At 37.2% G+C, this 144,179-nt stretch overlaps 4 protein-coding genes across 5 annotated transcripts; 1 reads left to right on the forward strand and 3 right to left on the reverse strand.

Moving 5' to 3' along the window:
• Positions 1-4,043: 4,043 nt before the first annotated feature.
• LOC145978617 (adhesion G protein-coupled receptor L2-like) lies at positions 4,044-49,333 on the forward strand. Its single transcript, XM_083111347.1, has 11 exons — positions 4,044-4,088; positions 19,036-19,104; positions 21,168-21,344; positions 24,697-24,720; positions 27,086-27,241; positions 29,155-29,283; positions 30,313-30,557; positions 35,256-35,482; positions 38,327-38,448; positions 44,278-44,477; positions 48,979-49,333. The coding sequence occupies exons 2-11, from the start codon at positions 19,041-19,043 to the stop codon at positions 49,036-49,038; spliced, it is 1,404 nt and encodes a 467-aa protein (XP_082967473.1). The 5' UTR covers positions 4,044-4,088; positions 19,036-19,040; the 3' UTR covers positions 49,039-49,333.
• LOC145978616 (putative ATP-dependent RNA helicase DHX35) lies at positions 49,092-89,518 on the reverse strand. Of its 2 annotated transcripts, none has more exons than XM_083111345.1 (13): positions 89,436-89,518; positions 85,319-85,366; positions 78,207-78,421; positions 75,212-75,394; positions 71,493-71,633; positions 70,807-70,972; positions 68,478-68,639; positions 66,693-66,839; positions 63,785-63,926; positions 62,419-62,705; positions 59,366-59,668; positions 57,538-57,691; positions 49,092-49,305 (listed from the first exon to the last, which is right to left on the reverse strand). In XM_083111345.1, exons 2-13 carry the CDS (start codon positions 85,347-85,349, stop codon positions 49,179-49,181), a joined length of 2,058 nt encoding a protein of 685 aa, XP_082967471.1. In that variant the 5' UTR covers positions 85,350-85,366; positions 89,436-89,518; the 3' UTR covers positions 49,092-49,178. The 2 variants fall into 2 exon arrangements, with proteins under 2 accessions (XP_082967471.1, XP_082967472.1); XM_083111346.1 differs by lacking the exon at positions 89,436-89,518 and adding an exon at positions 89,336-89,354.
• A 19,815-nt stretch (positions 89,519-109,333) lies between these two features.
• Positions 109,334-116,761, reverse strand: LOC145978676 (uncharacterized). Its single transcript, XM_083111451.1, has 2 exons — positions 116,661-116,761; positions 109,334-111,010 (listed from the first exon to the last, which is right to left on the reverse strand). The coding sequence occupies exons 1-2, from the start codon at positions 116,669-116,671 to the stop codon at positions 109,342-109,344; spliced, it is 1,680 nt and encodes a 559-aa protein (XP_082967577.1). The 5' UTR covers positions 116,672-116,761; the 3' UTR covers positions 109,334-109,341.
• Positions 116,762-125,786: 9,025 nt separating this feature from the next.
• LOC145978652 (uncharacterized) lies at positions 125,787-134,777 on the reverse strand. Its single transcript, XM_083111413.1, has 2 exons — positions 134,660-134,777; positions 125,787-127,487 (listed from the first exon to the last, which is right to left on the reverse strand). The coding sequence occupies exons 1-2, from the start codon at positions 134,680-134,682 to the stop codon at positions 125,822-125,824; spliced, it is 1,689 nt and encodes a 562-aa protein (XP_082967539.1). The 5' UTR covers positions 134,683-134,777; the 3' UTR covers positions 125,787-125,821.
• Between the last annotated feature and the right edge of the window lie 9,402 nt (positions 134,778-144,179).

Raw genomic sequence — 144,179 nt, forward strand, 5'->3', positions numbered from 1 at the left:
TTGTGTCCAATCTGCATATAATTTATTATTAGTTCATCGAGCTCTGCTATCACGAGACATGAAAACAAACCGTCGTATATACATTTTAAGACAGTATGTTTACTAAATGAATAAACTATTCTGCAAAGAACTATATTTTTATAGTAATATAAATACACCATTATTATAAATCCTGAGGCATTGCAAAAAGCATTAATTTATAGAAGGAGGCAATATTTAGTTCATTTTGATTTTTAAACATTTTTGAAACAAATTATAATTCTTGCAAGTAGTACTTTTTTCTGTACTTAAGTGGGCATTATTGTAATCAAAGGGCTCTGAGTTCGGTTACAAGTAAACTTTGTAAGGCATTTTATAACAAATTTTTGTATTGTATGTGAAATCGGGTTCATCAATTCTATTTATTGACAATTTTATCTTTGTGGTTTAAAAGAAAAATATTGTGAACGTTCATATATCTCGCGTGTTATATTTGAGCCTAATACATATGAATTTTTTGTGTGAAACACTAATGTTTTAATTTGGTTATACAATAAAATTGCAGATATTAAGGTGCTATGGTTAAGGGTATAATTTTAAAATGGTGATTAGATGAAAAGGATAAAGGGGCACTTGCAAACCTATGCCCACGCCAGGTACAAACCTAAAACCTTCGGTGACAAGATCAAGAGGCGGACATTCAATGCACTCGGCAACCGGGATGACATATATAATATATTTTAAACTCTTGGAGAAGTTGTCTTCTTTTTAATTTATTTTTTATTATTTTTTATTTTTTACAAATAACTATAGGCCTATCTCATTTATGTACATACCTTATTTCTGTAATTATCGTAATACACAATGATGCCAGTGGGTATGGTATTGGTGTGTCATTTCATATGTTCTAATATAATTTCATCACTTCATTATTGTTCCCCATCGTCACGATTAGCATAGAGCTGAAGAAATCCCCTCTCGTGCACATTTCTTCTAGTTTGATTACAAGCGAGGCCACTTGCGTATGTAAAGGGAGGAGGCTGATAGGGTTTCAGCCCCTCCAGAAATTTTGTGAAAATCAAAATTTCTAAATAAAACACTAAAGAACTAGAGAGAAACGAAGGTGATAACTGAAACCCCTTCTTAAAATGACCCCCGATTACATTTTTTCTCTTTGAACCTTTAAGGTTAAACATGGTAATTATGAAATATTTCAACGCATTTATATCCACCTTTTCAATTCCAGCCTCCTCCCCCCCAAAAAAAACCTGCTTGCGCCAGCAACGAGGCAGGTCCTAACGTCATATTGAAATAAGGTGTATGAATGTGAAACAGGTTCCCTTACAATAAAAAACGAGTTTCTGAAAATAAAATCGGATCTAAACGAGATGAAGCAACTGATGAATAGAGAAGGAGGTTAAATAATACTGATCCGTATAACCTATATTCATCTCCTTCTACAATTATTGGAATATTTAAATCAAGAAGACTTGAGAAGGAAGAGGATAGAAAAGTTTACAGGCTCCTTGTTGGGAAACCTGATGGTAAGGGACCTGTGGGAAGGTTAATATTAAGATGAACCTGAAGGAAATTGTCCCCAGGATTAGGTACAGATAGAAGAGTGATGTTCCAGTTTAGGAACGCCAAGGACAGACAGTTTGTTTGAAGCTTTACATGGTATACCGCACTGCGTTATATGAAGTATTTAAACTAGCTTACTCCAGAGGGAGGTGGGGGTTGCCAGGCCCACCAAGTCTTGTTTTTAGATTTTTAAACTATGAATGTTTGAAAATAAATTGTTCCCAATATTTCTGTATTATTTTTGTTCATAAAATCATCAAGGTAACGTGCATAGGTGGCAAAATTCACGTGGTGGGTCTATCAGTCCCACTCCTCCCCTTGGGATATATGTTCCATCAGGACACTTATGCCTGTAACAGTGTAGTTGATAATTATTGTAATTATTATAATTACTACATAACTGTACATATATAAACAAAAAAGCATTGATGCAACATTAGTATGATAATTAGTGAATGATGAAATATTGTGTGTAACACTCATGTAAAAATTGTTTTTATATTTTTTATTAATGATGGTAAAGGTAACAGTAGTATAAGCCGGAGACACATTAAACTCGTTTGTTTTAAAATAAAAATCATTGCTACTTACCTCATATGCATAGCGGAAGATTTTTGAAGCTGGCGATAACTTTTTTTCCATGAAAAAACACGTTACTTTTAACATTATAATCATTTATTGGTCGTTGCTAATTCGGCGGGCAAATCTTGACTCACGTTGTTTATCGTCAGCTGATATGCAGTATCGTCAGCTGATGTGCAGTGTTTCCAAACTTATGAACCGATAAATGCCGCACAAACTATTCACAAAAGGTTTTTAAGCGAAAATTGAGGCTAAACTGTACTTTACGTCCTTATCTGCATGGTGATTGCTTATTTGCGTTCGCGGTGCGCCGATAAATGCCGCACAAACTATTCACAAAAGGTTTTTAAGCTAAAATTGAGGCTAAACTCTACTTTACGTCCTTATCTACATGGTGATTGCTTCTTTGCGTTCGCGGTGCGCCGATAAATGCCGCACAAACTATTCACAAAAGGTTTTTAAGCGAAAATCGAGGCTAAACTCTACTTTACGTCCCTATCTGCATGGTGATTGCTTCTTTGCGCTCGCGGTGCGCGATGGTGGTGCGGCACCCGGCATCTCTTCGGGTAAGTACCTTTTTCTTTTTACACTTTCTTTTCACGATAACCCCACTATCCATTCACGGGGTCGAGGTATGCCTACGAGGTTAGGTTAGGCCTGTTAGGTTAGGTTCCATTAGCACTCATTTCACCCCTAAATATGTGCTTCATTATCTAAAAAATTCCTTAGTATGTTCAATTACGCATATCCGGACAACATCGGTTTTTCTCGATTTACTCTTTCAGGAAATGTTTCCTACCTTTGGGATTTACGTTGTTCAATTCCTTATAAAATAAGCTTTCCAACGATATATGACACGTATTCCTTAGGAAAAGGACGTAAACTAGAGTGTTACCTTAAATTGGAACAAAAAACCCGCTCGCACGTCATCTTGTACAACTACCGCATGGTTGCTACACTGTGAGGGGGTTACATAACCGAACGCACGGAACATTTGATTCACGTAGTTGACGGTAATGGCGGCACGAGCTATCGCACAACGGAGATGCATGATTGACGAAAAATACCTTATTTACAGACAAAATACGTAGCACGATTCTAAAAAACAATATCTCCGGCTTCAGAAAGTCCTCAACAACGCAATTCCGTAAGTACTTTCTCCTGTAAATTTTAAGAAATCCGTCTCCGGCTTATACTACTGTTACCGATGGTAAATTTTGGAATTATTATAATAATTATTATATGTCTGCATATATATATATATATATATATATATATATATATATATATATATATATATAACAAAGGAAGCAGTGATTCAATAACAAAATGGTTTCTTGAATTTTAGAAATAAAAAGAATGTGTAGACCTTTAAGCTTCCATAGATGGCGCAGTGGTAGCGTCCTCGCCTTGTAATTAAGGGGCCCCGGGTTCGATACCCGGTGGAGGTAAGTGGTTCGGATCCCACTTTAAACTATAGGTCCAGTCCCGATTAGTCTTAATGTGCATAAAGTGAACTTAAAACACCAAATCTTAAAACACCAAATCAATCCAATCCAATCTAAGCTTCCATCCCCACCCTCTCTCAGGTAAGTGTCTTGCACTGACACTGTGAACGGGAAAATGCATTATACTTAATTGTGCGTGCAAAGGCTAGTGGTCAAAGTGGCTTATTTTCGAACAAATATCAACACAAAATTTTATGTTCGACTTGCTGTGAGCATGAACGCTAATAACTCATGAATTAAGGAAAGAGTGGCAGGAAACACAGCAAAGAAACTTGTTGAATGAACATTTGGTTGGTTGTTGTCGGGACGACAAGGTAAACGGATCAATTTTACCAGCAGCAACCAGCCAATACAAAAGCGGGGCTAATTACATGTTGGTAGCTTACTAGCTGACAGAGGCAGACGCTTCTTCCTGTCACGAGAAAGCGTGCTAATCACGTAAGTAGAGCCGTAGAACTATCATTCTGAACATAATCGTCCTCAATATATTGCAATGTGTTTACTTGTGTATCATATACTAGGAATTTCGTAAAACGAAGGAGGAATCACCTCTTTTCTTACTTAACAGTCAGTCCCTATTTTTTGCTAGCTCTTCATGAAACAGATATTAATATATATCTTAGAGAACTATGTCAAAAAGAGAGCTAAAACCCTATCAGCACCTTCTTCTGGCTTACTGTCTCTTCTGGCTTACTGTCTCGTCATCCAAAGTTCGGGGTTCGATTCCTGGCCTGGGCATTTGTTTATGAGTGTATCTTCATCTAATCATTCATCTTCATCGTCACGTTTAGTAGGGCAGAAAAATGACGCGAAGTGAGAAAAATAAACAAAATACTCCTCCCATCTTGGCACTGGTACTTTCATTGTGCAGCAGCTTGCCTATGATTTTTTTTCTACTTTTTCACATAAACAATGCTTTTTGCTAGGGCTGAGCCGATACCGATACCGATGTATCGGTATCGGAAAGTATCGGTTGGAATTAATCTACCGATACCAGCCGATACTTTCCCTGCATTTTTGTATATCACGGGGGCAGCAAAAATGTCGCACGACACTTTCCCGGAGTCTAATCATACTGGAAATTATTAAAAATTTTAACTTTATTTTTATTTTGCTCCAATTTTGCACGAAAAACTATATTTTGTATTTACATAATATCTATTTTCATATTCTATTGTAATTCTTGAAGCAAATTTCTTGGTGATTTCATGCATATAATTGCAGAAGAATATTTGTACACACATATTGATTAATATTTTAAAAATAAATTTTAATTATTGCAATTTTCAAGTATCAGTATCGGTGGAAATCGGTAAGAGTATCGGTATCGGGTCAAAGTGGTATCGGCTCGGTCCTATTCTTTACTTTTTTTTGAATGTATGAGAGAATTGATAGAAATATATTTTCAAGCAACACCCGGCTCAGCGAGCACACAATTAGCATTGTGTCAATTTCATAATAAATCAACTGAACACAATAAAACACAGTTCCCACGAAATTGTCCCAATTTGTATTTAAATCAAAGATACAGGTTGTGGAGTTCCTGGCAGTGCATACGCTTCTTAAATATAAGGAATTCCTAAATACGAAATAGCTACGTAACAAGAAGAGTAGACAAATAGCGATGTGTCCATATATTAAAATGGCTTCTTTTTTTTACACCAACAACAAAGGTGTATAATACATATATTTGTGCACTAAACAGTGAAAATAACTTTAATAGATGCATGCACATATTCTACCACTGTTTCAATTAGCCTACATGTATGTTTTTCATTTTGAAATATCATGAAGAAATGCAGAAAATGTGCAGTATCCGAATATTAATGTTAGCCACTGTACGTACAGTCACCGGCAATAAAAATGGGGCATCTAGATCCTGAAATACTCGCTTCTCTGAAAGCCGTTATGTGTGTTGCCTAACTCTACGGCAATGTTAGAAGTTGCAATTGAAAATTTGCTATTAGAATCCACTTATCGACGTAGAGTTAGACAACACGCATATCGCCTTGCAGGGAAGCGAATATTTCAGGATCTAGATGTCCCATTTTTATTGCCGGTTACTGTACAAATTTCGATATAAACATATTCAAATTACATAGGTACCATGCATATATGCATGTGTAAACCAAACACATGAAAATGTTGCGTTTGCCTACCTGTATCTCTATTAAGTAAATGGAGCTCATTTGTTTCACTGACATCGTCAAATTCTTGTGCAATGGCAACAAGCACTTTCCTTTAGAACTTTCTTTTAGTAAATAAAACAACAACGCAACGGGTCAACTATTCATAAGGTTGGTTGATTTGATGGTTTAAGTTCACTTTATGCACAGTAAGGCTAATCGGGAATTGCCCTACAGTTTAAAATGGAATCCGAACAACTATATGCCTCGACCGGGTATCAAAACCCGAGACTGACTATTCGTAACGGTTATAAACATATGCAACATTTACTTCATCAGTATGTAATTGTGAATTATTGAGAACAGAGAAGACTGGGTAAATTCATACAGGCTATATCTAAAATTTACACAAAAGTGTCAATATGATTTGTAGCTACCTACCTTACGAGAGCTTCCTGAAAATCATATTTGAAGTTTCACCACCAAACTTTAGTCATTTCAGATTAATTTGTTGACATTCTGAATTGTGTTTAAATACACTGAACAGCACTAATTTGCAATCTTACAGGTTCACTTCCTAAAGGGAGGAAGAATATACATTTTTATACTTCCTCTCTTTCTGAAGTTGTTCTGATGGTCGTCATGGTAATATAATATTATTTTAACACAATCAAATTGTGACAACAATCCACTTCTACGAAAATTACAGTTTCAATTGTTATTTTTATTACAACCTCTTCGTTCGTACTGCCTAACGTTGGATAATCTTATTACAAGACACTTGTGCATGTACTCATGCAAAATAAGATTAATTTATAGCTTGAATATATGCAATCTTTACTTTTACACTTTTTTAATTATATCGTTCCAGCCATTTCTTTGCAGTTTGCACATTTAAAGATATTTTTCTTTATAATTTCGGTACGATATTGTAGGGACACCATGTAGAGCTTCTAATTTGAAGAAAAATGGCTTAATTAAAAAAAAGCGGGAAATGTGAATGTGAGAGTTACCGTATGGTCATAGTTGATCCGATTTGTGTCGAACTTTTACACTTCGGCTGTGCCGACGGATCGATGTTCTGGCGATGGGGTGGTTCAATTTCATCAGGAAAATCGCAGTGTGTCAGTGTACTTACTGACAGAAAAGGGAACGAGACATCTAAAGCTAACAATACATCGTTTATGAACATGAATTCAAGTAAATTGATAAAATATATATAATAAAACAGGCTAGAGCAAGTTAATACTTTGAATTCACATGAGCTATTTTTATCATGTGTCTAACTTGGAAAATAGTTCGTCATGGAATGATGAGGAAATAAAGAAATGGAACCATGGGATTCTGAGTTTATCCATAACTATAGTAGTTATGAGCTGACATGAATCATTAAATATCTTTACTGTTTGTTTTGTTTTGTTTTTCTATGTACCATAATTGGTGATCTACTACTACGCCCTCAAGATTTCCTGGATTGCTATCCAATTTGTTTTCTTGAGAAGTCTCATATTCCACCCCTCTCTCTTTGACGACTTAAATTAGGGATGTTATCGATACGAAATTTGCCAAAGTTCTCGGTCTCATCCAGAGTTCTAAACGCCTCTCTCGTCCTCGGTCAGGGGTGCCCACGGGGGATATTATGGCGCAGGTTGCGCCATCAAGATTTTTTGGGGGTGATTTTTTACCTTCAAATAATATAAAATTCAACATTTATTTATATTTGTAAAATGCAAAAATTGTACGCCTTAAATGCACCATAATTAATCCATTAGATGAAGAAAAGAAAGTGTTTAAGGGTATTATCGAAAGGGGGCTGGGAAAAATACCCAACTCTTACATATTAGGCCTTAATTGACACGTGGGTTTAGGGGGGATTCTGAATTAAACGTTGGGGGGGACAGTATTCAACTCTAGGTTTTTGATTATGGGGGGTATTTTGGTTAGAGGCGGATTGAGCATTAAATTGAGGGGGTATCTAATTCTTGTGTATTATTATTGTCTTAGACTGTTGCGGAAATTCTGGTGTGGACAATGAGAATTAATTTTTTGGAGGAGGCAATATCCACTCTTCAATATCAACAGTAAGTCTAAAATTGGCATGGAAATTTTGGTGGTAGGACTGAGTATTCAATTTAAGGTGTGAGATTTGAAGCTCTTGATAAAGTGTTAAATTTTAGATTGTCAAGGGATTTCTGTGGTGGAGAGAGAGTTCGAATATTAAATTTTGGAGATTGTATTTAGCAATGTGGTATCCACACGTTTTCAACCCCGAACGTGCCAAAAGAGAAGCCGGAAAAGACTAAATATTTCGGGACCATAAGAAAGTATTGACACCCCCATTAAATTAATATTCTTGAATGCCTGCAAAGAAATGGATGCAAAATTTTTTTGATCGCTTCGCTCGCAATTGTGTCTTCCGAGATTGCGTGTTTGGCGCCTTCCTGAGGTGAATGTGAAGTTTTATGCTATACCTGCAGTACAAGACATAAGCGATATTCTTGATATTCATCGCCGTATTATATTATCGCCCTGGGCTTAAGAATTTCTAGCTAGGGTTTTGTAATGTCTCGTGAAACAATATTTGAATCCGCCATGCGGTTGGAGCATGTTTTCTTGTTTGCCAAGATTGAATTTTCTATCTTCATCTTAAGTTGTAACAATTTGTTAAACACACTCACAAACACTATTTATATGGATATTTACCTAATTTATTTTACTACATTTAACCAATCAATGTGCTAGCTTTAAGTTTTTTCTAAAATCGAACAATTAAAAAATATGGACAGTTTAACATGCTATTTCATTCAAATAGACATAAATTATTACGTATTCATCCAAACTCTTTTGGGGGGATTATGATGAACGATTTTAGGGGCGGTGTGGCGGCGATTGGGTTCCAAAACCAGGGGGGCAAAGTGCAAAACTGGGGGGGGGGGGGCAAAGACAGTATATTTCCCTTTGTATACAAGGTTTAGCAAAAGTGGCGAAAATTTGGGAGGGCAACTGTCCCCCCCTCGCCCCCATAATCGCCGCCACTGGTCTTGAGTGATCGGCACCCCTGTGTAGGGAGGAGGGGCAGATCAAGTATAGCGTTCAGTTCAGTAAGGCTAAGAAAAAAGTTACTTTCGGTAGGCACGCTGTCGTAATTAAATACATAGTATGGATTACGATATGGTTTGAGGGCGCGAATGATATGATTTCGGGGGAGGTACACTCATGATATGATTTGGGGGGAACGCATGACACGGTTTTGGGGGGATGTGCCATTGGCCTTGGTATAGTTTATCCTTGTCAACCCACTTTTCGAAATATACAGTGTAAGCAATATACAGCGTCACGACCCAAACTTTCTCATCATATAGAGGCCATTAGAGAACACAATACCGATTTTCTATTTGATACCTCAATTGGACGCTACGTGTCCTCTAAAAACGGAATTTTATCATCAATATGGGGGTTATTCCTGAGTAAACAAAAAATAATCGACCAGACAATTCGATTATAGATGGCGGGGAAAGAACTTCCGGTTTGGGCAATTTTCCAATGTAAACAAGTGGAATACAAATCGTCACCGAGCTTATTTTCTTATAAGAGATCGGATACAAAATTGATCACTTGAAATTCTTTAGTGATATAGAAAAACAAAGGTACCTAGAAAAGATTGGCAATATCCCGGATCCTTTGAATGAAGATTTACGGAAAAATTTTCAAGACAATGTTGATCTTCTACCAACAGTTTCGTGTTAAGACTTGTGCAGGTTGAAATAAAGCTTGCATAAATTATAAACATTAAAATACTTCAATTTTACAACAGTAAAATGTATAATTTTCGACATTGTGTAGTCAAACACAGATCCTTTAATTTTATCATATCGCTTGTTAGAGAGAGCGTCGTCAGAATTTTTTTGTATGGGGTAAACGCCAGTAATAAAAGTAGAATAGTAGAAATAATAATAACAATTACAACTGTTATAAATGTTATACAATAAATAATTAGTAAACTAATGAAATAAACAAATTTTATTCGTAATTTCTTATTATTTATTTATTAATGTTATTCGAGTGCATATCCAGCACAACAGTTACAATACTTAAATGCACAGTTATTGTATTTTATTATAAACTTTTGCAAGTGTCGTTCAAGAAAAGACTTTAGAAGAAGGTAAAAAATACTAATAAAGTTTACAAATTACATTGATTACATTAAATTATAAAATTATAATTTTTGCAATTCTGGATGATTATAAACAGTTTTAATTTTTTATATATAGCCAACACATGTGCGACACGTAAAAACATTTTCGGGCCTCCCCCATGGCGCAGTGGTATCGTCGTCACCTTGTAATCAAATGTTCCCGGGTTCGATACCTGGTGCATGCACATAGTGGTTCGGATCCCACTTTAAACTGTAGGCCCAGTCCCAATTAGCCTTACTGTGCGTAAAGTGGACTTAAAACACCAATTCAATCAATCAAAGTAAAATATTTTCATTTGAATTACTCCGGTGATGTAGTGTCGACTATAGAGCCTATTCCCTCGTGTTTGTGTCCAGTCTTTTCGCTTTCTGCCTGAATTCACTGATTTTTCCGTATCGGATCTGTCTGAAAACTATGTATAGATACCCGAGAAAATAATATTTGTTCCCAACCTCGTGTTGTAACCAAATGACACACAATGATTGTCGCCTTTTCTTAAGAACTGCCCTTGCACCTTTGAACTCCATGTTATTCCATTCAAACCGGAAGTAAAGTTCCCGCCCGCGCCAAGGAAGCACAGAAATGTAAACATCCGGTGAATGTTGCAACCACAATATGCAACCACACTGCACAAATTGACAATTGCAGCTAATAGATTAACTTCGCAATATTGTGAGTTTGTGCGGTGACACCCAAGAACGTACTTAGGGGGGGGGGGTGCATGGGGCCGGACTCCCCCCCGAAAGACTTACCAAATACTAATATTAAATAATCAATATATATATTTTTAGCATTTGTTATATTATCGATAGTTATTCATTTCCGCTGAAAATGCAAGGAAATACAGCTTTGAAGGACAGTTCCAAAGAATTGTGCACACTATTGCTTGTGATAATAGGCATAAACTGTTAATCAGGAATTTACTTTTCGTCAACTGTTATCCCCGTACAATTAATTATTTTTGCCTATTACAATTGGATCTAACTCCTTTTTTGTTATTCAATAAATATTCAATTCTTTATCTATTTGAAATTAATTTCTTTGCCAGGGCAATTAATTGTATACAAATTTTGGCGAATGTAACTACACGTTAGCTAGATAATTAATACATGCTGTTATGTATCTATTCTTTTACAATATTTACCTATTCGTGTAATAATAGGGGCCTCCCCGATGGCGCAGTGATAGCATCGTCGCCTTGTAATCAAGGGGTCCGGGTTCGATACCTAGTGGAGGCTCATAGTGGTACGGATCCCACTTTAAGCTGTAGGTTCAGTCCCAATTAGCCTTACTGTGCATGAAGTAGACTTAGAACACCAAATCAATCAATCAATCGTGTAATAATAACAATACAACAGCAATCAATTTACATAATTAATTAATATTAATGTAATGTAATTATTCGAATATTATTATTATTATTATTATTATTATTATTATTGAGACACTTGGTCGGACCACCTCCAAATGTATTTCTAGATACGTGCCTGGTGACACCCTGTATATGGTGTTATATTATGTAATCGCCTTTCGAGACCGAGAGGAGAGGGATGTTTACAAATCGAAACGAGACTACTATCTCGTCTCGTATCGATACAACCCTTAGAACGGTTCCATAGTTGCTTAGTGTCCTCACTGCTCAAGTTTCTTTCTCCTCTTCAGGAGTTATAGGGTTAATGGGCGCAAATTGTAGTGTTCACTGAATCACTCTCCCGAAGACAGATATTAGGACGATAAAGAATCATGTCACCTTTTGTGGTTGTCAATGAGCATGCATCACCATTACTTTGGTGTAAGAAATATGTGATAGTAGAACAATCATGTTGTCAGGCTTTCTCAACTTGATGTAGTTGGCCTATTGCGTGAAGATTATTACACGATGAGACACCGTATCATCGTGCAATGAATCAATAAGTAATTTGTTGGAATTAGTTTCCATAGTAACAAATGACTTTGACCTCCATGTTTAACCCACGTCACGAAAAAGTACACTTTGTCAGGCCTACGTCCGGTTGCAGGTCGAAGCATAGACCGTTGCACAATACGGGAAAGGGGATGTCAATGAATGCATATTGACAGTGGCGGCGATTGAGTGTCAAAACTGGGGCGGGAGGGGGGCAAGGTATTTCGTTCCATTTTTTGTCCTTCAAATCAAAGATATAAATCTTACCAATGCCACGTATATTTTTGATTTTGAAAGAAGTTTCGTATCAATCCATAAGATTATATTTCATTTAAAGCCTCTCTGATGCTTCATGTTGACCAGGGCATTCACTTGTTTATCTCAGATCACGTAACGAACTGTGAAGTTCGTGGGATCTTACCAAGAATGTTAACCAATTAATCAATGGGTGATGTAACTTATTCATCGTTCATTCTCGATGATGAGAGAATTCGTCATTAACATGACGAGTTAACGCTTGTCAGTGCGAAAGGCACGACTAAAACTAAACCCCTAACTAGCAAAACTAACAACTAGAAAAGACAATGGTCACTCATTGGGTTTTATGAACCTTTGAACCTGAATCATGGCTGGGTTAGGATAATTACCTGTCTATCTGACGAATGAAGATAATTTCGAAGAATAAAAATAAACTAAGTCCTCTGTAGGCTTCGTTGCAGGTTGACCAGCGCGTCGCCTCACTTTTGCTCCAATACTTTTCTAAGCTCTTCTCTCTCCTCAACCCAAATTAAAAGTCAGTCCCTTCTCAGTCTGTCTCACCTCTATATTCCCCAGGCCATGGAGACCTTCCTCCATGCCGAATCGTGATTTTTACTGCCACTATGCAAACCGCTGACTCCATAGGCTGATGGAACTTCCTATATCCTGAATACCTCAGGAGGTTTGCATAGCACAACACTGTGCATTATTTACATACCTTAGAGGTTGAGATAACTGAGATAAACAAGTGAATGCTCTGGTCAACATGAAGCATCAGAGAGGCTTTAAATAAAATATAATCTTATGGATTGATACGGTTTCTTGATAAATCTGAAGCACAAAATCAAACAGGGTTGAATTTTTAAAAAGACAAAAAAATACTCTAGCTCTTTCCATCACACTAATTACACTTGAAATTAAATGTGAAAGATAACTTTTGAAAAATAATAATCATTAATAGAATATAAACACAAGTATAATATAAATTTACTAAATTATGAGTTTCAGCAAGGATCGTACAGCAAAGAATGAAATTGTGCCTGGATGTGTGCTAAGAAAAATAAAATTTTCAAGTTCCCCACAACAGTAAGAAAAAAAGGTCGAGACAAGGATTAAAAAGAAAGGACTGTCCTCTAATATCCGTATTGATGCAGCATGGTGTGCATTTCTATCTGTCCCATGGGCAGATTAAGATGGAGGCAGTGTTGCCTACCCTACAACACGTCAAAACCCTACTTGCTTGTCAAACGGACAGTATTTTTGTCTCTTGGACAGTAGACTTGCATTTCTTAAAACCATGTACACCCATGGACGATTTTTTTGTTTGTAACGATCCCCTTGAAAGTCCTGGAGATAGTTACAACCCAGTCAGAAGTGTCCGTGACTGAACGTGTGTGTAGAAAGTTGTATTCTACTCCGTTAAAGGCAGTCACGCACTGGGTGGCCAGGTCACAACGGCCAAAAAGTACAGCTACAAGTACGGCAATCAATATCCTTGTAATTATCAAAATATTTTGTAACGAACATTATCAGGCAGGATTTTTTTCGGAGGGGGTTGCAATTGTAAATGTGGGTGCATAGCTGCGTTTTAAAATATGTTCAAAAATATAAATGGTAGTCGGGATCATTTTAAAGTGAGTTAGAAATATCAATTTGTTTTCCCCCCGAGTTTTTTACTGCTTTAATTTGAATTTCTTTTTCTCTAAATTTCGAGAGGGGCTATAGCCACAACTGCCCCCCCTGCGAACGCCAGTGACTATCTTCCTGTGCTGGGTGAATTACTTCCAGTCCATTTGCCAGGTGGCTAAGTGCGCATTGATCCTAGAACATATTCATAATAAAAACAAAAGTGAAATAATTGTTGCCCTCAATGCAACGAATACAGTTGTATGTATTTCTCCTTACAAACTTTCCTACGTCTGGCTTTATGAGAGAGCATTGGCTAAGAGCAGACGTCATCTACAGTTTATTTTATGTCGGTTTCCTATGTCTTGGGTTTATTGCGACAATGGGAGTGAATGGTGAACTGTACGAAGGGACAAACGCCATGAATCATCCATGCCAGAGTTCGAACCTGGGACCTCCAGCTCCATAGCACCACTGATCAGGAGTTTAATCAGAATTTTCCATCTGGGGTAGGGGGTTTAAGTTCGTATTTAGGGAAGTGCAAACGTAAATTTAGAACCAAAATTATCCTAAATTGTAAAAAAAAAATAAGAGGTATTGAGGAATTTTTAGAGGGTATTTGTGGGTGTGTGAATAAATCACTGATGCTTACCGTTCCACTGCGGAGGCCAGAAAGTATTCTAACCGTTTTATGTGATAACTGTGGATCTGTTTCCTAACGCTGCATCAAAATTAACCAAATAACAGTTTATCACCTGGCATGGGGACCCTGACCTCTACCAGGCGCGTCCCTCGGGTGGCGGATGAGGGATCCCACCAGATATGGTGGGGTGGTCCGAATATAGAATAAGGACCCGTGGACCAACAGGGAGCCCAGTGCCTGGGGGCTTAATACTGGGCCACCCTCTCTCTAGGGGTTAAAATATAGAGAGCCGGCCCGGAGGGCGAAGACCAACGGTTCCAGAGGCGGAAGAGGATCATAGAGAAAATCCCAACGGCAATGGAAGCGGAAGAGTTACGACCTTAGTGGCCAATATGAGCCACTAAGAAGCGGATTGGATATCTCCGTCAAATATCCAAAACCAACTGCTGCCTTGCAGGGGTGTGGGAACACCAAAGGATATGGGAGAAAACCCTGAAAATAAAAATCAGCCTGGTCGTTGGGCTAATCCCCCACACCAGACTAAAACTAGCGGATTCAGAGAAATAAAGGTAGCCTCGGAAAGGATGGATTTAGTAGAAGACGACAAGCAAGGAAATGGAATATCCGAATTGGAACTTGGAATATTAAAACAATTAATGGAAAAGAAGTGGAGATTGTAGGAGAAATGGAAAAGTATAAACTAGCAGTACTAGGACTAAGTGAAGTAAGGAAGAAAGGCAGTGGTATAATGTGCCTTGAAAGAGGATATGTGCTGAGATATGTTGGAGTAGGTAGAGGAAGAAGAGCTAAGGAGGGAGTTGGAATAATAGTTAATGAGCAAATGGAAGAAAGGGTGGAATCATGGGAACCAGTGAATTCAAGGATAATAGTAGTTAGACTGGAAATGGAAGAAAGAATAACAATAATACAAGTTTATGCCCCGACAAATGATCAGGACATATTGGAGAAAGAAGTTTTCTATACTCAATTACAAAGAGTAGTGAATAAAGAGAATGAAGAGAATAGGAAGGTAATATTGATGGGAGATCTTAATGGTAGAACTGGAAACAATAGGATAAGGTCACATGGTTGTATGGGACCATATGGAGGGGAAAGTATGACAAATGAAAATGGACAAAGATTAATAGAATTCTGTGTAGAGAACCAATTGCTACAAGGAAACTCCTTTTTCCAGCATAAGAAAATTCATAAAATCACTTATGAAGCTGAGGGAAGGGAGGCAAAGAGTATAATAGACTACATAATTTACGCAAGAGCACTTCGATATGCCTTTATGGATGTAAAGGTAATTCGAGGTGCTGAATTGAGTACTGACCACAGACTGCTAATAGCTATAACAAGATTTAAGAGGAATAATAGAGAAAGAGATAGGAAGTTTGAAAAGATACAAGTAAAGCAGCTGGCTAAGGAAGAGAAGAGAAAACAGTATAAGGAATTAGTAGAAGAAAGGTTGAATGAATTGGAAATAAGAGAAATGGAAATTGACAGTATGTGGGAAAAATTTAAGGAAGTGATACTGTATGCAGCAATTGAAGTATGTGGCAAAGTTAGGGTGAATACAAAAAGGAAAAGAACTAATTGGTGGACGGATGAAGTAAAGAGGAAAGTGAAAGAGAAAAAGAAAGCATGGAAGAATTACCTAGAATTAAGATCAGAGGAACATAGGTTAATATATGTGCAAAAAAGAAATGAGAGTAAATTGGCTGTAGAGGAGGCAAAGCGAAAATCATGGGAGAAGTTTGGAAATGATATTGAAGAAAGTTTTGTAGAGCATAGAAAGCAGTTCTGGAATATGGTCAAAAGTCTGAAAGGAAAATGGGGAAAAGCAGCAAGAGCTATAAGAAATAAGGAAAATGTATTAGTTATAGGAAGGGAGAATGTGATGGAGGAATGGAGAAAATACTATGAAGAAAAGTTCAAGGATAGGACAAATGAGCAAGAACAAGATGAGGAGCAGGAACAGGAACAGGAGGAGGATGAGAGAATAAGAAACAGAGAAGAGGAGGAGCATGTAGAAGAAGATATGATGATAACAGAGAATGAAGTGAGAGAAGTAATTAAACGGATACGAATTGGGAAAGCAGCAGGATGGGATGGAATAGCACCAGAACTTATAAAATATGGAGGACCAAGAATGGCTGAAATACTACTGAATATATTAAGGGAAGTATGGAGAACTAAGACTATACCAGAAGAGTGGAAAAGGAACATAATTGTGCCAGTACACAAGAAAGGGAGTAATAAGGAATGTGATAATTATAGAGCAATATGTCTATCATCAGTGGTATATAAGATGTATACGAATATATTGGAAAGGAGGCTGAGAAAAATCATAGAGGGAAAACTTGAAGAGGAACAAGCTGGATTTAGACCTGGGAGACAGACTCAAGATCACATTTTTATATTAAGAACAATGATGGGGAAAATGCTGGACAAAAATAAAAGAATATACCTAGCATTTCTAGATTTGAAAGCGGCATTTGACTCTGTACCTAGAAAATATCTGTGGGAGGCATTAGAAAGTAAGGAAGTACCTAAGGAACTTATTAAAGCAATAAGAAGTGTATATAAGGATGTAAAAGGAATAGTAAGAATAGAAGGAAACGAGTCTAAGGAATTTCAAATAGGAAAAGGAATTAAACAGGGAGATAATCTCAGTCCTTTACTTTTCATTAATGTAATGGATGAAATAACTAAAATTTGCAAAAGAAGAACCCCAAGAGTACAAATAGGATATTGGAATATGAGAGTAGTACAACTGCAAGTACTGCTATATGCTGATGATATAGTCTTAATTGCTAGTAGTGAAGAGAATCTACAGAGGAGCGTAATAGAATGGGGAGAAGAACTTGCGAGAAAAGGGATGAAGATTAATATCAAGAAAAGTAAAGTTATGCAGGTGGCAAAAGGAGAAAAAGATCATGAAATAGCAATTAGATATGGAAACGAGAACTTGGAAGAAGTAGATGAATATGAATATTTAGGAACCATCATAACAAGTGATGGTAGGTGTGATGAAGAAATCCTAAATAGGAAAAGAAAAGCAAATACAGTATATTATCAGTTCAGTAAAACAATAATGGGAAAGAAAGAAGTGGCAGTAAAGACAAAAATGCAGCTATACAAATCAGTATTGGTCCCTACATTAACATATGGAATGGAAAGTTTACCACTTCAAGATAAACATCTGAGTAAAATTCAGGCTAGTGAAATGAAATACCTGAGAAGAGCTGTTAATAAGACTAGGAGAGATAAAGTGAGGAATGAAAGAATAAGAAGAGAGGTGGAACAGGAGTCGCTAGAGAAAACAATTGAAAAAAGACAGCTAAAGTGGTGGGGACATGTATTCAGAATGAATGAAGACAAAAAGGTAAAGCAAATTCTAGAAGTAAAGGTGCAAGGTAGGAGAGGTAAAGGAAGACCAAGGATAATGTTTGAAGACAGAATGGAAAAGATTGGAAGAGAAAGGAATAAGACAATAAGTATGATGAAGAGAATGATGGGAAACAGACAGGAATGGAGGAGATGGATCGAGGCAACCAACCCTACGCTATGATGGCAGAAAGGGATTAGAGGAAGTAAGTAAGTAACAGTTTATCAAATATACCTTTACCCTTTAGTACAAAGACCATGATTGAACCCTTGCACAGCTCTCGTACGCTCTGTGAAGTGTACTTTTGAGAACCTCTTGTCTACAAGTTGGTATGACTGACCAGTGCTTGATGTGAGGGGGATGTAGGAGATTGGTATCCCTCAGCTAGAAAACTTTATTCAAAGGATCCTCCAGATAGCTCAAACGTCAACCAAACCCACACTTCTGCCACCTAACAATTTCCAATTTGAGAGCTGGGTATGGCACTATGAAAGTGCAGACATGCTCTCTTGGAGTGTTTTAAGTAACTACTACATTGCGACTAGTATACTCTCCATGCAAGGGTGTCCACAGGATTGCTTCATGGGGAAGGGGCAAGCAATGCATTATCCCATAAATCAATGCTTCAGTTTGATATCGTGATCTACGGTCTGTACAAGACTTGTTTTTAATTATCAGTCCTTTATACAATTTGTCCAAATTACTGTGACTGAAAATGAATTTATAATTGTAAAATGTATAATTTTAGGTCGACGCTAATTTTCTATGGAGGGCAATGCTCATGCCTCTTCTTCATTACAATTTTGTTAGTTGTTCCTTCTGTAACTAGTTTGTACACAAGAAACACAGTGTAATTTTAAAACTGATTAGACAATCGAAGAATTGAATTGAGTTTTTGGTTTTAAATCCAATTTATGCACAGAAAGGCTAATCGGGACTGGACCTAGTTTCAAGTGGGATCCGAACCAATGTGCCTCCACCGGGTATCGAATCTTTGACCACTTAATTGCAAGGCGATTATGCTATCACTGCACCATCAGGGAAGCCACCGAAAAATGATGAATATTTTTTTATGTATCACTATTTTCATGGGCAGAAAATATTAGCAGGAGTCAAACTAACATAATTTTCTCTTGAAAGTCTTTAATGTTGCCTACATTCATCTAGATTTTTTTTTGTTATTTTCAATTAGTATTTAAATTATATATGTACATATTTTTAAAAAAAATACTTTTGCAGGCTCTATGATGCACATGTTACTACAACTGCAAATCATATTCACTTGCGGATGGTTAATTGCAGCACTAGGTAAGGGATAGACATTTTTTTATTTCTAGGGTGACTCCAGCTACTATGCATGCAGTTCATATCAAGTACGAAAGGATATAATTTGTAAATTTTATTGTATACATTTTTATTTTTTGTCTGTCACATTTTCTTCGATTTTCCTGAAATCCAAAAATAATTAAATTGATTTTATTTTGCTTTATTTTTCGCTAATTTGCAAAGATGGAGATGAGTGATATGATGAAATTGATGAATGGACACTCACAAATATCTACGCCAGGATTCAAACCCAGGACCTCTGGCATTGTAGCATGATGTGTTAACCACTCCAGCATGGGGGAAAATAATTAAATTTTTTGAACATTAGGTTAACATTATAACAGATTGCCAATAATCATCAGACACCCCTTGAACTGTAAGGAGGATTATCCATATGTTATCAATACACATCATGAGCCATTGACTCATGAATGACAGTGTAGAAGAGTATACTGCTGCCAGCAGTCAAAATGAGTTGACAATGTGAGCTGAGTGAGGCTGAAAGGGGTATGTTTATTGGCACCCACTGATTCGAACATTCCATCTGTGAGATTTCAGTCAGTTTCCAGATATCACGTGCAGCAGTCAGTGATGTAGTGGTGAAATCGAAACGTGAGATTGTGATAAAACCACAACTGCGACCCTCAAAGCCAAAAAAAATTGACCGATAAGAATTAGCAAGCTTCATTGGACACTGTGGCCATAGACTTTAAAATTGCATCAGGAAGTGATGCCAGCACTCGTACCATCCGGCAAGAGGTGGGTGGCACTGGGATTTCATGTGAGACCTGCAGCACATAAGCCAATGATTACTATCCAGAATGCAGCAGTCGATTACAGTGGTGCAAAGAACGTTGCAAGTGGTTTCTAGAACAATGGAAAAAACATCCTATGAATCACGCTATTGTGGCGATCTGATGGACGTGTCTGGACAAGGCGAATGCCCAGGGAGCAGTTCTTAACAGAGTGTATTGTCCCCACAGTGAAATTCAACATATGTATTGCTGAATCAGTAATCATGGTATTGGGTGTATGGTTTTGGTGCCTGGAACCCTGAATGCCAATGCCTATCATGTAATATTAGACAATATTAGACAACTCCACCTTGTGGCAACAGTTCGGAAGTAGCCTTTTTCATTTCCAGCATGACAACACAGCCTTCCATAAAGCAATTGCCGTAACTGAGTGGTTTGATGACATGGTAGTGAATGAACTCCACTCAGAACCCTGATCTCAACCCCACTGAACATCTGTGGGATGAGTTAGAGCACCAGTTGCGATCTAGGCCACACCACCCAAACACCAGAACAGCTCCAGTTAAATACATTCCCGTGGGTCGCCAGTCATTATTGGCTACATAGTGTATTTTGAACAAGTAAGTAACCGAGGAATGGAGCAAAAGTTTAGATTGGGGACTAACACAAAAACTAAACTTCATGGTACAAGTATTTGAGGGCCAAGACCTGCCAAATGGCTTTATTATTGGGTGATGCATAATCAGTTCATCAAATCCCATTGCCACTGTTTTCTGGCTTTCGAGTACAGAGCCTGCTACTTCTTTTCAAATAGCTCCTTAATTATCCTTACAGTGCTGAGTCAACACTGAAATTTTAGAAGCTCATACCTAGAATCGAATCCAGGACCATGCTACTATACTTTAGCATGTAGTAATCATATTGCATTTTTTATTGTGCAATTTTGAATTATTTGTTATTTTTCTATTATATTAAACTGCTGTATAAGGCAGGTATGCTGTTTTTCAGGAGTATAATTCAAATACATACATAAAAATTAATAGAGTGCTAATCACTTCACCATGTCGGAGTTCTTAAATTAACTAATATTAATATTGATGGTATCACCCACAGAAGTATTTGTAATATGATAAAGTTTGTTTTTTTGCTTCACATTATTGGGTTCAATCCAGTACTTGAAGTAGAAATTGTTAGGAGGGAAATGTTTGCTTAGCATTGGAGCTAGGTAAAAGGATTTCTTTTGTTTTAGGTGCTAGAAAATAGATCTTAAACTTTCAAAATGTGTTGCAGATATTGATGGTGAATGGTCTCCATGGAGTAATTTACCAACAAAATGTAGCAAGTCATGTGGAGGAGGAGAATCCAAGAGATTTAGGACCTGCTCCAATCCAACTCCTGAAGGAAATGGCAAGAAATGTGAGGGGAAATCGGAAGAAGTTGTGCCATGTAACACACATCCATGTGCAGGTAGCTAATTATATGCTGTTATTGTAAATACAATTAGATGCTCATTGAAAGAAATGTTCCGATGTTCATTAAAAGAATAAAAAAAATATTCACAAAACACATTTGTGATATAAAATTAAGGTTTAAAAAATCTTTCTTTAATTTAGAAACAGCAAAAACTTAATCAAGCCTTAGGCATTAATATTAAAACATTTGCTAATTTACCATTTTACAATTTATTAATTTACATTATACAAATTATCTTCATTCTCAAGTACTATAAAAATAAATTTAATGGGTAAAAGAAAATTAGGGAAAGAATCTGCACTAAATTGGAGAGAAGTTCTTTTTGGAGACAGCGGGGGTGGGGGTGGGGGGTGGGGGGGGGTTTAAGGAGGTGGAGATAAAATATTATCTTGTGGTATTGTGGACTGACTGGTGGCCGCGGTGGCTCAGTCGGTAACGCGTCTGACTACCATGCTCAAGGTCCCGGGTTCGATCCCCGGCCGGTTCAAATCCGGGAACTTTTCTAACGATGGAAGCGGCCCCGGCGCCCACCCAGCGTCGAATAACATGGGTACCTGGGGGAAACCCTGGGGGGTAAAGGCGGTCAGGGGCGTGATGCTGATCACATCACCCCCACTCACGACCGGATCAAGAAAGTGTGGGGCGTTACACCCACACCCCCTATACGCCTTCATGGTGTTGTGCTAAGCACAGGGGAGCACTTTACCTTTTTTTTTTTTATTGTGGACTGACTGCACAAGGGAATTTCACAGATCCAGTGCATGCTATCTGAATGACTCTGGAAGAACAATGTGACAAGGAAGTCTATTTCCAATTGAAAATACATTAATTTAAAAAGTTTCAACAAAGCTACTGCTAAAAAAGTCCAAATAACCGCATGTTGTCCCATCCCAAGCCTAAAGGAAAAGTGTGAAGTATGGTTAAGTATGTGCTCCATAGGCAACAACTTTAGGGGGGTAGGTACTTTCTGCCCCCCCCTCCCCAAATTCATGAGAAGGACAGATATTATATATATATTTACATATGGTTACATATACATAATATTGTTTCTGCCAACCTTGCCTCCCCAAATTTATTTTAAGTTGATGCCTTTGATGTACTCATTCCACAGTCACTTCAATGTCATCTACAAGGTCTGCCCATAAAAGAAAACCGAACTGTCAAAAAAAAAAAGAACCAAACCAAATAAAAAGGTACCATATTCTGGCAACACTGCAAAGAGCTATATCGAAACATCCCATCAGTGCAAGTTTCAACCTGTTACAGGCAGTCGGTATTAGGGTAAGCATGCGTCAGATGCAGGTCGTGTGCAAGCGGTATACAAAATACACGCACCAAGATGGAACAACGTTACAACAAAAGTTTTGTTACAAATTGGGTAAATTGTTTACCGAAACGTTACAGATGATACGGGCAGTGTATGGTGATACAGCATTATCAAGAACCCAGGTGTATGAGTGGTACAATCATTTCAAAGGTGGACGTGAAAGTGTCGAGGATGAACCAAGATCAGGACGCCCTTCAACGTCAAGGAATGACGACAATGTGGAGAAAGTTCGTGCACTGGTGAGAGGTGATAGACGTTTAACCATGCAGCAACTGTCAGACATGCTTCATATCAGCAAAGAAAGCTGTAGGTTAATTTTAACCGAGGACCTGCAAATGAGGAAAGTGTGTGCTCGCTTTGTGCCTCGCATTTTGACAGAACGAGGAAAAGACAAAAGGAAAAAGTGCTGTGAGGATTTGGTGGCAACTGCGGACCAGGATAACAACTTCCTAAAGTGCATCATGGCGGAAGATGAAACCTGGTGTTTACAATATGACCCCGAAACAAAAAGACAGAGTGCGCAGTGGAAAGGACTGTTCTCGTCTGTCAAGAAAAAAGCACGGACGTCAAAATCGAAGACAATGGTGATGCTGATCGCATTTTTTGATTCCCAAGGACTGATCTACCATGAATTTGTCCCTGAAAACCAGTCAATCAGTGGTATTACAAGGAACAAGGAAGTGCTAGGTCGACTCAGAAACAGGATGAAGCAGGTTAGGAAGGACCTCTGTGATTCCGGCCAATGGTTTCTGTGACACGATAATGCTCAGCCTCATACCGCATTGTCTGTACAACAATACCTTGCTAAGCATTCAGTGACAGTGATCAATCACCCTCCATATTCTCTGGACTTATCGCCTGCTGATTTTTCCTTTTTCCCATCTTAAGATGGCTATGAAATGGCAAAGATTTGACGACGTCACGGACATTAAATTAAATGTTACGCATATTTTGTGAACACTTACTGTCAATGACCATCAACATGTATCCAAGACCTGCACAAATGCTGGTCAAAGTGTATTGCCTCCTCTGATGATTATTTTGAAGGTGATAAAGTCATTTGAAGGTAATTCCTTGTTATATGAAAGAGTGTGTCCTCACTCACTCACTGATCAATGTCAGTGCACAACCCAAACCCATGGGCCTAGAAATATGAAAGTTTAGGGATGTTTCCCCTTATAATGTAAGCACCCACTAAGAACAGGGTTTTCAAAATTCAACCCCTAAGGTAGGATGTATACAGTCCAATCCCCTGAACCTAGAAACATGAAAAATATTGATATTATAAACAAAAATCCTGAACAGATGGTTCCGTGTGTATTATACATCTCTGAGAGCAGGTCGCTAGTCTATCATATAGCTGTTCATTAAGAAAAGAAAAATCAAGAAAACATTAAAGCAGGATAAACCTTTAACCTACTCCAAGTTAATATGCATCTCTAGCTCTGATTTCTCAATAGAACTTCTGCAATGAATCGTTCATAACATGCTATAAACTAATGAGATATGGTCCTAATAAACGGTTTAGTCATTTCAAATAAAATTCAACATTGGTTCGCTTCTTAATATCTATCTTCCAGTGACTTACATACATGTATTTGTCATGCTCTAGTACCTGACAATGATCCCATGTCCAATTGATGACCTTCGCTTCATCATTATAAATCCTCAATTACCAATTCATTTGTGGGAGCAGAGTATTCATTTGCAAATTTTATTCTTGTTATCAGCATTTGAAGATAATGTTCTGGAGGAAAGTTACATATTTTAATATTTTTCTTTATAGAATTTTGTAATATGATTACATTTGTAAAAAATACACATATACTCACTCATTCAATTTGTTTAACTTTTTGAGCTACATTGAAAAAATATATATAATTAATACTATGACATTAAAGAGAACTATGTAAAAGTAAAATATTCATGTATTGAAGATAATTCTTGAATTTCTCTTAAAAAGTTAATCATGCTCTTCCCTATTCAAAACAGTTAAATAATAAATATCTTCCATTCTAGACTCAAGCAAGGTTGTGGAATTCGGTAAGTTATACAGACTATTTATAGTTTCAGGCAGCCATTCTGTACACATAGTAGTTTTAAAGCTTTGCACTTTTGAAGAAATAAGGGATGGGACCGATTAATTTGTACTCTATCAGTATCAGCCGATTGGTGTATCGGTTTATCGGTAAAATTAACGATTATTTTACCAATCTGATATATCAATATATATATATATGATAATTTAGTGCAAAATCCTGCCATTTTGTTGTAATTTTTATGGATAATCTCCATTCCCTATTTTCTAAAAAAGTAAATGTCTAAATATGCTATTTCTTTTTCACTGCAGTCGCCTTGAAACACACATTTATTAAGGAGGTCAAAGAACCTTTCAGGGTGTTCAAGGACCATTTCTAAATTTATATCGGATCGGTAGAATATCGGTTATCGGTGTCGGTAAATTTTATATAGGTACTTTACCGGTATCGGCTAAATTTTCATATCGGCCCATCCCTAGAAGAAATCAATATGCATGCATGCATACAGATTCATAAATCATGAGGAGTAAGTTCAGATAAAAAAAATTGCCATTAGTTATTTTGTGATAAATTCATCTTGTTTCTTCCATGGTGACACTAGTGATGTGATGCTAACCATAAAATGTTTCACACTTTTATTTTATCTATTAAACCATATTGTAAACGAACAGTTATACAGAGGTTGTTCCGTCTACATTTGGCCAATTTTGACTTACCCCAAAATTTAGACGAATCCATGGCGCCAGGTACGTAAGTGCTCGATGTGTGTCCCTTGGTTCCTAACAATAGCCCGACAGCGTAATTTCCACTGTAATAGGCTTCTCTGAGAACTGGGAGGGGAATCTTGTCCCATTCACTTTGCACAGCTTTCCAAAGTCCTTCCACAGTTGTCACATGCCGTTTTCCCAAAGCCCGCTTCAGCAAGCCAAATCCACAATAGTCCATAGGACTTGCGTCTGGAGATTTAACAGGTACTTCATTGAAAGGTATCACCTGTATACCACTTGCCTCCTCCATCTCCCTGTAGAATGCGAGGGACGATCGTGAAGTATGTGATGAGGCCTTGTCCATGTGAATGCGCACCAGATTGGCATCATTTCCGTACATTGTTGGAATCTCATGCTCGTAGATCGGCCGCATGATCTGCTCCTGATAATACTGCGAGTTTATTTTGCAGTTCTTCGCCACCCTACGAATCTTCAGTTTACCTCGGTAACAGTAACCAGTAACGACCATGAACCCTTTTGGGAAGGATTCTTTACATACACGGACCCACCTTCTGAAGTTCTTTGCGCCTTTCTCTCGGTACATGATGGCTCTCGGTTTACCGCAGTCGGAAAGGTAGATCCATGCTTCATCGAGCGTTACGACGTGCTTCCACCTTTGTTTTGCCAGATGCCGTTCGTACAGCTTCCGGGCGTTACACTTTCGTTCCTTTTGGTGGGCATCCGTGAGAAGATGGCAGCGAGCTTTCATGACTTTTTCCAGCTTGAGTTGATGGTGTAAGGTCCGGCTCACAGTCCCCAAAGACACGTCAAGACGATTAGCCATACACCTTTGTGTTGGCGGATTTTCTTGCATTGCCATTTTGCGCAGTTTCCTCTGCATGGTAGTGGTGGCCTCGGTGCATTTCCGCTTCCTAGGCAACTTCGTTGGTGATCCAAATGGTGGAGGTTCGTTGCTCTTGTACTTTTTAATAACATTTTTTATTCCACTTAAACTGATGTTGCAACCATTCTTCTTGCACTGTTTTCTAATGACAGAAACACTAAACTGGGCATCATAAAGAGCCGCAACATAGCCTTCCCAAAACCGACTTAGTTTGGGCGGCATGTTGGTCACAGAGCGGAAACCCACACACTTGGAAAAAGATTTTACACAACACTCACAACAATGGTCCTGTTTTGTGCCTTATTTTTGTCCGCGTGGATAAACAACTCCGTTCCCAGACAGTCACTGCACAACACTGCAGGATGCCATGCGTCAGTTCGGGTGAGTCCAATCTGCCCGGGAGAGGGGGAGGAACGAAATCGGCCAAACGTAGACGGAACAACCTCTGTAATAGTTCCTTTGGCAGAGGTGAGTTAGTGATTTAAACAAATATGTAACAAAAATGTAATTGTTTCTTCAAAAATGTTAACTAAATCTTTGTTATCTGCGCAAGTATAATTTATTGCAAAATGGTTTTAAAAAAACTTTTGACAAATAAAAGAAATTCAATTAGCCTAGAACATAACTTAACAATTATTCAAACAATCTTTAAATATTGTTTTATCCTGAAAAGAAATACAATGCAATAATTTTATATTTAATGCTCTGAAAGCTTAGCACATAATTTTATTTTGCACTAATGTTACATTTATTTTTAGTTGAATGGAGCGAGTGGTCAAATTGTAGTGCAGACTGTGCCAGAGGAACTCGAAAAAGGGTGATGCTATGTGGAACAGACAAAAAAATATGTGAAAGTACTCAAAGAAATGAAGAAACTGAAGACTGTAACTCATGGAATCATACAACTTGTGAATGTAAGTGGATAAATGCAATAAAAATATGTATATGCATTTTTCTAATGTACTTGATATATATATATATTATTTAGGTCAGTTGATTGAGGATCTGGCAATACTTTAAGGTGCAGGCGGTAGACAAAAAAATATGAACACTGTGAAAGGACACAAAATTTTTATCAGTGGGGGGTTGGCCAACTCTTGGCCTGAATTACAACCTGTATTCAACGTGAGATGGAGAAATATAGGTCATTCACAATGTTCAAGGGAGTACACATCCATTCCTCATGCAAAGCGGTCTCTAGTTCAGAAAGTGTTGCTGGAGGTGAAACGTAGCACACACTGGCCTCCAAAATACTCCACAAATGCTCAATTATGTTAAGATCAGGTGACTGACAAGGTCAGATGCGATATTAAACTTCATCCTCGTGCTCACAAAACCATGCTTTGATGCACTGAGCAGTGTGAAAGGGGGCATTGCCATTTTGGAATACAGGTTGTACGCCCAGGAACACAGTCTGGATCATAGGATGGAGATGATTATCCAGAATGCTGCGATATTCCTCTGCTGTGACCCCACACCATTACAGAACACCCCATCCCCTCCATGCTTAACAATAGGAAGGAGACAGTCAATGTGAAAGGCTTTTGCAGGCATCTACCATGCCTAAGCACGTCCAGTGGTCTTGGATTATTTGAATGCAAATTAGTCAGACCACATGACCTGTTCCCACTGCTGCTGTGTCCAGCCTCTGTGATCTCGACACTATTTTTGATGATTCACAGCATTACGTGGTATCACCAATAGTGTTGGAATAACTGCTCTGACATGTTTGCAGAAGGTAGTTCTTGTTGGATACTTTTGGTTGTCCTGACGAAGATGCAGTTCGTCTCAGAGGTTATCTGGGACACCCTTGTCTTGTTCTTTTGGTCCACTACCCACTTCAACACCCTTATATTCCTGTCTGTGATCTTCAACTTTTGTCGACTGTTCTGTTTCGACGACATATCTGTAGACTGTCACCACAGTTGACACCGTGCTCCTTGCAACACCTGCAACGTTGGCTGTTTTCATCACTGAGGCTCCAGCTAGGTGCACTTCAATGATCATGTATGTGTTTTTGGAAGCCTGAGAGGCAAGACATAAGTGTTTGACTGGTAGCACAATGTTCATATACAAGCCGTACAACTGCTGCTGATAAACTGATACATCCACCTTCGTGATCACTAGACAACAGACTTGTCTAGTATGTAAACAGGTTGTAATTCATCCTTGCAGTACAGCCATATCATGTGGTGCAGAACAGACTTCTGCACCACATGATATGGCTGTACTGCAAGGATGAATTACAACCTGTTTACATATGAATATTCATATTAATTTATCCACCACCTGTAACTACAATATACATGGTAGGTGAAATTATTTTATGTTAATTAGGGACATGAGATTTCTGGATAATTATATAGAATTTACAAATAAGAGATAGTGTACTAATGAAACATAAAATGGCCAACATTATGTACAAAACCTAAATAACTTTGATCCATTAGAGATAATGGATTGGGGCAGAGAAAAAGAAAGCAAACATTACAAAATTTTACTTTCCACCTTTCTACTTCAGTTATGACAATGAGGACGATTGATTAACTGATGAATGAATGATGGGACAAATACAATGATATAGTAATGCTTTTAGCAGGGTTCAAGACTGGGAATGCATAAAGAATTATTGCAAAATCAAGTCACAAGAAATTTACTATACATTAAAACACAATGTCAGAATTATGCACTCAAGTCACACTATTTATAGAAATATTAGACCTATTAAATTATCATTTGGACTGATACAAATTTGTTTAAAAATAACAACCTGTAGATTAATCAGACCATTTCTAACATTTATAATATGTTGTAATTATTTTGGTAGCTCCTTGTGAGGGTTACTCCTGTCCAGAATATGCCAACTGTATAGATCTGAGCACCGACATAGACCCAAAAGCAGACTGCGAGTGTACAATGGGTTATGTAATGAAGGAGGATGGCTCAGCCTGCATTCGTAAGTTCAGAATATCACTACATTGTTCTCTGAAACAACTCCTGATGTTTTATATATGTTTTCATTTTTAGTTTGAATACATACCAAGGTATGACATGCTTGAATTTCAATGCAATATGGCTATTAGGTTTGTTGAAAGCGGCATGCTTTTTGAAATAAATCAAATAAATCAAATAAGATGATATATAGAAAAATTATTTCTCCTGTAGCTGATGGAGGTTACAAGCTTAGAAACACAATTTTTGTTCCCCCAAAACGTTACAACAAAAATTGTGTTTTTACACTTGTAATCTCCAAAAATTACAAGAGAAATAATTCTACAATGCAAGCAATTTGTACATACAAGAAAAATTAAATAGTAAAATATCACTAAATGAGAAGTGTTTGTTATAGGGGGTAGGTATTTGATTATCTTTGATAGAACAGGTAGGACTTATACAGGGAGAAAAATTTTGAAATCTCATTTTCATAAAAGCATAATTAGATTTGGTTGGACCATAGCGACATGTCAAACGAATATATCTGGGTGAATTTTCAAATTCTTATTTTTTCTTAATGTTCTAACTACATTTGTTGGGAGCAGTGCTCGAAGTTGCAGGGAGTTGGTATCCCCACCCCTAGCTAGCAATATTTTCACAAAGCATCCCCCCAGTCATCTCATTGGTACCATATTAACCCATAAGAGAACACCCCCCCCCCCCCCAGCTAACATCAAGGCTGAATCAAACATCTCCCGAGCTAACATTTTTCACTTCAGGCGCTGGTTGGGAGGGACAATAAAAATATTTAACTTCTGACAAGAATGTGTCCCCCCTTTCCTTTGAAAAGCTCCAACTCTCTGTGATAAGTAGTTTCCCTTTTAAGGTTTTTATAATGTATATGTGTCACTGCACATTTGAATCGCATGTCTGAAAATCTCCCAACAGCTCAAGGTTATTTACTAATTACTATTATCAAGGCAATCTTCACGGAATAAAATTGTCAGCTAAACATAATATACACAAGAAAGTGCAAACTTCCTTTTTACAGGTCCTCAACCATCGTCTCCAACACCCAGACCGATACCCACTCTGCCACCAGAGCAAAAGATGGTGGCCGTGGTGTTAACACGGACTGCAAGCACAGTACTGCTTATCTTTGTTGGTTTAACGCTGCTTCTATTCTTGATCTTTGGAATCTTCACTCCAGACAGGGTTATTCAAATGAACATGGAAATAGCACTAGCATTATCTCACATTCTGCTCCTTATGCCAGCAGACATTTTCGAATACAGAGTAAGTAAACTTTTAAATTTGCTTACAGGGGTAATGAACAATTTGCTCAATTCATCTGTACTAGAAAATAAATTTTCTTTTTCTTTTTTCATTGCACAATGTTTTTCTGGCAATTTTGGCTATCCACAACAATAAAAATAAATGTTGATTAGATGAAATTAACAGTGTTCGGAAAGTTACTTTTTTAAAATAACTAGTAACTTGCCTCAAAAAATAACAGAATTACAGTTACTAATTTAAAAAAGTAACTCAGTTTACTGGTGCTCATAAAATTACTGTGTTACTTTTACAGTTACTTCGTACTGACAATTTTCTTGCAAGCAATTGCATTGTGTGTACTGATGATCATTAATTGGAAAAATATAATATGTGAAGACTTGCATGCATTATTTATGCTTCTGGTTGGTACGTAAGTCTTTAATAAGCCTTAATTATATAAGTCTTCACATATTTATATTATTCAGTAGAGGCGGAATGTATTCTTGTAGGGAGGGAACAAATTACCAATTATTTCTCGTGGAGTGGGGTGGATTGAGTTTCAAATACGAAAACCACTTTTTGAATTCCCTATAACAATAATAGATAAATAACACACATTTTAAATAGAAAAACATCTATTTAACTAGACACACGCGCACAGCTAATTAGCAGCTCGACAGCCCTTTAAGGGTCTTGGCCTATCTCCCGACTGGCAGTCTCCCTCCCACAATCCTACCCAGAGGTGTGGAGATCTTCAACAGGGTGTCTACCAGTCAAGAATGTCAAGAAATGATGCTTGTGGTCAAGAATTTTTGCTACTTTTTTTTACAGTATAGTGAATTTACATTGTAACTGTACTGGTAAATAGAATATTTGGAAATCTAAAATTGTATTGAGTTGTGGTTAAGATTTCTTCACTTTGTTTCTTAAGAATTACATTATTGTATGCTTGAAGCTTTTGTAAAAATATTAAATAAGGATTATGTGGTCATTCCCCACCCAGGGTGAAGTATGAAGAATTAATTTTTACATTCATTAATAATTAAAGCAAGTCTAAATCTCTTGTTTAAGTACAGCTTCAGTTTTCGTCTTAACCAGCCTTGTGGTAAGGGTTTTTCATTGAATAAAAATATATATTTTCTCAATTTTCAACTAAACCTTCAGTATGGGTCTATTAAATAAATGTTAAGATAAAGGGAAAAGAAGGTATAAAAAAGGATAGAAAGGTCGAGGAAAGTCAAGAATTTTGGATTTGTTATTTTCGTAGACACAGTAATGAGGTGATGTGGGGAGACAGAATATCGAACCCTCATCCGTTATAGAGATTTCTGAGACTGTGTTACGCTACTCACTCATAGCTTTATTTATTTATTTGTCTTTCTTCCGTAGACCCTTGGTGAAAGGGCATGGAAAACGTCAAATTATAGAGATTGTTACATTTTTGCCCCAATTTCCTCTTGATAGTGGGTTGCCATTGCCACCGGTCCTATACACAGGCCGAAAGCCTCGACAGACTTGACCCATGCTGTACCACATAGGCTTCCGCAAGGTGGGGGCAATTGTCCCCATAATCATGGACGTCCGCAGATTTTTTCCACGGAGGGAAAAAGAAAGTAGTTTTTTTCCATGGGGCATATTATCCCGATAATAGTGTTGCCCCCCCTCAAAAACACCACTTGAATTTGAAACTATCGCATTAATGTAAATTACTATGATAATCAAATTATACGTGTGAAATGTATATATTTAGGTCGACATTCGATTTCTAAGGGGGAGGTTTGACCATCCTTGCCCCATTCTAGATGTCTGTGTCCCTACATTATACTTGCACTTAGAAATTTAGTGTAGATGAATCTTATCGCCATTATTAAATGATATTATACTCTTATTGCCCCTCCCCAACCTTGGATGGAAATCAGTTCTAGAGAGCAAGGGGGGGGGGGCAAACATTGAGGTAAAAGGATGCAAGACTAGTAGAATCTAAGAGTTGCAGGACAAAAATATACTCAAGATTGAATTTGTTTTGTGGTCTTTCTTGCATTATTTCTTCCAGACAGCCAAGTGGACCTGCGGGGAAGGGGGGGGGGGCACATAGGGGCAATTGCCATCTCGACATCAAATTTTGTACAATAAAATACAATTCGTAAAATTTTCTTGCTCGCTTCACTTGCAATATCTCCTTTTCTTACAGTCTTCTGAAGTTCAGAGCCGTAGGTAGGGGGCAGCGGGAGTTGGCCCTGGTAGCCAAAAGCAAAAAATTGTAAAATAATGCCATGGCGGCCCATGAAATTTTTTATACCATAATAAATCAATATTGTTTTCAGTTTGCAAAAATTTGGATGAAAAAATTTTCTTGCTCGCTTCGCTTGCAATTTCATTGTTTTCTGTAATGCATTGTAAATGACCAGAGAGAGAGAAGTTATAACTACCAAGTACTTCAGATTCTTGCTACTATACAGTATTATCTTAAATGCATGAACACAATTGTTTGGCAGACAAGGAGTGCAGCACATTTCAGAGGGTCTGTGCACGCCTATGCTGTCCCGCAGTAGTAGTTGGTGGACAATACTAAATTTTGGGACTGGATTATTATTAAATATGTTATGCTATTTATTAGATGTTGAATTGTTGTTTAAAGTCCACTTTATGCACAGAAAGGCTAATCGGGACTGGACCTACAGTTTTAAGTGGAATCCAAACCACTATGCCTCCACCTGGTATAGAACCCGGGACCCCTTGGTTACAAGGCAACGATGCAATTTATTAGTATTCAAGTAATTATTTATATTTCACAACTGTTAATATGCATGTAGCGACACAGACCCTTCAGTCTATAAGCAAACATACATCATGCATAGGCGAACATGAAATCGCAAAAATAAAGAACTATTTAAGATCCATGTTGACATACCTGTAGGTGTTCATATGTTCATTCGTGGATTTTGGTTTGCGAACAGTAGCCATTTACCACTGCAAAAAATCAGCACCAACAAAGTACTTGCATTGTCTATCGTTCTCAGAAATCAAATAAAAGAAATCGTTGTTCTGAAGTTATCAGTCGAGTGGACCTGTTTGTTATACCATAGGCGACTTCCTGAAGCAGATTCCATTCTCAGTATGAGGAACGTTGATACCTGGAAATCTTTGACAAGACAAAAGACCTGGCCCTGGGAAGGATTAAATGCACTTCCCACCCTCCCCCACCCCCTCTGCTCTTTTAACAAGGAAACAAGAAGATAGTTTGTGTCTGTGCTTTCAGTCAGCCTTGAAATTTTGGCTTAGGTGATTCCACGAAAATCTTTAAAGTTGCCAAATTTAGCTCTTCTCCTGTGTCACAAATATTCAAGTTTGAAATTTAAGTGTCTTAAAGTAACTGTAGAAGTAACTGTTGAAACGTTACTTCTGCTGAAAAAAGTAACTCTGTTACAGTTACAGCTACTTGATTTTAAAAGTAACTAGTTACAGTTACAATTCCTCAAAAAAAGTAACTGTTACTTGAAACAGAGTTACTTGTAACAAGTTACTTCCAAACACTGGAAATTAATGAAGAATCAGAAAGGAACAAACAAACCAAGGTCAAATTCAAACCTGGATCCTTTGGTGTGTACTAGTAAATAACTAGATATTTACAATATAGAATTTAACATTTTTCATGTTAAATTCCGTAACTTCGCTTTCTTTGTGCAATTTCAAAATACTTCAGACATTTAGTCATTATTATCAGTTTCAGTGATTCACAATACTGATTTATACTAAATCTACTCCAAATAGCAAGCAAAAATAATTCATCCTACTGGCAATGCTTAAATTTCATATACAGAATTTTCACCATGTTAAATGTCATCAACTATATTTCTGTTCAATGATATTGTATATGGTTTTGTTAAGTAATACTGTTCAACAAAATAAATTAAAAAATAAAATAAATTGCATTGTGATAATTATTACTTCTTCATTACTGCATGGTGTGATTATTTGTTTCAAATATAGTAAACAAATAACAAAAGGTGTAGTATCATGATCCTATATCTATTGCCAAATAATTTTTAAAAATCTGAAAATACACGATACATGTGGAAATATACTATTCATATTTCTGTGCTCACATTATATGGTATGATGTAAGAGACGTAAAGAAATTCTCAAACAAAAGATATAAAGATGTTTGCGAAAAATATCTAAAAACAGTCTTTCATTATGAAAATTTAGTATTTAGGGCCTAGAAGAATAAATTTCCAGTTATATTTTAGAGAAACAAAACCTCAGAAAATCAATCCATCCCCTTCCTTTTTGAAACTATATTTTAAACCTAGAATGCAAAAAATTAGCACTTCACTGCATTACAACGAAAGGTAAAAAAATTCATCTCACCAATAATGTTTAAGCATTTGATATGAACTTGAATGCAAGCATTTGCTGGGTGAAAAAAAAAGCAGATATTCTTCTAAAGAGCATAACATATGTATTACTGACTGTGCAATATCTAAATGGCTGGGTAGAGTCCAAATTTAGTTTGTATAAAATATTTGAATACTATGTAAAAGCAATAGGTAGTTTTGTCTTATTTTTTAACATATTATGCAAGAAATCTCTTAATTTTGAGAGTACCTAATCCAAGATAGATTCTTGTCTAATTCTTGCACTCATTGCACTTTTTCAAAGAAAATAAGAGTGTGGAAACTTGTCAGTTGGAAATAAAAGATGGATTGTCCATTTCAGGAGCTGTGTCGAATTGTTTCTGCCCTTTTGCACCTATTTTTTACAACAGCCTTCATGTTTCTGTTTCTGGAAGCTCTGCACATGTACTCCATGGTTGCGTATGTGGTCCGACAGGGTGGAATGTTTAGCCGCTTCCAGAATGTAATAGTTGGATGGGGAATCCCACTCTTCCTTGTACTCTTCACTTTATGTTTTGAATACAAGTCATATGGATCTGGAGGTTACATGTAAGTAGAAATGTATATTTCAGAGTAAAATATCTAACATTAATTTCAGTTATGCTACTCTGTTCCTTTTCTTTTCTACGTAGGCTACATATGAATTATATATTAATCCTTCAACTCCCACTTTCTCCATTTTCGCTCCACACACGAGTGTGAAAAACACAAGTGTTGAAGTTATGCATTTGTATTTATGTATGTTTATTGACAAGGGCTGAACCATATCAATCAGTGGTATTGGTATTGCAAAGTATTGAGCCGGCCTCCATGGCAGAGTGGTTATTTATTTATTTATGCTGATATTATCCTGCTGAAAAACAGCAGACAAGCCTTAGTACAGCAGTACGTATACATATAAAGATATATAAGTTACAAATTTATAATACAAGATTTGATGATAAAAATGTAAATGCAAGAGAGAAATACTAACTAAATACGTACATTAAAAAGTGCATTAAAATCACACTGCGCTATGTTCGAAACCCAGCCTGGGCATGGTTGTTCTTTGTGTGTCCCTTCATCAATTTCATCATATCGTCAATCATCCTCATCTTAGCTATTAGCCAAAAGTGGCAGAAGTGGGAAGTAAAATAAACCAAATAAATCAGACTGGAATGCATAAAGAAGTATTGCAAAATCAAGTCACATGAAATTTGCTTTACATTGAAACACAATGCCAGAATTATGCACACACTATTTATAGAAATAGACCTATTAAATTATCAATTTTGCAATACATTTGTTCTGATATACTATTTTTATTCAATAATAACCATTTTACATTGCAACCATTGAAATTTATGATCACCAATACTTTTCCAGAATCTGCAAAAAATCCACACAACACTTTTATCTTGGAAATTATGCAAAATGCATAATTTGCATTATTTTAGCAACAAGGTTGTGGGGAGAAATGGATTTTGTAATTTAATGACTATCTCATGTGAAACCATGTATATGCAACATAAAATATCCAACATATTTCTATGCAATAATCCCAATTGAAAACTTATAAATAATTCTGAACTATTTTGAATTGTTACAATTTTCAAGTAAGTGTCAAGAGTACAGATGGCACTGGTATCGATTGTAAAAGGTATCAGCTCAGCCCTATTTACTGTCACTTTCTTGTCTCTATGGGCTGAGTGTGATGATGAGAATGAATGATGAAACATGTGAAAGAACTTTCATGCTATCAGAGCTGAACACAGCCACATCACAAGTGAATACATAATCTCTGCAGAGTAAACAAGTGCACAATCCCAAGAGATAACCCAATGAGATTGTTTTATTGCATTATAATAATGCAGCATGACCAGCCTCCGTGGTGGGTGGTTAGCACATCGCACTACGATGCCAGTGGTCCCATGTTCAAATCCCGGCCTGGGCATGGATGTTTGTGAGTGTCCATTCATCAGTTTCATCATATCATCACTCATCCCAATCTTCACAACTTAGCCAAAAGTGGCACAAAAAGCGAAGTAAGATAAAGCAAATCAATAACAATAACAATAATGGAGCTCGTAGTGGAACTTTACTGGCTTGGTGGGGTGAGCATGTTAAGTGGTCAATTTCTATCTTGACTTCAAGTCCTGGTATGGGAGTTCTTTGCAAGTGTCCTTTCATCAAATTTCATCTAATCATCACTTCTTCTCATTATGGTAATTAGCCAAAAGTGGCAGAAAAGCAATCAAAAAACTTAAAATATAAATCTCCATATGCTGTTGTATATGGAATAAATAAAATTTTCATTAAATTACCTTGAGATGATATGGTATTATTGGTCGATGTAAATTATTGAATGAGACATTTAAAAAATAACAAAATATTCAATTCTAAAAAAAAAAAAAAAAGCCAATAAACATGCAATGGAACCACTTGACAAATTAACCCTTTCCGGACAAGCGACGGGCATAACCTGTCATACAACTTCTGTCCAATAAGATGTTCACTACAAAATTCTATTGTGAATGAATGACAGACTTTAAATGTGTCTCTTGTGCACATTTGTTGTAACCAACTCTTTCAAATTCCAACTGCTAGATGTCATGATTTCTTCATTGTTGAATTTTACTTTACTTGTGTTGAATTACATTGCACTTTCTTTCATATTCTTGAGAATAGCATTAAGTAACTTATATGCACATTTTGGAAGTGTTTAACGAGGATTCCACTTTGGATTTCTCAGTTAGTGACAATTTAAATTCTAATAGGAAGTTTTTAGTAACTTTTATAAAATGTTATAATTATTTTTACTTTCAAAAAGTTGTTACAGAAAAAAATCATAAATGTGAGAAAATTTATATAAAATGTGGCATATTATGTATCTCTTGAAAGAGGATGTGATGCAGATCTTTTTTTAAAAAAAAAGATATATATATATAACACACTTAAAAACACATTTTCTACGACTTTCTGAAAAACTGTATTTATTGGCTTGTCTGGAAAGGGTTAAAGGAATAACTTAAGGCCAGAAATTTACACATATGTCCAGTAAGCCATGACATAGGTGTGCACAAATTTGGATGCCTCTTGTTTAGAAGGCACCATGCCGATATTTTACATTATGAAAAGTTAGATATGCACAATCTTCATGGAGATAGTATTGGTTGTTGTGCAAGATATTGCATCGCAAAACTATTGTGAATATCTAAACAATACCAAATGCATTTCACACAAATGCTCGTATAGGAATTCAAAACGAATCTAGTTTCTAAAATTTGGAAATTTAACCTGTCATTGTATAAAAATACTTTTGCTGAGATATCCCAAACATCTAGCTCATCCTTAAGAAACAAAGGTAGATGAAATAATTTGGTCAAACATGTCGGTAATTTTATATCCTTGTAGGTGCTGGCTCATGATGAACAACAACTTGGTGTATGCTCAATTTGTGCCAGTAATTGTGATGGTTGTACTGACATTCACTTTAATAGAAGCAGCAGGAGCAGCTGATAATAAACCACTACCAGGTTAGTAGGCAGTTATTCAAACACAAATTCATAATATGTATGCATCAGAATAATAGATCAATCTTGGCCATAACATCTTGGAACGCTTCCAGCTGATATTTACATTCTCCACTTCACTGCATCGTTACTTTAAATAAAGGGTGCAGCAGCATTCATAGCATGATTTGAAATCACAATTATACGAGTGAAAAAAAAAGTATTTTAATTGGACGACCTTAGTACATAATTGTACAGAAAGGAATGCCCTTTATCAGTAATTGTTTGAGTATGACCCCTGGCAAATGAGTACCATGGTACGCCACACATTCTTCCAAGCAGCATCGGGCATTGTTCAGTACTTGTTCTAGCATGTTGTTGGGGTACTCATAGCGACATCTCTGATGGAATCCTTCAGTCCTGAGGTCACAAAATGTTAGGAATACAGTACTTCTTGATTAAGGAAACCTCATAAGAAGAAATCCGAAGAGGATAAATCTGGGGACCGGTCTGGCCATGGAATGTCACCATAAAGGTAAAAAAAAGCTTTCTGTGGAAGCCCTGTCACAAAAGATATCCATGCATACTTTTGCATTCCACTGTAATAGGTTCTATTTATTAATCATAAAAATAAAAGTCCAATAAATAATTTTATTAACCCACTATTATATGTTGGCACCCACATTGTACAGAGTAACAATAAACAACAAATGAAGAACAGTCTACTGTAAATAGCAATCCATGTACAGTATAACACTGTTGTCAGCTGCACACTGTTGCCAGAATCATCCATACTACTCAAATTATGCTGGGAAAGCTGCCACAACCTGTACTTTGTGACATTTGATACAGTTTACTTCCAATGCTATCGTCAGTATCACATACCGTATTTACTCATGTATAATGCGCACTTTTTTCCAAAATTTTTGTGCCCATAAACTGTGGTGCGTATTATGCACGGAATATTTTTTTCATGTTTACGGAACCCTATCATGTTATATATCGTTGTAAAGCTTGAATTCTGTAGTTTCTGAATATGGCAACAGTATTCCATTCAAGATAGCAACACTAATGTGCAATTAAGTTGAAATAAGCTCATCACAAAATGAAGGAACGTTCTGATTTTTGTGGTACTTTGGATGAAAGAAAAGATACAGAGAAACAAAATAATAATTAAAATGTATTACTGGCCAAATAATATGACATATATGGAGTGTGTAAATGCCTTAATGAAAAAAATCTTGTTCTGCTAACTGCTAGTTTGAGGGTCCTGAATGGTCGTCTTATAAATGTTACATCAGTCATGGAAAAAGTATATGTTTTGGTCTTTTTTTAGAAAAAGAGAAAAATGAGCAAAACCATGTATAAAATTTTAAAGGCCATTTTCCATGATTTTTCACTTTGCTATGTAATGTTCTGCGACACAAAAAAAGCAGTGCCGTTCTGGCAGAATTCGAGCATGCACCTCCCATCACATGGGATGTGTATCAGTGGTATGTGTTGGGCGAGAAATAACAGAAAATAACTTCCTGAGTACTGCAAATATAACGTAATTTTGATCTCCCTTTCTACTATTACAGAATAAATAAGGTGGTTAAAGAGTGAAAGCTTTGGGATGCTAACACAGTGGAGGGAGAGGGGGGAGGTGGGTTGGGTTGGTGAATTCATATTTTGGATGCGTGCAACTTACTCACTATCATATATAATCATAAAATCAAAATTTGTTATTTACTTACGTACAGTGAGTATATACTTGTCAAAGACAACGTTTCGGTGGCAACAGCCCCTTCTTCAGGCCAAGAAGTCGGCTTTACGGAAATCCACAAAGCTTCGTCATTTAGAAAGGATATAGGTTTTTACGTGGAAAGGTTGAGTTCACGAGGGAGGAGGATATGAAAGATAATAGGATTAGCTTCTTAGATATGGAGATCAATAAGACAGGTACGAAAATTAAAACGGGTGTCTTCCATAAACCCTTAGCAGGAGATAAGTACATAAATAAGGAATCAGCACACGCTATGAGGACAAAATATAATGTCTTATTAAATTTCTTCATTCGAGCCTTAAGATTATGTAATTGTAAGACGATGCTGGAAATAGAAATAACATGGGTTTTTGGAATTGGTAGAATGAATGGGTATAAAAATGAAGAAATGTGGAAGAGTAAGGAAAGAAAGATATGCTCCAAGGACGGTAATAAAGATAGTAAAACCAAAGGAGAGAAGAAAGTGGAGGAAAATATAAATGAGAAATTAGGGGAATGTATGTGGCTATCCCGTATTTTACGGGAGTATGGGAAAAAGTGGAAAGAGTAACAAAAGCATATAGAATTAAGTGTGGGATGAAAGCCCCTAAATGTTTATAGAAACATTTTATGAGTTACAAAAGAGAAGGAATGAGAAAGGGTGATAATGTAGAGGGGAAAAAAGGGCGTATACAGAATTAAATGTCAATGTAAGAAAATGTATGTAGAGCAAACTGGTAGGAGTATGGGGGTCCGATGGAAAGAACAGGATAAGGATATTAAAGATGGAAACCTCCGTAAGGGATTATCCAAGCATGTATTGGAAGAGGAACATGAGATAGTCACACGGGAAGTTATACACGAGGAAGACAAATGATTAAGTAGGAATGTTTATGAGGCCTCATTTACGTATATGAGAAAGAACAAGATGAATAGAGAAGATAGGAATATTGATGAAATATGGCTAGGAATGTTGAAAAAATGGGAAAAACATGAATATAAAGAAATCGGATTCAAGGTTAACCCAGACAATGAACGGGAGGCAAGCTTCATACCCGACTTCTTGTTTGAAATGATGTAATGGAAGGGGGAAGGAGATATTGACTCGCTCGCAACCTCGCACATTTGAGTACATACCAGATCCAGTCAACATGTGAATTGTGATCGGATAGTAACACGGGTTTTAAGTTTTTATATGAGTTTTACGGGATTTTAAATGTGGGATTAGTCCTGTTTTAGTCATTTGTTATCCTAGCATTCAACCTGTCCATGTAAAAAAATGACGAAGCTTTGTGGATTTCCGTAAAAGCCAACTTCTTGACCTGAAGAAGGAGGCAGTTGCCACCGAAACATTGTCTTTGACAAGTATATACTCACTGTACATAAGTAAATAACAAATTTTGATTTTATGCTTATACTTGGGTTGGTGACTTACTGTTTACACAAGAGGATATTCTCCTCTTGGTCCACAGAGCAACAGGTGACTCATTGAATAGGTATGATGTCACTAGCTCTTAATTGGCATAGCAACAGCTTTACGACCTACAACTAAGAAAGCCATTTTGTGAACCTGGATTATACTGCGCATTATACACGAGATAAATTTTTTTGCCACTTTTCCCCATCAAAATCCAGGGTGTGCGCATTATACATGCGTAAATACGGTAACTCTTTCATATGCTGAAAAGCATCATACCTAGGGTTACCAGACGTCCGGTTTTTCCCAGACATGTCCTATATTTTAGCCTTATGTCCGGCGTCCAGGAGGAATTTGAAAAATATCATAAATGTCCTACATTTTGAGCGTCACATAATATCAATTATGAAAATACGTAACAGAAAAAAATTATGCAAGTCACAAGTCTATGGACTGCACTTTCAAACTCAATATTGACATTTATTTTGATTCAGTCATTGCCCAAAAGGAAAAAAAAATGTTTGTCCTGCTATTAAATAAACGGGAAAACGGAAGCAATTAATGAACAAAGTTTTGGGACCACTTTCTGATAATGTCACTGTTCAATGCCTGAGCAGAATTTCTTGCCTTACGGTTTATACTGATGGAACAAGGTGTTGCCCATTCTTATTCAATATTCAATATAATTTGATTGGAAATCAGGGGTATAGAGAACAAAGTTATTCAGGGTGTCTGCCAGTCAATAAAGTCATGGAAGTCAGGAAAAAGTAAAGAAATCAACAAGTAGGTAAAGAAGTCAATAAAAAGGCAATAAATTATTCTTGTGGTCAAGAATTTTTGCTATCATAATGCATAATGACTGATTGGTTGATTTAGTTTATTTTACTTCACTTTTTTTTCTGTCCCTTTGGCTAATCGCGAAGGTGAGGATGAATGGTGAAGGGACAGTCACAAACATATAGGGACAAGCGACACAAGCACCACATAAGATTATACTGGCTGTGAGGGCCTCCCCCATGGCGCAGTGGTAGTGTCATTGCCTTGTAATCAAGGGGTCCTGGGTTCGATACCCGGTGGAGGCACAAGTGGTTCGGATCCCACTTTAAACTGTAGGTCCAGTCCCGATTAGCCATACTGTGCATAAAGTGGACTTAGAACACCAAATCAATCAATCAATCATATACTGGCTGTGAGTCCAGACGCCCAAGCCTCGCTTGTCTGCCAAACACAGTTCAGGATGCATTAATACGAGAAAGCACATCTAATTCTCTTCTTAAATTATTTAGCTTCAGTTTTTATCTTAACTGACCCTTTGGTAGGGGTTTTCATTCATTAAATAAATATTTAAATAAAAGACGGAAAAAAGGTCTAGAAAAGTCCAGAAAAAGTCAAGAATTCTGGATGTGTTATTTTGATAGACACTCTGTTATTGAACTAAACACTACCCAAGATGAAACTTCTCAAACCATTTTAAATTATGGCAATTGCTGAATATTTGTTTGCCATTACAGGTCATAATTCAAATGTTGAGAGAGTACTTTCATTACCATCAGCACAACAGACTCACGAGAGAAATTATTTTTTTCATAAAATCTGTAAAATGTTTGGTACTGGTCCTTATAATTTCAAGGAGTTTGACTGTCCACTCTAACATAAATATTGATTAGTATGATTGCAAGTTTTGAAATTTTTGCATTTAAAAATTCATTAAGAATTCCTTTTTTTAAAACTGAAAAGTGTCATTTTTTAACTACTCTCTAACGTGTTCTATAGAAATATGTATTATTTATTGAGAATGTTTTGTGTCCTACATTTTGGGACAGCATGCCCTACATTTCCCTTACAGCGATCTGGTAACCCTAATCATACCAAAATATACACATTGACTTCAATGTTTCAAATTAACAGTGTATTCAATAGCATCAAAACCTTGAAGATCTCTTACTTTAAGAGCCCTAAAAAACAACTTCCACAATTGTCTTATTTTTAATGATATTTCTAATTAAGTGAAAAGGTTCTTTGGACACCAAATACCAATCAGCAGATTGCTAAACATTACTCAATTACATATATTTAATTTCTTCCCTTGTTAAAAACTAAAATTCTTGCCAACCATCCTGAAAAAAGTTAAACAATGCTGTTTTTTTAATGCATTTTTTCTAGTTTTGCTGTTTAACAGAATGATTCGTGTATTTTTCACTATGAAATATGATCGTCAGGACAGGTGCAACACAATCAATCTTGGAATTTGTTGCACTACAAAGATACTTCTTGCATATAGTGGCAATATTCTTGTTAGAAATCTGTTTTAACAAGCTATGCTACATAAACTCAATTTGTATAACATATGACTCATACAAAGATTACTTTTCCTCTATGTTGGAAAGCATTCAACCAGTAGCATTGGCCTCCAACACTGTGTATGCAGATAATGGATATGATTTCATTGGTAAGACTCTCCTTCACCCACCAATGGTGATACATTGAGTTTGCACATGACTTCCACTTGCTTAAGTGATATGTTTTATACCCTCATATTGTTACAAAAAAGAAAAGGGGAAGAAGGGATAATTAATTCAGGTGCAACCACACTACATCAATTCTTTAATGCAAAGTGTATTCATTATAGAACAAAAATAAAGAAAATAACATTTGCTAACCACTAAAATGTATACATTTTTTGTACTTTCAGGAACTGATGAAAATCAAAGAACATCAGCTAAGATATCGCAAAGAACAAGTCTAATCATTGTGCCATTAACATTAGCATCATGGATTATTGGAATGCTCTCAGAGTATCAACAGAACTTACCTCTTTATGGAACATTCTCGCTTCTTAACAGCATTCTAGGAATAGCAATATTCTTTTTTCATACTACAGCAAATGAGCAGGTAAGCAATATCAGTGTGGTGCCTTCCATAAATATGTAATTTCACTGGAAATAATGGCCTTGTACTTATAATGAATTCAATTTCAAGTAATCAAATTGAGTATTGCCTCAAATGAGGAGAGATCAATTTTTACCAGATTTTCAAATGAAAAAGAATCAAATAATTCAGAATGGATTCCTCCAAATTACTTTTAAAAAACAGTTCACGTTTAAAGGAAATGCTAAAACAAAGACAACATAATGAAGTTTGACACAACATGAAGTAAAAAGGTTAATTCTGTTACCGAAAGGGGAAAAAAAACAAAAAAACACAGTATATCCAACACTACACTTGTAAGCTAGATAGTTTTTCAATTACATCATAAAATTTACTACTTGATTAAATTTTACATATTCTTCTGAATATTGAACTTATTTCACTTTTTTAACATTCAAGTAGTAAATTTTATAATGTAATTTAATGGTATTCAAAGTGTGAGGTGAACCTCCCTTGGGAGGTGTCCAAGTTTCGCAGGGAAGGCATGAGAACTTCCGAAAGACTTCTTCTTTTCAGAAAGTTAAAATTTACTAATAAAAAATATTTTCTTCTTCTGTATTATTGCAACTCATGTTGGTTGTCCCTTACAATGTAATCTCCCGTGTTTTCGAACTGAGACAGGAACTGCAGTCACACCTTGTAGAAGAAAACCACACCATATCTTGCCGAAACTGATGTTCAACCATGGTGGTGATCAAGTCCAAATTCAGATTAAGAGTAAATATACAGAATGATATGTATCTTGCCATTTCCGAATATGTATCCCCATGAGATAAACTGTGTGACGCCAATCAAACTCATACTTTCTACTGATTTTGCTAAACATTGCAATATGTCTGTTTTTAACATCTATTATCCAGATTCTTTTTACTGTATTATCCTTTTTCGTCATGAATATCGTATCGCTGAGTGAATTGACACCAGGTTACAAACATTAATCACACATTATATTTTCATTGCTTGTGTGTGTACCAATAGTAAATAAACACATAATGAGATATAGTGTTGGTCTTTCATAGTCGCATGTATTTATATATTATTATTGAGGTGAGGCACGTGCAGATTTTGGCAGCTGAAGGGAGCCACGACAGAAAAAAGTGAAAATTATCTCTGATGGTCACAAGATTACTCTTTCTCTATGTTGGAAAGCCTTCAACCAGTAGCTCTGGCCTCCAACACTGTGTATGCAGACAATGACTATCTATGATTTCAGACCAAAGTGACATGTGACAGGCAACAAATTACATGGGATTTTCACGCCAATGTGACAAGCGACACAGGCAAAGTGGACGTATGTATGGACAACCACCAGACCAAGATGACACAATGCCCGATATTGAGAAAACGACCCAGTTCGAGTCAAGTGTAGCTTGCAGTGTTGCGTTGTATGGTATGAAAGATTGCATTTATTTCTGAACGTTGGTTTTCAAGTCGCAGAAGTTGCTTCTTGCTTGTCTGAAAACTGCCTAACCTACATGCCCAAGTGTAGCACAAAATAGATGTACAATGTCATCTTGTCCACTAAATGTTTTCTATTTGCTTTTATGATTTCATATTTTTGAGTGAAGTTCAGCTCTTTTCAACTTTTGCACTCATCTATACATGTTCAATTTATACTTAGAAGTATTAACAGACAACTGATCGTAAGCTTACATCAAAATGTCTTACTTGACTTAATTTCCACTGCCCCTTGTACAACAAAGACCATCCATCAACAGAGCACCGCCATCTGGTATTGACGACAACCATCTTCTTTACTTCATTCCAGCTCTTCCCCTTCATCCAATGCCTCAGCATGAACAGATCTTTGCCATGTCTGTCTAGGTTGTCCTCATTTCTTTCTTCTCTGAAAGTTCCAATCTAATGCCTCTCTCTTGATAGCTTCCCTTCCCAATGTGTGTCCTATTTATTTCCATTTCTCCAATTTTATCTGTATGGACGACTGTCTCTCCTGTCCTCCAGGAGTTCTTATTTTTCAATTATTTCTGGACAGTATATGCTCAAAATTATTTTCAAGCAGTGATCAAGGAAGGTTACTTTGTACTATGGCTAAGCTGATACGTGCTTTGAACAGATACCAGTACCACTACAATTACAGATTCCCACCAACACTAATACTTGCAAATCGTAACAATTCAAAACAGTTCACAGTATTTATAGACTTCAATTCAAGTTTTCCATTGAAGCTATATCATATCAGTCTACCAAAGTTTTGCTCCTTTCAAATGTTCATAATTTCACATGAGATAATCATTTATCAAACATCAATCCCCCCCACAATGATGTTGCAAAATTAACAAAAACTATGCATTTTACATAATTTCCGGGACATGGAGACTCCATGAAAAGTGCCATGCAGCATTTTTGTGAACCTTGAAAAATTCAGAATCTGGAAAAATATCGTTGTTTAATTCCAACCAATACTTTGTGATGCCATTACAGTTGTATGGAGATTGGCTCAGCCCTATCGTCCACGTTTCAGACCCAATAACAGCACAGACTTTAGACTGCTTTGAAAAAAATGTGAAGTTTCATCTTAATAGAAACTCACTGGCTAAGAAGACATAAGTGAGTTACTAAAATTATTTCCACGAAACTTACTTGTAAATGTTCTATTAATTTTGGTGGCCTCTGCAAACCATCCACTTGGGAACTCAATGCTTCACTGTTGGGTTAACTTCCGGTTCCTGTTGTTTCCTTGCTTACCTCTAGGAGCGCTGGAGTAGCCAGTTCGTCTGCACGTGTGATAGGTTTGAGTTGTTGCAAAAGCGGGAGCCAAACATGATATCATGACCACTGTCGATATTCAGATCGATACGGCAGATGACACCATTGTCGTTTACATAAAGAATGAAGAAATAGATCTACTTATGAAAAAACTTAGCAGCATTCACCCCAGGCTGAAATTCACAATAGAACTGGAAAACCAAGGCAGCATCAACTTTCTAGACCTAACCATCAAAAGGAGGGGCAACAAATTCAACACCACAGTCTACAGAAAACCAGGGGCAGGGAACCAATATATCCACTCCCTCTCCAACCACCCACCCAAACAAAGCTAATGTATGACTTAACTTCTACCAAAGAGCTTTCTCACACTGCTCAACTGAAGAGAATCTGAAGGAAGAATTTACCATGGTTACAGACATAGGACTTCAGAATGAGTACACAGTACATCAACTTTTTACATGGTGTAGCAAAGCTGAAGTGCAGGTGCGACAACCTAACTAACACCACCCAGCCAGCAGCAATAAAACAAAATGTTGCCATCCCTTACCACCAAACAACATCCAACTGCCTAGCCAAGACCCTGAAACAGTATGACATCAAGCTCGCACACAAACCAGTGAACAAAATAGCCAGGGGCCTAAGCAAACATAAGAGATATTTCTTTTCACTACTTGACAACCTGGGGAGTATATGATGCCCAGTGAGGGGGCAACTCGCAGTACATTGGCAGATCCATCAACGAACCTATACAACAGCACTTAACCGATGCAAAAGAATCCCAACCCACTACCGGACTAGCAAAGCCCCTCAAGTTTAACAAACACAGGATCCAAAAAGTTTCAGTCAGGCATACAGCGCACACACTGATTGACACAAAAATCAAGGTGCATGCAATTGTGCACTTTCCACACAATCTGAATATCAACAGTGGTCAGGCACATCATGTTTGGCTCCTGCTTTTGCAATAACTCAAACCTATCATATGCAGCAGATGAACTGGCTACACCAGCACTCCTAGCGTTAAGCGAGGAAACAACAGGAACCCGAAGTCAACTCAACAGTGAAGCATCGAGTTCCCAAGTGGATGGTGGCAGAGACCACCAAAATTAATAGAACATTTACGAGTAAGTTTCGTGAAAATAATTTTAGTAACTCACTTACGTCTTCGTACTATCACCATGAACTTCTGACTAAGATGACCAAGGTACAGGATCAACACCATAAAAACAAACTCCTTCGAAGGTGTGGACAGCTTTATGTACCTAGAGATGGAGGGGATGCACAGGTGTTTCACAGCACACTGGAAAAGCAAACAGCACCTTCGTGTGGCTTGTATGTCATTAAATTACCTGTTACCTTACATATTTACTGATGTCTTGTTCCATGAATGATATTACTTGTAACACTGTGCTCTATTATTAAAGCATAGCCTGGTTATTGGCTAAATAATTGAATGAAGCATAGAAATTAAGAAATTATTGTTTTACTAGGTTAATACATTACACAGCATTATTTTGTGGTTGGGGAATAAAATACGTGGTTTTGTAATAAATACGTAAATTAATTAAAAACTCTATCCGTGAGACTTACTTGGAAGTGAAGCAAGTTCCCAAGTGAATGATGGCAGGGGCCACAGAAATTAATAGCACATTTAAAAGTAAGTCTCGCAGATAGAGCCATAATTTTGATGTGATTGGCTAGCATGTAATATATTGCTGTATATTTTTTTTTTCAGGTTCGTGGAAAGTTACAACACTGCTATAGCACTGTAATGAAGAAACAAAAATTCCGTTAAACTGGATTGTTAGGAGTTTTACAAGTAGTTATTAACACAATTAAAGACTGGACTTCTTGCAAAAAGAACTTTATACAAACACTGAATGTATATACAAACGCTTGGTGATTTCTTTTATAAAAGAATGGCTGACAATATATTCAACTGTCCATCACAACACTCTTTTCATAAAAGTGTGGAGCCAATTCTTCCAGCCAGGAAGGTTGAATTCTAGTGATATCCTTCATATATGGCTTGTTGGTATGTATTACTTCACAGAAAAGGAGCCTGTAAAATATATAAAAAGTATACAACTGTTTTCAATAAACTTCAGTTCTAATGACATGTTATTTGTATATAACTTCAAACCAGTGGTGTATGCTGAAAATATGACCTGGTTTACTCCTACAATTCTTATTTATTGTAACACCATTAAGCCTTGTTTCCATGATAACCAAAAACTCAATATGCTGACCAAGGCAGAATTCATTTTATTTTAAAACATAAACTAAACGTTACGTTTCAACTTTCTAGCAAGGTCTCCTTCAGAGATTTGTATTTGGTACAGAGTCTGATTGATTGATTGATTGATTTGGCATTTTAAGTCCACATTATGCACATTGAGGCTAATTCGGAGTAAACCTACAGTTTAAAGGGGGATCCGAACCACTATGTGCCTCCACCGGATATCGAACCCGGGACTCCTTGATTACAAGGCAACGATGCTACCGCTGCACCATCGGGAAGGCACTGGTACAGAGTCTGAAGAAGACCTTGCTAGAAGGTGGAAACATAACGTTTAGTTTATGCTTAAAAATAAAATAAATTCTGCCTTGGTCAGCATATTGAGTTTTTCGTTATTTATTGTATATATGTATTTATTATGTAGAGTATTAATTATATATAATAGACATAAAACACTAATGCAGGCATAAAAATAAAACAAAAACATGTCCAACAACTTCAAATTTAATAACAACGAAAAAAGTTTGTTTTACCGGCATAAACCACATAACATGGGAGAGTACCCTACTGCCTCAAACTGATCTGTGGTATACACCATCCTTTCAAAAATTCACTAGATGTGATGCCATGTTTCCTGATGTCTAGCACTTTCAAAGATACGTGAAGATAATGACAACAGTCTGATTTTCCTGGTCTCCCACCACTCCTCTCTTTCCACGGTGTTCCAATCTTGTCCTCTTCTCCTAACACTCTCCACTATCTGCTCTTTCCACCAACATCTTGTTCTTCCACTTGGCCTTATTCCCACTCCTTGTGCATGGTAAGCTCTTACTGGTAGACTTTCTGCATCCATCCTCTTCATGTGTCCAAACCATCTCATCTGTGCCTGATCTATCCTGTCCTGAAGCTTCACCACACCCACTGTCTGTCGGATCTCCTCATTCCTTATTCTATCCCTTCTAGTCTTCCCCAACATGCTCCTTAAGAATTTCATCTCCACTGCCTGCATCTTTCTTTTGTCTCTCTCTGGCATTGTCCAAGTCTCTGCTCCATACATAATTATCATATGTGTTAGTATGTGTTATATATTACCTTCTTGCATTTCATAGGTACATCCCTGTTCCATATTAATCTTCGAACGTTTTGATATAGTCCACCAGACATTTGTCCTCTTCTGTTAACCTCCTCATCTATTCTTACACTTCTCTCAATTATGCTTCCTAGATATTTGAAGCTCTCCATTACCCTCAACTCTTCCGTGTCCATCTTTATTCTTGGTTCATTTCTGGCTCTGTTTCTTGTTCTTATTAGCACCTCGCTCTTTCTGCACTGAATTTCATTCCTGCTCTTCTGATTTCCGCATTCCAACTATCAAGCTGTCTCTGTACTACTTCTTCCCTGTTGCCCTATATTACTACATCATCAGCAAACAACAGGGCCTTCATCTCCTCCTCCACTATCTTCTTCCCCACCTCTTTGTTAATTGCATCCATTGTAATTATGAAGAGCAGTGGTGAAAGAGCACTTCCCTGTTTTAGTCCATTACTTATACTGAACCACTCCGTTCTTCCAACTGGTGTTCTCACACAGCTCTGGTTGGCCTTGTAAGTATGTGCTCTGCACTCTGCACACTATCTCTTCCCTTTCTCTCTTAGAGGCTTCCAAATCTTTGTTCTGTCCATGCTATCGTATGCCTTTTCTATATCTAGGAATGCCATAATCAAATCATTTGCATACTCATAGTGCCTTTCCTGCATTTGCCTTATGGTGAATATCAGGTCTACTGTTGATCTGCCTCTTCTAAATTCATACTGTTCCTCTCTCATGTTCAGCTCTGTTGCTTCCCTTATTCTTTTCTCTAATATTTTCTCATACACCTTTGCTGAGTGGCACATAAGTGTTATTCCTATATAGTTTTTGCATTCCTTTCTGTCACCCTTCATGAATATGGGAACTATTAGTCCCTTTGTCCAATCTCTTGGCACTTCTCTCTCTTGCCACACTGTTTCCAACACACTGTACAGCCACTGCACACGGATCACTCCTGCTCTTAGTATCATTTCCACTGACACTTCATCTACTCCAGGTACTCTACCTCACTTCATTCTCTTCAGAGCTTCCTCCACTTCTTTCCATGTGAGATTCACTTTTTCCTTCTTTTCTTTTTCCTTCACTTCTTCATGTTTATTTCCTTTTTTTCACATTCAGCAAATTCTTGAAATGATTTCTCCACATTCATCTTATTTCTTCATTCTCTTCTACAATGTTTCCCCTTTCATCCCTTAGCTTGCAGCTGTCTCCTCTTCCTCTTCACCTTTCTCTCACTAATCCCATCTACACCTTCTTCTAGCACTTTGGCCCATTCTTCCATCCACTTTCTTCTTTCCTCCTTTACTACTGTTCTTGCCTCTTTCTTCTTTTCCATGTACTCTTTTCGTGCATATTGTGATTTAACTTTAAACCCTTTTCTAAATGCATCATTTTTGTTTTTCACTGCCTCTCTAGTTCTTTCATTCCACCATGGTGTTTCTTTCTTCTTTCTTTTCTTGCTTGTCCTTCCACATACCTTTTCAGCTGCCTCTACTAATTCTATTTTAAATCTTGTGCATTCTGTTTCTACTCCTTTTGGTTCATCTCTTAGCTCTTTTGTTCGCAATATTCTTGATATTTCTCTTTTATCATCTTATCCTTCAATTTCCACACTCTTATCTTTCTCTCTTGTTCCTCCCTTCTATCTTTCATTTTCCATCTCCTACTAGTAGCATGTGGTTGCTTTCTAAATTCTCACTGGGTATTACATTAATGTTGTTCATTTTCTTCTTACTTCCTTGTTTACCAATTTATAATCTATTATAGACTTTTGTTCATGATCCCAACTGTATCTTGTAATCTTATGGCTCTCATATTTCTTCCCTTCCCTCCTCATTCCTCTGTCCCCATTCATCTGCTCCAAGTACTTCCGTATACCCCTTCCTGTCTCTTCCCAGTTGTGCATTAAAATCACCCATCACAATTTGCCATTCCTTTTTCCTACGTATTCTTCCAACTTTTCTTCAAATTCTTCTTTTTCCTCCCTTGTACATCCTGTTTGTGGGGAATAAACTTGAATTATTTCTATTACTTTCCCTCTCTTTTAGTTTTATAATTCTGTCATTTACACTTTCTACTTCCTCACTTATTCCACTTCTGACTACAAATCCTACCCTCTTCAGTTCCTGCCCAGTACAGTTTATAGTCTTTCCTCAATTTCATTTCTCCTCTTCCTTTCCATTTCGTTTCGCTCATTCCAAAGATGTCGATCCCTCTTCTCTCCATCAGATCCACAATTTCCTCAGTCCTTCCTGTCAGTGTTCCAATATTCAATGTCCCTATTCGTAGCCCGTGTCTTATCAAATTTCTAGTCCGGGCTTGCTTCTTTCTTAACTCGAATTTTTTGTTTTCGGCTGTCGGCTAATCGGGCCTGTCACAGCCTACACCTGAGTGATGGGGCTGCCACCTGTGGGTTCTCAGGTACGCCCTTGTTTTCTGTCAGGGTTGCAACTCCCTTAGCCTTTCTGGATCCCTCCAGACCCACAGGACAGTGGGGGCAAATACTTTTATGGCAGTGTTTATTCACCATGTCACACGGCTGTCGATGGGTATCTGTAGTATTTGCTGAGTATGTCCATGTTGCTGGACACCCTCCGCCCCATGATAGCCTTGCTGCCTCGGTCCGGTACTGCTTATTTGGGTTTCCCCTTATTCGCAGCTCCCCCTCATATCGGAGGGAGGTTTCACTATCCACCACCTGTGACCCATCCAGTAGCTGAGGCTCGCACTGGAGTAAACTGCTATTTTAATTTTCTGATTATCTTGTATATGAATACATGATGATTTTAAAAGAAACCTCTGGTGGATCTGTATGGTATAGCTGCAGATAAAATACTTATTTTCAGTGCTCACTTTCCAGACTTAGAAAAGCTTTACCGTGTGGCACATCCAGGAGATGTATTATGTAGACATTTCAGTAAAAAATGCAGGGATCACCAGGACTCGCACACTGACTAACTGAATTACCAAGCCAGCCCTGATCTCGTTGCTGTTTTACCTGCACATAATTGTCTTTGTCACTGCTCGTGCAACAGAATCTGTTAACTTTGAAACACTGTTTATGTCAAGTGCCTAGTTTCTTCCAGTGTAGAGATGTAAATTACCTAACCATTTGGCAAACACAAGAGATGTAGTATGTAGAAATATCAATGAAAAATTTAGCAACAGTGAAAAATCAGGTGAAACCAGGGCTGACTCAGCTGGTAAAGCAATGGCATAGTAAGTCAGGGACACAACTTTGAGTCTTCATTGAGCCTGCATTTTTTGTTTAAAAAAAACAATGATTCCGTAGCCTTCACAAGTCAGTTTACTATAGTGATACAAATTACATCAAAGTTAATAGTAAGAGCTATTAAAATATACTCTGATATATTCATACATGATCAAACATTTGTACATGTACGAGTGCATGTATTTTCACTATTAAAAAAGGTGTCAGTTCAGTTGCAAATCACCAGAAGAAAAGCAATGATTATACTGTAATTAAACTTGACAAAGCCACAACCATACCTTGCAATTACCAAAATTTCAGATATACTTGGATTCTTGCTCAGAGATTGAAAATACATTTTAACAAGGTGTTAAAATTATGTTGCCTAGATGGATCTGAGAATTTGGAAATCTACAACTTATGTGTTACGACTCTTGGCAAAGTTAATGTTACGATATGAACAACATGTGGCATGAAAAATATCAACTTTTTACTATTGTATATTCTTTGATGAAAAGATTCTCTCGGGCTATCGACCAGTGAGTTGTGGAAAAGATTCTTCAAAGGAAATCACCTGGTTGATAGCCCAATAGAATCTTTTCATTATATGTCGCCAGGAATTCTTCAAGACTTTCTTCGTATATTCTTTGTCAGAAAAGATCCAGGACTGATGATGTAAAAAATAATTTATTCAGCTCACCAACTATTGGTCCTTGGTCCCGTCATGGTAGTCTCCTCCACTATCTCTACACAGCGACCAACATTTCTGGAGGTCTCGGACCAAGCAGAGAAAAAAACTTCTGGGATGTTTCTTAGTACATTTGACACAGCCTTTTGGATTGCTAGAATATCTTGATGTGACTTCCCTTTCAACAGCATTTCCACATGGAAAAACCGAAAGCAATCACATGGTGACAGATCGACTGAATATAGAGGATGTGAAAGAGCAGGAACACGATGTTTTGCCAGATATTTCTGTACTGATGCAGCAGTATGGGGCCTTGCATTATCATGCAAGAAGAATCATTGTGCAGATGGCCACAAGTCAGGCTGGTGGTACTGAATTGCCTCATGCAAATGTTTCAGTAATTCAATGAAAAAGTTGTGGTTCATCGTCTGCCCTTCCTGTTCATAGTGCACCACATCCCTTCCGTCAATAAATATGATTAAAATTGTCAGTGCATCATCTTACACTGAAATCTCTTGTACCATTCAAATACACAGCTTCAGGGTCTCCTCAATCGCATAGCGGTAACATCGTCACCTTGTCAAGGCGTTCCGGGTTCAATAACCGGTGGAGGCACATAGTGGTTCGTATTTCACTTTAAACTGTAGGCCCATTTCCGATTAGCTTTTCTGTATATAAAGTGGACTTAAAACAACAATTCAACCAATCAATCAAATACACCGCTTCTTGATAATGTCTGGTCACCATACCATGCTGTATCATGTTCCACGTTTCTGTCCTTGTTTTCCCTAGCTTAACACAGAATGTAATGTTAATTCTCTGATTCAACTCTGTGTCCATCATGTCACTTGTGTAACTCCAACTAAAAGAGGCAACACAACAAACAGTGTATTTGGTAAAACACTAAAAAACACACAAACAGCACGATGAAAAACAGGAGTTCTTCCAAGCTTTCGACTCCTTCACGGAGTCATCTTCAGGGCTGGTCGAGCGAGTGTTTTTCATCGTGCTGTTTGTGTGTTTTTTAGTGTTTTAACAAATATGTTGCCGGCACGTGACGTACGAAGTCTTCTACTGTCATAAACAGTGTATTGTTAGGTGCAGTCCTGCCACCTGGTGGTGGTTGTGTGGAACTACTTCCTAGGACATGCATATTCACAACCTATATCAGGTAACTAAATAACACCCAATTCGCATGTTTCAATATCTTTTCTGATGAAGGCTATATTAACTTTAATAAATATTTCTAAGAAATTTTAAATTCCAGTGGAACATTAATTATACAAACTGAAGAGGACTACCATTAAATAACTTAAAAGTGCAGGAAAATGTAAAACTGAGAAAGTAATTCTAGTATCTTGTTGTATTCAGACCCCACAAGTGATATGTCAAATGAATGAAAATTGGTGTTCCCTGTTTTTCGAGTATCAGTATTTTGGTACAAATCTTTAAGAGTAACCACATGGATATCAGATACATTTAAGTACAGTATGTCCGTAAAGTCATGGTGGGGTTTCAGAGTCCTATAATATATAAACGAAACAAAAACAAAGGATGATTATTACACTGCTTTGAAGAATAACTCAAAGAGTTTCGGAAGCGTAGCGAAGCGAAATCTTACGATGTGTATGCAGGTAATTACGTGACGGTGAAACAAATCAAGCCATTCTGTCAGTCAAGATGTGGACGGTGCAGAGGTAAGTTCAATGCATCCTTTGGCTTGTGAAATTTGAATCCGTGATGCGTGTTCGTCATGAATATCATCGTGTGTACAATGAAGAGGCACCCCATGAAAACAGCATTTGCTGGTGGGATCGCCAGCTTAAGGAAACCGGCAGTTTATTGGATGCAAAACATTCTAGGAGGCCATCCGTTAGTGGCGAGTCTATTGAAGCTGTACTGGAGAGCTACATAAGGAGCCCCAAGAAATTGGTGCATGTCTGTGCTCGAAATCTAGGTCTGAAGAAGACAACAGTTCACAAAGTTTTGAAGAAACGTCTCCGATTTACGGGTTACAAACTGCAGTTGTTCCATGCAATCCACCCAACCGATAAACCCAAATGATTTGATTTTGCTGTGCAGATGCTTGGTGAAATGAACAATGATGATCTGTTACTACAGAAGATTGTGTTTAGTGATGAGGCAACATTCCATGTGTGTGGTCATGTTCATCGACATCACATCAGAATATGGGCCCATTTATCTTTGCAGAGCCTACAGTGACATCAAACAACTACCTTGACATGTTGGAATCGTATGCAGTGCCACAAATTCAAGATGAAGGTGAAGATGTCATCTTTCAACAAGATGCTGCTCCTCCACACTACGGCAAAATTGTTTACGAGTTTCTGGATAAGACATTTCCACAGCAGTGGATAGGAAGGGGTGGATGGAAAGCATGGCAACCATGATCGCGGAACCTGATGCCTTTAGATTTTTTATTTCTGGGGCTACGTCAAACAATGTGTGTATCGTGATCGTGTCAACGACATTCATCATTTGAAAGAGAGAATCAGAGAAGCTGACCAGTCCGTTACACCTGATGTTCCGAGTCATGTGTGGCAAGAATTGGAATATCGATTAGATGTGTGTAGGGAAACAAACGGAAGCCACATTGAACTGCACTAAACATGTAAGGAAACTCTTTGAATTACTCTTCAATACAGTGTAATGATCATCCTTTGTTTTTGTTTCATTTACATATTATAGGATTCTGAAACCCCACCATGACTTTACAGACATACTGTAGTGTTGATTGGCTCACCCTGTGTAAAATGTATTAAGTTTAATGGCAAGCAATGCAGATGAAGGATTATTTGTGATTTACGTTAAGTCACTTATAAACACATGTGTACAAATACCTAGTGTACTCCTGATGTAAGTACAGTGTGTTTAACTCACTATACGTACAACTCACTTGTCCATATAATATTTTGCATTTAACCTCCCAGCTCTCTTAAACAGAACAAAGGCAAAAATACATGCATGCCTTGTGAAGAATAGAAAGAAATAGATTGAAAAAATAAAAAAAAGAATGATACTAACAGAAACATATTGAATTACTTACCACTGAGGTTGCTTCTGAGAATAAAGAACTGATGTTGGGTGAATGTGGAGTTCATATTCTCCTCGAACAGTTTTGTACACACCTGAGTAGTGAAGATAGGCAGCATTTGGAAAGAATCCTGCTGTGAGGCAACGACACACAGTCTCAGAATTACCTGTGAAGTACATAAATTTCATTATGTTAGCATGAAGACACATGAAAATATATTTTCAAAACAAACAATTTGAAATTGATGATTGAAAGTTAGTGTCAGAACCATATGTATAAACTGAGAGCAGTAGTATTCCATACCAACTTCTGACTACATCTCAATTTCATATCTTCAGCACAGTTTGCCAGCGAAATGTCAAGTATCTAGTGTAGAGTGCTGCAGGAGAGAATTTTGCTTGAGGGTCAAATAGTTTGCATGGATCATGCTAGATAGTGTATGGAATTTAGAGCTTCTTTGCTCGAGCGGGCAAAATGAGTTGTATACACTCAAAGCCCAGTAGTACATGTATAATAGTATTTTTTCTGTGATAGCGGGCCCTCAACTATGGATTGTGAAGTGAAAGATGCAGTGTAATTGAAACTTAAGTGAACATAGTTGTTATCTCCATCTTAAAATGTTTAGTCTATCTTACTAATACAGTGACATATGAAAATGAAATAGATGATTGTGGGGCTAGAATGGATATTTTACATGTGATTATTGTCACTAAAATGATATTCCATTGTAAATGCTCAAGCTTGAGAGACTCAAATGAGTTTGAATGAGCGAAAGTGGTCCCATGCAGGAATCTAACCTAGTGTATGCCATTTTGTAGCTCAAAATGGCTTCTTTTACTATACTTCACAATAATTTTTCCTTTCTTAATTATGTATTTTTCAATTGTTATGAAACTGTGCTCAATTGTAGGTGCATACATGTCTTAGGGAAAATTCACACTAAAGCGACAAGTTGCACATGTCACTTGAGGATTTCACCAATTGAACACAGGCTTGTGCAGCCTCTCATGGTGCTACAGTGTATAACGTTGGTCCTGATTGGCTCGTTTCCAAGTGACACGTCTCGCCTGTCGCTTCAGTGTGAATTTTTCCTTAGAGAATCACACTATTTTCTTCATCCTGTGAGAGAGAGCATACAGGAAAGCAGTAAAATTCAGTTACCTGAAGAAAAAAATTTTAAAATTTTCTTCCAAAAAGCCAATTCTCTGACTCACATAAACCACACAAATGTGCACTGTTCTTGTGTACACTTGTTCACGTAGCACAACTACCATGTTCAAATTACTCCACTTGACTAACCCTGCAAACAGTGATCTCATATTTGTGCTGCTTTCACACACACTGCCATCTACTGACAAAACATGCACTTTGAATTTCAAACGGTTTTTATAATTGTGTAGAACTGTGACTTACTGCGTGGCTCAGTCCGTAACGCATCTGACTACCATGCTAAAGGTCCCGGGTTCGACCCCCTCCAGTTCAAATCCGGGAAATTTTCTAACGATGGAAGCGGCCCCGGCACCCACCCAGCGTCGAATAACATGGGTACCTGGGGGAAACCCTGGGGGGTAAAGGCGGTCAGAGGCGTGATGCTGATCACATCACCCCCACTCACGACCGGATCAAGAAAGTGTGAGGCGTTACCCCCACACCCCCTATACGCCTTCTTGGCATGGTGCTATGCACAGGGGAGCACTTTACTTTTTGTGACTTACTTACATAATGACTTTCTCTCGTGAAAATGCTTACTGATCTGTTAATACAATATTTGTATTATTCACAGTATTTTGATTATTTCATAAAGTAATTAATTACAGTAGTTAAATTATAATTCCCTTACCATCGCATGAGAGAACTGGAATGTTAAACTTTAGAAGCAATTTCTTCATCTGGTGCCTTATTTCACTTGCTCGCTTTAGACCCTTATAGTTAAGGAAGTACTTTTCACACCAACTCTTGGATTCCCCATGTTGAACAAAGGCACTGTAGACATTCAGCAGGGTGATTACGTCTCCCTCTTCCACTTCAAATTTCCTTTTGGCAACACGGAATTTTGCAGCTTGGCCTGATGGTCTCACAAAGACTTTCTGCACCTGCAGCATTGACATTATTGACAGAATTTCTTCAGAACATCCAAATTCACCTGAGAAAAAGTCACAATTAATAAATATTATACACATGAAAACAATTTCATAGCACTTAATAACAACACATTAAGTACACTTTTAAACACACAAAGACACTCAACATTGTGTCTATTTCTTTCGTATCTTAATTGATTGATTGAACAGTGTGTCTTATAAAAATGACAAAATTCTTGACTTTTTTCATTTTTCTTAACCTTTATTTATTCGACCCATCCTTAGGCAAAGTTTGAAATTAGCAATTACGAAAATAAATATTTATGTAATGAAAAACCCCTACCAATAGGTTAAGATAGGGATGGACTGATATGAAATTTTGGCCGATATCAATAAAGTACCAATATAAAATTTACCGATACTTATAACCGATATTCTATCGATCCGATATAAAATTAGAAATGGTCCTTGAAGAACCTGAAATGTTCATTGATCTCCTTAATAAATGTGTGTTTCGAGGTGACTGCAGTGAAAAAGAAGTTGAATATTTAGACAATTACTATTTTAGAAAGGAGGGCATGGAGATTATCTATAAAAATTACAGCAAAATGGCAGAATTTTGCACAAAATTAAGAGATATTTATCGATATATCGGATTGGTAAAATAATCAGGAATTTTACCGATACACCTATATACCTATATTGGCCGATACCAATTAATTGGTCCCATCCCTAGGTTAAGATGAAAACTGAAGCTGTATTTAACAAGATAATTTATCTATTAATGCATTTGGTAATTTAGTGGGGCTCTGGTATCAGGACTCATAGTCAGTATAATCTTATGTGGGTATCATGTTGTCGTCCCTATATACTTTGTATTTGTGATTGTCCCTTCATCCATCTTATCTTACCACCATTCATCTTCATCTTCGCAATTAGCGAAAAGGGCAGAAAATTGAAGTAAAATCAATAAAATCAATCAGTCATTGTGAGAGCAAAAGTTATTGACCACAAGTATAATTTCTTGACCTACTTGTTGATTTCTTTACTTTTTCTTGATTTTCTTGACTGGTAGACTCCCTGTTGAAGCAGGTTATTTTATATTGCTTTTCTGACACTTTTGGCTGATTGTGATGATGTGGATGAGTAATGATATGATGAAATTGATAAATGGACACTCATAAAGAACACCCATGCTCGGACTGGGATCAGAATTCAGGACCTGTAGTAGTACAATGATAACCACTCTGCCACAACTAAAATTTTCAGTCACAGCTTTTATTAAGTTATCCCCTATACCTAGTCTTACCATAAATACTGTCACAAAGTTTTAAATAAACTGATACAAAATGCTGAGAGATATTGTAATATCCTAATAACATTACTGAAATGGATGCATGACAAATCAAAATCACAAATCAGTATTCAAAATGGCCACCCCTAGCACGCACACATTCCGTCAGACTTTGCGGCTACGCATCAATTGAATTACACAACACATCGACTGGAAAATCAGCAACTGCCTTCAAAAGAGACCGACCACTTTAAACTTTCAATATTGGGATGTCTCTTCTTGCAAGCCATCTCCTGAAGCTTGGACCACAATTTGTAGTCCAAAGGGTATAGGTCCGGACTTGCAGAAGGCCAATCTGAAGTGGAAATGAAGTCTGGAACATTTGCTATGAGGGCACGCTCCATTTCTGTGAAAAAGGGGTAAAAACATCAGCCAAAGTGTACCAGCAGACAGTGCTTGAGAGACTAGTCAAGAATCTCAACAACACTCTCTTCAATGGTCAGAACTGGAGCTTCCAGCAGGATTCAGCCCAAGCATATGAGGCCCGAACAACACAGCAGTGCTGATTTTCCAGTCGATGTGTTGCGTAATTCAATTGATGCGTGCCACAAAGTCTTACGGAATGTGTGCATGCTAAGGGTGGCCATTTTGAATAATGATTTGTGATTCTGATTTGTCATGCATCCATTTCAGTAATGTTATTAGGATATTACAATATCTCTCAGCATTTTGTATCAATTTACTTAAAACTTTGTGACAGTATTTATGGTAAGACTAGGTACATCAAGTGCACAATCCTCCTACTTAATTATTTCCATTAAGCACTGACTAAGTATGATATGAATCACAAAATATCATATATGCAAAACACATGTATTTTAACACACATGGTTAACATTTTTAAATGCCAATACTGTTAGTGATTCCCATTGAATACTCGAAAATTGTTAATAATTCAAATTACAGTGGAACCTCGATTTTACGTTTTTCAGGGGACCAAGCTGAAAAAACTTAAAATGTTGGAAAATGTAAAATGGAGGAAAATTTTATAACATTTTGCTCTGCTGGGACCATCAAGATTAAATTTATAATGTGGGAAAAATTTTACATCAAGTAACGTAAAATTGAGGTTCCACTGTAGTTCAGAATATTTACAAATTTTAATGTATAGAATTTACATTGGAATTATGCACATATCAATTTTGTTTTAAAATATTCATCATTTCACATGAGATGACCATTTAATCACAAAATCCATTTTCCCATACAATGCTGTTGCAAAATGAAGAAAATTATGCATTTTCATAATTTCCAGGATATCCACACTCTGCAAAAGTGTCACACAGCATTTTTGTGACTCAGTAAGAAACCCAAACTCTGGAAAAGTATCAGCTCATGTCAGAGATTAAATTACAACCAATATTGACATGGATCCACGTATACTGAGACAAGTGTTCATCCTCAGAAAAGAATTTCAATTCCATTCCTATTTATAAAACACTACAATATCAATCATACCTGATGTAATCAGAGTTTTGGAAAACATAGGGTCGCTAGGTACTTCAGCCATTGTCATCCCTAGCGGCTCTGTCAGCTGCCCTGATCTATCAATAGCACCTAAGGCAAATAGCATTTCTAATGCGGACACTAAGTTTCTTGCAGGTGGAGGTGATGGGAAATCAAATCTAAGCACATTATCTATTCCAAAAGCTTTCAGTTGAAGAATTGACATAGAAAGATCCGTGCGCTGCATCTCTGGTGGTGTGGCAACTCTTAATTCTTGGAAATCATCTTCTGTATACAACCTACAAAGCACAACAAGAATGTTGTTAGTACTTTGTAACATAACAATGGAAACAAACAAAATAAAAATAATGTAAATAGGAACAGATGATTTAACTCAAGGTCTTGCATGTCAGCAAACCCCAAACTTTACACTGAAAGCTAAGAACTTGGGACTCCCTATGATTGTAATATCATAGAAACTAACATCCAACATAAGAAATAAAGTTTTTACTACAGGGTGGGATAAAAGTAGCTTTCCCCAAAAATCAGTTCTCAGTTTTCATATTGTTCATGAATACGGACATCATAACTTGAACAAACAAGTATGTCGTGTAAGTGGTGGGACTTGGCAACCCTGTTGTTCATGTTTCATTTGTTTTCCATTGTTGGACTGTTACTGATTGTTGTGTGTTGGTTGTGTTTGTAATAACTGCTCACATTTCTTGCAATGAATCACAAATTAAGTCAGCAACAAAGAATGGATTGGTCATCGTGGCACAACAGATTGGCCATTCAGATCATGCGACATAACACCGTGTGATTTTTCACTTTGGGACATCGTGAAAGATGATGTTTATTCTCAGAAACCATCATTTGCGACAGTTGATCCAACTGGCATTTGAGAAGATCGATAAAGATCGTCATCTATGTTCCAAAATCTGTAAATCAGTGCCTGAATGTTGTAAATTGTGTGTCAATGAAACAGGGTCTCCATTTTGAACAAACTTGGTAAAGAAATGAGCAATGTAAGATTTTGAGTAAAGAAATGTACATTTTTGGGGAAAGTGACTTTTATCCCACCTTGTATATTATTGTCGATAGCTTCTGACACCATTACAATGTAGAAATGTTTAAAACATGAGTTCACGATTAACATATCAGAAGTTTTATTATAAAGTGATCATCTTGCTCACAGATACTTCATAGAAAAACATCAGGGTATCTATGACAGACACATGCATAAAATATTCTCAGCTGTGTATACACACAGCACAAAATAGTGATTAGATGTTCTTTTTATGTCTTAAAGAAGCAAGAGAAACGAGTCCTTCAGTGACACAAGAAGTTTTCATATTTTAAGCTTGATAATTAAAAGTACCTGTATGCTTTCCCAGAACGTACCCTTCCAGCTCTACCTGCACGTTGCTCTGCAGAGGCTTGCGAGATTGGAACAATAACCAGAGAGTCTATGTGTGTCTTTGGGTTAAACCACCGCAGTTTCACAAATCCACAATCAACAACTGAAATTCAAGACAAAATAAACATTATGCTCGGGTTCACATTACATGGTAAGAGAATTATTATCATGAAACTTCAGAACATTTATTTTAAGAATGGATGTATATTATCATCATCCAATGAAGAGATTGGCGTGGGTAATTTGTTCATCACAACTAGTGCGAGATGTTTGAATTATAACTCAACTGCCAACAGGAAATATACTAAAAACTCATTTATCTGAATTTAATGGAACCACGCTAGTTTTGGACACCTGGATAATCTTAAATATATTATGTACGTATTAAGCATATACTGACACAACAGGAAGGTGTTGACTAGGGTTCAGATTTGTATGTCAATTATGTCACACCCTAAAAGTGTCTTTCCCTGTTTTCCAGGAGTGGAAATCTGAAGCTGTAGGACAGGCCCATACCCAGGGGAGGGGCCATGGGGGCCACGATTTCCCTCGAATTATGAAATATTATAATGTGAAGATATAAAAACCTAATAAAATAATACTGACGATTTTTCAGATTGTGCACTAATTTCGATTTCATTCTTGCATATATGACTGGGTTTTTTGGGGAGAGAGGCAGGCTCCAGAAGTCTGAAACATTGAGTGCTTTATTGTTAACTTATTACAATCGGGAATTATTACAAATTGTCGTGAATTTTTGCGCAAATGTTTCACATGAGAAATACAGAGCTTGTTCGCTTTATATCCGACCATTTTCGATTCGGTGTTGCCACCTGACGTATCATGCTGGAACTATGGGTCTGCTGGGGGGAGCAGTGTTGTGTCTGACCTTGTAGGTGCGTGAGTGTTGGTAGTGAATGTTATCAAATGGCGCCGAAAATCAACCGGTATTGGGAGGGTTACGTAATGGCCCTTTTCCATGATAAGTTTTCATACGTATGCATTGTGAAACAGTGTCGGGAGAATGGGTTAACACTTGGGGTGACTACTGCGAAAGCTATTGTGGCCCGTTACACACAACAGGCTCTCTTTGTGAAACATTCACCCACAAAAACCACCAGGAGAAGGGCTGCAAGCAAAGTGTCACCTGTAGTGCGAAGGGAGATCCATCGATTGGCGTGCCAAGAAAATACCCCGACTCAACGTGATATGGCCCACAGATTTCACCTCGCACCGTCAACTGTGAACAAAACAATTCGCAAGCGCCTCAGGTTGAAGTGTGTGCGGAAGGTCCATCCGTGTACACCACCTTCTACCGCGTCACATTGCCGAACGTAAGATGAACTGCAGGAAACTGTATGAAAAGTACCTGGCGGGTTCCAAATGGAAGAAAGTTGTCACAATGGATGAATCATATGTCCATCTCACTGCTGGTGGTCACATTCGGGCGATCACATACCGTGACATTGACGGCAAGGGACGCAGCAACTTTGTTCGTCAGTACAGGAAAAGTTTCCCTCGTGGCTTTATGGTTGTGACGGGATTCGGATATGAGGGTAAGTTGATGATACGCAAGGTGGACAAAAATGTGAAGGTGAATGCCAGATACTTCCAAGACTCCATTCTGACACCTATCTATCGGAGAGACATCCCACAATTGTATGGAATGGACACGAACCAGGTGATGATCCATATGGACAAGGCTTCGAGTCATACCGCCAGAACATCACTACGTTTTTATCAGGAAATGGCAGAGGAATAAGGAATTCGTGTCATTCCGTTTGAAGACATTCCTGTGAAAAGCCCAGATGCCAGTCCAATGGATTTTTGCACATTTGGACTGTTGAAACGACGTCTTCAACATCGCTGCGCCCACCCTGGATGGTCTATGGAAAGCTTGCATGGAGGAGTGGGACAGAATTCCCATGCCTGTCCTGTGCCGGAGCTTGCTGCAATGGAAACTGCGATGCCGGGCGATAGTCCACAATGCTGGGGGTCCAATAGAACATGATCGGTGGTGGCGGCGTGGTATCTCTTAAGGTGAGTACCCGTCAAAAATGGTTGGATATAAAGCGAAAAACCTTCTGTATGACCATAATTTTTACTTTTTTTTGGGTCCTCTTAGGGTTAGGGCCTGCCTGTCTGTATTTCCGTCCCTGATTTGACATAATCATTTAAATTATAACATTTAACTAGAATTTAAAACCAGATATAAAGAGAATGTTTTAATTTTATTGCCCACAAAAATTAGCCCTTTCCATATTTTTTCTCACTTCTATTTACTACATTTTTTGTATTAACCCCATGGGATGCGAGGCCCCGGGACGGTCACTCACTTCGCCCAACCCTTGCTACGCCACTGTTCAGTTATCAGTACGGGCAGGATCAAACATATTTCACTTTTGACAAAAACATGAAATGTGAAGTACCACATTGTAGTGAAAATTTTCATGTTTTTGAAAGGTGTGAGGTGCATTTTGCTACCATGTTTTGTCACGAAATGAACTTCGAAATGCAAAATAAACTCTTAAACACGAAATTTAGGTTATATTTACCAATGAGGTCTGAATTACCCCATGAGTGAGTTATGCAAATCCTGGAAAATTGATTAGTTCTGCTGTAAATATTTGAGAAGCAAAAATGGACTTCTCTACACAGGAATAAACTTAATACTGTGATAACTATATAAATGTGCTAATTTAGGGTTTCGTGCACCATTTTAATACTGATATGCCATTTAATATACTGCTTTTATCCCAAAATATGCCTAGTTTTTGTACCGATATCTTGATCTTTTATTTACCATAAATATGTGGCTCTAGTTATCAGAGATCTGGGGAATTAGGATACAGATCATATAGCAACTTACCATAGACTATTCCTGGAATGGTAACAGATGTCTCAGCAATATTTGTTGCAATAACTACCTTTCTTAGTCCTCGAGGGGTATGGCGAAAAACTTTCAGCTGTTCAGAGTTGGGAAGAGAACCATACATTGGCAACACTAGCATCTTGTCTGAAAGTTCAAAATAATACAACAAAAGTGATTGATAGGGGCATGTATACTTCGTTTTTGACAAAAAAAAACAAAATGTCAACAAACACATTGTTTTAAAAGGTGTGAGATGCATTTTGCTACCAAGTTTTGTCGCGAAATAATGCGAAAAGAACTGCAAAATGTGAAATTTAGGGTTTATTTACCAACACAGCACCTTCCGAGGTCTGAATTATCCTACGTTATGCAATTCATGGAAAATTGAGTAATTCTGCTGTTAATATTCGAGAAGCAAAAATGAACTCCATTACACAGAAATAAACTTACTCTGATAACTACATAAATGTGCTATTAGAAGTGAAATGTTAATTTTGTGTAATAAGCAGTTTTTAAATCTAATTTAGGATTATATTCACAATTCTAAAAATAAAATGTCTTTTTATATACCACTTTTCATCTGATTTTCACCTCTATAACACCAAAATTTTATTTCATTTACCGCTTTTGAATCCAAAATTGACACTGTTTTTTTAACAAAATTTTGCTCTTTTATTTACCAAAATTATGTGCTTCTAGTGCTTGATTAGTTGCAAACATTATAATTCACCATTCAACAGGAGGTATTGATATTACAGCTTGCATATAAATCCCATTTTATTTTACAGGTAATACAATTTAAGCTACTGTGTATAAGTAACACAGACGACATATTCTCAAGGTTTTTATATTTACGCGTATATGTCACATTTACATAATGTTTTCCTTGTGGCATCTGATGGATGAATTTACATGAATCCACATGAATGGATTAAAGATTACAATCACAAGTTTCAGTCTTACAATTTGAAGAAGGAAATACAGATTGAACTTTCTGTTCAGAAAACTGCATCAACTCCATAATATTTCCTCCTGTAGAATTGTCAACATTTGGATTTTTTTTTTATAAGTGGACTTCTTATTATCCACAGAGAATAAAGAATATTTCAAACATTATCATGTATGTTGTTATCACATATTGCAATCAAGATATCATCACACGTTTCAACTCATAGAAATATGGACGGCCGGAAATGAAGATCCACCTAAAAAGTATATATTTTACACATAATTTCATTTCTGTCACAATAATTTATGTTAATTATTAAAATGGTATTGAAGCAACATGATAATTTTAGACTGAAACACTGGTTTTTGAGGGGAAAAATATGCCTCCTTTGCCCCCTCCCCACTGGAAAAAATTACCTTGTTTGACCTTTCCTGGAAAAAATCGTGCGGACGTCCATACACAGAAACAAGATTTTTATAACATTACAAAAACCCTCTAAATACTGTTTAAGGGGAAGGGAAGTTATTTTCTTGTAAAATTAAACTTTAGTCATCCATGATGAACCTCATGACAAATTTACATTGTACAGTTATGTCAAAATATGACAGCTATTTTAATCATCTCATACGATAGTTAATAGATATTTTATGCAAAACAATGGTAGTTTGATATGGTATAGTTGTACTAGAATACTTACATGCTAAGATTTATAACTACTTCAATGGTAATGGCATGAATAGGAGAATCAAAGTTATTTTTGTGTAAAACATTACACAGACTTCACATCTAATTTAGGTAAAAGTAACACTAACAAATAGCTAACAAAAACTTACAATCACTTCTCTTATTTTGTGCTGCATATTCTATAAGCAAAGAAATAGCCTGATCCACGTCCTCTTGCCCTGTCAGGAACACTAGAACATCTCCTGGTGGCTCATGGTCATGAATCTTCACAACAGTTTCCACCGAAGCCTTTATATAATCAGAGACAGGTTCTTAAATGGAACATAAGAAAGAAATGTTATGGCTCAGTTTGAATGCTAACGAAACTTATCACAATAAGATGCATTGGAAGAATTAACAGCAATGATGGTATGACATCTGAGATTTCAAGATACCAAGTGTGATGCAAGACAGGTTAAGTTCCAATAGTACAATCATCATCATTAGCGCCATCACCACCACAACAACAACAGCAGCAGCAACAGCAACCCATGGTGCAACAGCCCTTGAGGGCCAAGAGAAAACTACTGACTGCTGGCCCCAATCCCACATGCCTCAGCAGAGGCGGGCGATCATCCAATCAGTTACACGGTGGCAACTAAACAGCACGACAACCCCCTCCCCCATTCCCCTAGTTATTGTTGTAGGTTTCAAGGACCAGGAACAGTCCACACATAGATGGTGAAAAGAAAAGAAGCAATGTACGAGGCATATTTTTAAAGTAAGTACCGTTTTGAAATTCTGCCGCTGCAGTATTGCGGTCAGTGTCCCGTGAATGCGCACTGAGTACCTACATCTGTTGGCAAGCCACAGACGCCATTGCGGCAACAATCGATCGTGTATACATTTGCTTTTGCGTACTTAAAATGCCTCCGCTGATTGAGAGTTGGTTTGAGTTGGTGTTTTAAGTCCACTTTATGCACAGTAAGGCTAATCGGGACTGGACCTACAGTTTAAAGTGGAATCTGAACCACTATGTGCCTCCACCAGGTATCGAACCCGGGACCCCTTGATTACAAGGCTCCACTGATTGAGAATCCCGCCGACTGTGAAATACGTGCTGTTATTAGTTTTCTTAGTGCTAAAGGCGTGAAAACAGTTGAAATTCACCGTCAGATTTGTGAAGTGTACAGACAAAACATTATGAGTGATGGAATAGTACGCAAATGGGTAAGAGCTTTCAAAGATGGCCGAAAGAATGTTCATGACGGGGAACGGAGTGGGTGACCCTCAGTGATCACTGTCGATTTGGTGCAGGAAGTCGACGAAAAAGTGAAAGAGAACAGACACTTCACGATTTCTTCGTTATCAGAGGAGTTCCCTGAAGTTTCAAGAAGTGTTATCTACGAAATTGTTACCGAATGCTTAAACTATCGAAAATTGTGCTCACGATGGGTACCAAAAATGTTAACTGAGGTGCACAAAAGCAAACGTTTAGGTAGCGCCTTGACTTTTCTTGTCAAGATCTCATCACATCATTTGGCTGGGAACAATTTGATCATCCTCCATACAGCCCCGATCTAGCACCCAGTGACTACCACGTGTTTCTGCAACTGAAGAAGCATCTCGGAGGTCAGCGGCACGATGACGACGATAGCCTCAAAACGGCCATGTTGCAGTGGCTGCCAACTCAGGCGGCAAACTTCTATGACGACGGAATACAAAAGCTTGTTGTTCGATATGATAAGTGCCTTAATATTGGTGGCAATTATGTGGAAAAGTAGATAAAGGTGTGGTCTTTCATGTAACAATAAAATTGTTACAAAAAGTTTACTTGTCTTTTGTACATATCAAAACGGTACTTACTTAAAAAATACGCCTCGTATCAGTATCAGATAATATCAGTGGCACATGTACCAGGAAATATTCGTTTGAATATAATCACTGAGAATGTCTAGGAGAACACATGTAAGCCTATGGTTATTTTTATGATATCATATGATATAGTTGCAATGGAATATACAGAATGGTGCACTCAGAATGGTCATACTTTAATTTGTTAGTACTGGGAGATGAATGGCTCTACAGTTAAAACATTAGCAAGTTTGAGTAAATCACCATATTTTCTAAATAAATCGGAATACCTTGGTTTGTTCTTCCTTGGCAGAGTGGGCAATTTTCAGGCAAAAGTCAGTTTTCAAAACAGGAACTCAACAGTACATGTAGGGTAATGAATGAATGTCAGCTCCAATGTGCTTGCTTGCTTGCTGTGTCGCCTCTACATCCCCAGCTTATAACACGGGTATGGACATTTGAGTCTTCAGATGCATGCTTTGTTCGTAGTTCTTGATTGAATTTAAAAAGATACTTTATGATATTGTACATCATGTAATGACTGCCAATATCCAATATGCCTGTCATTTTAAAAACCAAACAATCGGGGAGCTATTACGTAATAAAAGACACTTTAAAAATTATAAATTAACAATCAGTCCATACCTGTAACATAATGCACATCCACAGGATACAGTCTCCCTTCTATGCTAAGAATAACTGATGTATCCTTGGAGGGATCCTTCTTTTCCTTGTTTATATTAAAGAAATCTTTTAAACCCTCAGCATCAACAGTGGCAGACGAGACAATCAGCCTTAATTGTTTTCTTTTCTAAATAAATAAGATGCAAAAAGTATTAGGTTTAATCCTATTTTGTATTCTTCTGACACATATATAAAAATAAAATACACAGTATTATATATTTTTTTTTAATTGGGAAAAATGTTCTTATTTTAGTAATTAATTATAGTAACAAAAGATGCATGAAATTTCATTAAACAATGAATTTAATAAACAGGCATAACAGTTACTTATTTTGAAATGATGCAGTTCAATCTTACCTGACACGAACACAATCATGACCCGTGTGTCCAAAAGAATATTATATATACACACACATACACACACGCTTATCTTGGCAAATTGGAAGAAGATTCCTATACTTTAACTTAAAAATCTAGTAAACATTCAGTTTAACAGAACCTGAAACATGAATCAGTATTTCAACATTAGGTAAAGTTGATGTTGAAAGTTCTGAACTGGCGATGTGCTTATCCAATGAAATGATCACAAACTCTGATTTAGACTCTCAAAACCAATTTCAATATGAAAATAATGGAGAATAAAGTACCTTCAAAATCTTCTTCATTAATCCCATGACAATATCAGTGTACAGAGTTCTCTCATGAACTTCATCAAGCATCACAACACAATAGTTATGCAGCAAAGGATCAGCCATCATTTCTCTTAGGAGAATGCCTTCTGTCATATACTGAAAAATACGAATTTGATTTCAGGATAAAAGTACCTAAACATATCAATCAAGTTTAATTTACTAACTTACCAATTGCCTGTTGCATACTAGTGAACAACTTACACAAACATGATCTTGCACAAAATACCAGCAAAATATTTTTACAGGCATTTAGACAGACAAGCTGTTATTTGCACTGTAATATAAAGAATTTGTTTCTGAATACTAAATAATACCTACACCCATTCATGAATTTGAATTATCATAGTTGTAATTAGTCAATTCAATCTACACTCTATTGGAATGGGATGAGAAAAATTTGCAAATGCAAGTCAATCCAAAGATTGACCTCTTATATATTTTTTTTCATACTGTAAGAGAATTATATTTCTACCTGTCAAGAGTTTGGGAATAACAAGAGTTCGAGTTTTGTTATGTAGTATTGCTTTTCTGCCACTTTTGGCTAATTGTGATGATGGGAATAATTGATGAAATTGATTGATTGATTTTGCTTTATTTTACTTCACTTTTTGTGCCACTTTTGACTAATTTGCGAAGATGAGGATGATGAAAAGGATGAATGGACATAAAGAGGGACCCCCCCCCCCTCCGAGAATGCCCGCCTCCACCCGCATACTTTCGGGGGTATGTACTTTATGCCCTGTACCTTCATATATAAACCAGGGCATCAATTTGCTCACAACTTACCGGTTCTCCCGTTTATTTTATTTTCTTCACTTTATTTATGTTATTACATGTGTTACAATGAGTATAAAGTAAAACATACATAAACATAAATGGGCTAATATATGTGACCAAGTCTTGTTCTGGTAGCCAAAACAAGTCTTGTTTACAAGATCTGTCTATTACGTATTTTGTGTTTCTTAAATTGGCAGGATTTTTCAAGTACATTGTATCTACATTATTATTTTACCATACATTTGTTGCATATTTACAGGTAAATCTGATGGTTTGGTTTCTATTATATGTCTTGTGGTTTAGGCATGTATTATAAATTATTTACAATAATGAAAGGAAGAAAAATATTTAATAATATCTCTAATTGTATTTCCTGATAGTTAGTTCATATAAAATAGAGAAGTGTATTAAAAATGCAAATTATAAATGTATATTAATAGGATATTAATGTTAAGAGATGGGAATTGAAATTATATTAGGTAGTGTCTGCTGCCACGTTCTTTTTCTGCTGGAACCTCAAAAGGGATGCACGTGGCAGCAAACTCGGTCTTTGTTTTATCGTGATTTCATCATGCTATGTATGCAATTATGTCTGTAACACATACTGTGAAGTTGTAGTGATTACTTTCACAAAAATGTTTTAAGATTTGGTCCCTCAGCATTCTTCTAATAATAAACCTAAATGCTCTCATAGTTAGGTTAGGTTCTGTTAGCATTAAAATAATATCGCTAAATGCTTTCTAAAAAAAAAAGGTTCTAAATTACCTGTACATTCATTCCACTAATCATAAACTTGCATTTCTCTCGTCTTAATCTCTTCTTAAGATTTGTAACATCCTCTTAGCAGACGAATTACGTGGCAGGAGCAAATTTGACGCTTATTCTTACTGCTGACACGTGCGTGGCAGCAGACTCGGCCATTATATTAGAATTTCGCTCACCGCTGATGCCCAGCCATCTAATTCATACTGGAAGTTCATCAGTACGGTGGTTAATTCCTGTAATCTTCAGGAGGATAGAGGTTTCCTCCAGAGTGCATCAAGAATTATGTTTTATACTTGAGGACTCTTAAAGCCTTAGCTTTAGGAATGAATGTTACTCCATGTTATTTGATTTATACATTTCAGTGTGACTATTTTAAATATAATATTCATTAATATAATATAATATAATATAATATAATATAAATTAAATGTTATAGATAATTTGAAAATTTATTTAAAGATTCTGGGTTTGCAATTGACATATCAGATGATATTTCTGTCGCTCTCTGAGCATTTACATTGGTTTTGTTCTTCTTCCATTGGCTACACATTGAAAGCGAAGTAGCGTTTCATCCTAAAGGTGCCCTCCCATAGTTCTTCCTCTTCACTCCCTTTATTCTCATTTCTTACCAGCATCTCGATGTTGGGTCCCTTGTTCTCAATTTTGTTGATCATCTTGGTGTCTCCTGAAACTCTTGTACTTGTGTTATTGCGAACGGTCTTTGTGTATGTCTTTCTGTTTCATACCTGTATTGTTCTTCTTTTGATATAAGGTCGGCTAGTTTGTTAAATGTTCCAAAAAATTCTGACCTGATTAGATAATTTACATTTCGGTTTGGTAAATCTTGTCTCGATTTATTTATCTTTTTTTTTTTTGATGATGAATGGACACTCACAAACATCCATGCCCAGGCCGGGATTCGGACCCGGGACCGCTGGTGACATAGCACGATGTGCTAATTACTCCGCCACGGGAGCCAGCATGATGAAATTGATGAACGGGCATTCACAAAGCACACTGATGTCCAAGCTGGGAGCTCTGACCTTGTAGCATGCTGTGATAACCACTCCTCCACAGAGGTCAGTCCGATAACAAGAATGTGACAAATTAAAAACCTTTATCTAACTTAACACAAGCAGGGGTAATCAGTACATGTACATGATACATAATAGTATTGTATCAAAATTGGTAAATTTTTCATACTGGTCTGTCTCTACAGAGTATTTTAGTGAGATATGTCAACAGTAATGGTGACTCATATTGCAACAGATTGAAATTATTTTAGTGTACTGATATATAGTGGAACCCCGATTTTACATTCTCAGATTTTAAATTTTCATGCATTTTACATCTTTTCTCCTTGCTCCCCTAAAAAAAGATAAAATAGAGGTTCCACTATTACATTTTTTACAATCGGATAGCTTAATCAGTGCTCTAGCAATATCAACTGATATAGGCACGTTGGTGTATCAGTTCAGTGGTAAAATTACAAACTATTTTAATGATCCAACATATCTATACATAATCTGAATTTTGTGCAAAGTTCTGCCATTTTGCCGTTATTTCTATAAATACGAATATACAATTTGTATGACCTGATCGTGCAAAGTATAAGTCTAAAAATGCAATTTCTGTTTTAAATATAAAACCCATTGAAATGAAACATTATTTAAGGAGGTGAATGGACCAGTCAAATTCTTCAAGCAACTTTTGAAAATTTATATCGGATCAGAACATCAGCTACCAATATTAGTAAATCTTACACCACTATTGTTATTGGCAAGAATTTCACATGGGTCTATCCCTAATATTTCTACTGATGTAGTCTGAATGTATGCTTAGAAATAAAAAGTGCAACTATCATGACTTTTATGCATAAAAATAAGAACAAAATTATTGGTACTATTGTGCACTCATTTAAACAATATTTGTATAAATAATGGAATAGTACAAATTGTTAACATTTTTTTCAAATATAAAGTTATGCCATTATTAGTTCACACTGATAAACCTGACTGATTGGTTCCTTCCATATTATTTATAATGAGCAGTTTTCAATGTGACTACTTCATGCAACTCTCCCTGAAAAGAGTATTCCACTCTTCTAAACCAAGATATTACTCGTAACTTACCTTAATCTTGGTGTTTGTGTTATCACAACAATCATCGAAACGAATGCTGTATCCCACCAGCTGCCCCAACTCTGACCCTCTCTCGTCAGCAACTCTGGTAGCCAAGGTTGTGGCTGCTACCCTTCTGGGTTCAGTAATTCCTATCACTTTCCCATCTTCACACCAACCAGCTTCCAGAAGATACTGAATGGACAAAAGAAAATAGTTATAAAGACCTTAAGACAAAAAGCTCACACACAAATTACTATCCTATCAGTAACAGGACAAAAAATATATTTGCTTTGATATCACCATTCTTCCAAATCCCCGATCTTAATAAATCTATATCAAAAGTTTACTATTGGACTTCCATGCCTTTTCTGGCAACATTCAGTTCACTACACATTTCTCCGATGGCATAATAGTAATGTCGTAACCATTTATCAAGGAGTCCAGAGATCAATAGTCGGTGGAGGCACATCGTGGTTCAGATCCCACTTTAAATTATAGATCTAGTCCTGATTAGCCTATTTATGCATAAAGTGAACGTAAAACTCACAAACACTACTCCAGATCGTTACATTATAATATACGTATTCTTCTTCTTACATTTAACTAACTACAAGATAATTATTTTTCAGCAATGCTAATAAGATTTTATGCATAAGAAGGGGCATTACTTCAATCTGAAAAGTCATACATTATTGTAAAGAGATTTTTAAAAAAATAATTCTGTAAATAAGGTATATGACAGTGATGTATGATCTGCTGGCATCATCTAAGACAAAGTCAATGATTTCTCTAACTAACTAACTAACTCTCTAGCCTTCTTAAACCGGAAGGTTCATGGCTGCAGCAACACAGGCCTTCCATCTGTCCCTATCTTGAGCAAGATCTATATACTCTTTTCCATCCCTACCGATTTCCCTTAGGTCCATCTCAACGTTGTCCCTCCATCTTCGTCTTGGCCTTCCTACAGGTCTCTTACCATCAGGTTTCCCAACAAGAATCCTGTAAACTCCTCTTTCCTCTCCCATTCGTGCCACATGGCCTGCCCACCTAAGTCTTCTTGATTTAATTATTCTAATAATATCTGGACATGAATACAAATTATGTAGTTCTAAATTATGTAACCTTCTCCACTCACCTGTCTCCTCATCCCTTTTAGGTCCAAAGATTTTCCTAAGGATCTTGTTTTCAAATACTCTCAATTTATGTTCCTCTTTCAATGTAAGGGACCAAGTTTCACACCCATACAATACTACAGGCAAAATTACTGTTTTGTATATTTTAACTTTTAGTTTCTTAGATATTAAACGTGAAGACAAAAGTTAATGAAGAGAGAAGTAACATGCATTTCCTGAATTAAGCCTACTTTTTATTTCCTCTAATATAATTTTCATTTGTTAATATTACTCCTAAGTATTTGAATTTGGAAACTGGTAACGAGTTGTTATCAATAATTAGATTTTGATTATTACCTAACACTCGGTTTCGGCCTGTAAGCATATATTTAGTTTTCTCTTTGTTAAATTCCAAACCTATCTCTTTAGCAGTTTTGAAAAATATTTTAGCATTATTCTTGATTGTATTTATATCATCCCCTAATAAGTCTACATCATCTGCATATGCTAACAACTGAGTCATACCATTTAATCCTTCGTTAGTTTCTTTTACCTTCCTAACAGCATATTCTAAGGCAAAGTTAAAGAGCAATGGAGATAATGCATCTCCTTGTTTTAACCCATCATGAATTGTAAATTTGTCAGACACATTAATACCCACACGAATTTTACTTTCTGTTTCACTCGTGCATACTTTTATCATACTAACAAGCTTCTTAGGAATTCCAAACTCTACTAATATATTATATATTGACCGAATCATATGCTTTTTTGAAATCAATGAATAGCTGATGGACATTTTGATTATATTCCCACTTTTTCTCAAGTGTCTGTCTAATGTGAAAAATTTGATCTGTAGTTGATCTGTTACGTTTAAATCAACATTGATAATCACCTATAATTTCATTAGCATATGGGGTTAGTCTTGTTAAAATAATGTTAGATAATATTTTATATGTTGTTGAGAATAGAGAAATTCCACGGTAATTATTGCAGTTCATTTTATCACCTTTTTTAAACACAGGAACAATTATGGATTCTTTCCACTGTTGAGGGATTTCTTCTTTATTCCATATTAAACAAATTAATTTATGAATTTGACATATTAACGAATTAATGATTTCTCTAAATATAAAAATAAACCCACAATGTACATCTAGGAAATAAATATCCAATTATGAAATGATACGGCTTTTAAATATTGAAATAATATTACAATCAAAAAATAAATCTTGTGAAGATAGTGTTAATAAATTATAATATTGGATTTCATATTTTCTTGCAGAACACACTTCCTTTCCAGTTCCAATAGGAAGAACATGCTACACTCTTTCCCGACATTTTTATCCGGGAAGCCCTCAAAAGACCTGTGGTATGATTGTAATGAAAATGTGTATTTGCACTACATATTCTGACACATACAAGCAGATTAAAAGTTAATTTGGTTTGAGGTGGTGTTTTAAGTCCACTTTATGCACAGTAAGGCTAATCGGGACTGGACCTACGGTTTTAAAGTGGGATCCGAACCACTGTGCCATGCGCCTCCACCGGGTATCGAACAGATTGAAAGTTAATGCGGATTACATGCTTAGTAGTCATGCACTATGATACATGAGGTTATTTTTACACTGGTTTGAATATTTTTCATCAGTACATTTTAACACAAGAAGTTATCAGGTGAGTAGTGTGTAAATGATGATGTAACATATGCTACTTAATTTACATATTCTTTGCTGTACTGATAGGTTTTTCATTTTGTATGTAATTTTACAGCACAAAATTTGAACGTTATTTACATGGCACCATAAAATACAGCAACTTTCATTTTCAAATCAAATCATGATTATTTTAAATATCTTCATAAAGAAATAACCAGTGCATTTGTATCATACCTGGGGTATCTGTGTACTTTTTCCACAACCAGTTTCCCCTACAAGAACCAAAGTCTGGAACTTCTCCAGAAGGTATATTATGTGATTTCTGTTGTTATATATAGGAAGCCTCTGCCTCTGCTGTTCCAGTGAGAGTGACACATTGGGGTTGTAAATAAATGCAGTTCCATTGTTAGTATCAATGTCTGGTTTATCTTCAGACCATGTGGAATCACCTGGAAGAAGAATACATCACACAAAGATTGATTCATTCACATATTTAAAAAAATAAAATTTAAAAAAATACACAAAAGCACTACAGTAACCCCCTGAGTTACGTAAGTCGAATTTGTATATTGCTTAAGTGTAACTTCGTAAGAAACTGACATATCTATTATTATTATATGTATGTGTATGTATATACAGGGTGTTAATTTTAACTTGACATATGAATATAGCGGGAGTGATATGCATGTGACGAAAATTTGGTCCAAACAAACCATGATCCTTGTCTGGGGGGAAAGTTAATGGCGTACAAATGAGCCCCCGCACAGGGCCCCTTGGGGGGCAGGGGGGGGCACGTTGTGTTTTTCAAATAGGAACCCCCGAATTTTGTTTCATTTTGGGATTCGTGGAGTCAAAATAAATAATAATTATGCGTGACATGGGTGCAACAACATGGGAAATAAAAAAGATATGGCCATGTGTATGGTTGGAAACACGTAAATGTTGTGCATGGAAAAACGGTAACAAAATACGAAGAATGGCGTGTGCAGAGGAAAATTTCATTGCTGTCGATGGTGTCATTGAAGAATGGAAGAAGTACCAAAAGAAGAGTACAGAGGGGATAGGGGGAGGGGGCAGCATGCAACGAACAAAGTGGAAATACATCTGCTGGATTAATGCAGATGGCATGGATATGAGGGAAACAAAATAACGAACTGTGCCTGTGCCAGAAAAGTGAAGGGGTAGGGGATGTAAATCATGTTTCCAGAACTCACGCGAAGAGTATGTTATCGCCACCGACGTTGTCGGATCAGCTGTGTTATCAGATGCCAGCCACACGTAAGGTACAAACTAGGCCATTTGACATTGCGCTGAAGTCAGCTCTCTGTGCCCGTGTTTGCTTGGGGAAATAGGTGGTTATTGGGTGTGAGTGCTTCAGAAGGTTAGTTGACGTGCCCGTGTTCGAAGTGAGTGCAGGGTAAAAGTGCAGGTATACCTAGGACGATGGAGCGTGTATCTGTGGAAGACAGAATTGAAATGATATTCATGTATGGTGAATGTCGATGGAATGTGGACAATGCTGTCACCGAATATGCCAGATGCTATCCGAACAGAGTGCGTTCGCGGTCGACTTTCGCCAGGGTTGTCAAGCAATTTGCAACAGTAGGAAGCGTGTGTCCGCAACAAAGACGGCGTCGAAGAACTGTCACTGGTGAAAATAATGAAATCGCTGTATTAGCTGCAGTGGCGTATGATCCCCATTCCAGCACGCGTAACATAGCTCGCCAGAGTGGGATGTCCCATGTCAGTGTTTGGAACATACTCAAGAGGCACAAGTTTCACCCGTACCATGTGTCCCTGCACCAGGAACTTCATGGTGATGATTTCCGTGCACGGATGGTGTTTTGTGAATGGGCACGTGGACAATACATCGAAATCCGGCATTCTTTCGGAACGTTCTGTTCTCCGACGAAGCAACATTCACAAACCATGGCCAGGTTAACCGGCACAACATGCACTACTGGAGTGCCGACAACCCACACTGGTTGCGTGAAGTTGAACATCAATGCCCGTGGTCAGTGAACATATGTTGTGGCATCATGGGTGACAAACTCATTGGTCCGTTTTTCATTGAAGGTACATTAAATGAGCGAAAGTATCGCAATTTCTTGCAGGACGAACTACCGATATTGCTGGAGGATCTAAGCCTTGCACAGCGACATGCCATGTGGTATCAGCATGATGGTTGTCCGGCGCATTATGCTGCCATAGCTCGGGAAGTATTAACGCGCAAGTTCCATCATCGCTGGATCGGACGACGTGGTCCTGTCAATTGGCCGACTAGATCACCAGACCTTACTGCGCCAGATTTCTTTTTATGGGGTTTTCTTAAAGGAATGGTGTATCAAACTGTACCCACAACGCGCAACGACATGATGCAATGAATACGAAATGCTTGCACACAAATTGATGCCGCCACACTTTTGCGTTGTGAACAGTCATTTCATCCAAGAATAAATAAATGCATTGACGTTCATGGTCACCATTTCGAGCATTTGCTTGGGTAAGGCATGTATGCCCACGCACCACCCCACCCCCACAGGTGAGAGGCAAGGGGACTCACATGAAACAAGCACCCCACAGGTGAGAGGCAAGGGGACTCACGTGAAACAAGCACCCGACAGGTGAGAGGCAAGGGGACTCACATGAAACAAGCACCCCACAGGTGAGAGGCAAGGGGACTCACGTGAAACAAGCACCCCACAGGTGAGAGGCAAGGAAACTCCCTTGAAACAAGCACCCCACAGGTTCGAGGGTAATAGTATTTGCATTCCATCCTTCCCATCTCCTACACTTTTCTGGCATCCCTGAATACGTTTTTGTGTTTCCCTCATCTCCATGCCATCTGCATTAATCCAGCAGATGTATTTCCACTTTGTTCGTCGCATGCTGCCCTCTCCCCCTATCCCCTCCGCACTCTTCTTTTGGTACTTCTTCCACTCTTCAATGACACCATCGACAGCAATGAAATTTTCCTCTGCACACGCCATTCTTCGTATTTTCGTGGGGGCCTGTTACCGTTTTTCCATGCATGACATTTACGTGTTTCCAACCATACACATGGCCATATCTTTTTTATTTCGCATGTTGTTGCACCCATGTCACGCATAATTATTATTTATTTTGACTCCGCGAATCCCAAAATGAAACAAAATTCGGGGGTTCCTATTTGAAAAACACAACGTGCCCCCCTGCCCCCCAGGGGGGCCCTGTGTGGGGGCTCATTTGTACGCCATTAACTTTCCCCCCCGACAAGGATCATGGTTTGTTTGGACCAAATTTTCCTCACATGCATATCACTCCAGCTATTCTCATATGTCAAGTTAAAATTAACACCCTGTATATATATCAGTGGCGTATACTGGGTTAAGAACCTGGGCTATCGCACATCATAGTGTTCTAATGGACAAAAATTTGCTGGTGGGGGAGTTTTTGTGTTTTTAACTCATTTGGGGTGGTGGGTTGAAGTGATGTGATTAAAAATATATACCTCATAAATAAAACATGGAAATGTACACTGTCAGCAAGGAAAGGATTTCTAGAATTTCATTCTTATTTGCATAAGTAAGAGGCCCATATTGTGAAATATTATGTAGGCCTATATACGAGAATAAAAATAAAATTTCAACCTACCTATTTTCACGATTTTATGTTCGGGTACTCCTTGTTGGCACAGTGGTAACGTCGTTGCCTTGAAACTAAGGGGTCCCGGGTTCGATACATGGTGGTTTAGATACAACTTTAACTGTAGGTCCAATCCCCATTAGCTTATCTGTTCATAAAGTGGACATACAACAAAAATCCACGATTTGGAGCTTATCGTCATTCGTAAGCCAAATAGACAGCTTGTTAATTGTCCCTCATTTCAGTTCACTACACAACACAGCACATATCATTCACAAAAATACAATCCACTCACTACTGTATTCATGCGCTGCCTCTAAATAAATTCCACGCACCAAGACCACTCGACGTGATTTAGACTAGAACTGGTCCTTCATTTCGGTAATTTTTAGATGCACTCATAAACCATTCCCGCTCAGCCAACAATTTTCTACTCCCCACTGTATCTCTAGTTGTTTGAAGGTCAATGACCTCTTTTTCAACTCCTCTGCAAGCGTTCAATGATGTTCTGGTCCCTGCATGTGACACACTTTCCCCTTGTTGCGAAAATTTGGCTTCAAATTTCCCCATTCCTGGGAAAAATTGGTTTGCAACATTGACCCAGACTGTTGAGGAAGTTCAGAGGGTTTCCCCCCTCCATATGCAACCCTGTTCTCTCTCCTGTAACAGTTTGGCTCCACAATTGCATACTGGGAAAAATTGGTTTGCAACATTGATTGGGGTCCTGTCAAGCTTGACCACGGTGACCCCCGTGAAGTTGACCGCCGGCGCTGGGCCAGACGTCTCGTGAATTCAAAGAAAGCGGGCAATGTTTCCAACTCCTCTAAGAAATCAGGTTCATCTTCTTATTGAAATGAACAATTTCATGCTCATTTTCTGATAGATATTTTTTTGTGTATTTTATTCACTGAGTCTGAATATATGCCTCTGATATATATATATATATATATATATATATATATATATATACACACACACACACACGTTGTATGTATATTATTTACACAGTATTATTTTATAAATGAAACATCATGCAGCAGTATTTACTCGGATATAAACTATAAAAGTATGAAAAAATATATAAAAGAATATAAAAGCAAACTGAAACCACACTTTTCAAATAAAAAAATCTTGTGACAGGTATGTACAGTTATTACGTAACTGAGATATTATGTAAGTCACGTATTATGTAAGTTGGGTTACTGTACACCACTTTAGAAAAAGGTTAATCTTCAATTATATTTTCGCTTAACATGAAACATCTTACAATCTATTAAAACAAGCTCTGATCTTGTACTGATATTGCATAAAATAAGTTATACCTGTTTAAATTTAACCTCAGATACTGGCCAAGACTTCTCATAGCCTAATCCTCCCACAATGTACACAGTGCTTTAAAAATATGTGAATCTTAAAGTGTTTTCATGTATTTTAAATCCTTTTAAAGCAGTAAGGTAGGTAAAGTTCCCCATGCACATTATAATCTACACTGTTGTGATCATGATTTTTGCTTTTGAACCTTGTATTTTTCAATTCAATATATAATCCGTTAATTATTGTGAATATTCACTTTTACAACTTTTTCTTTAGCAAATTTCATTCTACAAACACAAGAACACATGAAAATTCAGAGAAAATGTAAAATTACAATCGGCATCAAATGTATTGGCTGCTACAATTACGTGCATCTAGCCTTCAGGTTAAAGTAACAGAGGGACATTATTCCACCATAACAGATCTCCACAATATAAAAACAACAGAAAAAGTTCATAAACCATACACAATCTTTCATTTTCTGGCAGATTTATAGTGTCGTAGAAAATGCTACAAGGTGTACAACTTTGCTTCCGCCGTGTTATCCACAAAATATGACGTTGTAATGAAAAACATTGCTTACCAGGCATTATTCAAAGTATTGTCCATCGCTGGCCACTACTTTCTCCCATCTTTCGGGCTGCGTACGAATGCCACGTCTAAAAAATTGTTCATCTTTGGAGGCGATCCACTTTTTGACTTCTTCATAAGATCGGAAGTGTTGGTCAGCCAGTTCATGAGCCACTGATCTAAACAGGTGATAATCAGAGGGAGCGATGTCTGGAGAATAAGGCGGGTGGGGTAGGACGTCCCATCTTAATGTTTCCAAGTACGTTTTCACCACTTTGGCAACGTGGGGTCGTGCGTTGTCATGCTGCAAAATCACTTTGTCGTGCCTCTCGCTCTATTGCGGCCGTTTGTCCTTCAATGCTCGGCTCAAACGCATTAATTGTGTTCGATAACGAGCATCTGTGAGTCTTCACTCAGCAAATGTCTCCAATTCTGCATCTTTGAAAACTTTCTGTCTTCCACCACTATGCCGGTCTTCGACGTTAAAGTCACCGTTCTTGAAGCGTTGAAACCACTCACGACAGGTTCCCTCACTTATAGCGTCCTCACCATACGTAATGGAGAGCATTCGATGAGCCTCAGCTTCAGTTTTCTTCATATTGAAACAAAAAAGTAGAACCTCCTGCAAATGGTGAGAATTTGGCTCGTACACTGACATTTTCAATCGCGAACAACTTCACGATGCACACACCACTCGACTAATGTTTGAATGGGGTTATCTTGACAGAGGTCCAAGCTAACTGCGTGACGTCTGCGATCTGCTTCTTTCGACCGCTACTTCCTGTTGTTGCCACCTGTCGGAAAACGGCGGAAGCAAAGTTGTACACCTTGTACTTTTTGCTTACATTTATAAGTACACAGCATCAGGAGAAATTTTTGTTGCATATAGGAATTCTATAGGAAATGCCAACAAGACTAAGATCTATAAAATAATAGACGATAATCTCATCTTCACCAACCATTCCGATAATTATGATCATATTGTCAATGTACTTTAGTTTTCAATCAGATATCTAGATTTCAATTTTTACTTTCATATTCTTTCTAATATATAGTATTATAAAAGTGAAAATTTATTACAGAAATTCGAAGAAACCATAATTTTGCACAAGAATGAGAATCATAAGAACGAAAGAAACAAGTTTCTAAACTGAATCTTTTTTGGGAGTGAAATTGCAAGGACCAAATCTATGTAGAAGTGGAAGTGAACTGTTTGTTCATTTTGCAACTTTTTTTTGGTATGATTTTACAATACCGGACACTTCCAATGGACGGTCCGTGGTCGCAATTAGCCTTACACCCCACAAACAATTCACGTATAGCCCCACGAACCATGCATGGTTAGGTTAGGCTAACATAGTTAAAATTTTGGGTCGTAGTAATATCAGGAATATATATTTCGTTATTTAGGTATTTGAAACACAAAATCTTCCGAGAAACCTTGGTTTTCCTGAGAAATCGAGGGTCAGTTACGATCATGGACCCGCTTATTTTGCAAGTTCTACACGTGAGCGCCAAATTTTAACTGCAGATTCGTGATTAGGAAGCCTTAGTTATTGAGTGTGCGAAATATGAAAGACATTGTGGAAGTGCCCGGTATTGCAAAATCGCTCCTTTTTTTCTTGCAGACTCCAAAATGCACGTAAATTTCAGACGATCTGTAAAATTACCTGACATTTCCCAGTTTTCCAGATGCGTAGCAACCCTGATAATTGCAAATCCTTGCTCATACGTATGTGATTATAAGCTACATGTTCCTTATTTCCTTATGACTTATGTAATGTAATTAATTATCAATATGTACTAAAATATTTTCTTGAACAAAAAAGAATACTTACTTGGTTTCAAAAATCTGGATGTTGACTGCATATTCCATTATTTCAAACCTGGAAATAATCATAATATGTATCATGAAGGCTACTCAATGTTATTTTATGACCAACTTGCAGATAATAATAATAAATTCAGCTGGCATGACACTTCGATACAATGCACGGGGATAAAATGTTTCATGTTTCTAGGTCATCCAGAAGGATAAAAAAAAGTTTACATAGAAATTTCATGACACTCCCTTCATGCTGTCAATAGTCTGTGGGATGCTTTGTTAATGGGAACTGGGGATTTCATTAGGTACCCTTAGATCTTCTTTTCGCAAAGCTTCAAATTTATTTTCAGCATCATTTCTACTATTCTATGACACTTTCTCTTCCCTCTATGAACGAAAAATGCCTTGTAGATGGGAAGCGCGGATACATACGTGAGGTACTTTTATGTCACTGTTTGCCGATAAATTGCACTGTACGGAACTACAAACAGTGGTAATAACTTTCACGAAGGTTCAAATTTACTGTAACAATTATTTCTACAATTCTGCAATACTTCGTTTTTTTCTCTCCTACAAAACTTTCAAAAAAATCATTAAACATTCGGAACAGTTACAGACATTCTGAAATCCTACACTGAAAAAAAATAAAGATATCAAAACCGTAAGCTATTGATAAGACAGGCTTTATTATGTTTTTTAATCGACAACAATCGTGGTTAGCTATTGTCCTCCAATTGCAGTAACTTTTTTTTAAAAAGCATTTTTTGTAGTTTGTATAGGCCTACTTTGATTCTCTTTTGTATGGTTTCAAAAGAGAAAGGGTAATTCTATATATTAAAAATTCTGTTGTATTTTTATTCCAGCCAATTGGATATTTATTATTGTAACCACTCTTGGCTAGACTGCACAATCGACCCTTGTGTTTTACCGTTTGAAAGTAAAAAAAAAAATTGTGCGCTAATAGTACGTATTTAACACTTTGAATTGCCACTGTGCATTTCTCAACTTGAAGTTACATTTCTATGAAATAATAAAAAAAAATACTACTACATTACTTGCCATAGCTGGTTTCCTTGAACCCAATCCATGTTGTAAACACACAGTATTGCCAGGTCGAACTTTGGTTTTCAACGGGAATATATATATGCAAATTTCCACTAGGAATCAACTTTTTTAAATCATGTTTTCATTCAAAGGGACTCTATAGAAAAAGGCGGGGCCGCGGTAGCGGTAGGTCAATTAGCTCCAGGGGCAGAGCCCAGAATCAGGGGGGCAATTAATACTACTTTGATAAGAGTTTCATATATCGGAAACACATTAAAATCGGATATTTTGTGTTTCGCATGGTTCGTACTTACCAATTGTGTATTGCGGAACATAGTTCAAGGTGTCATTATGCTTTTTACACGAAAAGAAACACAAATTTTCGCGGTAAATTTCTTATATCGGACAAATGGATTTCTTCAAATTTACAGGAGAAATTACTTACCGAATGTGGTTTCTTTATAGTTATGGAAGTTCGAGGAAGTGTTTTCTCGCATTGTTCATTGAATTTTGCTGGTAAATCATCTATTTTTCGATATAAATGTGAGACCGATGCACGAAAGCTGTTGCATCCATTTCCTTCCAGCCGGATGTTGCCTGTGTGTGATGACTTGATCACGGTCAATGCCAAACACGTGTTTTTGTAACTGAAGAAGGTATGTTTCCGCAAATGGTTTGTGGGGCTATGTGTCAATGGTTCGTGGGGTTATGCGAGAATGGTGTGCGGGGCTACGCATTTTTTTCTAAACCAATTTTTAACTATTGTAACCTAAACGTGACCCAACCTAACCTAACCTTACCAGAAATGGTTCATGGGGCTATGCGTCAATGGTTGGTGGGGCTACATAGGTATTCTTGGGTGCAGTGGGGTGGAAACACTGCATGCCGAGTACGGTAGTGAAACTGTGACCATCATTTTGCATGTTACCAAAGGCAAAAAGAAACGAAGAAAATTTACTCGATATGTCGCAAATAGAGCTTATTTTCGTGAAATAAGCGAAATGCCACCTTCAACAATGTTTCTCAATGCAGAATACATAAGTACGAATATTCAAATTACATGAACTAGCAAATTTCAGCCGTTTGTCCGATATAAGAAATTTACCATTTTTCACATACAGAGTGATTTCTTTGATTTCTTTCCTCGCTTCCGCAACACACAATATGGCGGCCATATCTTGACTCAAGTTGTGGTTATGCAGTGTTTCCAACCTTCTTCACCAAAAAATATCAGTAAAACTGTCAAAGCTGGGAATCGTATTTCTTCAAATTTACAGGAGAAAGTACTTATGGAATTGCGTTTCTGTGTAATTTCGGAAGGTCGTAGAAGTGTTTTCTCGCATTTTTCAATGTATTTTTCTATAATAATGTCCGTCCGATGCACGAAAGCTGTTGCTTACGGAATTGAGTTTCTGTGTAATTTCGGAAGGTAGTAGAAGTGTTTTCTCGCATTTTTCAATGTTTTCGGCCGCTAATTCATGTATTTTTCTATAATAATGTCCGTCCAATGCACGAAGGCTGTTGCTTGAATTTCCATCCATGTACTTGAACCGGATATTGCGAGCATCTGATGACGTAATTCCCGGTAAGTGTTTCCACACACACAATTTTTTCACTATATTGCCCAACCTAAAGCAACCTAACCTAACCTTACCGTGATGGTGAGTGGGGCTATCTGAATGGTTTTTGGAGCTATGCGTGAATGGTTTTCGGGGCCATGCGAGAATTTTTCTGTTAAGAAGGTTGAAACACTGCTTTGCCGTTTGAAACACAATGCCAGTCAAGATTTGCCCGCCATTTTGCGTGTCGAGAAAAGAATGAACAATAATTACTCAATATGTCAACAATAGATACTAATTTAGTTAAAAAAAACATGAAATCCCTTGTTAAACAATCTTTTGCAATACAGAATAAATAAGTTCGAATGTCTACAATTACAGAATAAACGAGTTACAGCCAATTCCCGGTTTTGACAGTTTTACCAAAATACCTACTATCGTGTTCGTCACCAGTGGAAATTGTACATTATGCACGGGTAGATGACGGATAGCCCCATGAACCATTTTCGATAAGGTTAGGTTAGGTTTGGTTAGGCAAGCATAGTGAAAAAGATGTTGGAAACACTGACAGAGGGTTACGTCATGAAACGTACGCTGCATCCGGTTTAGGTACGGAAGGCAAATGAAAACAATGGCAATTGTGCGTCGGTGAGATATTTCTCTTGAAAAATACATGATTTCCCGGTCAAATATATTCCACGATGAAAGAAAATCCCTCGACGAATGTTGTAAACCTTAAACAAACTCATTTCCGTAAGTCGTTTCGGTATGACTGAAGATGACCGGACCCCTCTCCGATTTTCTTCATATTTGACATACTTACTAATTAAGACCTGCTAATGACGAATCTGAAGTTATAATTTGTCGGAAACGTCTAGAAATTGCAAAATAATTGTGAACCATTGACACTAGTTCCACGAACCATTGGCGCTAGCCACATGGGCCACTGACGTGTGGTTAGGTTAGGCAAACATAGTTAAAATTTCGTGTCATGGTAGTATCAGGATCTAGAAATTGCAAAATAATTGCAAACCATTGATGCTAGCCCCACAAACCATTGACGTGTGGTTAGGTTAGGCAAACATAGTTAAAATTTGGTGTCGTGATAGTATCAGGACTTTATATATTTGCTTGTGAAACAAAAAAATTTTGCAAAAATCGACGGTTTCCATTCCGAAAACTAACGCTTTCTTTTCGCTTATTTTGCAATTCCTAGACGTTTCCGACAACTTTTAACTTCAGATTCGTAATTAGGAGGCCTCAATTAGTGAGTATGCCAAATATGAAGAAAATCGGAGAGGGGTCCAGTCATCTTGAGTCTTTCCGTAGTTTCTTCTGTAAAAATGAAGAAATGTGTTTTTTCCGGGTAAATTTTACATTTCTGGAATACTTGATTCATATCCTTTCCAACGATGTATCATACATACTTCTATTAAGAAGGGTCGATTCGACATCCTTACCCAGCTCTCCAACAATGTAGCTAAAAACGAGTTAATTTATCCTAATTACAGTTAACTATAAACTTACCGACGATCACATGTAAAATGTTTAATAACCCATATTTGTTTACATCATACATGTTTCTGATTTGTCGGCTGTACTCACAACGCATCGCATCGCTATCTCCAAAGGGTCTCCCTTATCGCACAACATTTCGGCAATCTTGTGTTCTGACGTCACATTAATAAAGTCTATGTTCTTAGGTTAGGGCTGTTAGGTTTGGTTCTATTATCATAAATACACTGCAAATTTATTACTTAGCTACCTAACCTAACAACTTTGGCATTTAGACCAAAAATAAAATAAGTCTAGTGACGTCAGAACAAAAGGTTGCAGAATTGTTGTGCGATAAGGGAGACCAATCGCAAACTTCTCTCAACTGGGGTTTATTTATTAATTCGTTTTGGGGAGATAATTATGTTACTGTTTTTGGCAGGATACTACTATTACTATCAGGGCTAACAATATTTATAGCTGGGGTTGGTGCTAATTTTGAATATGATTTAAGAAAAAATATTGCTTTGTCTACATTAAGACAACTTGGATTAATAATATTAACATTGTCTAGATTCTGGTCACGGCGGACGCCAAGCTCGTTGTGTACCCCAGGTGTCCCCTCAGAAGAATTTCGTTCGTTATTTGCTGGCTATTCAAAAGTTATTGCCGAAGGTAAGAGTTTCTCCTGTAAATCAGTAATAAAAATAAACAAATATAATAATAATAAAAAAAACAATGGGAAGTCGTTAATGATGAAACTGGTAAAAAGGAATGCGAATGAAAAATCGGAAATGTCTGTCATAATGATGGGCAGAAAATAAACAACCCCCTTGACAGGCCCCTAGCCAGAATTGATCTCCAGGGTGGGCTCACAGTCTATCAGGGGGTTTTGTAAATCAGTCCATTTTTCAAACGTTTAACAGTGTTAAATGAAGGTAAATTATGTTTGGGGGATCATTAAGTTACATAAAGTAGAAATATCACACAAATACTACATTTTTTCTATATATTTTAAAATATCGCTTGAAGTGTTAATTGGCTGCTAGAGTGCGCGTCAAATCTCCTGCATATGGCCTTGAACGGTTGAACAACACCAGCGAATCACAGTGTGTGGCGTTGCCGAATTCAGAACCTGTTCGATTCACTCACCCACGCTGTCTCTTTTCCGTGTGACATTTCGACATGACACCGCTGCAGTGTGCTGCTATTGGCTATCACCATATGCAGGAGATATAACGCACGCTCTACTGAAATCATCCCTTACTACACACTCGATACTACAAAGTTGCTGACCAAGGCAGTTGATTAAGATAAAAAACACTTAACAGGTAACATTTCAACCCTGTATCAGGGTCTTCCTCAGACGAAGAACTAAACTAAAAAACTATAAAAATCATACTATGTTTGATGATACAGATATTTATATCACCCAAGAAAAGATGGACAATATTCAATCATAGTGCCTTTCCTACATTCCACTCCCCGGCCGAAACAATAAAACTCCCCTTCGTTCTCAATACTTGGGAGCTGTTAACCTTTGATGCGGATACGGAAGGAATTTGCACAATGACATCAAAGTCACAGATTTCTGTATAAACGGGAGGTCGTAACAGTGGCAAAGAAGGTACAGATAAAGAAGCTCCCCTGTGAAGGAACTTTCTGAAGTCTAGAGAAGAGAATCTCCTAAATACTTGCCGCTACTTACACTTCTTCTTATAAATAAGATGAACGAATGTAATAGCTGCTGTTCATGGTCCCTGAATTTATCCTTCACCAAAGTTGTAAGCAAAATAATATCTGCTGTCTACATTTTCACTCTTCACTGAAAACAAATTACACACAATAGTTTTACCTAATGTCAAGAGGGCTGACCTCAGTGTCAGGGGGAGCTGACTGCAGTTCCAGGGAGGGCTGAGTCCCCCCTGGCCCCTACCTGGCTACGGGTCTGCCCCTTGATGTAGCACACATTTTTAATACATATTTTGTAAACATTCCAAACACCTTAAATAAAAATGCACTAATCTCTACACCTACATTAAAACTTATTTAAATACTCCCCGAAATACAAACACAATGTTTTTCACCCCAGTAACGGAGGGAGAACTTTAGAAAGTAATTGCAAATCTATTTTTGGATACCAAAAAACGTGTCAATATCGGATGCTAGTTTTGAATTTACAAATACCATTCTAAACATCGACAGACAAAAAAAAATACATGTGCACAGATTATTTTTAGATTTTACAAAATCATTTGATTTAGTACAGCTTGACATTTTACTGAAAAAAATGAACCACTATGGAAAGAGGCACAGATTTGAAGAATAACGTGTTTTGAAATATCCAGCTCCAGGGACAGATGTCTGGTTGGCTTGCTGGGACTCCATAACATTAAAATCTTGGACACACACATTGTTCTCCTCAACACAATGGTTCTCCTCCGTCCACTGTTTCCTCTGCAGTCATCTGCAACAGAACTGGTACCACCCACTTGGGGTAGATCCGACGGACAGTCAGATGTGATGGGGGATCCTTCTCAAACTTCCTATGCACCACACTAATTGATTGATACACTTCCATCCACGCTGCCACTTTCCTCCTCTTCTCTAGACTCAACCATGCCATAACTACCTGTAATGACAGCAAATAACACAAAATATAAACATAATATCAATAACTCAACCTCCCAAATAAGTGGTAACATCAATAAATATCAATAACTCAACCTGCCATATAAGTAGTACCATCTTTTTGGACCACCCTGTATAATGAGAGAGGACACAACACGTTGTGATGACACTTTTTTGGGCCTCAGTAATCTTGACTCCCACCACTTTCCCCATAAGATGGTCTGAGTGGTGAACACAGGAACTGACAACAACCACCGTACAAATATGGAACACCAGACCATAGAAGAACTCTGCATTAATGGTTGTATTGGATTAATGGCCTTTGGACCTGAACTAAACAAACAAAAGAAAAACAAGAATGCTAACAAACTATTGCAATGAACCATTACAAAGGGCATTTCATGTGAAAACATTGAACCACCTGTCGTCACTGCACTCAATCTTGTGCAGCTTTGCAGAATTTTGTCCCTTGTTATACTAGGGGCCTCATATCCATCTCCAAGACTGGTATTGTATCAATCATTCTCAGATTTCCTCTAATCACACATAAACATAACAGCCTTGTCTTTGTCAGAAATCATAGACCTGGGTACCAAAATATGAATCTACCTCGGGCAGTGGTTGTTTTTATATTAAGAATGCGTACAGGCCATGTATTAGTAAATCATCATTTGGCTCATTTAAAGATTGTACCATCACCTTCCTGCCAATGCGGAGAAGCTAATCAAACATTTAATCATTTATTTTTTGAATGTCCCTTAAGACGACAACACCGAGACTCTTTTTAATGAAAACTTACAGCATGCCCAGGTTCCATTTCCGATATCCTTATCTACATTAATATCTGAACCTTGCACTGCAGTTATTTGCATTTTTTATAGTTTCGCTAGAAAACATACAACAATTTAAATCAATAATACCTCGTTATACCATAAGAGCAGAATGGACTACAACAGTCAATAAGTCATTAGTGTTTCGAAGAAAGTGAATGATATTCAACAACAATTTGGAACATATATAATAACAATAGTACCTGAATTCAGCAACTTTGGCTTGAAATCTCAAACTTGTGTGAGCCAAAAATAAAGAAGAAGAAACTTGTGTTTGTCACACATTTCAGACTTGTTCACTTTATCGTTTCTTCACTAGCTGTAGATTTAACTTCCCAAACCCAGTGACGTGCACTGAGGAGTAGCTAGTCTAGCAGAGATAGATCAATCAATCTCACGTCTCTAATTATTTTCAAATCACAATATTTATTGTCTTGAAGCCTCAGTTCATATGCAACACTTCTTTCCACGCGCTTCTTGTCCCTCGATGTGATCAGCTGGCAAGGCTGAATACCCTAGCTGGCTCTTCTTCCGCCTTACCAGATCCAGGTATAGACAACCGCCCCAAGGGAAAGGGAAGATTTCTGCCTGTACCTCCCTTGCCTCCTCACCCCCCGCTCCCATGGTTGAAAGCCCGTGGTTTCAGGTCCTCCAGTCTATCTCCTATCAGACAGATAGGGGATTGGTTTCCCTTCGATTCCTTTGTAAATCCTCTAAAGAACTCGGGGGAAAATTTTCTGCAGCAATTATGTTCTCTGTATTTACACAACCTTTTAAACGTTGTACAATATGTATGTATAATATGGGATGTAGTTTTATTTGTATATGAATGGGAACGTACTTCTATTATGTGCAGACAAAAATGTTATGGTTTCTTTTCTTTTTTTCAAATATAGAATATATAATGATTAAATAACAAATATCTAGCTCTCGTTTTAGTAGTGTTTTATTTAAATATACTAATAATTTGGCCTCCAATAAAAAATGGGTAAGCTAAACAGTCATAAATACGTATGTATTAATTTGGGCAAGAAAAGCGTGCTCTAATTGGTTTATTTTACTTCAACTTTCTGCAACATTTGGTTATCCCGAAAATGAGGATGAGTAATGATATAATGAAATTGAAGAAGGGACCTCACAAAGAACAATTCAGGCTTGGATTCGAACCCGTGATGACCACGTATTCTTGTTCCTGTGTGTTGTACTCTGCAGTGAATAATGAAATAATTTGGAATGAAAAATGTATCCCAGAACTCAAAAAGCCAAATGAATATCAGTGAAGAAAGTAGAAAAAAGTGTGTTTTGTTACCTGTTTTTCTCCTCTAATATATTGAATTTTTGCCACCTCCCATCGCTTTTTCTAGCTGTATAGATTTCACCGCGATAACTAGCTAATGAGATTATGGAAGTCACGAAGGACAATCATAAACAGAGAACTCTGGACTCCAGATTTCACAGTGCCCTGCAGATGCAGATTATTTGTATTTTCTCCCTGTCTTTAGCGTTGCTTTATCATCACTTTACCTAAATTCTGCCACGACGATGAACGCTGATTAAATTAAACGGATGAAGAGTGGTTACAAAGGAACACTCATGCACAGGCCAGGGCTTGAGCCCGGATCCTTCAGTAACGAGATCGTGAGATGGAGAAATTAGGGAAATCAAGCAATGCAATTTTTTTTAGAAAAACGTTAATCACATACAAATATGGTGTTTCAAAAATCCAATTGAAATTTACGTCCCACTGAGTAAATATGCAGTTTGCTTTACCAATACCCACGTATCCGAATAGTTAGAGCTTTCCACTTATCTTTGTTGTCGGCCAACCTCCGTAGAGGAGTGCAAGTGGCCCCTGATCGTTACCCGGTGGAGGCACACAGTGGTTCGGATCCCACTTTAAACTGTAGGTCCAGTCCTGATTAGCTTTTATGAACATAAAGTGGACTTAAACACCAAATCAACCAGCCGCGGGGTAGTGGTTATCACTCCATGCTATGACACCAGGAGTTCCGGGTTCGAAGCCCGACCTCGGCATGGGTGTTATTTGTGCTTGTCTCTTCATTAATTGTATTGTATCATCTTCGCAATTAACCAAATGTGTCAGCGACGCTAAGTAGCATAAATCAAATCATTGATTGATTGATTGATTTGTTTTACTTTGCTATTCCTACACTTTTGGCTAATCGTCAAGATGATACGATAAAATTGATGAAGGGACAAAAAATAACATCCATTCCCAGGTAGGGGTTCGAACCCGGGATCTCTGGTTTAATAGTCAAATCAACATGTTTTGTATTTTCGAAAGTGGGTGGGATTAACGTGTGCTTCTTTTCAGTAGTCCTTCCTCATTTTGCAATCCTTTCCTTTCTTTGACGTTCTATTTTTAGGAATACTATGCCCTAAACGGAAGGGGGGGATTATGACCCACACCAACCTCTCTTGGGCACGCCACTGATTGCTACCCCAAGTGTCGACATCACCGCACGTCACCGTGAAATTGTATGAACCAGGAATACTAGTTACATGGATAAATTTTCCTTCAATACAAGTCCCCTGATTTTTAGTGTTAAGATATAATTAAATGGCCTGTTGCATTTTAGTTTTATTTTCTAGGGCTACCAATATCAACCAATATCTTGTGCTATATTACCATTCATGGTAATCTAATAATGTACGTGGGTTTGATTTAATTTAAAACAGCAATTTAACAAAACAATTGAACATCAACTTACAAAGACATTAAAACATTCTAGATGTGCCATAATCCATCTTCTACAATTTTCACCTTCTTCCAAATTACAGTTCCAGTCTGTAGGGTGGTTTCCCCAATCTGGAAGATTGTTTTGGATTGTTCACAGATTAGGTAGTAACATCTTCCTAGGTATTACAAAGTTGATATGACAATAATACCCTGCACAAGTTTTCTCCATAGCAGGGCAAGGTGTAAACCTGGCAACTCGTAATGCACCTTAAACTGTGTGTCTGAAATTGAAACTTATTTCCAGCTGGCAATCTTCCAACCATTTTCAGAGTACTTTTTATGTTTTGGACCCACTTCTCAGATAAACCATTACAGGGAGGATGATATGGCGGTGAATGAATAATTTGTCTTCCCAAATTAGTACAAAATTCTTTTAAGCTTTATTTCTGAAGACGATGGTCCATTACCACGTGCTATTAGACTAAGATATCAATGCCTCTCAAAATATTCTTTAAGACGTTTTATCATTTCTTCACTAGCTGTAGACTTAACTTCCGAAACTTCTATCCACCATTGATCAACTAACAATAAACATGTGCAACCAGCAAAATGAAAGAAATCTAAATGAAGTCTTTGGAATGGCTTATCTGTGTTCCTAAGCTTTGTATTTATTTCTCTGAGGATTGTTCTGAAGTGCTCGATACTGTTGACAGTTAATCACTTATCTTTCTTTCCATATCAATATCAATTTGCAACCACCAATACATAGATCTTCCTAATTGTTGTAATTTCCACAAGGCTAGAGAGAGCAGTGAGCAAACACAAGAGCAACATCCAAGGAAGGTGCAGAAGCACGTGTCTGTTGATTCTGGTAATGAGGCAAGCTCGGAAGACAGTGACAATAGTGTGAAATTGAGCGGGAAGAGATATGATAAGGAATTTAGAGAATTACAAGGGAAGATTCCAGAAGTGCAGATATGGAGAAGAATGGCGTTCCTAATTGTAAATGCTACAAAAACGCTAATCATCCTCCTACAGCCACAGACTTTTTCCTCCTGGGGTCAATCAGTGTGGATGCTAATGAGGAGTGAACTGGTGCAGACCAATTGCTGTCCCTTGCACTGCACAATGTGTTCCTTTCAAACAATTGTACTATCTCTCAGATAATGCTAACCAAACCCTGCCTACAGGTCTATCAATTTTCTCAAAAGGAAGCAGCAGACATTCCTACCAAGGAGTCTATGAAGGACTACATCTCATCCTCATTACCAGCTTGCTATATTACCATCCATAGTAATGTAATAATTTATGTTGGTTCAAAAAAACATGTACTTCATGTCTGGAAAAACACAACTTTACAAATCTCCATACTTGACAACGAAATCAACAAAACAATTGAACATCAACTTACAAATACATTTAAACATTTTAGATGTTTCACAATGTGGTATGAGTAAGAGAAAATATAGGTTGGAATTTAATCACTGATACTCGCTATTTCTTTTCGGAAGTTTGGGTGTTTTGCAGAGTCCACAAAAATACCATGCAACCAGGCACGTAGCTAGGGAGGGGGCAGATCCTATAGATCCACCAAGCTTTCTGAAACCTCGGAAAATATGCGAACTAACCGGCCTCCCCCACCCCTTCTTTCACCCCCGGTGTTTTCTCTGGCGCTGGTCGGGAAAGGACCGTCCCACTTCCGCTGATACAGTGTTGCTAATTTTACTCTCTTCAAGAATTCGAGGAGTGTTGTTGTGTGCGTAGACGTGTTTTTGAGTAAATGTAAAATGTCAAAAGTTGTGCACAGCAGTGAACGAAATTTGCTACTACGAATCATCGAGAAGTGTGAAGTTGAGAAAAGAGACGGGTGATATTATCCTCGCGATCAACCCCTAAAGAGAGCAGTATATCTAACGGGACGGTCGGAGTCATTGCTTAAAAAACTGAAAAGAGAGAAAAAAGATTTACAAACCCCTGACCAGAAATTGTCAACTCCTGGTATACGGAGACGTGCTCGACAGAATAAGATTGTCATTGACGACATGGATAAGTCTATACTGCGAAGAAAAATCCATGAAATGTACGTAGTGAAAAGAGAAGTTCCTACAATATTGAAACATTTAGCTATTGCTAAGGAAGAAATTAATTATCGGGTGAGGGGAAATTACGGAAAATTATGAAACAAATAGGCTTTAAATTTAAAAAAAATGTAGAAACTCTCGCTTAGCTCTGGTTGAACGAAGCAACATTGTGGTTTGGAGAGCAAGTTATCTTCTTGTGATTAACAGATTCCGCAACGAAGGGAGGCCTGTTGTTTACATTGATGAAACTTGGATTCATCCTAATTACAAAGTAAAAAATGTTGGCAGAGTTAAGATGTGTCAGGTGCAGGGGTGCAGACTTGTCAAAAAAATTGGGGGGGGGGGCCCTCTGATCACTGAAATAAATTAAATTAATGAATGACTCACTCTCTTCCTTTATTAAGTTTTGGCCTCAGTGTTCGGAATCTCGTAAAAGCCCATGAATTCCTCAAAAATATCAACATTTTTATCCACAGTTCGAATGCAGAATATTAATTTTAATTGTCCACGGATGGATATGTCAAAGTTTCGTCAACCATAATAGCAAAATATTCCCGACTTTTAATATCTGCTACCACCGAGCGCAAAACAGATCTTCCTAATATATCAATGATCTCGTTCTGAATGTCATGTGAGAGCCATTTGTAGCTCGAAGCCCCGAATGTCCCATCCACTACCCTAGTTCATGCACATCGTCTTTTGAAACTCTTTTTAGTAAACATTTTAATAATACTAATAATTACATACTAAGTATAAAGTAATAAGTCATATGTTTTGCTGTCTCTGGTCATAGCCCCCCCTCCCCCCCCCCAAAGTTGATGGTTTAGCGGTCTCAGCCCCCCAAAGTTGATGGTCTAGAACATTTCAAATGTGTATTGAAAGTTAAGTTCATGTGGCACAATTCAGAGTGAACTTTACAAGAGAAGCTAAATAATACATTAGATCCTCTTAAGCAAAATTATTTGGGGGGCTCTGCCCCCACATCGTTAACATTGGGGGATGGGTCGACCCCTCCCAAGCCCTATGGAGTCGGCGCCTATGGTCAGGTGTCTTCACAAACGACAGTCCGGGGCAGAGACTTAGCATAAGTCACGCCGGGGATTCCATGGGGTTTGTTTGAAACGCACTTTATATATTTCAGGCCAAAACAACTTCTGGCGATTCTCATAACGAAATGCATTCCGAGAACTTCGAGAAGTAGTTGGAAAAGAAACTTATTCCGAATCTCCCACATAGAACTGTCATTGTTATGGATAATGCCTCCTACCACTCAATTCAAACCAATAAAGCCCCAAACACAAAAAGTAAGAAACTAGAGATTCAAGAATGGCTATTAAAAAATAACATCACTTTCGATATCGAACAAAGCCAGAATTGTTGCTGAAAGTAAAAATAATCTTCCCGATCCGGTATATCGAGCTGATACAATTTTGAAAACCCACGGCCACCACGTCCTTCGACTTCCACCATATCGCTGCAACTTGAACCCGATTGAGTACATATGGAGCACCATAAAGCATAGAGTTGCCTCACGAAACGTAAGTTCAAATTTGAGAGAAATAAGGGCTCTTACCGAAAGTGCAATTGACAGTGTCACAGTGCAGGAATGGGAATGTATGTGCCAACATGCCATCCGTTTGGAAAAAGAATATCAGAGGAATGATGGAATTCTCGAAGATGAAGTTCAAGCGTTGATTATAAACCTGGAATCAGGTTCCGAAAGTAGCGATGTACATAGCGACAGTGACAGCGAAAGTTCGAATTCGGACCTCTCCGGCATAGACACCTTATAATCTGTCTCTAGGCCAACCGGAGGCAAAAACCTAAAAGTAAGTTGCTTTTTTTTAAAAAAAATATATATAGTTTACATAATTTAGAATATTAATCTTATGTGTTTAAATTGTTGATATCCTTCTGCGAGACAGTTGGCGTTTTTAACTTTAGTGTCCCCCTCCCTTCTCTCTCTTATGCTATGTTATTTGAATTACCACATCTAGAAACGAAACTTAATATTCGGCCTGCATATTTGTTTACTTGCAAACCTTTCACGGCACACGCCCACTTCTAGATTTGGCAACACAGGGGGGAAAACACGTGTTTCTGCTATCCCTTCCCTTGCCCCAGAGTTCCCGAGTTCTCCTCCTAAACGTTCGACACTAGCGCCACTTGTTTCTGGCCAGGGTTTCAAATAAGTTGGTGGATCTATACAGATGTTTCATTGGTTTATAAACCTGCAGCTTTTTATAATTTTTAAGCAACTGTAGCATATAAATCATGAAGTCGACCTTACTTAATCTGTCTCTGTGTTGCCTGGTGTTTCGTACAGTGGCTTGTCCAGAGGGGGGTGTTGGGTGGATTTCATAACCCCAATCCTGAGCATGCCACTGCCTTCGTGGTATTCACTACTTTTCCTTTTCTTGAATTCGGCTGCTCACTCTCGTTTTTTAAAAACTCGCTCTGCACGCTGATAGCACGATGCTGATGGAAGGGTTAGCATATGGGGTGGGACATTGACCGATGTCTTTACAACAACCCTCGGAACTGCCAACTTGTGACATTCTTCTAATTTGTGTAGTCCCAAACACGTGGAGGATTTAAATTCTTCCCTACCCCACCCATTCCCAAACTGCTCCTTACCAGTCATCCCAGCCTCTCTGGAATTGTCAGTGTCAGCTTGCGGGGGAGCGATGACCGGGCCAGGGTGCACTCTGAAACACCACCTGTATGCTTACTTGTCAGGTCCCGAAATCAACGTGTGAGAATTCTGAAAATCCCACCACCATTGTTCAGTTAGCATTACATTAGTTGTTCTGAATGGACTATGCTACAAGAGCTAGAAGTGCAGCACTAGTAGTCTAGTAAAATGCACAGTAATTGTTGCTTAATATGTAACTTGTATTGTTGAAGCTCTTTGTCTTGTGCATAGATTGTAAATTCTTTACTGTAACGTGTTTAGTTTAGCACACAAGTGTTAAGATTGTATCACCAAGTACTTTTAGTAACTTTTTATGTTAGTGATTTTAACAAGGTAAAAACATGATAATTCATAGTGCGTGGGTTTTAACTCGTAATTTGAAGGGAGTTTGAAACGCTGCAGCCAGCTTAGTTCTGATCTTCTCCACCCACCTCAGTGCTGCCACCAAACATTATATAAAAAGAGCAGCGAGGCCTGGAGCTCAGGCTACTGCCAGATGCCGACTGTGAAAGACCTGGTTCCCAGATCTAATCTGGATGGCTCCCCGACCAGGTTCCAATAGCCAAGCAGCCAGAAGGAAGGAAGGAGGAAAAGAAGAGAAGCAGATAACCTACGTACCAGGTCTGCCCAATACGAGCTTGGATTGTTTCCCTTAGGTTTTCCCTTGGATTTTCCTCCCGGCCCGTCCCTCGCAATTGCTTGGAGGACTCCCACAGGCCCACGCCCATCCTAAGCAATTGACTTGGATGCTTTCGCATGTGTCCCCAGACTGCGCAGCACGTGACGACTACAAAGGCTGCTATTGGTTCTCGCACAAATGGATGCCCCTAAATTAAATAAGGTCCATAACAACCTCCAGGCACCTCACTGCGAGGAATAAATGAATGGTCCCTGTCCTCCCTTATCTTCAAGACCTTCAGAGCAGTAACGATATCAGGTGTAAGTGTGCTAAACAGGTAATTTGCATGGGTTTAATTGTAAATAAAGTTTTACTGGTTGACTTCTTACCTTTCCTTACTAAACCCCCCAAGCCCTGAGATACTTTGAGTTCATGTCTACGGTTGGCCACAGGTTAGCGTACATGGGTACACTTTTGCATCGCTTCCTGGTGCAGTTTGTAGCATGCAGTGTGTAGCATGCGGGAGGAACGTTGCAAGTTCTTATATTTTAATGTCGCCGCTTACAATTTTAACACCTTTATTAGAGCTGTTTTAAACCCGCAAACTTAAGTGGATAGTAATTTGTTTTCTCCTCTCATTCACCTTCACTTGCGCTCGAGTGATCCTATGTTTTGGTTTGGTTTATTTTTCTTCGCTTTATTTGCTGCTTTTGGCTAATTGAGTGATGACATCATGAACAGACTCACAAAGAACACACATGCCCAGATCGGGATTCGAACCCAGTGTTTTTTACACCATAGCGAGCTATGCTAACCACTCTGTCAGGGAGCTCGGCTGTCCCCATGTTGTCATGTTTATAACTTGCCTCCCTTGTTTCGATGTCAAGAACTTCAACAACAACTCTGCTTCGTTGTGTACAGTTTTCCTCTTCAAGATAATACAAGCACTTGACGCTGATGTAGAGAAGAATGCAACACTTAGACAACGCAAGGTAGGATTACACTAAGGGGCCTGAAGCCCCTCCAGAAATCATACAAATATCTAATATACGTAAATAATGTATAGAGATAGTTAATTTTACTTCATTAACAGGATTAAACAGTTAATTTTACTTCCTTAGCAGGATTAAACATTAGATCGAAACAAGTTTAATGTATAATAGAGAAACCAGGTTATATTTTTATATTCTACCATTTAATCCAAAGAATAAATGGATCCACAGCTCTCACAATGTATGATTTTCTTTGTGAGACATCGCACAATATAAACTTCATGGGTAAAATTTGGCACTAACTTTTAAAGCCTTTTTCTTAACTGATTGTGTAAAAGTTAATAACAAAATACAATAACTATAAATTTCAGTACACTAACTGTACAAAATATAAGAAAAACAATGGACATCTCTTGTGTTGAATATTCACTCATTCCATTTATATAATAATAACAATAAATTTGGATTAAAATTGGTTTATTTTTAATAACTTACAATAGTTATTGTAAAATGACATTTATAAGTGTCGTAATAATTATTATTATCATTATTATTATTTCTACTAATCAAGTTTTATCAGTTGCCTGCCCCCCCCCCCCTCTACAAATATTTCTGCAGACGCCTGCGCTGATAAGAGATGAGCCTCCACCCCCAAAATAAAATCTTGGCTATTGGTATGCATGCAATACTTTGATGGAGTCTAAATATCCTGGAAAATTATGCAATATTGATAATTTTCTTTATTTTTACAATATTATTGGAAAAATTGACTTTGTGATTTAAATGATTATCACATGTGAAATTATGGACATTTTAAAGCAAAAACACTAGCAGATTGCCGTGGTATAGATCTAATGAAAAACTTATATATTAAAATCTATTAATACCTGAACTACTTCAACTTGTTACAATTTTTAAATGTCTGTTTCGATGGGAATTGGAAAGATTGCTGCCATTGGTATTAGCTCGGTCCTATTATTTTTACTCTTCAATTTTTTTTCATTGATTTTGAGCACAATTGAGGTAGGTGCAGAGTTAAGATTTTTTTTAAAACTATTGTTGTAGGACTTCCAATTTTTCCTCTTTTTAGTATTTTCATCTCATGATTTTCCTCTTTTATTTCCAGAAATGGGATGAGGCTATCAGCAAGTGATCTCATGGATATGGCAGGATTTGAAGCCGTGGACTACAGATGATGCAAAACCTCCAAATTGAATGAAGCAAATCATATAAATAAAAATGTTGTTAACTTTGCATGTAATGGAGACTGCAGGTTATTCATTCACACTACTATATTGATAGGTAAGGAAGGTTTTAAATAATTCACAAGAGTTATTCTGCAATTAATTAACAAAATTTCATGAACAAATTACTTTATTTTACCATTCACATGGAGAATTTGTATTCAGGAATCAGAGTTTGCCTGGCTGGCCCAGCCTAGTTTCCCCCCACATGGGTTTTTTCAGTAAAATCCACCTCGAAAAAATCCAATCAAAAAGTGGGTTTTATCAGAAAATGTTTTAAATTATTGCTTAAATACTTGTGAGGTTCTGCGATTGTCAAATTGTTTTGGAAATCTTGTAAAGAAAAGGCTTATCAGAGCTTCGTCATCATCATCATTCGCCGGTTCCTGCTTCTGGCTGGGTCGGCATGGAAGTCAAGGTTCTCCATTTTTTCTTAGTTTTCCACCACTCCTCTCTGTCCATGGTGTTCCAATCTTGTCCTCTTCTCCTAACACACTTCTGCTATCTGCTTTTTCCACCCACATCTTGGTCTCCCCCTTGTCCTTATTCCCACTCCTTGTGCATTGTAAGCTCTTACTGGTAGTCTTTCTGCATCCCTCCTCTTCATGTGTCCGAATCATCTCATCCGTGCCTGACTTATTCTGTCCTGAAGCTTCACCACCCCCACTGTCTGCCGGATCTCCTCATTCCTTATTCTATCCTTTCTAGTCTTCCCCTATATGCTCCGTAAAAATTACATCTCCCCTGCCTGCATCTTTCTTTTAATATCTCTGTGTCATTGTCCAAGTCTCTGCTCCATACATAACTATTGGCACATAGTATGTGTTACATAGTAGTATTACCTTCTTTCATTTCATAGGTACATCCCTGTTCCATATTAATCTTCGAACGCTTTGATATAGTCCACCACCCATTTTTCATCTTCTGTTTACCTTCTCATCTATTCTTCCACTTCTCTCAATTATGCTTTCTAGATATTTGAAGCTCTCCACTACACTCAACTCTTCTGTGCGCATCTTTATTCTTGGTTAATTTCTGGCTCTGTTTCTTGTTATTAGCACTTCGCTCTTTTCTGCAATGAATTTCATTCCTGTGTTGAAGCAGTTTTAAAACTTTGTGTTGTATAGTATTTATGGATTATTTAATGGCCTATGGCAGCTTAAAGGAAATGAAATAAATAATATATTTGTAGATGTAGCATAATGCATTCCAACATAGGCACAATACTGCATTCACAAAATAAATTGTGTCATAAACTGAAATTCAGAATGGAATATTCACCGATAGTATTTACTAAAAATTTGCTGCATCTTGAAAAAATGTACTTTAACATGCTTAAATTTGAGTATTGTTGCAGGGGAAAGGTAACACACCTGATTGGTAGAATTTAAAGTCTCACTGTAAACAAGTTACACCTATTGCTTTTTCTTGTGTTTGTTAATTTGTTCATAATAACAACTACTCAAAATTGTGTTATGTTCATAAGCGATGATGCATCCAAGTATATGTTTGATTGATTTGGTTTATTTTACTTTGGTTTTCTGCCACTTTTGGCTAATCTCGAAGATGAGAATGAGTGATTATATGATAAAATTGATTAATAGACATACAAGGAACTTCCATGCCAAGGTCGGGACTAGAACGTGGGACATCTGGCATCATAGGCATTTCTCTTCTTAAAATAAAATATTATTAGTCCTTACTTATAAGAAAGTACCAGTTTGGAGTACCGTTGTGTACTGCCAGAAAAAAAAAAGCTCTGATTATTACATACTTTGTACCCTCCTTCCCCCAATAGTCTGATTGTGTTGGGTGTACCAAAATGTATTTCCTCAGGGAATGCAACACTGAAAACTGATCACAAGGCAAGAGCATAAAATATGATACCATCGGAAGAGTAGAACAAACTGTTGGACATATATTTTAGAACATAATATATTAACAGAAATATAAAATAGTTTTAGATTCAGGTAACTAAAACAATACAAATTGAATGTTACAATTCATTACTGCCAGGGGAAAAATATATTTCATGTTAAAAATATGTATTTTTAAATATAACCTGAAAAAATACAGTTCTCCCCAGTTTTTTTCAGGTTTCTTCTGAGAAGAACCTGAGAAAAACCCACCCGTGTTAGGTTTTTCGAAAAAACATGGGCAAAATGCCAACCCTGGTGTAATGCACATGTGTGTTTAATGCGCACTATGGTTTTTGATAAGGAAAAGTATCAAACAATTATGTCTCGTATATGATGATCAGTACAATTCAGGTTCACTAAATGACTTTCTTAGGTGTAAGTCGTAAAGCTGTTGCTATGCCGATCAAGAGCAAATTACATCATAGGTAAATGTCTGTTATATCGGAGACACATTTCTAACGCATATTTTCAGTTGCAAATGGTTCGTACTTACCAATTGTGTACTGCAGAACCTATTTCAAGGTGCCATTATGCTTTTTACACGAAAATAACTTCGATTTTTCACATTACGAGTAATTCTTTTGGGACCTTTCTTCCGTTGCGGAACATAGAATATTTCGCGCACAGCTGTGGATCATCACGCGTCGTGCTTGTGTTTTGTCGATTTGGAGTGGGCATGCAGTGTTGCAACCTTCTTAACCGAAAAATACCTACTTACATGTTCATTATGTCATCACAAACCATTGACGGATAGCCCCAAAAAACCATTCCCGATAGCCCCAAAAACCATTCACGATAGCCCCAAAAACCATTGACGAATAGCCCCAAAAACCATTCACGATAACCCCAAAAACCATTCACGTTAGCTCCACGAACCATTTCCGGCAAGGTTAGGTTAGGTTGGGTTAGGTTAGGTAAGCATAGTTCAAAATATAAAAATAAAAAAATTCTGGTAAAAAAGGGCACGTTTGGAAACACTTCTTCCTCTCGCGAGACCGTGTGACATTTGACACTCGCGCCATCTGCAGGTTCATAATGGAAACAACGGCATAATGTTGTCGCTTCGCACCAAAGGCTACTTTATTACATCAAAAGTGCTTATTTTCTGTTGTGCAGCATTCCATAGTGACAAAATACCTCCACGATGTTTGGTAAATGCAACAGAAACTCATTTCCGTAAGTAGTTTCTCCTGTAAATTTGAAGAAAAGTGTCTCCGATATAACAGACATTTACCACATCATATGTATTCAATGAGTCCCCTGTTACTATGTGGACCAAGAGGAGAATATCGTCTTGTGTGAGTGACCAACGTACGACACTTCCCCCCCTCTCCCTCCATGGTGTTTAGCATCCCCAAGCTCTCACTTCTGCAACCAACTTGTTTATTCTGTAGTAGAAGTAACCGAGATCAAAATTATGTTTACTGTACTCGGGAAATTATTTTCTATTATTTCTCGCCTGACAAATACTGCCGATACACATCCCGTGTGACAGGATGTGCATGCTCGAATTCTGCCAGAACGGTGTGACGCTGTTTTTCCCAGTGTCGCAAAACATTCCTTTACAAAGTTCCAAATCATGAGAAATGGCCATTTCACTTTTATAGTGTTTTTTTTAAAAATTATTATCACTAAAAAAATTCAAGGTAGTAATTTGTATTTGCACCTGTTGATATGTACTTGTTATATGCAGTGACAGAGAAAACATGCATGGTTTTAAAGTCTGCTGTCCATCCTAATTATTCCCTTCATAAAACACACCACAGTTTTTGGTGGCAAAAATTTAGGAAAAAAGTGTGCGTTATACATGAGTAAATACAGTAAGCCAATATCACAACTATTTGTTGTTATTTTTTTAAAATTTTCATTCAGTTAGTGTACTAAAATGCACAGTTATACAGCCCCTGGCCATTATTATTAGACACACCACAATTTTGTTTTGAAAATAATAGTTTTGAAAGGGAAAATTATACAAAATTCACTATTAGTTATCTGAAAAATTTCCTGTACGTTATTTGAATCCTGTCAAATACGAGTAGTACGTACAAATGCACTTTCTTGCACAACATTGATAACAATAATGGTAATAGTAATAATAATACATAGTAATGTAATTCGACACAGTGGACAATTTTAACAGTTCGCTTAATTTTCACATTAAAATGTTGCAATATAGTTCTTTGTGGCTGAACTTTGATTATTGTAATGAACAATATGAAAAGATGAGGTACTGTTGTTACGAACAATAGCCCCAACACCAAACGTCGTTGTTGTTGAACAAATATGCCGCAGTTCAATTCAAGCTCAGTTGAGAGGAGGACGTCTTGCGAATAGTGAATTGTATTTGTAGTGATATTGTTTTTGTATACTGTCAGTATATTTTTTTAAATTTAATTATTAACATTAGAGAGTCATGGGTAAAAAAAATGACTTGACATCAAGAAAGATGGCTGAAATTAAGACACTAATGAAGACAAAAATGTTCTCTAATCGTGAGATTTCTGGACAATCTGATGTGTCTGAAGCATCGGTGAGGCGAATAAAGAAGAAAATTGAATATGGTGGACAGTGTGAGCCACAAAAGAAGGACAGATGTGGACGTAAAACAATTTTTACTCCAAGATCCTTACGCTGTTTGAAGAACATTTATCTCACGAATAGATTTGCGAGTACAAAGGAAGTTAAAGATAAACTTGAAAAGAGTGGCGTTCGTGCATCTGAAAGAACAGTAAGGCGTAGGCTCTCTGATATGAACCTGAAGGCACTCAGACCTGCTAAGGAGCCAAAATTAACCCCTGCTATGATTTGTAAACGTTTTCGTTGGGCAAAAGCTCACAAAGAAAAAGGTTTGAACTTTTGGAGATCTGTTTGCCTTAGTGATGAGTGCACGTTTGAAATCTTGGGGAATAAATCTCAGTTTATGAGAAGACGTCCAGGTGAAAAAATACAATCCTGATTGTGTTGTGCAGACTGTCAAACATCCGATAAAAGTTATGATTTGGTCAGTCATTAGTGGCAAAGGTACAGGATGTCTGTATTTGGTTCAAGGAACAATGAGGCAAGAACAGTATAGGGAAGTGCTTAGAAGAAAGTTGCTACCTCAAGTAAGAGAATGGTTCCCAAATGGAGAACCGTTCGTATTCATGCAGGATGGAGCCTCATGCCATACCGCAAAATCAAAAAAACAGTTTCTACAGAGTGAAAATGTTCCTCTCTTGCCCTGTCCGGAAAACTCTCCAGATATGAACCCAATTGAAAATGTTTGGTACCTAGTGAAAAAAGAAGTGGCAAAGCAAACAATTACGACGACAAAAATACAAGTGTGGAATCACCATCCGCATATGAAAGAGACAGTACAAGCATGCATTGATAATATGCCAAGACGAATGCAAGCACTGATAAAGACCAAAGGCGGCTCAACCAAATATTAAAATTGACTTTCGGTCATATGTACATATTACATAGCTAATATTCAAGAAACACAGTAAGAAATTATATTCGTAACTATTAATGTATCAAGTAATTGTTGTTTTTGTTAAGGTTCACATGTAATCAATGTAATATTTCATATAATAAATAATAAATAAAAGAAATAGAGAACAACAAAAAAATTAGACATAATAACATCCTTAAAATTTTGCATAAAATTTGGAGGTGCGTCTAATAATTTGGCCAGAGGCTGTACTATTAACTTTTACAACACCTCAATCAAGAAGAAGCTTCAAAAGGAAAGCAGAAATATTAGTCATAGTGTTTATATTGTGTGAACTCTAACATAAAACTCTATTTTTGGAATTTTCAAAACTGTGAGACTCCTGTATTTATTCTTTGGTTTAAATGATAGAATGTGGAAGTATAAACTGTTACTGTATTTTAACCATAATTTTTTTCAGACGTACCGCAGTTGTTATTCTGTTAGAATACTAAGTGAACTTGATTTCTGACATTAACAACAATAATGAAAAAGCTTTCTACTTTTTCCAACCTGAAATTAATTATGCCAATTTTGAAAAGAGGGTGGGGATGGCTATTTGAAGAACCAATTTGACAAAGTGGACGTAAAATATATATTTTTTTTTGTCATCATACTTATCACTTAAAAAAAGACACAAGCAGGAGTGTTGAAGATATATTTCGATAATGCTTCATAATTACATAACAACAACTATCAATTAACAAGAATGAGGTACATATTGTTGTAAATTTGAGTTGACAAGAATTGTGGCTCTAATTTTCTAACTGAACTTTTATGATGACCTTTATCTCATTTTTCCCTGATAACTGAGTTGCTTTGAATGGTAGCCTTCCAACGTGACTTATTTTTTTATAGTGTTGAAGAAAGTATTTTAATTCTTCTTCATTTTCTAGGAAAATTCCTTCACATATGAAAAACTGCTTGATACTTGGAGATCTCCTAATAGCACATAATTTCTGCAGGAAATCCCTGGGTCTCTCAATTACATTGTCTGCACTGAATGTTTCTAAGTTTGGTGCACACTCTATGGCACTGAGTAAACATTCACCAGTTATGTTCCCAGTTAATGCCATTACTGTGAGATATTCCAATGACAAATATCTCTGGCTTTCTCCAATTAATTCTACATTTGTCCACAAGAAGCAGGTGGCATGTAATATCAAGTGATGTAGATTTGGGCATGCCTTCAGTATTAATTTTAAATTAAATATTTTTTTATCATTTGAAATCCACAAATCCGTTAGCCTTGATCTCAGGTTCGGTGACAGTGTCCATATGTCTGTGTCACTATAATTAGTTTCAGTTTCCTTAATGATGATGCCTTTGAGAAGTGGTAATGTGTTGAATGTTGCCAGAGGTAGGGACACTGATGACGATATCCTAAACTTTTGTGCCACTAAATTCTTTGTCTTTGAGCACATGGCTTCCACAAGGCTGAAGATCTCTGTGTCAATTTTTTCAATTTTTACGTGTGCAAGACTTAGTGATGGTAGACTTGTTCCATTGATTTCCATGCCAGCATCTATCCTGGCTTGCCTGTAATTCCTAAAGAATGGCTCCAGATCCATCGAAGCAAATGATTTTAGGTTCGGAACCAGTTCCAATACTGCAATGATTCCAGTGTAGTCGATGTCCGTGCACATGGTCAAGTCGAGAACCCTAAGTGTGCTGCAAAGTGCACTTTTCTTTCTCTTGTAGCACTTTGCAGATTCTCCAGGTGGTAGAAGTTCTTTCAGTGGTGGGAATACATTTGGTACACCCCATACAGTGCTATCCCAGTCAATATTTACCCAACACACCTCCTGAGGCAATTTCTCCAAGGTTTGAGTTAAAAAGTGTAGACCTTTGTTAGTCACATGGGAATTCTGTGCATTTAAATACTGGAGACGATCACAAGTCTCACCAATAAGTTTCATTATATCATCATCACAGATTCTGGTCAGGCACAACTTACACAGATTTGATCCATTTAGTACTTTTCTTAAATGACTATTGTCTTCGAGTCTTGAGCTAAAGGTATTATCGAAAAAAAATCTCAATCTTACGAGATCTCTTCCAGTCTCTGAAAGCAGTTTCAGCAATCCATTGAGACATTGCAAGTCAAATTCCTTTGTGAATGTCAGTTCTAAGCCATTGAAATGCTCTGCAAACAGAACTTCAGTAACAAACAAGCTTATGGGATACCCCTCTAGGTCATCCAGTTGCTCTTCTTGTATAATATTCAGTGTCTTCTGCAGGAGTTTGGCTCTCACAGTTAGAGGTAGCTGTGAACATACATTCCTCACTGCATCTTTGTTTTGTCCAGGTTCTCTTTTGTGTGCACATATAATCTGGTGTCCAAACTTGTTGTACACAATATCTTCTAGAGATTGGGCCAGTAAGAATTGTGGCCTGAATATCCACCATCCTACTGGTACATTTCTGAAATACATGAAGAATATGCTAATTATGAAATGAGTAATCTTGTAACAAGCATCAGTGTGCTTGTAATTATATCCTGTTTGTGATCACTAGGATACATTGCATGGGTAAGGACTAGTTTTATCATTGCAGAAGTTGTTGATTGCTAACTCTATACTTAGTTTAGAAAATATTTGCAACATTCAGCTTATAGTTGAGATGCGTTAGATTCACACCCTAGAATGTGTGTGTTGTTCAGGTTGTGCAGTTTAATATTTGAAATTATACTGCCAGTTTATCATAGGCATCCACTTCCTGTATGCCCCGAACCATTAGAATGAAAAGTTGAATAATTATTGGGGTTGTGATGAGGAAGTTCAGAATTTTTTTTGTCTCTATTTTGCATTCTTTACAATAGAACGTCATGCTTAATTAAAATACTTTCATTTTAATAGCAATAGGATGAAATAAGTAATATTTCTAACTTGTTTAGCTGTGTTTATTACCCCTAAATTAAGTTATTGACAGCAAAAATGTAAAATACTCGAAGTAGGATGCATAATGTTTAGTGTTCTTGCTTTTGGTACTAGTAGTCTCAGGTTCAATTCCTGGTGAAAGTTTGAATGTTTTGGTGTTGATCCAGCATTATGCTACTGTTGCTTTCAAGTAGATCACCCAATGAAAATCTACTTGACAGTCCTTACCCGTCAAAGAGCTGTTTGTACCATAGTGATTAGTTTCTGTTAGTAATACAAATATCACTTTCTGTTCTTAAAGTTATGCAAGTTTATATAGTAATTAGGGAAAGGATTTTAAGGTGCAAAATTATGGTTGGAAAGAGGAAAAAGAAGTTTCTGAAAATGTTTTTAGAAAGGTGGAAAAAAAGTTGCTGCTGATAAGATGCCTTTATTCAGGTCTAAGCGAGTTACATTAACATTCTTTATTCAACACGGTGTAAACGTGGCATTTATGGGTTTCAACCAACTTGTTATACTGGATTATGCTCTCAACATTTCTGTGTTGTCGAATGTAAGTCGCTGATGCTTTGAGCTCAGGAGATCCTTATATGTGGAGAAACTCCGCTCAACATCAATGGAAACCAATGGACCATATCTTGTAAGCACACAGAAAGGGAGTTCAGTCGAAGTTGCAAAGGCTTCCACATTATCTTTTGCTACATTATCTTGGGAAATATTGGGGTTGCATTGATTGTATTACACCATTTTATAGTTCTTGTTCTGCTCTACAAAATGAGACTATGTAACTTCTTAAGAAGAGTGAAAATCATTTATTTTTATATCTGTTTTTTTAACAAAACATGAAATAAAAGGAAGGAAAAAGGTGCAACAAAGTGTGTTCATTTTACTTGATTTCATGTCCTAAAATACATATCTCAAATGATCGATATGAAAACAGCTATATTTTTGGAAAGGTGCTGCATCTTAAAATCTGTCCCTATAAATATTTCAGTTTGGTGATGGATAAGAAAAGAAAGCAATAATAATAATAATAACCACTTTTATTGAAGCATTATTTAATATGAATTAATTAGCACCAAATAATAATGATAAAGGAAATATTAAAAATGACAAAATAAATAAAAACATCAAAGTGGTGCTTTGACTAGTTGTGAACAATCTGTGCTATGGATTCACATAAAAGGAGGGTGTGTTCCCTTGGTTCACCATTGATCAGTTACGCCAACCATGATGCAAAGTGCCCATACCATCACTCAGCATAACATATGGTCAGCTGTCAAGGTCAGCAACTCCTTGCTATGAACTAACTGCTGCAAAGCTTGCCATTTCTTCGTGCGCATAAAAAGATGTCGTTTAGTAGGTGTCAAATGCTGTCTGTTCAGATGGTGATCAAACACTTCCTGATTTGAATTGTTGCAGCATGATCCAAATATGCCTCACAGTAAAGCATTCCCAACTCTTGCTTTAACTGCCAAGAAAGGTTAATGCCAACTCGATCTGTTGTTTCTTGCACTGTTCGAAAAGCAGTTTAGGCATCCACTGAGTACAAACTGCCATTAACCTAACTTTTGGTAATTATTCCATGGTGAACTGTGCAAGAGATTCTGACACTGTTTGTGTTGAATGCTTTCATCAGTCATCTGAACTATTTCATCACACAACAATTGACTAGCCAACCTTCTCACGATGGACATCTAACAGTTGGGCTGAAAAGTTCGTAGGCTGATTCATAGATGGCGTTACTAGAATTAAATCCATGTGATTTTTACTTAGTACTAACTTTCAAAAGATACGTGTATAAATTTCACAGCTGCCGGATAATTAGTTCGTGAGATATAGCATTGTGAGTGAAGCAGCTTTTGTTACTGTGAAAAAATGGATAAAAAAGAATTTTGTGTGTTAATAAAGCAAATCGAAAAAAATATTTTTTACTATGTTAGCCTACGAACTTTTCAGCCCAACTGTTATTTGTTTACATTTGAGCATATGCTGTTATTGTCTCGCACCACCCATGCTCATTACATTCTCTCCATAATCTTTGCAAAGTCGACAGTGGCTTTAAACAGCTGTTGCTGTTGCTTTTTTTTTTTTTCTAAGAAATCTTTTCAACTTCAGCACACAATTTCAACAGCATTTGTTGACTAATTGGCTAAGAAAGAGCAGCACTTAATTCATACTGCTACATCTGGATGCGTACTGGCTCGTACTACACATCACACCTGTATCCTCACTACTTCACACACCAGAAAAAAAAAGACAGAAGTCATTTTCTGAGCTGACCTTGTATATTTTAAAGTGACTATCCATCTAGAAAACATTCCACCTGGTTTGATTCTTTGTGTCAATTAATTTGAACATCAGGCAAATTAATTAATTCAGAATAAAAGACTCTCCTTGATTAACAGAAATTATGTTCCACCTCACCCGAAATTTACAATATTTGGCCAATAACAGTGGTGGAGATATAATACAAGCAATCCAAATACTGCTTGCACTTATAAAATATCTTTGAATGTACACCGTGTCCATAAATATACTGTCATACTTTAAAGTGGTATTACGTCGCTTTGGATAATCGTATTTAAATGAAATTGGGGAAATTGAAAGAAGAACTCAAATATTTTTGTGCATGTCAACAATGGACAACAATGAACAAGATCAAACATAGAAACTGAAATAAATTCACTCCTGACAACAATGGAGGATGCGGGTTCATTGTTGGATATTTAGCAGGCAGGCAGGTTACATGTGAATGTTTTCCTTTAAAATTGTGTTGTTATTACAGAAGATTTAAGAATGTAGTTGGTGTGTTTTAGAATATCATTACACGCAGAGTTTGGTGAACGTGTTGGTGTGTTTTATCATTCTACGCAGAGTTTGGTGAAAGTCTTCTACAATTGGCTGCCGAGGTCACCTGACTTGACGGTCTGTGACTTTTTTTATGGGGTTACATAAAATATTGTGTCTATGTACCCCCAATGCCTCAAAACCTGCAAGAACTGCAAATTTGCATCACTTCTACAATCCAGTCCATCCCTGTGGATATGTTGGAGTGTGTGTGGCATGAATAGGAATATCGCCTTGATGTCTGCAGGGCACTCGTGGGGGGCATTCAATGTCCATGAGTTGTAAAATAAAATATTTGAGTTTTTCTTTCAAATGTCACCAATTTCATTTAAATACGATTATCCAAAGCGACGTAATACCACTTTAAAGTATGACAGTATATTTATGGACACGGTGTATTTAACCCTTATATACCATCTGAGACAGCCTGGTGTAGGCCACAACACTGGAAGCGTTTTCAGTGGGATATGTAAATAACATTCTTCATCTCGGAGACTATGAATGCTAGGGTACAAATAATACCTGGTTTTGTTCAGTACAGGTTACGCTATAAACCTATGGTTGAAAAGAAAACAAAACATAGAGCATCTGACTGCCACGTGACACCAGAGTTCAATTCCCAGGGTGGGTGATCTAAAATCAGAAATTTTCTGTCCTTGTCTACGAATAAAGCGTCTTCGTTCCTCTACCACCCTCAAATCAATGGGTACCGGGGAGCAACCGGGTGGGGGTGGGGAAAGGCATCCAGAGCATGTGACACCACATTATTGATAATGTGTGGGACCCTACCCCCACATCCTCTAAATGTACCTACATGGCACGGGGAACTTTACCTGTAGAAGAATAAGACATTATTGCAAAATGTTTATTTTATTATAATTTTTTTTTACAAAATTTAAACTTCGTGATGTAATCATTGCGGAGACCTAAGGGTTCAAAATGGTACCTGAATATTGCCTGATGTGTGTTCCATTCTTGTGGCAAGAATTGTGCACTTTTTGCTGATACATTTTGGAGGAAAAAATGTTTTTCTAATATAAAACCAGACTTCTTTTTAGCAGGAAATGCATCCCTTCCACCCCTAATATTGCCAAAATCAAAATAAACTTTACTTATGACATTACCTCAAAGCTCATCTAACACTCAAAACATGTATTCCCAAACATTACCTGAGTCACAGTATGCTTCAAAAATAGGGATATGCATTGTTATTATTGTAATGATTATTATGTCCATCTTCTGATGAACTCTGTATTTTTTTCTTTAGAAAAAAGTGGGGTAATTGGGCAATATAATTTACCCCTCTCCCAACATACTGTATTGATTGCATATTTTCTCCAGAGTACCCTTCGCCACAGGCTGATAATATTAATACTGATTAATAAATTCAAGAAAAATTGCAATGAACTATATCTCCCACCTCACCCTAGAATAGAGGTCATGGTAGTGGCTAATGTGCCTATGAAAGCATTTGTTCCATTATACAAGTAAAGCAATTCCTGTGTATCTTTATGTAGAAATAGTGCAATGGGATACTGCCGAATACATTATCAGCCTTCATTAAAAATAATGTTACATATGATTTTGTGTGTTAATACAGTGTATGTACTTAAACTTGTTTTCTATTTGCTGGTAGCTTAATTACTATTGTGGAAGGAATTGTTTTTAGCTTGAACTGTAGGACCCAAACAAAATATGGCAATTTTTATACTAAGGTCCACTGTTCGTCCCTGAAAGACCAATATCCACTGATTTTTTAAATCTTCTTATCTGCACACAGTTATTGTGATTTGTCAGACAAATGTAGTTCCCTTGGAAATTGAGACATTTTAAAGTCTCATCAATGAACACCTGTGTTCACTATTTTTGTTCGTATTGTAATACAGTAGTTTTGTTTCATTGATTTTCTTTAATAATGTATCTTTTTGTTAATTCAAATTTTTTCATGTTCCCTTGAAGTTCAAATTGAAAAGAGTCTGCTGTATATGCTGTATGGTTTGCTCAAACTGGGAAACATTGTTAATTTTGTTTTCAGTTGTTTGCAAAGTTTGAAATAAACTTTCTGAATAATTTATAGATATACAATAATGTAATAAATATAAGATTAAAGATTGCAATGTTTTTAGTAATTAGCTGTATGTGTACACTTTGTTAGGGTCTTACTTTCAGAATATCAGACAACTGACAAGAAGTAATGGACACACACACAAGATTCATCTAGTTCGATACCCAGTGGAGGCACAAGTGGTTCGGATCTTTAAACTGTAGGTCCAGTCCCGATTAGCCTTACTGTGCATAAAGTGGACTTGAAGCACCAAATCAACCAACAAGATTCATCTACTCACTCGGCAGCCATTCTTCAATTTATGTGGTGTGACAAGGCATGTGCTAATATTTATTTATTTTTTCTGAGCACAACTTGATATTCACGCTCCTTGATAACAAACTTTAATTGCTTTGTCATTCTGCAGTATCCAAGCAACAATTTGAATTGTTATGGGATTTGTTGGTGATTTTTTTCTACAACAGTTTTGTTGCTGCTATAATGTAATGTAATGTATAATGTAATATAATAGTAATTAGTTTTACCACATTTTTGAATTGTTGTTTTAAGTCTACTTTATGCACAGTAAGGCTAATCAGGACTGGTCCTACAGTTTAAAGTGGGATCCGAACCACTATGTTCCTCCAGCAGATATTGAACCCGGGACCCCGTCCATCACAAGGCGATGACACTACCTACCACTGCACCATCGAGGAGGCCTATTTTTTTTCTTCTTTTTTTTTTAGTTTATTAAGTGTGGCTAACCTTGTACTACCCAAACCATTTAAATTATAATCAACACATTTCAAAATCGGGAACGAAACTAATTTTTCCCCCTTTGTCCATGAGCTCATATTCATCCAGACAACATATTCAGATGAAAGATTACACAGATTAAAGAGCGAATAACGTAATCAATATTGACGGCTCACTCAGGCTATAACTTTTTTGCAAGAATTTTGTAATACGGTGCATGGTTTAGGAAATGTGTGTGTGGGAAGGGGGATCAAATTAGGAGCACGTAAACAATACTGTGACTGTGATAACTGTTTTAAAACGATGGCTCTTGAGTTGAAATTTTTGTAGAGACTAGAAACTTTGAGAGTATTTGTCAATCTGATATTGGAATTGAGCCAGATCGGTCAACGTATTTCAAGATAAGGGACAAAAGATTGACTTTTTCTATGCTGCAGTAGCTCCAAATTCTGCTGATATTTTTATATCCATGTTTAGATCATGTTTTCAGATTGATGATGTAAACTTGAGACTAACTGAAGGGATGCTCTTACGTTTAACATGATGACAATGTCATCTGAAGGATGCTTTGCACAAATCTTTGTAGCTGATGGCTACCATTCCTCACACCCCCTCTCACCTTGCAGAAAATTTTTAATGGAGAGGGTTGGGGGTCTCCCATTTGAATCGTGGAGAGAAAAGAACAATTAACAGATGCCTTGAGATTAGATTATATTGACAGTAAAATATATTTCTTTGCATTCTTAATGCTTTAATTTTTTTTTTTTAGTTTTATTCCACTTTTTCCAGTTTTTGTCAATTTCCTCCCATATTTCTACCTGTGATATATCAGGACAACATCAAAAGCAATCCACCCAAAAATTCACTTGAGTGCTTTAGAAAGAATTCTATTCGTAACATGTAAGGCGGTCAAGCATTGTGCCATATGATTGGAGAACAAGCACATTGTTGCCAAATCAAATGTTACGGGAAGTACCAAATTCTTTCATCTGCTGCATTCTGTGTATCGGCCAAGTCCGGGCTATCTGACTGCACCCTCATATCACAAACACCAAACTGACTCAAGAACTGTTTTTTCTTTCCTGTACCAATGGAGAATTTTGTCTGTAACATTAATGCCTGGTTTCCTCTCTTTGATGGATATTGATTTAGGTCATTCCTGCTTTAATGTTTAAATTTCAAGTGTGTCTCCAGTAGAAATTTACTCACATTTTTGTTAAAAGTAACAGTAACAATAATAAGTTACTTTTCACAACTAACTACCAAGTAGCTGTAGAATCATCACAAATTAAGTAAAAAAAATAATGTACTTAATAATTTTTATGCTTCTGTAATACCATGACAATACCTTGACTTTACACATGTGGTATTTTATGTACAAGGTAGATGATCACGGGAAAAATCTCGTTAGAAGTATACGTGCTTTCTGCTATTTTAACTTGTGGGTCATTCCATGTCAAATCATCCAGAATTTTGTAAAAATGTCACCCACCATCTCCGATTTTGATGAAATTCCGTATACTTATAGAACTTTTGATGCTGATTACAAAAATGACAACTTTTTTGAGATTGGTCAAGGGGTTCAGAAATTACGAGTTTTTAAAAATCTCCGTGTACGCCACATGCGGCTCCACTTTGAATGACACGCATTAGGTTATAAATTATAGTATCTTCTCTCAGGTTTACCGTAGAAACTTCAAGTTTCTTTTCTTTTGCTCAGAATAGTGTAAGCTCTCATTTAAATAAGGTTTCAGATCAGTGTATCAATAATCATGTATTTTATGTATAGTTTCATGTATTTTTTTAGAAAAATAAATGACTAACTTCAAGAGCGAATTTCGTGCAATGCCCCCCCTTCAATTTCCCCCAAATTTTATATACAGGTAGCTCAGAGTGGGTACTAATGTTTGATGGAAAAATTGGGATGGGCGGTTCAGAGACAGGGTGATAAAAAAATAATTTGCATTAAAACTTAATCTTATTAAAAATGCTTATGTATTTAGCACAAAGTCTGAAGTATAATATGTTTTGAGGTATAATATTCAAAATTTCTGTTCACTATGTGTGAAGGTAAGCATAGGCGTAACCTGGTGGGGGCAAAGGGAATCATTTACCCCTCCAAAATTTATAGATTAATTAAAACCTACAACTTAAATATATTTTGTGAACCTCCTGGCACTTGAGGAACAAACAAAAAAAGAGTAATTATTGTGATTTTTCAAATGTATTTAGCAAATAATCTTTGACACTATTTTAATGGGACGGAAAACTTTATGATTCTCTCAACCCAAAGATAGTTCCCAAGTTATGCCCATGAAGATAGTACCGAAAATACTTACTCGATTGTATTATATGCATTGCAAAAATTTCCTGCACTATAAATTGTGCCGTTCACATTTTCTGTTCCCAACTGTAAAAAAATATATATCTGTACCTTCTCTGGAAGCTACATAAAAGGATTTTCTTGGAATTGCCGGCCTTTCAAGGAAGCTATGTTTTGTTGCATGCTAATTGCATCCACGCTTTACTTCAATTCATATCTACTTGTATGTGAAGACTTCAGTGTTTTAGGTGGACTGTCGAGCTAGGAAAAACTCATCATCGAAGTAGTGGATATTGTTGAACTTTGAATGGAGGAGAAAGAAATAGGTGGAAGTGGAATCAATGACACCATATTCAAAATACCGTGGTCAGCATACAAATAATTTCTTAATTAAAATCTTTCAAGCAAAGTTAACTGTGTTTCATCATTTATTTGCAGTAGTAATGTAAGTATATGAAGACATAGTATGTACTAGAAACGCAATTTGTAATTTTTACACAAATCAATGATCATTAACTGTAAGTTTCTTTCACAGTAACTGTAAAGTAACTCACAGTTACTTTCAAAGTAAAAGTAACTGTAACTGAGTTACTTTTTAAATGAGTAACTGAAACTCGGTTACTTGTAAAAGGTAACTTACCGAACACTGCAAATAACCTGTAGCCTAAGTTCAAAACAGTGCATTTTTAATCTTCCTGGTGCTGTTGTATAGTACTATGCAATCGCTGACACATTGTACTGCGGGTTGTTGTCATTTCACCTTACGTGATTAATAAGAAATTTATGCCTCTAATACTATTTCTATGGAATTGGTACTTCATTGCTGAACTTGTTACTTGATACTGTTCATGTCTATACAAGTCTTCTAAGTGTTCCAACCACCCCATCACAAGGAGATTTTCTGTGGTATGTGGCAAGAAAAGGTCCATTTGGAAAAACTTCAATCAGCACAAATGTGTATTATTAATTCTTACTTCATATTACGTATCTCCGTGAAGACTAGCAAGAAAATAATTCCATATTGAGATAAAATGCACAAAAAGAAGAATGTTCTCGAAGAAAATTTGCTAAACTTGGGAATGCTTATGATGAGGATTATATTTTTTTAAAAAATTGAAGACAGTTGAAACTAACTTAGATACAGTGGAAACTCGATTTTACGTTGTTCAGGGGATCAAGCTCAAAATATCTTGAATGCGAGAAAATGTAAAACCTAGGAAAATTTCTTAGCAATTTGCTATGTTGGGATCACCAAGATTGAATGTAAAATGCAGGAAAATGTAAAATCGAGGAACTTGATATCTGGGTTCCACTGCAATTATTATTTTAATTAATCTATAAATTTTGGAGGGGTAAATGGTTCCCTTTGCCCCCGCCAGGTTACGCCTATGCTTACCTTCACACATGGTGAACAGAAATTTTGAATATTATACCTCTAAACATATTATACTTCAGACTTTGTGCTAAATACATAAGCATTTTTAATAAGATTAAGTTTTAATGCAAATTATTTTTTTATCACCCTGTCTCTGAACCGCCCATCCCAATTTTTCCATCAAACATTAGTACCCACTCTGAGCTACCTGTATATAAAATTTGGGGGAAATTGAAGGGGGGGCATTGCACGAAATTCGCTCTTGAAGTTAGTCATTTATTTTTCTAAAAAAATACATGAAACTATACATAAAATACATGATTATTGATACACTGATCTGAAACCTTATTTAAATGAAAGCTTACACTATTCTGAGCAAAGAAAAGAAACTTGAAGTTTCTACGGTAAACCTGAGAGAAGATACTATAATTTATAACCTAATGCGTGTCATTCAAAGTGGAGCCGCATGTGGCATACACGGAGATTTTTAAAAACTCGTAATTTCTGAACCCCTTGACCAATCTCAAAAAAGTTGTCATTTTTGTAATCAGAATCAAAAGTTCTATAAGTATACCGAATTTCATCAAAATCGGGGATGGTGGGTGACATGGCCTGGATGATTTGACGTGGAATGACCCTTGTTGAAGTTTGCAAATAGTAAACATACTGGATATACTCTATAGAAACACTTCGTCATCATCATAGTCATTTCATTGGCTCACACCATCTATTAGTGATTTCCAGCAAAAGGAGTGAAAACTGGTTCTACCAGGTGTGCCGGTTAATAATTCTTAATTTCGTCACTGGATGGCACTGGAAGCAAGGGTTGGTGCACAGTCTCAACTGTTACGTCAGTGTGTTGCCAGGACAGTACCTGTCAAAACGCCATGGATGTGCAACCGAGTGCGAGTGATCGTGATATTGGGTTTGTGTGGGAAACATGTTGACCTTCAAACCAAATAAGGAAGGAACATGTGGGGCACGTCCTGCTTTTCTTGTTCAATCAAAAGAAAAACGCAAGTGAAAACCATCGTATCCTTGTGGAAACGTACGGTGACAATGTCCTAATGCAAGACGCATGTGTGTGTATTGGTTTCGATGATTCAAAAGTGGTAATTTTGTCTTGAAAGACAAAGATCATCCGGACCAGCTGAAAGAATTCCAAGACTGCGAATTGAAAGCACTGTTGGACGAAGACGATACCACATAAAAATCTAATAAATAAAATAATTAATATAAATAATACTCTTAACATAAGTTTTTATAGTTTAATAAAAACAATGGTCTTGTAAATCATAAATGAATTAATAATTCTAAAAACATCAAGGAGGATATGGATAAACATTCCTAGGAGTATGTTTAACCCGACATATCTTATGCCACTTTTCGCTAACGCAACAACAACTGACAGAGAAGTTAAATGTTGGTCGCCAAACCATATCTGATCGTCTTCATTCATAATACGGTCCCAGTAGTTTGAGGTTTTGGCTATGATTTCTGTGTTGCTGAAATCTGGTCTATGCCCCTCGTTGATTGAATGTTCTGCTAGTCCCGACTTTTCAGGGTGGAAATACTTGATGGAGCTTTGATGTTCTTTACAGCACTGTTCTATTGTCCTACCCGTTTGCCCAATGCATGCTTTCCCACATTTGCAGGTAATACGGTAGACTCCCGGTGTTTTGAGTCCTAACTCATGCTTGGGGTTGCGTAGTAGGCTTCTGATCTTTGGAGGTGGTTTGTGGATGGTTTTTATGTTATGTTTCTTTAGAATTCGGCTGATAACTCCAGAGAGAGTCCACAACTCACCTGGTCGATAGCCCGAGAGAATTTGTTCATCAGTTATGAGTATGTTTACATTGCAATATTGTGTTTCCTGGCATATCTATAAAGTATCTACATGACTGCAGTATGAGGTTCGGAGAGTAATGTAGATATGGATATCGGAAATGGGGTGTTCACTAGGGCACTCTTACTGATTCATATTGATAAAGTAACTTGAAAATTATAACAAATAAGAAGTTGTTCAAAATGTTAATTAATATTAATGTGTCTGAATTTCACTCCAATTCTAAACATCAATTTACCAGAGTTTTCCTTTAAAGTGATCAAAAATTACATCAGAATACCAATAAGAATACCTGTTATGTAGCCAGCCCCCGTGGTGAAGTGGTTAGCACATCACGCTACAACACCAGGGCTCTCAGGTTCAAATCCCAACCTAGGCATGGATGTTTGTGAGTGTCCATTCATCAATTTCATCATATCATCACTCATCCCCATCTTTGCAATTAACCAAAACTGGCACAAAAAAGTGAAGTTAAATATAGGAAATCAATCAATCAATCAACCTGTTATGTAATCCGAAAATACAGTTTTTTCACATAATATTTGTACAAAATCAATTGAAGGTATGCATGTCGCATATCTATGCAGGATAATTAGACTGCGAAAGTGTCACACTGCATTTTTTCAGATGCCAAGAGTGATCAATATGCTGGAAAAGTGTCGGCCAGTATCAGCAAATAAAATCAAAGCCGATAAATCGGCGTTTTTATCAGCTCAGCCTTTGTAAAAGTTTTTATGTAGAGTATTGCGATATTGTTGCTGTAAAAGGCATTTGAAGGAAACAAGTGATTAATTGATTTTGGAGCTTCTCCATGCTGGCAGGAAGTTTATGGCACCACTTATAAACATGCTAAGTGTTCATTTACTAAAACATGACCTGTATGTATTCTCAATTTAAACACAATCACTGCCCGATGTAGGTCCATGTTTTGTTACCATAGTCGATATAAACACTTCATTGCAGATTTAGTGAGCATTTAAACAATAAAAACATCTTTACACAACAATATAGACATGAATTGTTATAAATTAATATTTGTTCTAGAAATATCAAAATCTCATAAATTTCATTTAGTGTTCCCGAAACACTAATAATATATAATTTAATATTTAATTACATTTTTAATATTTTCACTTATTGATTTGGTAGAAATTGCAGCCCTTGATCAACTACGCACCTGTTTGGTAACAATGGTCTGTTGCTCTTAACATTTATCCAGTGGCGGATTAAGCTTCCTCGCCACCCCTAGGCACAAACTTAATGTGCACCCTTCTCAAAAGAAAAGTAGTAACTTATTTGCAGTATTTTTACAGGCTAATATAAAAATTAGTGAACATACTGAAATAAAAAAAAAGGATAAAAATCAATAACAAACAATTCATTTTCTGTATGTGCTATACCTAAAATTATGTAATGTATTGAGAAATTAAATTCACCACACACCAGTCATAAATGAAGCCGCTTCCGCCTCACTTTGGTTGCTGCAAACTCTTGTATAAATTCTTCAAAGTTGATGTGTCCAATTGTTAAGATGTCTGCTTCGATGTGGAGAATAGATAACTCGTTCAGTCTTTTATTACACATGGTTGAACGGAGATAAGTCTTCAGAACTCATTTTCTTGAAATAACAGATACGACAGATCTCGCCATTGTTATTCATACAACAGTGAATTACAACACTCAAGTGGCAAACTAACGAATCAGAAAGACCCTAGCCATCATTCTTGCTTGTTTATGTAATCCTCTCAGAGAAAACTGAAGGGGTAAGTTTAAAATGGCATTTTTACCTTCATTGATAACGCACAGTTAAAGGCTACTACATTATAATTTTTATCATTTTCTGGTTCATAAACACTTGAAATTATACAACAAATTTATTTCTCTCTGACACGCCCTTTATGCGAAACAGACCTCCCTTCTTAGAATATATTCTATGTGTGATATATATATATATATATCTCTTTCTATACAGTTTGTAGAATCCCCCCACTCCAATGGACATTCCTTAAGAACAACAATGATAATAAATACAAATGTTTAAGTTGCAGTAGCTCAGGTCAATGTCTGTGGCGTAGTGGTTAGCACAACATGCTATATATCAGGAGTCCTGGATTCTAGTCTGTTTCGGACATGGATGTTTGTTCCAATGAGAATACAGAAAACCGAAAATTGAGATATGTAAAAATTGAGAAGATGTGAATAACGGGGGAAACTACCGCATAGGGTATTCCGAAAAAAAAAATAAAAAAAAGTCATTTGGGTACCTGACTACCATGCGAGAGACCCCAGGTTCGATCCTTGGTGAGGGAGAATCGAGATTTTTTCCACCTGTTGAAGCAGCTCCAGCGCCCACCCAGCATCATAGAAAGTGGGTATCTGGTGGAAATTCTGGAGGGGGGGGGGTAAAGGATGCCAGGGATGTGGTGCTGATCACATCAGCCCCACCTTCCACCATGATAAAAAAAAGTGTGTGGCTCTAACACCACACCCCCTACACATGTCGGGCAAACACAGGAGAGCACTTTATTTTGTAATAAATATAAATATACGAAGACTTATATTATGTACCAGTAACATAAGTAAAAGACATGTTAGTCTTCACAAAATATGTTTTTACAATGAATGATCGATTTGTGTAATTTGGTTGCAAGAAAATTTTCAGCAGAAAGTAACTGTAAAAGTAACTTACAGTTACTTTTGAAGTGCATGTAATTGTAACTGAGTTACTTTTTAAAACGAGTAACACTGCCCCCCCCCCACACACACATATACATATACATACATACATATATATACATACATACATATACATACATACCCATCAATGCAATGAAACTAAAACAGTGAAATAAAATGAAGTTTTTCTTTTGTGACTGAATTTTCATCAAGGCTTTTGCCCCCCCCATCTAATCAGAGGGTCTGCACATGCCTATGGTGTGTGTGTATGGGAGGATGAAGGTGTTTAAAGAACCAGTATAACAAAGTTAACAAACTTTTTTTTCTCATAATACTTATCACGTAAACAAAGTCAAAAACTCTCAATCAGCAGTGTTGAAGATATGCTTCTATTATGCTTCATATGCTCGTAATAACATAAGAAAAAGAGGTTAACAAGAATCAGGCACACATTTTGATGAATTTGATTTGACACAAATTGTGGCTCTAATATACTAATGGAACTTTCATGATGAACTTCTTCTCATTTTTCCCTGATAACTGAGTTGGTTTGAATTCTAGCCTTCCAATGTGGCTTATTTTTTTATAGTGTTGTAGAAAGTAATTTAATTCTTCTTCATTTTCCAAGAAATTTCCTAACCATATACAAAACTGTTTGATGCTGGGAGATGCTCTAATGGCACATAATTTCTGGAGCAAATCCCTGGGTTTATCTTCTAAATTTATTGCCATGAATATTTCTAAGTTTGGTGCACACTTTATAACATTGAATAAACATTTGCCAGTTATACCCGAATATAATGTCATTATTGTTAGATATTCCAATGAAAAATATATCTGGCTATCTTCAATTAAGCCGACATTAGTCCACTCAAAATAGGAACATGATACCAAATGATGGAGGTTTGGGCATGCTTTCAATATTAATTTTAAATTAAATATTTCTTCATCATTTGAAAACATCAAATCTGTTAGTCTTGATCTCAGGTTCGGTGACAGAGTCCATATGTCTGTGTCATGGTAAGTTGACTGATATTCTTCAATGATGATGCCTTTGAGAAGTGGTAATGTGTTGAATGTTGCCAACGGTAGGGACAGTAATGACAATATATCGAAGGTTCGTGCCACTAAATTCTTTATCTTTGGGCACATGGATTCCACAAGGTTGAAGATCTCTGTGTCGATTTTGTTAATTTTTAGATCTTCAAGACTAAGTTTTGGTAGACCTGTTCCATTGATTTCCATGCCAGTATCTATCCTGGCTTGCCTGAAGTTCCTAAAGAATGGCTCCAGATCCTTCAAACCAAATGATTTTAGATTTGGAACCAGTTCCAATACTGCAATGATTCCAGTGTAGTCGATATCTGTGCACATGGTCAAGTCAAGTACCCTAAGTGTGCTGCAAATTGCACTTTTCTTCCTCTTGTAGCACTTTCCAGATTCTCCAGGTTGTAGAAGTTCCTTCAGTGGTGGGAATACATTCGGTACACCCCATACAGTGCTATCCCAGTCAGTTTTCACCCAACACACCTCATAAGGCAACTTCTCCAAGGTTTGAGTTAAAAAGTGTAGACCTCTGTTAGTTACATGGGAATTCTGTGCATTGAAATACTGGAGATTTTCACAAGTCTCTCCTACAAGTTTCATTATATCATCATCACAGATTCTGGTCAGGCACAACTCGCACAGATTTGATCCATTTAGTACTTCTCTTAAGTGAGTAATGTCTTCGAGTCTTGAGTTCTGGTTCTCGAAAAAAAATCTTAACCTTACTACTTGTCTTCCAGTCTCTGTAAGCAGCTTCAAGAGTCCATTGAGACATTGCAAATCAAATTCCTTTGTGAATGTCAGTTGTAAGCCAGTGAAATGGTCTGCAAACAGGACTTCAGCAACAAACAAACTTACAGGATACTCCTCTAGGACATCCAGTTGCTCTTCTTGTATAATATTCAGTGTCTTCTGCAGGAGTTTGGCTCTCACAGTTAGAGGTAGTTGTGAACATACATTCCTCACTGCATCCTTGTTTTGACCAGGTTCTCTTTTGTGTGCAGAAATAATCTGGTGTCCAAACTTGTTATATACAATATGTTGTAGAGATTGGACTAGTAAGAACTGTGGCCTGAAGATCCAACCACTGGTTGCTTCCCATGTACTGTAATATAGTAAGTATATCAATAATGAAATTAGAGAACTTGTAACAATCATCAGTGAGCTTGTAATTACATCCTACTTGTGATGGCTAGGATGCATTGCATGGTTAAGGACTAGACATTGCATAGGTTTTTCATTGCTGATTTTATAATTAGATTAGAAAATCTCTGCAACATCCAGCTTAGTGTTAAGGTACAGGTTGTGCAATTTAATATAACACTACTCTTCTATATAGTAGCATCCACTTCCTGTATACTTCCCAAAAATTCGAATGAGAATTAGTAGAAGGGTTGCGATGAAGGGACTTAAGATTTTTTCCCTCAGATTTAGACTATTAGATAAAACTGTTATGTTCTTTACAATAGAACTTCATGCTGAATTAAAATAATTCCACTTTAAAAACAATAGGATGAAAGAGTTAATACTGCACACATATTTTGTTGTATGTATTATCTCTGAAGTGGGCGATTCTCTACGTGATGCACGGGACATTCGCACATGGTTAAATGAGTCTGGTATGCTGGTTAATTGATATTACACTGATCTTTCATATTCATGGTTTTAATACTGAGTGGTTGCTTACCATATGCCAGGAAATATTATCCTTTCTCAAATTAACAATGCAAAATTAAATAAAAAAGCTGGTTGATGCACAGGACTCAAGAAAATATGTGAGAAGCACATAGTTCTTTCTAATTGATTATTTCTGTGATTTGAAGAAGTTACAGGGTACCATATTTGGACACAGTTTGCTACAGACTTTGTACTACAATATGCAATGAACAACATTTTTATATTTATAAAAACAAATTTTTAATATTTTTTTTTTCTTGTGTGATGCACGGGACATTTTTCTCCCTTATGTCGTCACTCCACTGCAGGTGATGCCTGGTTCCATAAACTCTCTCAAAAGGTGGAAACACTTTTTTTTAAAGTATCTCAAGGACAAAAGATTTGGTATTGAACAAAAATTTCCTCATAAATATATTCTACTATCTGTTATTTAATTCTGCATAATGGTATTGCAGATTTTCAGATAACAGGGTAGGGCTAAGCTCCTATATCCTAAGGGCCTTCCTGATGGCGCAGTGGTAGCATCGTTCCCTTGTAATCAAAGGGCCCAGGGTTCAATACCTGGTGGAGGTACATAGTGGTTCCGATCCCACTTTAAACTGTAAGTCCAGTCTTGATTAGCCTTACTGTGCATAAAGTGGACTTAAAGCACCAAATCAACCAACCAATCCCATATCCTGTACTTTGTTCACAGCTGCTTCAACATTCCAGGGTGAATGTCAGACATATCTTGTGTGCTAAGATACATAGTTTAAGGAAAAAATACTGTTACTTGCTTTGTACTGTTACTTGTTTTGTTGGTACTCTGTATGAAGCAATTGATCCTAAATCAGAGACCATCACCAATATTAATGAAGTTATATGGTCGAATGAACGAATATCTTCAGAATTCAAAAGTTAAAGGCCTTGCTTTTGCAAGAACATTGTTGCAAATACAGAAAAACATTAATCCGGAAGTATTTTGCAACTTCACATGGGAAGGGAGTAATAGATGGAATTAGCGGACCATCAAAATCACTTATTCGTACTCATGTAATGAGCAAATGTAAATCTGCACCAATTGTACAGAGTACTTCAGATTTTTCAGAAGTAATTACAAATATCATGCCCAAAACTAAAGTTATTTTGATAAATGAAGAAGCATTTCACGAGAGAGAAGTTGGGATGATGCTCAGCCAATTGTAAGAACCAAATCTATACATACCATAAAAGCTGTTCAAGGTAGATATTTATATACCCTCTGAGAATTCTCCATTTCCTGAATTAGAAATTCATGTGAATGCGAGTGCAGGCTACAGCTCTGGTGACTGGAACACAGTAAGATATGATGATGAACACTATCGCGGTGTAGTTGCGAGAAAGGTTGCTGATGATTATGAGATATCCGTAATGGCGAAGGCTGGTGATACCAACCACTTGTCAGACCCCCATGGCAGAGTGGTTATCACATCGTGCTACGATGCCAGGGGTTCCGGGTTCCAATCCCATCTTAGGCATGGGTGTTTGTGAGTGTCCATTCGTCGATTTCATCATCACTCATCCCCATCTTTGCTATTAGCCAAAAGTGGCACAAAAACGAAGTAAAATAAACCAAACCAAATCAAATTAAATCAAAACAACTACTGGAAGTGGCCTTTGAAGACTAATAAGTTTATTGTACCCAACCAGGTAAAAAAGAGGCCTCCTCTCATAGTTAATTCCAGAGGACAGTTCAAGTTTCAAGATGTTATGCTCTGAAGTGTGATACACGGAACATGGAAACTATTTCCACTGGTGTTTCAGTCGCTTGAATGAAATTGTAATGATTGCATTTCCAGTACTTTATGCTGTGTATTGAAAGTATATTTTAGTTTCGAAATGTTTTTCTACAAAAAAATACTTTCTCCACAAGAAGAAAATAATATTTTGCATTATGCACGGGACAAGGCCACGGAGTACCTTAAAAATGCCAGTTTTGCAGTGTATTAAAAGACTAATACCTTTATTTCCATATTCAATATGTAGCTAAGTAACCCTTTATTTGATAAATAAAAATAATTCAAATATGTTAATTATATATATTTTAAAATATATCTGTACCTGAGATAAAATTAAAGAGTTTTTCACTTGTAAATTGACCTTCAACTTCAGATATATATTTTTTAATATTTTCTAATTATTTACCTGTTTTTAGTTTTTCATGATGGTTTGGATTGTACTCTACCTTAATACCATGAATAAAAAATTAATATTATAACTTTGTTATTTGATATGCTGGTTTCACTTTTCAGAGAATTGCCCAATTATGTTGTTGGGAGCAAAAATTTGAAATGTCAGTTGTACAATGCATAATGGTTAGCACTCTTTCCTTTGATGAGGGTGGTCTTGGGTTAGTAAGTCACAAATGGTTTATTAAAGGAATACTAAGAAAGCTACTGACTTGAAAACCATTTTTATTTTTCAACATAATTAGAGCTGAGCCGATACTGACAGTAGTGCCGATACTCTCACTGATTTCCACCAGTACCTACGCCGATAGTTGTATGATTCCAGTCATCTGTTGTTTCTTGCACTGTTCCAAAAACAGTTTGGGCATTCACCGAGCACAGACTGCTGTTAACCAAACCTTTGGCAATTGATTTGCTTTATTTTACTTCGCTTTTTGTGCCACTTTTGGCTAATTTGCGAAAATGGGGATGAGTGATGATATGATGAAATTGATGAATGGACACTCACAAACATCCATGCCCAGGTCAGGATTTGACCCGGGACTCCTGGCATCATGCTAACCACTCTGCCACGGGGCCCGGTCCTTTGGTATTTATTTCATGAAGAACTGCATGAGAAGTTTCCAGTAACTCACCTTTAAGCTCTCAGATTGTGAATCTGTGGGTCTGTTAAATCACTTTGCTAGTCAATTCTTATCATCATGGTCATCTCTTTGTCCACATTTGAACATGTGCCACCATTGCTTCATACCACTCGCACACATTACATTCTCTCCATACACTTTGGAAAGTCGACAATGCATTTCAACAGTTGTTGCTGTGGAGTAATATCACTGAGCATACCACACAGCTGGTGGAAATTTCAACTGCAGCACACAATTTGAACAGTAGTTGTTCACTAAGTAAGAGCAGCATAATACACATCTGGATGCATACTAAACTGCACTACATGTCGCACCAGTACCCTCACTACTTCACACACCGGGTAAAAACAGAAGTTACTTTCTGAATAGCCCTTGTATATTCTAAGGTTACTATCCACCTAGAGAGTATTCCACCCGATTCGATTTTTTATGTTAGTTTCCATTCCATGTACATCATGTACATAGAATAAATTCTTGAAATAATTCAAAATAATTCACTTTCCTTAAAAAACAGAAATTAGCTTCCACCTCACCAGGAAGTAACTCAATATTTGGCTAATAACAGTGATGAAGATATAATACAAGTACTTGCTTGCACTCTTAAAATATTACTTAATGCATTTAATGTACTTAATGTTTTAGTCTTGTTTAGTTTTCATTGCACTTGATTTTGTGAAAATGTACAGCTGTAAACTTCTTCAGCAGCTTGGTTTGGAAGCTCCAGCCTGCTCAGTTGCTATAGTGGAAACCAGTGCATCTGAAGTACCACACGGTGCAGAGTGTGAAACATGAATCCAAATGTTGGGGGAAAGAAAGAGAGAAAGAGAAAAAAAACCAGATGCATTCAGCTGCTTTTTGGCTTGAAAACAGCTGAGTTCAACCCAAAAGTAGATGAAGACACTTTTAGAGGATAAAATACTCAGATGAATGATTACTTTATTATAACCAAATAGTTAATGAAATATATTATTATAGTAGAGTCCAAATAATTCAAGGCGGACAGCACTGAGACTACCTGTATGGAATATCCTAGGGAAAATCAGAAGAGGCAAAAGAAAAAATAATACAACAAAAAATTACATTATGTGAAAAATGGGATCTCCAATTTTATTAACATTCTACTTACATTGCTCAGACAATAGTAACAGTCGTAGTGTTCCACCCTGTGGAACTTGTTACCGAACCAATAGGGTTGTAATTCAGCCTTAAAGTACAAGACTTGCTGGCTGTGATGGCCCAAAAGGGTCAGACGTGAGGTACTAAACTAATAATTAAATGACATGATTGATGTTTTAAAACCCAACACTTCTAACTGACAATGGCAGCAGGTTACGGATAAGGGATGACTTACCCTGTTCGGTACAAGTAGCTCTCTCCTAGCAGTCTTACTTCCTTGGCGATCACAATCAAAAGATCCCCCCTGCTTACCTTGTTTTGTTCCTCTTGTGGCGACCTTCAATCACCTTCTCTCGGGTGAACCATGACAACTTCCTGTGTAAAGCTACTTTTCTCAACAAAATCCAGGAGCAGGTTATGACAAGTGTGGACAAGAGTCTACTCATACCAATGGGGAATGTCACGCAGTGATGTGAGGAAAAAATCCAGTTAATCATCAGGGAGGGAGATAGGGATATGTTTTATTATTACTATAATGATTATTATTATTATTATACTGTATTGTCTTCTGATGAACTCTGTCCTCTTTTCATTAGAAAAAGTGGGATAATTTGGGAATATAATTTCCCTGCCTCCTACCCATGTACTCTATTAATCGAATTTCATCTTCAGACAATCTTTCGCCACTGCCTAATAATACATAGCAGAGTCAAAAAGTAACCTTCATATTTTTTTATTAACAGAATATGTACAATAAGACTGAAAGCACTTCATCACTTTTCAACATAGTCTACAGCACGTTCAATGCAGCAGGCATTTCAGTAGTGTCTGGATTCCCAAGAAAAATTCTGACTAACTGCATAACCATTTATGCACCAGATCTTTCACCTCATCATTGTGCGTAACTTCTTGCCACCTAGTGCCTTCTTAAAGAGGGCCAAACACATGATAATCACCCAGTTCTATGTGCTCTAAATATGCAGGATGTGGTAGACACTCCAAACAAAGTTCCATAATTTCTTGTGATCTTGCATGAGCTGTGTGTGGCCTCGTGTTGTCTTGCTGCAAGTGCAAAACAGAGCTGATCTGACTGCAGGTTTCATGTTGTTCTCCAGGGCCTCCCCGATGGTGCAGTGGTAGCGTCATTGCCTTGTAATCAAGGGGTCCAGGGTTCGATACCCAGTGGAGGCACATAGTGGTTCAGATCCCACTTTAAACTGTAGGTCCAGTCCCGATTAGCCTTACTGTGCATAAAGTGGACTTAAAACACTAAATCAATGAATCAATTATGTTGTTCTCTAGCAGTTCACAATATGGCTGTCTGTTAACATTGCCTCCCTGTTCATGTAATGTTCCAGTTTTGAACCTTCACAGTCCCAGAAGAGCTTGAGCATTACTTTGCAGGCAGACACAGCAGTATGGAATTGTTTTGTTTTGGCGATGAGGACTGCCTCGACTTCTTGCTGGCTTGCTTAGTCTCTGGCTGGAAGTAATTTATCCAGCATTCATCACCAGTGACTATACGCTTTAAGAAACCATCCTCAGCTTCACAACGTTGTAGCAGTGTTTCACAAACATCCACATGACATTCCTTCATTTTGGGGGTGAGTTGTTTTGGTACCAATGTAGCAGAGACTTTTGCAGTACTGTGGCACGTAAATGATATGGTGCACAAAGTCTTGACTGATCTTCAATTCTCCAGCCACCTCGTGGAATGTTACCTATCGATTTTATCGAGTCATTTGATACATTGAAGAGATAAGTGTGTGATGTAGTCGCAGTGTGCAGCTCTTTAGCAAGCAGCTGCATCAATCAAAATTGACACTCCACTTTTAAACTTTCTGCCTCACTCCTAAACCTGCTGAACCAACACACAGGAATCCCAGCACTGCATCTTCAGCCTCTGATGGAGTATTTATATATGTGCAGTATTTGCATGTGATGAACAACTTTGTACTACATTATTCTGATTTTTATTACTATATTAATGTTGCTTTTTTACTCTTCCTTGTACTAATACTCATTAAGAAATTCAAGAAAATTTACTATACATGCATTTCTTAGATCAAATTTTGCATATATCCATTGAATTTTTGGTCAGTTCAAAACTTTGCAGTAAACTAAATCTCTCCCCCCCAACCCCATTGGGGACATAGTAGATGCTGATATGCATTGAAAGTATTTGCCCCAGCATTATACAAGGAAAACAATTCCTGTGTGTAGCTTTGAACGTAAATAGTGCATATGGTCTTTTTAAGAAAGTGTTTTCCTTTTGTTTTAAGAAATTGCCAAGAAGACTGAGCGACAAATGTAGTTCCCTTGGAAATTGAGACATTTTACAATTTTAAAGTGAATTCAGTTATCCCTACAAGAAGTTAACTTGTGGGAAACTTCACAGTGCATAAATGAAGAAAATAATTAACATTTTTAAAATATACCAGAGGGTTTATCTAAACTGGGAAACTCCATAAATTTTGTTTTTAGTTTTTGACAAAACTTTTGAATAATTTTATAAATATAATAATGTAATAAATATACAATTAAAATTACAAAGTTTTAGCAACTAGCGTTAGAATATCAGGCAACCAACTTAGAGAAGTGGGAACAAACAAGAACAAAATTCATCTACTCACTCGAGAATATAGAGATTCGCCATACTTCAATTTATATACCATGACATGCTGTGTGCTGTTGTTGTTTTTTTTTTTTTAGCACAACTTGATATTTCGTGCTCTTTGAACTTTAGTCACGTCATGTTATTTGTAATTCTGCAGTATCCAAGCAACGATATGAATTGTTATGGGACTTATTGTTCATTATATTGCATAACTATTTTTTCTAGTAAACTTCTGCTCACATAAGTGGCACATTTTATAAGGTTGAGCAGTTGAAGTATGTGCCACTTTATCTGAATAGGAGTGTTCATAGATTTTGCACATTGCCCATAGTTTAAAGTCTGAACCAGATCTCAAGGTCTGTGGCTAGGCTAAATTTTTTGTGTGTTTTGAGCATGGCTAACCATGTGTTACCCAAAACACTTAAATTATGATCAACAGATTTCATGATGATGAATGAAACCATATTTTCCCTTTGTGCACTAACTTCAAAATTTGCTCATATTCATCCTGACCATGGCACAGTGATAGCATCGTCGCATTTTTTTTAGCAAGAATTTTGTAATATACTGTTGTATTAAAAATTATGGATACTTAAATTTAGACTCCAATTAAAAATTAACCAATAGACCTACATAAAAACATTTTGCATCAAAATTTAGCTTATTCAATTCTGCTTTATTATTCTGTGGTAACTACATTTTTTTCCAAGTATGCCTTCAATTTTTTATCGGCATGAGAACAAAAAAGGGCCAGTTTTATGGTGTTTTCCAAACATGTGCTCTTTTATGAAATTCTATAAATAAAAGACATGTGGTCTGATTGTTATATTTAAATATGGTGCTGGTAGAAAGTTTTCAAGTACAATTCTATATTTTCAGATTTTTTTTTATTGTCCAAACAAATGGTTTTATCAATTTTGTGAAACTACTTTTCCTTAGTATTGGATAGTCCTACAAATACGAACTTGGTCTTGCTTTGAAGTTCTTTTCAGCTTCTTATAAATCCATTATCATTGTAAAGTCACATTGCAAAACTGATATTATACAGATTAATATTCAACTGAGTAGTGTTGTGCACTGCACGTGCCAGCACTACATGTGCTGTTGCTACCTGACTCAGTGACAGCCTGCATATTCCTTGGTTCAATGCACATCACTGTTACTCTATGCTTGAACATAGTTCATTGTCATGCCACAATGGAAGTTCGAAGTTTGGTGGGGAGAGACATAATAACAACAGTAAATAACTAAATGGAAATCATCAATACTTCAAACTGTAACAAGGCCACTCTTCATGATCCCACAAGAGCGTGTTAATCGCCAGACAAAGGACAATATTGTGCCGAAATCTTTAAAAATATTGCTCATATGCACACAAGTATGTTCAAAACTGTCTCGACTCAAATTGCTCTAAGAAAGTGGCAGATCATAAGGATAATTAGTGCTTCTGCAGTCAAAAAGAAATTTGACATCTGGATTTCCTCAGAAATCCTGATGGTAAAGAGAAATCCAGATTTGGTCATCCCTACTTTCTATGCACATGTTTTTTCTATGCACATGTTCCATTGATTTCCATACCAGCATCTATCCTGGCTTGCCTGAAGTTCCGCAAGAATGGCTCCAGATCCATCAAAGCAAATGATATTAGGTTCGGAATCAGTGCCAATATTGCGATGATTCCAGTGTAGTTGATATCCATGCACTTGGCCAAGTCGAGGACCCTAAGTGTGCTGCAAATTGCACTTTTCTTCCTTTTGTAGCACTTTTCAGATTCTCCGGGTGGTAGAAGTTCCTTCAGAGGTGGGAATACATTTGGTACACCCCATACAGTGCTATCCCAGTCAGTTTTCACCCAACACACTTCATAAGGCAACTTCTTCAGGTTTTGAGTCAAAAAGTGTAGACCTTTGTTAGTCACATGGGAATCCTGTACATTTAAATACTGGAGGTTATCACAAGTCTCTCCTACAAGTTTCATTATATCGTCATAACAGATTCTGGTCAGGCACAACTCACACAGATTTGATCCATTTAGTACTTCTCTTAAGTGAGTAATGTCTTCGAGTCTTGAGTTAGAAATAATCTGGTATCCGAACATATAGTACATAATGTCTTGTAGAGATTGAACTAGTAAAAATTGTGGCCTGAATATCCAATGATTAGGTCTTTGCCAAACATATCTGAAATAGGTTAAAGATATGATAAGAATGAACTGATTGAACTTGTAACTATCATGAGTGTATCGAATCATGTGATCGATCGATCGGAGTGATATGCATCAGTCAGAGTGGACAACTTTCTGCACGACTCATAAATCTGCTGAACCGACACACAGGAATCCTCATACTGCAGATTCAGAATAACTCTAATACATTATTATGATTTTATATTGCTATATTAAGGTTATTTTTTACTCTGCCTTTTATTAACAAATACCTACATCAGAACATTTATATCAAAATTTAAAATTTAGCTTATTTAATGCTGCATTATTCTGTGGTAACCACAATTTTTTTTTCTGAGTATGCCTTTAATTTTTTATCGTCATGAGAACAAAAAAAGGGCCAGTATTTTGGTGTTTTCCAAGCAAGTGCTCTTTTTGAAATTCTATAAATTTAAATACGGTACTGGTAGAAAGTTTTCAAGTACAAGTCTTAATTTTCAGATTTTTTTTATTGGCTATAAAAAAGTTTTATGAATTTTGTGAAACTACTTTCCTTAATTTTGTATAGTCACACATATTAGATCTTGTTCTTGTTTTGATGCTCCTTTCAGCTGCTTTTAAAATCTATTATCAGTGTAAACTCACATTGTGAAACTGATGTTATACAAATTAATATTGAACTGAGTAGTGTTGTGCACTGCATGTGCCAGCACTACATGGGCTGTTGCTTCCTGACTCACAGCGACAGCCTGCATTTTCCTTGGTTCAATGCACATCACTGTTACTCTATGCTTGAACATAGTTCATTGTCATGCCACAATGGAAGTTCGAAGTTTGGTGTGGAGAGACATAATAACAACAGTAAATGACTAAATGGAATCATCAAAACTTCAAACTGTATCAAGATCACCTTTCCATGGTCCCACAAGAACCTGTGTAATCACAAGACAAAGGGCAATATTGTACCGAACTCTTTAAAATATTGCTCATGTGCACACAATCATGTTCACAACTTCCTCGACTCAAATTACTCTAAGAAAGTGGCAGATCACAAGTTTAGTGCTTTGTGCAGACAAGATGAACTTCAAAATTTTGATCGAATGCACTGAATTTAAATTTCAGCACGATTGAACCACATGTTTTTTTTTTATTGATAGAATTTTAAAAGAGCATTTTTTTAAACACTGAGAAATCGGAACTCTTTTTGTTCACATAACAATAAAAAATTCAAGGCATATGGTTACCATAGATTAATGCAGAATTAAATAAGATAAATTTTGATGAAACTCGTTTTGATGTAGGTTTACTGATTATTTTTTAATTAGAGTCCAAATTCGATAGTAGTGCATAGCTTAGGAAGTTTGCGAGTGTGTGGGGTGGGGTGAAATTGGGATCAAGTAAACACTACTGTGACTATAACTGTTATAAAGTGGTGGCTCTTTGTGTTGATTTTTGTAGAAATTTTTGAGGCTATTTGTCAGTCTGATATTAGAAGTGAGTGAGATTGGTCAACATACGAGGGGGTATCCAAAAGTTTTAATTATCACCATGAAATAAAAAACATAAAATAGTCACTTGCAGTGGTCAAAGTTAGTTCTTCTCCACGTAGTCTCCCTGCAGAATCACACATTTTTGCCAGCGTTTCTTCACCAGTTTCAAGCCCTCTTTGTAGAAGTCCTCCGATTTGCTCGAAAACCACTGTTCCACTTCGGAAACGACATCCTCTCTGTCGTCAAATCGCCGACCACAAAGTGGTTTCTTCATCTCGGGAAAGAGGAAGAAGTCGCTTATCTCAAGATCAGGCGAATAAGGTGGATGGTGCAAAAGTTCATAGCCTAACCGGTGGGCGGCGACAACGGATGCTTGGGCCGTATAGACGGGTGCATTGTCGGCCAGGAGACGGACGCCTTTGCTGTTCATGCAACGACGTTTTTATTTCAATGCATCACGCAGTTTCTCCAGAAGGTTGCAGTAGTAATCGCTGTTGAGGGTCTTGCCCTTCGGAAGGTAATCGGTTAAGATTACCCCGCGGCTATCCCAAAAAACGTACAGCATCACCTTCCCGGCAGATTTCCGGACCTTCGCCTTTTTGGGAGGGGGGAGGATGGATGTTTCCACTCCTTGCTCATTTCTTTGGTCTCCGGATCGTAGAGGTATACCCAGCACTCGTCCATAGTGACGAGACGAGCAAAAAAAATCATCTTCATTCCGCTCCAACAGAGTCAAATTCTGCTGGGAAAAGTCGTGGTGAGTTTGCTTTTGAAGAGGTGTCAACAAGCAAGGTACCCAGAGTGCAGACACCTTATTCATGTGCAGCCTCATGAATAATCCTCCACGCACTTCCGTAACTTAGTACAGTCTCCGCCATCACTCTTTCCATGGTCGATCTTCTGTCGTCGAGGATAACGGCCTCCACTTTCTTCACCATGGCAAGATCATCCTTGTTTGAGGGTCTACCCGCTCGTGGCTCGTCAGGGACATGTGACCACTTTGAAAGTTCCTCTTCCACCTCACAACCGTGTCATATGATGGGCTTTCATCCCCATACACAGCTTTCATTTCGTCGTGGATTTGGTGTGCGTTGTTGCCCCTCAAATGGAGGAACTTTATGACACTTCGGGCTTCAATTTTGTTCATCATGCAGGTTGATGTCTTCTACAGCCTGTGGAAAGAAAACTACGTTCGACAAAGATTTGATATTTGCACAAGTATGCATGGCAATGACACTGATTATGCACAAAAAGTTTCATGTAAATATATATATAACTTCTTTATTATAATTAAAACTTTTGGATACCCCCTCGTATTTCACAATAATGTGGCTCAAATTGACGTTGCAGATGCAATTGATGTTGCAGATGCACCAAATTCTGCTGATATTTTCATACCCATGTTTAGATCATATTTTCAGATTGTCAGTGTTTGCTCAAAACTTGATACTAACTGAGAGGATTCTCCTATATTTAACATGCTGAGAAAGTCAATTGAGGGAATGCTGTGCTTAAATTTTCGTAGCTGGTGGTTACCATCTCTCATATCTCATGCCCCTCACCAGGAAGATGGAGAAGAATGAAAGTTCTGTAATTTTGATTGAGAGACATTTTTGAATGAGTAACAGAAATTGACAATGAATGATACTCCCCTCCATAAGTAATTTTGTGCTCTACAGGCTGTATATTTTCATTCATCTCATTATTATTATTTTTAATCATTATTTTTGAACGCATTGATATTAGAAACTTATGCCATCATGCACTACAACCATGAACTCAACATAGATAGTGGTCAGGCACACCATGCCTGGCTTCCCTTACTACAGCAATTAACACCGGTGCACAGCAGATGACACATGACCCCATGCCACCCTGTGGTTGTGTCACTCTATAATACAGTTATATTTAAGCAATATATGTTTACTTTAGACACTTTAGGTTCACTGCCATTGTTGGTCAACCTTATTCTGCATAGTTCGTCTGCTCGACTAACCTTGTATTAATGCGAATACCATGCCCCCTCCATCCAAACTGATTCTAAAGGCATAAGAGGTGGTGTTTCATTTCAACCCTATCACTGTGATCACCCACAGGTAGGTAGATAAACTATACATAATAGGCCTAACCAAAACTAAAAATCAATAACAAGTCAACCAAACGATACGATCCCGCCCATTTTTGTGTAAAGATACGCAGGCGCATCATGAAACCCCCCTGTGGGCACCCCTGCAGGTGACAAAAACACACCTAGCGGCGATTTAGGAAGAAACAGCAGAAATGCGCCAAGCAACGACACAATGAATTCCAAGGATGGTGGCAGTGGCTACCGTGTTAGAACACTGTGAACAGGTGGCAAGTATAATGCAAGTTGCTGTTCCACGGGCCAAATGTTACAATGCCTTTCCCGGTCCCCGGTAACATATCTTTCATTCCCCGGACGGGGCCAAATGTCACAACAAGTAAGGGAGGTGTTCGTGCCATTGCAAATGATCCAGGTTTTTTAGTTCGGGTTCTGAGACGATCATTGTTGTCATACAAGTGCGAGGCGGGGATAAAATACCTTGAAAAATTACACTTTAAAATCTACCTGACATCTGTCGGGACTGAAACAAAAACATACCAAATAGCAATGTACCTGAAAGCATCAAATGATAACTCAGACAAATAGTAAAATATAAATATATTGTAATCAAAGAAAATATTAGGATAACAAACATCTTACAGGTCCCCCTGATTCACTCTCTTATTCTCTCACTCATTCTTACTCCTGGGTAATGTCAACATGGAAATACACATACAAGTCCTTCATTTAATCAACGTACCATTTCATTTTTGTTTAAACATAAATTTGAATTTAGGTCGTTAGTCTGCCCGCTCCTGTGCTCATTTCAATCAAATATGCGCCAGCCCTTGGAAAAACAATTATCAGAAATTTAGGTCGGCATAGTTGAACCTTTCGTTCGAATGAACATGTGCATCAAAACCGCAATTAGGGCATTTACCAAGTTTCTCTAACAGGGATAATACACACAAGCCTCTCTCGTCCCTTGAGAACAATAACACTTCTACATAGTGATGCAAAACTTAATTGGCTCCAGCTGCCGGAATACTTAAACTAATCATCAGTGCAAGAAAAAAATTCAGAATCACAATACAATAAAAAATACTACATGTGCACGACCTTGCAATATAACATACTCATTCAACAATTAAAGACTAATGTGTCGACCTTCAATAAACTAATGTAAGTGACTGGGTACAGTACATGAACCTGCTGAAGAATACTCTACCCAGATTCTGTTACACAATCGGATCGTTCATCTTTCCTGGATACGGGAGTTTGCACTAGGATCCTTTGCGGCACCAAAATGTTCCTTTGCAGGTTGACCATGACAAAGGGTGGTGGCGACGATATCTGTCACTTTCACTTTCACTGGACGTCTCGTATGCCTCCTTCTCTCGCGTGTCGGCTGTACGTTCACATCTCGAACGCCAGCTGTAGGCTCTCAAGCATCGGTCTGGAATCCGTATCTCGGGCATCGGGCATCTATCAGGCGTCAGTCTGAAGTCCTCTCTCTCTCTCTCTCTCTCTCTCTCTCTCTTGGGCATCGGGCATCTCCCAAGCGTCAGTCTGAAGTCCTGTCTCTCTCGCTGTCTCAGGCATCGGGCATCTCCCAAGCATCGGTGTAACGTCCTCTCTCTCTCTCTCTCTCTCTCTCTCGGGCATCGGTGTTGGTTGGCTTCACGGCATGGTGTGTCGGTGGTGTTGGCGTTGGCTGTACATTCACATCTCGATGGTAGTGGAGCATCGTGGTTGCGGGATTCGGAGAAAGTCGATGGCCCCTCTCTCTATTGTGTTAGCCGGCCATAGTTCTAGATAGTCCTCGTTTCACAAAAGCAAAGCACCGCGAATGTTATCACCAAAACAAGCACACGCAAATTACTTCAGAAGCAGTTACTCGCTGACTGTCCGCAAACAAAGCAAAGTTCACGAAGACAATAAGTACACTGGAGTAGAGCGCGGAGACGTTTTCACTACAAAAGTCCTGACAAAACTGTGTGGTGAACTCGAAGACCCACAGATTTATATGAGATTCAATGTGAGCGAACGACGGATTTATTGAAATAGATCACAATATGCAAGAACCTTTTGTAGTGTAAATACTGATTTTATGATATCTTTTATGGACCTCCATACCTTAGTGTTCAGAATTACGTGATATCAGAAATGTAATGGTTGAATAGGTACTATATTGCACCTAAATTGAGGATAAAATTCCATTCAGAATGAAATTTATAGAAACAAGACAACCGATCGTTGTGCCCTAGAGGGGATAATAACACAAAGCAAGTCACTAATAGTATAACTTTTCAAAAATGGGATGAGATGTCTTGAGTAACTAATTTGGATATTGAATTGGCAAAATTGCACCAGAGAGAAAAGCTGTAGCAACATTTTTCAAAGTTCTTTGAAAAATTGTTTAATATAGAAAAACCACCTGCCACACAATGTTCCAAAAATGTATTTGCGATGGCAATTTTTGCATAACTCACTTCGTACTCCATTACAGGTATCAGTAATACAAATGTTTTCTACCATGGAAGAAATCTCTTCAATTTCAAATTGATTAAAGGTGATGAACATTTCAAGTGCTCCTTGAAGAGTTTAGAATCTTAAAGTTGGCAACAGTGACTGCATGACTCATATATCTGGAGTCGGTGCATAGCCGGAAAGGGAGTTTGCTGTAGAAAAACCAGTTGGGTCTTGGGAAGCTTGCAAGGCCTGCCAGTTACCCGTGGGCTTTCAATGTTTGGAGTTTCCAAACCCAGGAAGACAGTTCTTACTCGCTGAATCGCTAGGCGGAAGAAGGAGGAAAACTTGGCTCGGCAATCCGGTGGGCATAGTAAGCAAAACTGGTGCAATGTGCAGGGCTCTGTTCAGAACTACAGTAGATATGCAGCCCATGAATTTTCTATCATAGTCAAATTCTGCACCATGTTCTGGCAGATGTTTTGTGGAGATAATCTGGGGTTATGTGCATGGAAGCATCTTCAACAACTGCTCATAATGCACAGAATTCAGCTGTGCTACGAAGATGACAGTCTCCATACCAATGTTCTGAACATTTAAAACATCAGGTGTGTGTCCTTATCAAGCATTCAACCATACCTTTCATATACCTATCATAGTGTCGAAAATAAAGGGGATTTCATTCTGTCCATGACCACAGTATAAGATTAGATTAGTGTTGATGCAGATATTGGACATGGGATTTCTACACATTGTAAGTTTTTATATAGGGTATTGCGATGTGTAAGTTTTTGTATAGCATATTGTGATGTTAATGCAATAAGTGGCATTGGATTGTAGAGCTTATATGCACTGGCAGGAAGTTTAGGGCCAACTTCTAAACATTCTAAGTGTTGATTAACTAAAACTTGACCTGTATGCATTCTCAATACAAACACAATCACTGCCCTATGTAGGTTCAAGGTTGATATAAACAGTTCATTGTAGATTTACTGTGCAGTTAAACAATAAAAACACCTTTTCACATCAGTATAGAAATCAATTGTTGAAAACTAAATATTTGTTCTGCAAATAACAAAATCTCAAAAATTGAATTTAGTGTTTCCAAAATATTTTAATTAAATTATTAATATTTTCACTGTTTTTTTTTTGGGAGGAATTCATCCCTTCTATTGTTTGGTAACATTGATAACATTTGGCCATCTTCTGCAGGTTTAAGAGGTTTTTCTGTCTCCTCCGATACAGGTGATTCTGCAAAGTTTTGCAAATAAAATGAGATGCAGTACAAAGAGCTGTTTTCTTATTACTAAACTTACTAGCGTAAAGTGATGTTGGATAATTTTCTAAG

Source organism: Lepisma saccharinum, chromosome 25 (assembly GCF_977018435.1).
Source record: "Lepisma saccharinum chromosome 25, izLepSacc3.1, whole genome shotgun sequence".
Lineage (NCBI taxonomy): Eukaryota > Metazoa > Arthropoda > Insecta > Zygentoma > Lepismatidae > Lepisma > Lepisma saccharinum.

Bases quoted from the DNA above. Each gene is read 5' to 3' on its own strand.
- LOC145978617 (XM_083111347.1), top strand. From the start codon at position 19,041: ATGATGCACATGTTACTACAACTGCAAATCATATTCACTTGCGGATGG. The intron at 35,483-38,326 runs GTAAGTAGAAAT...ATATCCTTGTAG, and splicing joins TATGGATCTGGAGGTTACAT to GTGCTGGCTCATGATGAACA. The intron at 44,478-48,978 runs GTAAGCAATATC...TTTTTTTTTCAG, and splicing joins ATACTACAGCAAATGAGCAG to GTTCGTGGAAAGTTACAACA.
- LOC145978616 (XM_083111345.1), bottom strand. From the start codon at position 85,349: ATGCAGTCAACATCCAGATTTTTGAAACCAA. The intron at 59,669-62,418 runs GTATGATTGATA...ACTTTTTCTCAG, and splicing joins CAAAACTCTGATTACATCAG to GTGAATTTGGATGTTCTGAA. The intron at 57,692-59,365 runs GTAAGGGAATTA...TGTACTTCACAG, and splicing joins TCCAGTTCTCTCATGCGATG to GTAATTCTGAGACTGTGTGT.
- LOC145978652 (XM_083111413.1), bottom strand. From the start codon at position 134,682: ATGGCGAATCTCTATATTCTCGA. The intron at 127,488-134,659 runs GTGAGTAGATGA...ACTATATTACAG, and splicing joins GCGAATCTCTATATTCTCGA to TACATGGGAAGCAACCAGTG.